Source organism: Schistocerca cancellata, chromosome 5 (assembly GCF_023864275.1).
Source record: "Schistocerca cancellata isolate TAMUIC-IGC-003103 chromosome 5, iqSchCanc2.1, whole genome shotgun sequence".
Classification (NCBI taxonomy): Eukaryota; Metazoa; Arthropoda; class Insecta; order Orthoptera; family Acrididae; genus Schistocerca; species Schistocerca cancellata.
The window spans coordinates 523,501,458-523,645,636 of NC_064630.1; the positions used below are offsets into that span (position 1 = coordinate 523,501,458).

Genomic DNA, 144,179 nt, shown 5'->3' on the forward strand with positions numbered 1-144,179 from the left:
CCATCTGCGGAGGTGCATATCGCTATTCCATGACTTTTGCCACTTCAGAATATAGCACTTTCATCTGGAAAAATACAGTCGCAGGTTGATCTGTCTTTGCTGTTATCCCGATGCATCCTTCACATTAAGAATCACCAATCTCTTCGGAACTCGTGCTCAAACTGGCCTCCTAAATTCTGATTTGATTCTGTGCTTGTTGGCAGACGGCTATTCGGGAGATAGTGTTGACCCATTTTCCGTGTCAAACAGTTGACTTAGCACACTTAGTTTGTATGCTGTTTTTCTACCAGTATACTTTTCTTACACATAGTGATTCTCATTACGGCGTGTGTCCCACGTGACCTCCAGCTGCTTTCTCCACCTGAATTGCAATGCATTTACGGATTTGTACATGCACATTTTATTTATTTTACTGTTTGACCTGTTAAGTTCCCCTCATGTTAGTCATACTAAATGTGATGACTTTCCTTGGTGTATCCTTCCGTGATTTTGGTGTGGGACAGATGCGGACGATGCGCTTATTGCCATAGATACCAGCCGTGGGAGTCTCCAGAGTAATAACTCAGTTGTTACCATCTGACTGAAGTTACTGTCACGAGAAATTCTACCTCTATGATAAAGTCAAAAGCGCTGGAGCTAATCGTTCTTCTTTCCCTGTTTCACATCATTTTACCTGAGTTTCCAGTGGAAGGGGAGACTGAAAACCGAAATATTTAGTCCCTTTAACTGGATAATTATTATCATCGTTAACTATCACTGTACCTTCATGTACAGTATCTAGACAGAGGTATATAATACAGGTTTTGTGGTAACTCTGTGAGATGGTAACACAGTGACATGCGGTGCAACAGTAAAGGTCATAGAAATCCGTTCTGTTTTGTTCCTGCGTACAGCATTTCACTAACACTTCATTTCAGTTATTCTTGTGCTTGACACTGGCTCACCTCTGTAGCTCCCCATCCGACCACAGTAGCTATGGTCCCGCCAGCAGTCTACCCTGTTCCGGTAGAGGGACGGGCTGTACTGTGGGTCCGAAGGTGAGAGGCTGCACCAGCTGAAAGCAGTCAAAAGAATCACTGTTAGTACACTTTCCATTCTATTGTTAGTATGGTGATGAGACGCGCGCGTTACAAAGAGGAACTCAGTACATGGAGTATACACTCGCGAGGCTCTTAGGTTAGTGCAAACCTTTTTATGGTGGACGGAATTTGTGTGGCATCAATTTCAAGTCCCCTTAGAACAGAATACTAATGTACGCAAATGTGACGCCTCAGTATTTTTGTTTGCATTGGTGGTGGTGCTGACACCACGGCAAGCATCCCACACATCCTGAAGAGCACTTTTGGAACCACAAAACTTTAAGTCTCTGTATAAGGAGAGCTGGTCAACAACCATATTGTTACATAGCCCCATCCCATGACAAACTCATCAGAGATTTGGATATCAGCTCAGAATTTTACACAAGGTCTGCTGATCAGTCTAATGCTGATCATGAAAGTCTCTTCAACAAGATTCGAACCTGCTACATCTGAGTACAGCGCGACTGCACAAGAGTGCCTCAGTAACCTCGCATAAACCAAGTGGCGAAATAAGATCACCTCCCGGAATATCTGGGAGACATTTTTCATAATTATAACTTAGAAACTTTGTTCTTTGAAATGGATTCCCCCAATTTTTAAGAGACACAGTATAGTATTCAGTTCTATACAACGTATAGTCATACCAATAATTCATATAGCATTTGAAGAGGAGTCACTAAACTCTCACTCCGTCTTCAGGCCACGAGTATTCTACCGGGACCATCCGACCACCGTGTCATCCTCAGTAGAGGATGCGGATAGGAGGGGCATGGGGTCAGCACTAGAGATGGGGGATCCGCTCTTGAACTAATTCATAGAGTTGAATCTTTCAAAGGAGTGATTCAGAAAAAAAGAACGGTAGCTCCAAACGTTTCCCACGGCAGAGAGAGAGAGAGAGAGAGAGAGAGAGAGAGAGAGAGAGACGGAGCATATCAGCGGCACCTCTGCTGGTCAGAGCACAGTGCACGCCACACAACACAGCCAGCGCCGGCCTCTGCCCTGCTTCTGCCTCGGCTGCCTGCATCGTGCAGTGAGTGCCCCATTGGAATTTGTGTTTCACATATGCCGTGCCGTCCCTGTGCTTCCTCTGCCGTCTGGCGCAGCTTAACTTCGCATCGCACTCTGTCGGCGATCGTTTCAGTCGCACGTCCTGCCCTCTGGGCAGTTGATGCGAGCAACAGGACAGAGAGCCACCTAGCGGATAACATAGGAACTACTTGCAACAACCTGCTCGCAAGGGAACGGACGATTTGTCTCGGAGCGGGTGAGTTCACCGCTTCCCCCACCCTCGGAACTCGCCCGCTCAACGCTCACCCCACCGTCTCGACTCTAGCCAGAGCGTTGAGCAAAGCGACTCAGGTGTCACTCTGGTCTCTGCGGTCTCAGCTCACGCAGTAATACAGCTCGCAGCTCGACCTGCTCGACTCAGCGCCTCTGCATCGGAGTTCGTCCCTACTGGATATTGTTCTTCGTAGTAATACCGCTATGTATATTACATTATTATGTTATGTATACATCAATTGTTTTATTTAATTTTTATTTGTTTAAACTGATTAGATTAAGTTCCTGATGACTCCTCTTACTATAGGATTTTTATTATGGACACTCGAATTTACGCTTTAATTACGAGCGAACCGATAAACGTATCGCAAAATGTGATACACCAATATTTTCCTTGTTTTATTCTGCGTAAGGCTATATGCAGCACTTTCGTTTTACAGTCAAATTTATATTTTTTTTTCTTATTCTGGTACGGATTTTGCGGTTTTAGGCGTCTTCGGAAGGAAACGTTCACTTTAAAAATATATGGCTTGCGATGTATTTGTATGAGGTTAATGAAATATTAATACATTATAGCCGAATATATTGTTAATGTAAATCTCAAGTTACAACATTTTCTGATCACCCAAAAAACCACGATAGTGCAAAATAAATCAATAATCAAAAACTTTGTCATATCGTGGAAATTTCAATAAACAATACAAAATTCTTACTCATTATCTGTGTTACTTCAAAATAGGATCAAATAAGATCAAAATACAGGTATAGTACTGGTATAAATCAAGTTTAAAGGGCAATGAGCCTTCCATTTATTTTCTATTGTAAATGAGTGGTGAGTCATGAAAAAGAGCTAATTCATTTCAGGGAGTGAACAGTTCTGATCCAATCTCTGAAAAGAATAGTTTTGCCCATCTCTAGTCAGCACACCGCTCTCCTGGTCGTTATGATGGTATTCTTGGCCGAAGCCGCTACTATTCGGTCGAGTAGCTCCTCAATTGGCATCACGAGGCTAAGTGCACCCCGAAAAATGGCAACAGCGCATGGTGGCCTGGATGGTCACCCATCCAAGTGCCGACCTCGCCCGACAGCGCTTAACTACGGCTGATCTCACAGGAACCGGTGCTACCATTGCGGCAAGGCCATTGCGCAGTCACTAAACAGGATATAATATTCCGAAATTTTGGATGTAGATACTGATGTTCACTTGAACTGGGGAAAGCATATAATGGAGCTACTCAGACAATTACTTTTAGCTCCTTTTGCTCTTCGTATAATTTTTGTCTCGAAGACAAGCGAATCAGTTCCATGACATGTTTTGCAAATTTCCACACAATAAAGTCTTATGCAATAGTTTTATTCGGCAACTTTATAGAGTGTTGATTACACAAAAGTGAGCAATGAGAATAACACGCAGGCGCTCTTCCAGGAGTTACGCGTTTTATCTGCGCCGTCACAATACCTATATTCGCTCCTGAAATTCGTCATAAATAATCTACGAAAATTTGAGAAGAGAAGTGATGTCCATACCTACAAAGCTAAAAGAAAACATGACATTTATTACTTATTATCAAAGCTGTCAGTGGCTGAGAAAGTAGTATAAAAAGAATCAACAAAATTGTTGATAATTTTTACCGATCACATAAAATGTTTGGCATGTAGCAATACAAGTTTTAAATCCATCTAAAATCATTTCATCTGGACAGTTCCTTCTGTTCCAGTGACAAATTTTTATTTAAGAATGAGCAGCCAATAAAGAAACAGTTGGTTTACAAGGGTAGTTGAATGAGGATAACTGAGAAATATATACGTTCGTTAAAGTTAGAACTAATCATGTACACACATACTGCCGACTGAGTATATGTACACCATTTCCATTAACAAATCATGCAAGTAATCCATGGAATTTGTAACCATGCAGCTAAGTATCTAGTATACATATATTTAAAAAAATAAAATACTCACGTGAAAGCGGATAGCCCTTGATGGGAATCTCGTTAGTTATTTGACCTGACTATAGATGGCGTGAACAGCCAGTTTATGAAGTGTATGTGTTGTGCTGTGCAGGGTTGTTCGTTTCTATGCATGACGTCACTTGATAGTTAAGAAAATGGAGTAGAGTTCAGAGTAAACTACAGATGTATCGCAGGAGTCCAGACCAATCTTAGCAAAATTATGAGAGTCAATTTTATGATCCCTAAAATAACAAATTAAGAAACTAATTACACTATTGGCCATTAAAATTGATGCACCAAGAAGAAATGCAGATAATAAAGGGGTATTCATTGGACAAATATATTATACTAGAACTGACATGTGATTACATTTTCACGCAATTTGGGTGCATAGATCCTCAGAAATCAGCACCCAGAACAACCACCTTGATACGCCTGGGCATTGAGTCAAACAGAGCTTGGATGGCGTGTACAGGTACAGCTGCCCATGCAACTTCAACACGATACCACAATTCATTAAGAGTAGTGACTGACATATTGTGACGAGCCAGTTGCTCGGCCACCATTGACCAGACGTTTTCAATTGGTGAGAAATCTACTGAATGTGCTGGCCAGAGTAGCAGTCGAACATTTTCTATATCCAGAAAGGCCCGTACAGGACCTGCAACATGTGGTCGTCCTGCTGAAATGTAGGGTTTCGCAGGGATCGAATGAAGGGTAGAGCCACGGGTCGTAACACATCTGGAAAGTAACGTCCACTGTTTAAAGTGCCGTCAATGCGAACAAGAGATGACCGAGACGTGTAACCAACGGCACCCCATACCATCACCACGGGTGATACGCCAGTATGGCGATGACGAATACACCCTTCCAATGTGCGTTCACGACGATGTCGCCAAACACGGATGCGACCATCATAATGCTGTAAACAGAACCTGGATTCATCCGAAAAAATGACGGTTTGCCATTCGTGCACCCAGGTTCGTTGTTGAGTGCACCATCGCCGGCGATCCTGTCTGTGATGCAGCGTCAAGGGTAACCGCAGCCATGGTCTCTGAGCTGATAGTCCATGCTGCTGCGAATGTCGTCGAACTGTTCGTGCAGATGGTTGTTGTCTTGCTAACGTTCCCATCTGTTGACTCAGGGATCGAGACGTGGCTGCACGGTCCGTTACAGCCATGCGGATAAGATGCCTGTCATCTCGACTGCTAGTGATACGAGGCCGTTGGGATCCAGCACGGCGTTCCATATAACCCTCCTGAAACCACCGATTCCATATTCTGCTAACAGTCATTGGATCTCGACCAACGCGAGCAGCAATGTCGCGATACGATAAACCGCAATCGCGATAGGCTACAATCCGACCTTTATCAAAGCCGGAAAAGTGATGGTACGCATTTCTCCTCCTTACACGAGGCATCACAACAACGTTTGACCAGGCAACGCCGGTCAACTGCTGTTTGTGTATGAGGAATCGATTGGAAACTTTCCTCATGTCAGCACGTTGTAGGTGTCGCCATCGGCGCCAACCTTGTGTGAATGCTCTGAAAAGCTAATCATTTGCATATCACAGCATCTTCTTCCTGTCGGTTAAATTTCGCGTCTGAAGCACGTCATCTTCGTAGTGTAGCAATTTTAATGGCCAGTAGTGTACATTTAAAAAAGTGTAACTGAAGTTAGATCTTAAGTAAAATCTTTTACATGGAGTCGTAAAGCATTAAAGAAACAATTTCGTTGTCATGTTGTGTGATGCCAGTTCTCTACGAAAGGTAGAGCGTTTACAGTTTCAGAACAGTATGACGTAAGTTAATAGACGATTATATTCCCTTACAGTGTAGCATCTGAAAATACGGCTTTGATATACATTGCAAGAATACCAATGCAATAGCTGTACACTACAATGTACATATAATCTACATGCATTCACTGTGTACATCCAAGTGTATGTCAAGTGCTGCACATTAATATTGTCACAGAGTGCATCGAAGCCCAGATGAACGGTTAACTATTAACAATACAAGGCCAAAGTAAGACTAGATCGACATAACTTGCAAACTACAACAGATACTGTAGTATTGTGAGGAAATTCGTCAAAATTTCCAGAAGTTTGCATGTTCTAACAGAAAAAATAGTGCCAATAGCAAGATATATGGAACTGTGTCGTACGAAAGACGGAACAGCCAGTTTGTATACAAGACTTCCTAACAAAGTAAATTATCAATGTTGTGACTGATAATTTCCAAGTTCCAAGTGCTTTCAACAATCACTTTCTAAAGGCAGCAGCAAATATAGGATTAAGTAGTTCAGTTAAAGCAGCAAGAGAATTTATTAACAGTGTCATTCCAGAAAACAACTAAAACTACCACCAACATCCTTCAGTGAAATTACCATGATTATAAAAATTCTAAAATACAAAAGCTCTTGTAGGGTTGATGGAATTTCAAACAGAATTGTGAAAATTTATTCCAAATTAATCAATAATATCCTTAATGGTACATGCAATACATCACTGCCACAGGAAATTTCTCCATGTGGGTTAAAATACGCAATTATTAAACCACTTGATAAGAAAGTGATAAGACAGACTTAAAAATTGTTATCTAACTTCCTTGGCGACATCTTTTTCCAAAATATTCGAAAAAGTAGTATTCTTAAAAGTATTCGCACACTTTAGTGGGAACAATCTACTTAGCATAGCACAGTTTCGATTCCCGAAGGGTTGCTGGACTGACAAAGCTATTTATACAATCATTCATCAAATATTACAATGCTAAAATAATAGTATATTGCAAGTTGGCATTTTTTGTGATTTTTCCAAGGCATTTTATTAGGTAGATCAGGACCCTCTCTTATAAAAACTCAAGTTTTATGGACTTGATGGCTTTATACACAACTGGTTTGAACCATACTTAACAAACAGAATGCAAATAGTTGTGCTGAATAATCCAGACAATGTTGGAAAGGTGAAAATTTTAGAGACTGGGGAAAGGATCACAAAGTGAGTCTCATAGGATTCAGTTTTCGGTTCCCTCCTATTCCTTACGCATATAAATGACCTTCCACTTAACATTCAACAAGGAAAACCTGGTACCTTTTGCAGACCATACTATTATTATAATAAATCCCATTACATAAAAAGCAACAAAAGAGTAGGCAAATGATATTTTCCACAGAATTATTTAGTGATTCTTTGAAAACGGACTCTCCCTAAATTTCGAAAAAAATCACGCAACATTGAGTTCTGTACAACAGAGTAGTACCAACAACTGACGTTGCAATTGTCATTAAACAAGGTAAAAGGCTCCAAAGTTTTGGGTGTACGCATTGAACTAGAAGAAGGATTTTACCGAGCTTCTCAGACAGTCAAGTTCAGCTACTTTATCTCTTAGTGTAATTTCTAATCTTGTAATCAAATGAATCAACTTCCTGACATGTTACTCATATTTCCACCCAATAATGTCGTACAGAATAAATTTCTGAGGAAGCTCATCGCTTACAAATAAAGTATTGATTGCACAAAAGCGATCAATGAGAATAATAAGTGTTGACGCAGATACCTCTTCAAGGAACTAGACACTTAAAATGCGCGGACACAATATACATATTCGCCAATGAAATTCGCCATAAATAGTCCATCACAATTTGAGAAGAACAGTGATGTTCATACCTACAACACTAGAGGGAAAAATAACCTTTATTGCCCATTTTTGAAGCTCTCAGTGGCTCAAAAAGGAGTTCAGTATGCACCAACAAAAAATTTTTGATCATTTTCCCAGTAACATAAAAAGTCTGACGGGTAGCAAAGCAAGTTTTAAATCTAATGTGGTGTCACCGCCAGACACCACACTTGCTAGGTGGTAGCCTTTAAATCGGCCGCGGTCCGTTAGTATACGACGGACCCGCGTGTCGCCACTGTGAGTGATGGCAGACCGAGCGCCGCCACACGGCAGGTCTAGAGACACGTCCTAGCACTCGTCCCAGTTGTACAGCCGACTTAGCCAGAGATGGATCACTGACAACTACGCTCTCATTTGCCGAGACGATAGTTAGCATAGCCTTCAGCTACGTCATTTGCTACGACCTAGCAAGGCGCCATAGCATTTGATATTGAGATTATAACATGTACAGTCAAGAGCGATGTACACCAATTGTGGATTAAAGTTAAGTATTATATCAACTACGTACTTTATTTGCTACTATTAATTCCCTTAACTGTTCCAGACCTCAAGCCAGTCAGCGTGTAATTAAACGCGTGAATTTCGGCCTCCTCTAGCAACACAGTGTTGGCTCTTCTGCCAACACTTCATATGGCGACGAGGATGGGATCCATCTCTGGCTAAGTTGGCTGTACAACTGGGACGAGTGCTAGGACGTGTCTCTAGACCTGCCATGTGGCGGCGCTCGGTCTGCCATCACTGACAGTGGCGACACGCGGGTCCGTCGTATACTGAAGGACCGCGGCCGATTTAAAGGTTACCACCTAGCAAGTGTGGTGTCTGGCGGTGACACCACAGGAACTGTTTTTGTATGCTTGCAGGTAGATATTTGCAGCCCATGTACACAATTACATCCTTGCGCTACAGTACTGTAGCATGCCACTAGAGGAGACGGCACAAAGTTAAATGGCGCAGCCCGTCTCCTTGCCATCAGTAGATTGATCCATATTGTTTAGGCTTTCCTAGCGGCACGCTGCAGCACTGTGGTGTGTAAACTTCGATGTTTACAAGGGCTACACACATGTTGTAATATGTCACAGAGATCACGTTGCCACGCAAAAGTTGGCAACGTGAATCGATACCACAGACACTAGTGACGGCTGGCTGCATTCCGCAACGGTATATGGGATGGGCTCCTGAAGATCACGCCTCCCCTACCCGCAACAGCAGCGCCCTCACACACAGATCAATACAGAGTTGAGCAAGCGTGATCTCAGCACATTTCGAGGCCTCAGATACAGCAGTCAACATCATCGTCTAAGACCAACAAGTAGTTAAAGTTTCTGATAAAATGTACATCATAAAGTTGACCATTGTACTGCAAGAGAAGAGTCTGTTAATTGTGCATCAAGTGATGCTTCGCTGGTTCGTTACAGTTGTAAATTAGCCTGTACTCCTGGAGCGAAGAAGTGAATCAAAGTCAAGTATATCTGTTAAGTGAACTACCATTTCATGTGTTCTAGTTTGATGAGCCTTCTCTCAGAGCAATAAAAGAACCCACAGTTGTGAAACATGAAATTGGTTTCATGTGGTCACAACACATATAACTGGAAAAGATTTAACTTTATATTTTCTAAGTGGTTATGAATTAATGGTGACGTTAGCGCGTGAAAGATCTTCCGTTCTCGTTACACTCATATACAGGCACAAGAGCACGACATTAACTTTTAAAGCTGGTATTGAGACAGTCAGTGCTAATGTGTCTATACTGACAATATATCTGCGAAGTGATAATGGAAGGAGAGCAATACTACACAAAGTTTAAAAGAGAACTCAAATAGTAGCATTTATTTCATCTCCTTTCAAGTAAATAATCTCTATTGAAATAGTATGTACTATCAAGGACCACATCTATACGTCTTATCCTCTGACAAATCATGCAACGCTGAACCAAAAACTTCTTCCACGTACTGATGCCCTGTGCATACAGGAGTCTGGCATTTACCTTAATCAGAGCTACATCGTTTATGTAGTCGTAATGGTAATTATCGTGGAAGACGAATTCGCTGACGTGGATGAGTACACCACTATCATTTCTCACACTGTTGGTACCGGCTCGAACATCGGACACGCGGATCTCCTTCCTGAAATAGAAATGCCACGTCGTCTCAGGAAAATTACCACACTTTACAGATCCATGAAATTCTGACTAAAACATGTGTTCTGCTTCTTCAGTGCTGTTGCTTTGTTACTTAGTATCAATATTAGTCTTCCAGGAAGAAAGATTAATTTGTAAAATGCCACTTTGACAGATACACAGAAATCAAACAGTATGTAATTAATAACTATCGTAAAAAAATAGCTCGACGAGACAAATAAGCAGTGATACAGAACAAGGTCTAACAAAAGCAGATGATGATAGAAACTGTAATAACTAATTCATAGCCGGCCGGTGTGGCCGTGCGGTTAAAGGCGCTTCAGTCTGGAACTGCGTGACCGCTACGGTCGCAGGTTCGAATCCTGCCTCGGGCATGGATGTGTGTGATGTTCTTAGGTTAGTTAGGTTTAATTAGTTCTAAGTTCTAGGCGACTGATGACCTCAGAAGTTAAGTCGCATAGTGCTCAGAGCCATTTGAACCATTTTTTGAACTAATTCATAAGAACACCATTTTGAAACACTACCGATTGCTATGGATATTAGTAATCACTAAGAAGGAGAGTAATAAATGAGTTATATTGACAGTATTCTAATGATAAGGGGAAATACTGTTGTGGGAGTTGTTTCGTATCAGCGTTTCTGCCGCTGAATATTGTATTAACAAAACCAATAAGGTTGTATCGTACGGTGTTCAGCTATAATTAATTGCTATATTCTTGATTTTACTCAAATGTGAAGCAATTTAATGATGGTTATTCTCATCACAAGGTCACTCTGTGGCACCTTCACACGTTATAGCATTAATTAGCACAAACACATCACAGTCTTCACTGCAGAGGTGGCCAGTGCGGGCGACGCAGAACGTACAATCACGGTACACTGTAGATACTTAATAAAACACTTCAAAATAAACTATTTTGTGACGATCGGTAAATTGGTGACGGTCAACTCGCTCAGTCGAGAATACGAACTACGGGCGGCCTTCATCCATTACACTACGTCGTGCTCGCTTAGAGCTCTCTTCGCGACACTTCCCTGCACACTGCCTGCACTTCACTTACTAACAATTGCTGTATCTCACTGGCGCTGGCGGTGCTCGACTATCGATGTCGAAGCATAACTCGACCTGTGTGAGGCAAACTTATATTTATCTTTACGTAAAGGCTTGTGGATCCCTTACAAACTGACACACCAAAAATCGAATCTTCTTAGAAGAAGCTGAAGAACAAGCAAGTGACAAGGACAGACAATATTCCTTCTCACTTATTAAGGCGTGTGCGACCGAACCGCTGAATCTTTCCATCAGTAAATGGGGTATGTTCTCCACTGACTCGGTTGTTTTAACCCCCTCCACTGACGGAATGACCCACTTCCCATTTCCGTATGTATAAAACCAATACGGACTTGTAGCTGTCACGCTTTTGCGCTTACTGCTACGTATTTTAACTGTAAATAGCTCAGTCCCAATGGTAAGAGGCAGTAGTGAATTCACGTAGTTAATATTTGAACCCAGCACAGCTGCCACAAGCTCAGCTCACTTTTACTCCACTCCTACCCTCGCCATTGCACCACATTAACTAGGTGCTACGTGGACCTTGCTAAATTCACTTGCGTTTACATTTTTGACCGTTACTCGCCAGTATTTACCTAATGATTAGTACACTCCTAACCGGACTATTTCCCTAAGAGCTGTGATGACTGAACGGGTTCGATCCACGGCCTACAGTGCCCTACAGTTCACACGGTAACACTGCCTACCTGACCCACTTAACTTGGTAGTGAGCTTATGTATCCAATCACCACTGCTAGCAGCAGTGGATAATCCTATCAGCACGACGAGAGCAGCAGACTTACCGTCGAATCCTCCTGAAAATACTTATAACTACGGTCGCCAGCTCTGAAGGAGCAAAAGAATAAATCAATTTTTGGGCTCGTTTCAAAGTGAAATGGCTTGAGTTGAACTTAAACTTAATTCTGAATATTACTATTTCTGATCATTCTAGATGATTCTACAAAGCAAATACTCTCTCAATTTCTGTGAGTTGGCTTGGTAATTACTACCAAGACAGGTTATGCAACTTCGGTTAACAAAATTCTATCCTTCAACTTATTTAATGATTTTGGATATTACTCTTTGGACCATTGATACAGAATTAGTTAAGTGACTTTACTTGAAAGGTTGCTCAGAAAAATTTAAGTAACTAAAAATAGGCGACTCATTCTGGTGTGACCATTGCTCTTTTCAACATTCTTATACGCTAAAGTATTCTACAACCAAAAGAATTGTAAATGAAAGAGGCGATGGTGGCCTCAGTCTGATTTCACTATACTATGTTTGAGGTTACTACACTTTACAATGAACAACATGCGTCGTAATTTTACTCATTACTATATTCTGTCCTCTGCACTTGCATAAAAGAAAACTGGTATTCTCCTTTTACATGTATACAAAGTTCGACTTAACAATTGCAAGCAGTCTTGCCTTGGGTAGACGTGTCGGTGCTGGTGGTGAGATGCATGTGGCTAACGCAGCTCTTCACGCCTCATGCCCTTAATGGCGGCTGGAACTATGAGCTGTAGCACTCGTATAAGCTACTGCACGTCCGCCATAAAATCTGGGCACAGGAACTCTTACAATCAGCCGCAGTGGCGTAGAGGCGGCTTCAACAACCATTCGTCGCGTTTTACTCCAAAAACGGCGACGATATTCGCCTCTTCGCTGTTGCGCAATCACTTTTGCGTGAGCACAGTTACGCACGTCCGATCACTTCAACACTCCCCAGGCCATTCCATTGTTCAGTCCCTGTGTCTCCAGCTACCCCTAGTTACGCTCGTATCACCAAGAGTGGGGGCGTTCCTCTACCACCTTTTTACCGAAATCATTTAGTATTTAAGAATATTTATATTTACTACCCTGGAGTCCATACCAGTCATAATAATTTACTATTAGCGCTTTACAACATTAAATTATACAGTAATAACTTATAATTACCAAGAAAAAGAATACATTTGACTCCGAGAGCTTAGTGCATTGTCTGACAGGCAGCGCTAATTCCCAGTTTCGCCAATAGATGGCATCAGGGTGCACTCCCTGGCAGTCTCACACAAGCGTGCCCATTTCCGACGCGCGGGCTCCAAATTACTGTCAGCCCACCATCATTTCAGTTCCGTTACACGTGCTGGAGATTAACAAAAGGAAGCAGTGTGAAGTATGCAAAGGGATGAAACACTATTAAGGGAATTTACAACAATAAACCACGCTTACGAAAGGAAATGCCAATGGATATTCAAATTACGTAATCCTGACATTTCCCTCACATGCTTCAAAAATGCAGCTTTAAAAACGGCAGACTCTCCAAGATTGAAGCGAAGTCTAATTTAGATACAGATAAGGAAAAGGAACAAGAGAAGCTTTAATAGCATTACGAATTATATTAGAAAGAGTGACTGAAATGAACAAGAACATCATTACCTTACAAAAGGCTTTGAACGGAGTGAAGCGGCAAATATTATTGGATAAAAGAAAAAAAGCTTGTATAAAGTAAGACTGAGCTTCGTAGAGTTATACAAAAATGAAATTTCATAACTATACTGCCGGAAAAAAATTAGTACACCGGGAAAGATGGCGTCGATTTTGATTCGACAACACCATGTGGCACATGGGAGTAGTAAGCGTGTTGATAATGGTTTCATCGTAGCGGCGTAGCTGCCAGAGCGCCATCTGTGTGTACCATTTAATACGGAATACTCACATCCAGAAGGCTCAGTGTGGTGCAGACGTGTGGAGCAAGCAGGCAACCATGCCACTGGGGTCGCACTCGCGCCTCCTACAGTCACGTGTGCGCGTTTGAAAGGGGTCAAATCGTGCCCTCCCGAGCGGCGGTATGGTCCTTTCGGAGAACTGCCACACGAGTAGCACGTGCTGCGCCAGTTGTGCAACGATGTTGGTATGAGTGGTCAGGTGAACATTTTAACACTCACAGACGAAGTTCTGGACGTCCAAGCAGCACAGACGCCCACCAGGATTCTCGTATTGTAATGGCAACAGTGGCAGAGGTACAGCTACCACAGCACACATAAGAGAGATTGTGAGCCCAGACGTGTAACACGGACTGTTGCCAACTGGTTATCAACAGTGGGACTACGGGACGTACACTTCTACCGAGTATTCCACTCTCGTCTTAGCATCGGCGTGCAGGGGTCGACTAGGCCGTCAGAGGATCACTTGGAAGTCGGAATGGCGAGCCGGCCGGAGTGGCCGAGCGGTTAAAGGCGCTACAGTCCGGAACCGCACGACCGCTACGGTCGCAGGTTCGAATCCTGCCTCGGGCATGGGTGTGTGTGATGTCCTTAGGTTAGTTAGGTTTAAGTAGCTCTAAGTTCTAGGGGACTTATGACCACAGCAGTTGAGTCCCATAGTGTTCAGAGCCATTTGAACCATTTTTTCGGAATGGCGCGTCTTGGTCGTCAGCGATGAAATCAGGTTCTGCATGCACGCAAGTGATAGTCATTTTCGGGTACGATGTAGATATGGTGCCTGCTGTCTCGTAAACTGCATTCGTCGAGGACACTCTGGCCCCACCCTAGGCCTTATGGTTTCTCGTGCGATAAGCTACAACTCTGATTCACATCAGATGTTTCTGGAGGCAGTACTAACCAGCGCTCGGTACATGCAGAATGCTGTTAGACCCATGCAATTGCCGTGCTTGTAACAGGAAGGTGATGCGTTGCTCCAACAGGATAACGCTCGCCTGTACACTGCCTGCGAAACTCAGTATTCTCTGTAGAACGTGCAGCAACTTTCCTGGACAGCATGATCTCCGAACTTTTCTCCACTCGAGCGTTTGTGGGGTATGCTACGATGATAAGTGACGTGTGCAACTCGTTAATCAAGAACTCTTACAGAGCGACATGAACAGGTCGAGCTGGCGTGGCATAACGTATACTAGGACAGTATTCATTGCTGGACATGGAGGCCATACCATTTGACTAATATGGGTGTTTCAGCATGGGTCGATTCTTGCTACTTTAGAACCTCTTGTACTATTGATCTGGAAATGTAATCATTTCATGTAATCCATATGCTCTGTTGCAACAGTTAATCTTGATCGAACTGGAAACTAGAAGACAGTACTATTTTTTCCGGCTGTGTATATATGACCTTAATAAACAAGCTGACATAAGAAAAAGCGTCCGGCAAGGCTAGCCCATTTCTCCCTGTTTATTTAATTTGTGTGCTATAGAAACCAATATCACAAGAAAGGAGTAAAAATAGGTATCCAGTGCTGGAGATAAGTGAAAATTCATTTCGTAGATGTAATGCTCAGAAAATGGAGAACGATGATGCTATAAGAGAAGTTGAGTAAAATCAGAGTTTGTGATTTACCGTCTAGGATCAGATGTAAAAACTATCGTTAATAACATGTGCCAACATGAATAAATGACGCTGAACACATAAGAAGATAAATAAGCGTTATCTTGTCCAAATAACGATTCTTTGAAATTTTGACGAAGTTGTAGAGCAGAGTAGGTGGGAATATGAGCTGACAAGTAACTGGAATGCTGGCTAAGACACATTTAATTCTAAGTACACCATCTGTAGCACAATGTCTGGCAACAGGCCCTGCAGCTGATTATTTATATCAGATGTGTTGTTTACGCAAAAAATTTCCGTCGGTACCAAATTAAATGACATAAAATAATGGGGATATATCTCATTGTCCGAGACATGTGTTTCCTGTTGCAATAATCGTGTGAGAATACGACGCCTTCCACAAGACCGTCAACACAATGTCTGCACTCCGTAAAGTACACAGATCGCTGTCTTTTTCGCTAGGACCAATTCATTTGGACAAGGCGTATGTCAAAGTTCCCCCCTCGCACCCTCCCCCCCTCAGTCACACACACACCAAGAACCAATGGACCTTACATGGTGAATTGTGTGCCTCAACGGCACAGCCGGCAAGACCGTAGGTGAAATCACGTCGAATGGGTGTCTGCAAAGAGACCGGATTAACACAAACTATATGATCAAAAGTATCCGGTCGCCCTCAAAAAATACGGTTTTCATATTGGGTGCATTGTGCTGCCACCTAGTGCCAGGTACTCCATATCAGCGAGAACAGAACGGGACGCTCCGCGAAACTCACGGACTTTCTAACGCGGTCGGGTGATTGGGTGTCACTTGTCTCCTACGTCTGTACGCGAAATTTCCACGCTCCTTAATATCCCTAGGTCCACTGTTTTCGATGTGATGGTGTAATGGAAACGTGAAGGGACACACGTACAGCACAAAAGCGTACAGGACGAACTCGTCTGTTTACTGACAGAGAACACCGATAGTTGAAGAGGGTTGTAATGTGTAATAGGTAGAAATCTATTCAGACCATCACACAGGAATTCCAAACTGCATCAGGATCCACTGCAAGTACTATGACAGTTAGGCGGGAGGTGAGAAAACTTGGATTTCATGGTCGAACGGCAGCTCATAAGCCACACATCGCTCCCGTAAATACCAAACGACGCCTCGTTTGGTGTAAGGAGCGTAAACATTGGACGATTGAACAGTGGAAAAACGTTGTGTGGAGCGACGAATCACGGTACATAGAGTGACGATCCGATGACAGGGTGTGGGTGTGATGAATTTCCGGTGAACGTCATCTGCCAGCGTGTGTAGTACCAACAGTAAAATTCGGAGGCGGTGGTGTCATAGTGTGGTCGTGTTTTTCATGGAGGGGGCTTGCATCCCTAGTTGTTTTGCGTGGCACTATCACAGTACAGGTTACTTTGATGTTGAGCGATTTGGGGATATCGATTGCATCTTTCTACATTATCGAACACCTGTTCATAATGCACGGCCTGTGGCGGAGGGGTTACACGATAATAACATCCGTGTAATGGACTGCCCTGCTCCGAGTCCTGACCTGAATCCTATAGAACACTTTTGGTATGTTTTTGAATGCCAACATCGTGCCAGGCATCACTGACCGACATCGATACCGCTTCTCAGTGCAGCTCTCCGTGAAGAATGGGCTGCCGTTCCCCAAGAAACCTTCCAGCACCTGATTGAACGTATGCCTGCGGGAGTGGAAGCCGATGGAGGGTGCCACGAACTTGTAAGTCATTTTCAGCCAGGCGTCCGGATATTTTTCATCACATAGTGTATGATATCAGAAGACATATAGCGGCCTTTTCACTAGGTATAGGAGCAACAGTTAGGATGACTGACTAATCTGAACTTGTAATATTATACAATATGGCCTCGCTTCGTTGTTACTGTGAACGCCTGAATTCAAGATCAGCAGTATACCTGTGTGGCTTAATGGTGATACCATCCTCTCGGATAAAATATTCTTGAGATAAAGCAGTCCCCCAATCAGATGCCTGCCGAGAACTATCAAGGAGAATATTGTTATCAGGAAAAACCAAATTGACTTTCTATCCCAGTATGTACTTTAAGCAAATTGTGAAGTAAACTAAGGAGAAATTTAGAATGAACATTAAAGGGAGAAGAAATTGAAGCATTGACGCTTCGAGATGATATTGCATCTCTGTCAAACTGCAAAGTACTTGGAAGATCAGCAGAAAGGATTTTATTGTGTCATGAATAGAGGGTATCAGCTGTTCAGGAGCAGTAAAACAGCAGTAATTTGGTGTAGTGGAATTAAGTCATGTGATGCTGAGGGAATGAGATATGAAATGAGATACTAAAAGGGGGAGATGAATTCTGTTATTCGGTTAACAAAATAATTCCTCATGGCCTAAGTAGGTAGGGTATAAAAATAATCTTTCGTCAGCAAGAAAAGCATCTCTGGAAAAGAGATTTTTTTTGTCATTCTATAAAAATTTAAAACTTATTTTATCCTTAAGAGTTTGGACTCTGGTCAGCAAAGAAGAAAATAGAACATATTGAAATGCAGTGCTACAGGAGGATGCTGAAGATTTGATGGGTGAACCTAGGAAAAATCTGTGCCACAATTTGATTTAAATAAGAGCTCGCTTGATTTTGAATTACGCTGTATATTTAGTTACACAACACTGCTGCTAGAATATATTTAATAGTATTTGCCTATCTTAAGTTTATATAAATGTTATGTCTCATATGTGCCCGGTGTCTCAAAATGAACAACGGGGTTTAAAGCTTTGTAGCATTTATTACATTCACCATACAGTACATCAAAGAGCAACTCAAACAGTATTTTTTTTTTCACATGGTCAGTTGGAGTAGCATTCGTCAAGCGGCACACAACGAGTAGACAGGCCAGTCTTTCCCAAATCTTGATCAGTGTGTCTGGAGTAAATGTTGCAACAACTGCTTCAGTCCTGTTCCTTAAGGCTGGTAGATCAGCTGGTAGCGGAGGCACATACACATGGTCCCTTATAAACCCCAAAATGCAAACTTCGCATGAGGTCTGATCGGATGAAGGGCATGCGAAACAACGAAACAAATGGTTCAAATGGCTCTGAGCACTATGGGACTTAACATCTTAGGTCATCAGTCCCCTAGAACTTAGAACTACGTAAACCTAACTAACCTAAAGACATCATACACATCCATGCCCGAGGCAGGATTCGAACCTGCGACCGTAGCAGTCCCGGACTGCAGCGCCTAGAACCGCACGGCCACCGCGGCCGGCCAACGAAACAAGCTCTATCGTCTGGCCGTTGAGGCCATTCCAGCGATCGGGTACAACTTGGTTTAACTAATCGCGTACTGAGTTGTGTCCATGTGATGTGGCGCACCATCTTGCTGACATATAAAGTTCTGAGGTTCATCTTCTTCCAATTGACGAAAGGGCTGTAGTTCTAGCGCACAAAGATAAGAAACAGAAGTTCAGCGCAAAAGAAAGGCTCACAAACTATCAGCCGGGATATGACACAAAAAACATTCACCACAGGTTGAAAATACAGTTGTAAGGTTCTTTCATTTAACACACGATCGGTTTCGGGCCCTTATACGCCTAACCTGAGGTGTCCTAACTCCATGCTCTGCGCTAGTTGGTAGCACACCGCGTCTTGTACAAGTCAACCATGGCGGTCGGGATCACAGCACCAAGTTACGACACCTGAAGATGGTCGTATAAGAGCCCCAAACCGGTCGTGCGTTAAATGAAAGAACCTTACAACTGTAGCGGTATTTTCAACCTCTGGTATAATGATCAGTTGTGGGTGTTCCTCCGACAGGATTGTTTTTAAGAAACATTCAGTTTAGGGGAGTCGTACTTTCTCGAAAGGGTTTGCCTATACCAGATGCGCACATTATGTGTGTTCACATATCCACTTAGGTGAAATGTCTATCCATCACTGAAGACGTCACGATACAGAAAAACGTCATCGCCGTGCAGAAACATTCTTTTGTAAAGCTGGCACATAAACCGTAGTCTGTAAGCTTTTAGAGTTTGTAACAACTGCAGATTATTATAGTTGTAAGGGTCTCCATAAAAGCCTGAATGCAGACGTCACTGCAATTACTAATTCACGACTAGCCTTCCGGACTAATTTCTTGAGGCTGCGCGTGAAAGACTCTCTCGCTTGTTCGACACCTTCTCCAGCCACTATTGATCGACCAGTTTTTCAATGACAGACGGTGTCCTCAAACATATGAAACCAACTACGGCCGTTATCACTTGGAAGATCACAATGGAACTTAAAACGGAAGGCTAGTCGCATGTAACAACAGATTCAGTCGTTGCAAACTGTAAAACAAAAAAGCTTTCTGTTCACGGGTCGCCATCTTTGCTAGTCAGTTCTAAGCGAGGCTTTAGGCTTGATGGTCGTATACGTGTTTTCTGGTTCACGTGGCTGTGTCGTGAGTATTTCGTTTTTAAAATGGAAGCTGAAACCGAGTCATGTCGGATTACAGTTAGTGAGCAGGGTCCCTATAGCAAAATCGATTCCCTACGTGGGAAGAACCCAACGGAAATTTACAACGCTTTTCGAGAGGTGTATGGTAAAAGCATAGTGTCACGGCGGTCTAGTCATTTCCATGAAGGTTGGACAAGCACTGAGGACAATCCAGTAAGTAGAAGGTCATCAACTTCAACAGACTAAATATTTCAGGTTATAGTGAATTAGTCTTGAGAAAGGATCGACGAAAAACATGAGGACATTACATATGAGCCCAGAATGTCTACCACTTCTTCGAAACCCCATAACTGCCTTCCATTGTGACGCTTACCTTTGCAATTTGGCTCAAAGTTGTCTACAATATTCCTCTGTAACAGTGAAAAAGCTTGGCGCCCTGTGACCTCACCCTCAAACAGCAAGGTGTCGACGCATGCGAAAAAATGGTCACAGCTCAGACGCTCCTCTGAGGTGTAAGGTGGGTTACTTGTTTCACATTGACACCAAATTTAACTATAATTCTGCTCAACGCTATCGTGGACATGTCACTTGATAGGAAAGTTGTCACACGTTCTCTTACCTACATTTCACCCCCTTCTTTTAACGCTTCGGCGGTGGACGTCAGAGCCACGAGACACAGCGTTGATATCACGCGATTTTTTACGGGTGGTCGAGGAAAGCGTTTCAGTCAAACAGCCGCTCACTGAGAATCGATACGAAGAGCCCTCAGGAGATGGCATAAAGGTGCTCCATGAAACCACCCTTGACCTCGAGGCGTTGATTCCCACACATTTCGCTGCCGAAAACGACAGGTCACAATTTGATGAGCAACGGGACGACGTTCTTGACAAAGTTCGACACCGATGCCACCCTCTGGTGATTCAGTCCTACTTTAAGGACACTGTCAGTCTGCAACCCCACTGAACGTGATCTGACCCTTTTGCAGTGTAGCGCGACCACAAATTTTGCTCGAGCACACAAGGCAGAACCACTAAGGATGATTCAAAACCATCTAAACGCGGTGCGAGGCAGCAAGGGTGTTAATCCTCTTTTGGCCCTCCTGTTTTGCTTCCTCCTTGGTGTGATCACGAGCGCATTGACATACCCCACCCATAGTTCAGCAACACCCGTTGTACTACGCTCGCACCTTTATTGAGAACGTTAAAAATGTAGAGACTTCGACACCCATTCAGCTAAGTAGTGCTCCGCTGTTGCTCTGGCTCCTGAGGGCAGGCAACACGACTTAAAAGTTATCGACGGGAAGTCAGTACGTGGCCACATGGAACTGCGCTGGTGGAAGAGCTCTTGGAACGAACTGATTTTCTGCTAATGTGCTGGCCTTCCCCTTTCTCTGTCTTAAATCATACTGTCCACGTGTGGGATATGTTAAGGGCGACTATCACAGCACATCCGCATGCACCAACGAACATCCTTCCGTTGTCAAGTACCTTGGTAGAGAAATGGAACGCTCTACTTCAAGAACTCCTTAACAAGCTGGTGGAAAACATGGAAGCACGTTTCATACCATGCACTGCGTGGTGATCGCACATTCTATTATGGATGCTGGATCACCTTTTTTATTGTCCAGGGGACCATCGTAAATCTCTGAACTAAAGTGTAACTATTGTCTGTGAACAAAAGTGTCATTTCTGTTCGTTTCATTGCCTGCTTCTTTCAGTTGCCTTCTTTAAGTTCTTAGTATACTGTAGCGATCTAAGACAAAAAAGAAAAACAACGCACCACGAAGGAGTTATCTGAATTGAACGGAATTTTCACTTACAGAAAAAGCTGGTGATTTATTCAAGAGGTCGAGCTTCACAAATTGAGAAAGTGGACCATGGTCCTTATGCAAGCAATTATTCGGCTTGCATTTGATTCATAGACTTTTTGGATGTTCTGCTGAGTGACCTCGTGCTAAATTCTGTAAACTTGGCGTGTTAAACTTCAATTTTTCTTCGTGTCGTAAGTGATCTCACGTCATTGAAAGGTAACAGTCATTCAGAGCCCCATTGAATGTGAAGTTATAGGCATAAAAACACTGAAATTTATTAGTAATACCATAATTTCCCAGTTGGACTTAACATCTGCAAACAGTATTAAAGCTTAGTTTCTGGCTTTTAGCACAGTGAAATACAGCAATCTCATCTACAGATAGCTAAAGAAATATGGTTAGACGTGTTTATTTTTATCGTCGTGGTGATGTATTCTGGTTTTGCTTACCCATCCACACAGTGACCAGCAGTCATGACCCAGTATTCGTTGATGATTGTAGCGCTGCATTCGGGTACACCATAACGAACATATTGAGCCTGTAACAAATAAAATAGGTCTACGTTTTCAATTTATCTGTGTTGCATTCGCTGATTAGATGCCACACGCTACAACCACATCACCAGATTTTGTTACCCGGCAGATTTCTTAGTTATGCACTAGGTACATACAGTTATTTATCGTTTTCTGAAATACCATACATTACGCTTATCTGTGTGGCCTATCATAGCGAATGTTACTTTACAATCCATAATTACTGGACCCAGGAAGTAACTGCATCGGTAGGAGTGTGGTGTAGTGGAGAGTCATTTTTAATTTATTGTCTAATGATACTAGACTTCAGTGTTATCAAAAAAAGTTCGGGTATTAGGGACTCACTTTTTAAAATTGTAGTGAGAACAGGGCCATCATGTCATCATGTGTGATCAACAGAACATTTTTGTAAAGAGTGAGTAGTTCATTAGCTATACATAGATAAAATATTCTGGAAACATCCCCCAGGCTGTGTCTAAGCCATGTGTCCGCAGTATCCTTTCCTTCAGGAGTGCTGGTTCTGCAGGTTCGCAGGAGAGCTTCTGTAAAGTTTGGTAGGAGACGAGGTACTGGCAGAAGTATAGCTGTGAGGAGGGGGCGTGAGTCGTGCTTGGGTAGCTCAGTTGGTAGAGCACTTGCCCGCGAAAGGCAAAGTTCCCGAGTTCGAATCTCGGTCCGGCACACAGTTTTAATCTGCCAAGAAGTTTCAGATAAAATATAGTTTGAAGGATCACAGTAATGATTCATTATAACATGTTCCTCTCTTGGAACAACGTTGAGGTGTGTATCATTATTGCACTAACAGTCATGTCTTCCCTATATTCGTACCAATTCCTGGGCAATGTAACTGCGGTATCTTCTATAGCGTGTTCGTTTGAGAGGTTGATAGCCTATCTGTCTGCTGACTGACTAGTATTCTGACTTTGTGTTTTGAGTCTCATCATGAACGTCAAGTAGACAGACAATCAGGTTTAAATTATTATACTTTTTGTACTGGAGTGTGCACTGATTTGAGATTTCTTGGCAGATTAAAACTGTTTATCGGACAGGTATTTCAACCTGGGACCATAGCAAAGGTCCCAGGTTTGAGTCCCTGCCCTGGAGACAATATTAATCTATCATTAAGTTTCACGGTTAAATTATCCAGAATGCTAATAGTTCCAGGATGATTTCTCATTAGCCTTATGAACCATTTCTGCCTGGGATTTGTATCTGAATGTGCTAATGGAGACAATAAATGGCCAATTAACGCTGACATTTTACCATGAAAGGAAACTCGTTATCTCCCGCTTCTGTTCCGTTCACAACTCTTGAGTCACTCTGCCCTGGAGGTGCAGCTGCAAAATAAAAAGGAACGTTTATTAATGGTCCTACATATTTCGTAATAGTTACACTTAAGTATGTTACGTTCCATGGATAATCACATATTATAAAATGGTATCTGAAAGTCCGTCTGACAAAAGAGACCTCACTTGCAGTAAGTGTTGCCTGAATTGCCTTATGTGACAAGTTCTTGTTGCATTTAGTCACGTCATTTTATGTGAACCAGGGCCACCAAGTTTGAGAAAATTAAATCCCGAGGTGTTCCTCACAAAGAGGACTTTCTTTTCCGTTTCAAACATCTCTGCGACTGATTTTTGAGTGAGTCGATTAGCAGATACCAGACTCCAGCAAATCGTAATTCATTTCCGAGCGCCATGTGCCCGTTGTGTTGCCTGTTTTGTAGGCAAAAGAAGAGATGGCTGCGAGCTGGCTACACCGTTCCCCACAACTTCAGTTTGTCACAAGGTTGCATTATTGGAACTACAGCTATAATCAATGCTTTTATTCTATAGTGCTGGAATTTTTGGAAACAGTGTATATGCGAGATTCTAAGAAAAAAACTAATCAGCTGTACTGTTTTCATATTATGCACCGCTTTACAGTCTGTCAGGAATAAGTGATAGTTTACGAGCTTGTTGCAAGAGGTCAGATGTATTCGTTGTAAACTTTTTCTGATAATAAATGTGTAGCTACTAATGTGACTCATTGTTGGTACTGAAAAATGCGCTATGTGATAGTGTGTCTTAGTGACCTGAAAAGAAAGAGCGGTTCGGGATTGTTCAACCATGGTCTAGACTCAGCAACCGTTAAGCACATCGAGAGCGGATGTAGGTAAGACACTTGCAGTACACTGCCAACCAATGCACTCATAAAATGCATGTGAAAGAAGAAGGGATGTGCTAGGCTGCATGGTAAAGAGAGGACAGGCCTATCAATGTGGTTTCCACTGCGTACGGCTACCGCACAGTAGGAAAAACCCAATCTATATCGTGCTAGGCTGCATGGTAAAGAGGGGACGGGCTTATCAATGTGGTTTCCACTGCATACGGCTACCGCACAGTAGGGAAAACCCAATCTATATCGTGCTAGGCTGCATGGTAAAGAGGGGACAGGCTTATTAATGTGGTTTCCACTGCGTACGGCTACCGCACAGTAGGGAAAACCCAATCTATATCGTGCTAGGCTGCATGGTAAAGAGGGGACAGGCTTATTAATGTGGTTTCCACTGCGTACGGCTACCGCACAGTAGGGAAAACCCAATCTATATCTCAACCCTACTCAAAAGTAGAAATTTTAGCTGCAGCTGGCGAGTTTGCAAAAACACATATCAGTAGGTTGTGTGAGGACAATCAACACTTCCGTGAGGCAGTGGTCTCTGACTAGGGTTCCAAAAAGAAAATCAGTGCATAATCAGCTGAGAGAGTCACATGTACCTGAGGAAGTGCACATCCTAGCAAACGACAGTAATCTGCGGCGGCTGCCCCTACGGAGCAAAGGGATATTGAGTTTGCGTTTCTTCGCAGTGCTAAATTATTTTGCGTGAGCTCCACTAACGAACAGCAAACTGGACGACGAGATGACCAAGCTCCAGTTCATCACTCTATGTTCCGCAAGCCTAAAATCCTGACTGTTCTGAAAAATAAAGTGGTAGTTTTACAATATGATGTCCTCGCAACTAAATCATCTAAACATGTGCTGGAAAATTATAAACCTTTTCATGAAACTGGCCCTAATTTTTCCGCGTCGTATTGACACATGGCAGCATGAAATAATTATTTGTTATCTTGATAATTATAACTTCTAGTATATAAATCCAGTTGCTATTCACATACTGTTCAGTTACTGTAAGCTGAATTGCACCGAGGTGATGAGTTTGAAATTATTTTGATGGTACATAACGGTATTTACTGGTAGTGCAAGAAACTCATTGCCTTACTGAGTCCCGCCATAACTGAAACGTGGCTCACTGCATTTCCGATTCCAGTTTGCTTACAAGTGGTGTGTGATCGCGTGTTTGAATGAAGTACGTAATGATTGTCATGAATGGAATGAGTTAATGGGTTTATTCCTTCTGTTTTCATCTGATTCTAAAACAGTTCTCTGAAGTCAACATTGCTGTCTGCGTCGACTACTCCTATACCCATTTATTGCGTGTGTTCAATTGAAAATGAAGTGTCATTAGTGGCGCATCGTGCAGTTTTCAGGCACTTTGGATGGCGGTGACACACCACGTCTGCCCACCGTTTCTGATGACAGATGACACGCAACGAAGGTGAGATCATGCTGTGTGCATCTGACTCTATCCTACTTGCAGGTATGGTTCCAGCAGTCACTCTGATCAGTGATTACCCACGGGGATGTCGGTGAACACAAAGGACAGTATAACAGATATAACTATTGGAAGGTTCCTAATTCGACTCCTTAATTGTGATGTGTTCTGCACTCAGGATTTACAAGACTACAGAAAAGAATGTTAAGCACAGAAATCAGAAGGAAAGTGTACAGTAGCTTTCAGTATAAAAATCACTTGTTATAAACCATCAGTTAATATAAAGGTAATAAAATTGTATTCAGTGAAGTCCCTGTAAGTTTGAGACGACCAAGAGGGAGAAACGGTAGCAGTGAGAAGCAATAGCGCTACTGATGACCTGTTACCTAACCGACGGCGAACGGCGGTTCTCCTCGTGGTCCTCTGTGACGGACACTGACCCTACGTGTTGGCTGCTCCAGGATACCAATAAAAAGAAGTCTGAGTGACCCTGCCGGATCGGACCCTATTCGGTACCAGCAAAAAACAAGAGACTATCAGGGAGTTACTATTTTCTATTGGAATCCTAAATGGCTGTCTCTTAATAATACAGGGTGAGCACAAATTCTTGCCCTTATTATAAAAATTTATAACAGAATAACCGTTTGACAAAATAAATGTAAATTATAATGTCAAACGGTTATTCTATAATAAATTGTTATAATAAGGGCAAGACTTTGTGCTCACCCTGTACTTAAGTAATATCACTCCTCTTTCACCTGAAATACTGGCAGTGAAAATTTTTCCACCGCCAGGATTAGAACAGGCTTACCCCCGTGTCGACTGACACCACACGCGTGAGTTAGCGACCTTTCTCCAATTACTTACTCTTTTTTTTTCAGTAAGTAGAGTAGTCAGCTTCGAATGGTGGACACAGAGTGCGCAGGGGTCGAAATCCAAGGCATGGCCACTATGCCTCCCCATTCCCGTCTCTGAATTGCTCCCCTCTAGTTCTTTTTAACAGGGATCGGGTTAAGAAAACAAAACATCTTTATTTGTACAAGCATAAATACAACAGAAATGCCATCCTTTCGGCGGAACCATTCTAAGGCATTACACATGAACAAGGCGTGCAAAAGTTTGTTTACAAGGTCTGGGGAAAAATAATAATATTAATAACAAAACAGGAACAGAGCTAAGAGGTGTAAGGCCGTAGACAAAGAGGAAAGATGGAGCGGAGGCACGGCAGAACTTGCATGCTTCCACCTGCTCGACAGATTGAGCGTGATTGCAGAGTGGGCCGCATTCAACATGCGAGGCCTGACCACGGTGTCTTCGGTACCGCAGCCGGGAAGGAGCACTCGTAAAGAAGGCAGAGGCCGAGGAGGGAGGAAAATATAGCACGCTCTGGTATAATGCATAACAGAAAGGGACGCCTGTCCATGCGTCTACCGCGTTGTGAGGTACGATATAGAAGTGTAGCTCCCGGATTCTAAGATGTTAGCAGAGTGGGGAGGGGAGGGGAAGGGGGAATGTCATCCGCGTTCTGCGCCATCCAGCTAAGCGCGAACGACGTAAAAATCGCGCGAATGTAATTGGCTAAGAAGGTGCGGTAGCGCAGTCGGTGCTAGATTTCACTGTGGACGTTTTGTAAGTACTGCCAGAAGTCAAGGCGTGATTTATCACCATCATTATACAGGTAAGTGATTGTCCATCCCTTGACCCACACAATCGCGTGATTTTCGCTGGTGGAGAAATAAGTATCCTCAGGATGGATAAAAGTCAAAAAATGGTTCTGAGCACTATGGGACTTAACATCTGAAGTCAATAGTCCCCTACAACTTAGAACTACTTAAACCTAACCAACCTAAGGACATCACACAAATCCATTCCCGAGGCAGGATTCGAACTTGCGACCGTAGCAACAGCGCAGTTCCGGACTGAAGCGTCTAGAAACGTTCGGTCACAATGGCCGGCCAACTGACGTGTGGTAACACAAACACCTCAGCATGGGTGTTGGTAGTCTCCTCCTGGTATATGGTGCGGTAGTGGTCTACAAAGGCAAGTGATTTGCCGAGCGCGACAGGTGTATATCTCGGTCATGGGTCGTTGTCGTCGGTGTTCCCTATCGGAGGCATTATGATGTATGTTGAGGTGTTCCTGTTTCGCCGAATCTTGATGTCGGGTTCCTGCCACCGTCCCCTGCAGTCTACGGCGTGTCAGCGTTACGACGTGTGCCTTAATCCTGCAACGTTACCACTTGATTTCAGGGGTGGGTGGCTGGGCGTCCAGGTCGTGGAAAATAGAAATAGTCGGCAGTGTGCTGGCGCCACGCAGCTACTTCCTTGCCATACTGAATCAAGGTACGTCGAATGGCAGCTTTGGCTCCTTCCAGCCACTAAGTCAAGGTTGTGCAGTAGTTACGTAAGCGACGTTCAGAGGTGGCCTGTGCCTCAGTAACGTGTTGGAGGCAGTTGGGATCATAGTGGTGTGAGGTGTTGGCTTCCACGGTGCGTGGCTGCTCCGGACCACTTCTAGCTGAAGGACAATATTGCGGATGTAGGAGCAGTGGCCCGAAAACGCCAATGACCAGAGTTCTGCACTTTGGAATGCAGGTGTGAGTTCCGAGATACCTAAATTCTGTCAAGGTGGCTCGCGGAGTGACCCGTCTGGAACCAATGTCCAGGTGCATCACCGTGCTGAACTTCCCAACAGATCATCGACGATAAGGCGCAGTTCTTGACAGGTGTCCTAGGGGCATTTGATCCCTAGGGTGCAGGACACAGCTGAAATCTTTCCCAAGCAATTAATGGTCGCAGCGCCCTAGATATAAAGGAGCGATTTCTTCTGAACAGAAGTGTGCTCTGTAGCTTCTCGGGGTGGAGCCGGACGGAGCGTAAATGATGGCAATGCGCGTCCCCATGACGACCATTGCCATACCTCTCGCGAACGGAAAGTATGTGATATCAACTACCGTAATGCCCTCGCGTGCGTAATCAATACGCTATATCCCTGGTGGTCACCAGGAGAGAGATAAGTGTTGTATCTGACAACTTCCAGAAGTGTGGCCAAGTGCGCTTTTTTTTTCAAAAAAAAAAAATACGCACACACTCAACTCAAGCTTGAATATGACTATCTATACATTCAGAACCGCTGGCTATGAAGACAGCAATTTTGCACAGAATAAGAGCAGCAGATCAGCGTAGAGAACTGGCAGAAAGTAGGTGAACGAGACTATTGGAAAATTGGTGCAAAGCTACGACAAGTGTCGGAGCAGCGACTATATAGAGAAGTAGACCATTTTCTCGAAGCGTCTGATTGACCCGCTGAACAAGATCACTAGTTGACATTTGCTTCCTTACATGGCTACCTGAATGATGAACTTCTGTTCATCCACCTTCAAAGTCTCTGCACCTTTGCCGAACTTTGTTGACACGAGTGACGGTTCCGTTATTTGGTATCTGCAATAAATCACGCGGAACCGTCAACATCAAGAATTCTAATGACAGCACGCACTTCGCACTTGGCAGAATGCTATTATTCTAGGCATCTTTACGTGCTCAATGTTCGCTCAGTTCTGAAAAGTGCTGCTGACGCAATCGACGGGCAAACTCGAGACACTGCGCAAAATATCAGTGCAAAGCTGTATCGCATTCCGACCGTCGTTTTAATTTCGGAACCGATTGGACCTTGGACAAAATAACACTCGTACATCAAGAATTAAAATATGTTAGTTTCAGAATATGTGGAGTATCAGACACTGAAGAATAACGTCAATCATGACACAATATTGGAAGTCTTTAAGCCAATGGCAGTCTACAAGATTGTATTAAAGTGAAAACTAGATACCCATTCTCAAGGCAAAAATCTCATCTATAGGCTGGGCGCTTGAAATAAAACCATGTAAAGGTAAAATGTATTCTACTTAACAATGAAATTAATAAATTTAAAAAGTGCTGTGTACATATTCTTTCAGTCAAAAAGATGCAATAAGGTCGACAAACATGGAGAAGCTGTTTGGAAGAAAGGGAAGCCGTCAGATTATAAAAAAATTCCATGCTGTACCATCCAATAGGAAAGAAGAATGTTAAAGATAGATCGAAGTGTAAAATTAGAGAATACCGCCTCATACTTGGAATGCAGAACAAGAAAACACAGAAATTGCAATACAGTCGTCTAGTGCCCATTTCTTTCACTAGCCAATAATAAACACATTTTCCATGTAAGGTTTAATGGAACGTCTTAACATCAATTAGGTGTTATTTAGAATCTATGAAGCCAATGATTGATGTTAAGTAGAACTTGCTTTGCATTACCACTTACGAGTCACGCCGTAACAAAGGTCTGCAGATCAGCGTTAATGCATCTCTCTATCCTTTCTACAAAAGTTCATAATAGAGTTACCGTAGATGATCTACTCGTATCTTCATCTCAACATGGCTGTGCTCAGTGGGTGACAAAATATGTCTATGAAATACCCTGCCGCTTTAGGAGCAAGCACTAACGCAAGAGCCCTTCAAACAGTGAAGAACTTTCCGTACGATTTGTCAATGTGGTGACTGCAGCATCCTGAAGAACTAGCTCAAACTGATACGACACGTTCTCGTTTCAACATAAAAAAGCAGTGCGAAAACGCCTAATGTAAGTTACTGTGAAAGCTATAAATTATATTTTCGACAGTTTCGTACCAAAGAATGAAATCTAAATCTCGTTTGGATGCTCATGGAACAGTGAGTGCATTAGTTTGTTCTATCCTGATGCTCCCATTTACGTTTAGATAAAAAAAATTAGGCGTTTAAGAACATTTTTGGACGGATCGATCATAGTAACAGCGATATTTATATGTAAGAAAATGGAAATTCCTTTGCGGATTTTGTACCTTTTCTTTTATTGCTGGTCACTTAACGTAACAGTAGGAAACCGAATGTAGACTTCTGGGCTTAGTACAGTACAGTTAAAGGTGTATATTTGATCTCCTTCTTCGTAGTGAAGTGTATGAGTGATGTTTTGTTGCAAGTGCCTTGCCCTTCAGTAAAATTACTTTTCGCGCACAAACTTGTAGAGACCGCGTCTACAATTTCATTCTTGGCACCAGATGCACACGAAAGCTCCTACTCATTAAATTGCTACCTCTCACACTACTGTGTCTCATCTGATAAAATATGTCGATAAAACTTACTGATAAATCCATCTCCATCTATAGCTACATCTATATCTTGTCTCTCTCTGTGTATGAGCCTCTATTTATATTCATCCCGTTCACTCTTAGACGCGCTCATACCTTCACACTGACACACACACACACACACACACACACACACACACACACACACACACACACACACGTGTGTGTGTCAGTGTGACGGTATGAGCGCGTCTAAAAGTGAACGAGATGAATATAAATAGAGGCTCATACACAGAGAGAGACAGACTCAAGACATAGATGTAGATATAGATGGAGATGGCTTTATCAGTAAGTTTTATAGACATATTTTATCAGATGAGACACACGTGTGTGTGTGTGTGTGTGTGTGTGTGTGTGTGTGTGTGTGTTTGTTTGTGCGTGTGTGTCGAAACTAGATTTCTTGCATTTCATTATTAAAACAAGAACAACACCAGTTGTATAGACGATAAGGTTCGTAAAATAGTTATTTGCATCTTTTAATGTGTTACAGTATCTGTCCATCTGAAACCGTCAATCTTTATAAGCGTAGGGCACGTTAGATTTGTTATAAAGCTATTGTTGTCGGCAGTGACGTAAAAAATCGTGGTAATCTCTATTACGTTTGGCACGGTTGTAGAGGCAGCAAACTACGTTATCAGTGATGACACGCGTTTCACATCGATTTACAAACACAACGACGTGTACATTTGCATTTATGATCCGCACAGGTGTATAACGCTTTGTCGAGTAAGACTGTCGTTAAGAATATGTTGATTTGTATTTACGGCGATTTTCGCTTGATTTCTCGCTTACATCAGTAAATGGCGTCTGCTAGTGCATTTCCCGATGTAAGCGAGAAATCAAGTTAAAATCACCGTAAGTACAAAAAGTACAAATCAAGATATTCTTAACGAACTGTTTTTCAATCTAAAAGCAAATCAAAATGTAAATAATTCAATTACAGACCACTGTTGATGCCTTACGTCAATAGAGTGAAACGCGTCTGGTAAAAAAAAAAAAAAAATGACGCATTTTTGTAGTTGGAATGACAGAACAAAAATACCCTCAAGAACTGTAGAGCAACTACGGACACTATGGCCACATAAATGAAAGACTGAAAATATTATTTTCGTTAAAAGCATCCAACAGGCGTTTTGCTTATGAAATTATGGACTTTCCTCAAATTTCTAGCCCTAATAATGTTAAAGGAACTCGGTTTTAAGCAGATATATCTCTATAATATGTTACATATGCATAAATAATTATCTGTACATGAGTACTATGGCTTAAATTTAACAAAATACAAGGAGTCACCAAATAAACACCATTTCCATCTTAAAAAGGTTTGATCATCGCAAGTTCTTTGCCATGTAATTTTACTCGTCAGTTGTAAACAATTCCCGGATTACCCTAATGTGGAACCCGTGATGACAGACTAACATTTACGAAACATTTGAGACTTTTGTGGACACTTGTTGGCGTACTGCCTGTTAGCATCTGTCTCTGATTCCTTGACCTACATATATTTAACTAATATTTCCTAAATACTCAGATTCAACTATGATTAAAGTCCTGGTGTTTGAAACTTTCATCCAAATAAGATTGCTTGACAGCAAGAATATATGGTAGTCTACAGACGACATCTTTCATTCAGTTTACGCCAGCAATGTGGGAACTACAGAGGAAATAGTATCTACTTTTTCATAAAAGAAACTACTTATAGCAGGATCAATAGTGGAAATATTCAGTCTTCAGAACCTAGGATCAAACAGTAATTGTAGAAGCAGTTTGAGCCCATGAACGTCACGCGATAGCGAAACATGAGTAGTAGAAGTGAGAATCATAATAAAAACTGGTTAATTAGAATGTGAATTCAGAGTATGTTGTTTGCTTCTGCGATTATACTGGATCACAGACATAAAAGAAATTATGAATGTTACAGACGCACTGTCAGCATTAATAAATATGGAAAGCTAAAAACTTTAGTTATTTGTTAAATAGCTTGTATGCACAAATGTATTGCTTTGCATCCAACGATTTGAGCATTTCACTGTTGAAACATCACTCAGGCAGTTGCTATGGACAGATAAGCTCAAGTATTTTAAAAATACACGCGATTGCCTAATAGCTGTTACGCTAGTGTATTATGAATAAGAGTTGGCACACTGCTCAGTACATACCGTAACACAGATCGGCTGAAAGCAGCAATAACACGGACCCAAACACAAAAATCATAGTGAATGTTAGAAACGGGGCCTTCTTTTGCGACAATGTCCCGTGTAAATACTCAAAATAATGCATATAGTTCTGCTAAGTTCGAATGATAATAAAATTATCTAATCTGTTGTTATCAAAACAGTTGATTAAATACCACCAGCCGTTGAAAGCGCTTATTCCGCCTCATAAAATTTATGTTGGAAGAATATCTTAAGTTTCACTTTCAGAGATCTGAGAGAGAGCTAAAGTAGCATCGTAACTTGCACATTTTTCCCCACTTTCAAATACAGTAAAATGTCGCCTGATCGCGTGCGTGCGTTATAAAAGAGCATTTTTGAGTAGTGGTGATTTATTTGAATTAATTATTGTCTACGGGACGGTCAGTATTCCACTACTTCACAAGAATTCTTCATCCATATTTCTCAATATATGTGATTTAACATTACAGTTCAGAATGTACAATGAAAGAGCTAAATATGAACGGATATTACCTTCAAAGTGCACATTCAACATGATTTTGTGTTTTGTTTGTAGGTCATACATAGTACTAGTATTATGAACCCGGATTAATTCCACATATTTTATACTGTCACTACAAAGTCTGTGGTTTTACTGAACTCGGAAATAATACAATCAATATTTAATAGCATTAACTCCGTCAGAACTATGCAGATTATTGTAAAACTACTATCCCACATTTACTATAAGAGGGGAGAGAATTTTCAGTAATACGCAACGTAGAAGGTTCAGTGAGAACCCTGTCAGAGTGTTATTCAGCGAATCCACCGCTAATGAAGATGCACGAAAATCCCACCACAAACCTCTGAATCTTATGCTCAACCCTTCCATTTGTCTCTCCTTGTGTAGTACTTTGCAGATGCCAATAACGTTGTTTGTTCCGGAGCTTTACCAATTTCCAAACAAGTATGGCTCATTCAAGATACTGAATCACGTCAGATATTCATTTTCCGCCTTAATGTCGCTTCGGCTCAAGCTGATTTACCGCCTCTAGGTTTTTGACGCCCTGTATACGAACTCTAAGGTGTTCTCTCACTGTGTTGTGAAGCCGCCACATGCTGTAACCACGACCCTCAATCGTTGTGGCAGACACGAGATCATGAAGGATATGCTCATGAGAAATACTGCTGCACTGTGATGAAGCTCCATCCTGCTGAAATATGCCATTTGACGTTTTTCTAAGGAGGACCCTGGACGCTGAAATCTCCATTGTGTTATGATTTCCTCACTACATAGCAACCAAACACATATTTTGTCCAATGGTACTCCATACCACCGCCAGATTTGTTCGCTATTCTGCTGTCGGACTGCGATTAATATAGTGACTTATAACATGTACGAGGCCGTTGGAGTAGATATGACAGAATAGGGTTCGTCTGAAACCACTCACTACTCGAGACGTCTCAAAGAGCATTCAAGTGATCATTTTAATGCGAGGTGTTAGCGATTTCTGAATAACTGTAGCTTCAAGCAACGGCATGAACGACACCAATTCAACGTGCAGCACCTTGAAACATGAATGGAAACTCTAGCTGTTCTAGGCGCTCAGTCCGGAACTGCGTGACTGCTACGGTCGCAGGTTCGAATCCTGCCTCGGGCATGGATGTGTGTGATGTCATTAGGTTAGTTAGGTTTCAGTAGTTCTAAGTTCTAGGGGACTGATGACCACAGATGTTAAGTGCCATAGTGCTCAGAGCCATTTGAGCCATGAATGGAAACAGGTTTCACATCGACTGATGTATGAGCTTGTAACGGGTCGAAAGAATTTATGGTATCTGGCGTCACGGTAATAAACTCTAATACAAAAAATAGACGCACCACGAAGGAATTATTAGATTGAGACAGAAGTAGGTAAATGTGATATACGTGTGCAGACAAACAAATGATTACGATTTAAGAGAAGTTAGATGATTAATTCAAGAGAAAGACCTTCACAAATTGGGTAATTCAGTAACGTGATGGCCCAACTCTTGCCCTTGTGTATGCAATTACTCTGCATGGAATTGATTGACACAGTTGTTGGGTCTCGTCCCGTGGGATACAGTGCTAAATTCTGACCAACTGGTGCGTTAGATCGTCAGAATTCCGAGCTAGTTGGAGGGTACTGCCCATACTCCTCCAAACCTTCTCCACTGGGAAGAGATGTGGCGACATCGCAGATCAAAGTAGGGTATGGCAAACCACGAAGACAAGCAATAGAAACTGTCGTCGTCTGTAGGTGAGGATTACGTCCCTGAAAAGTTAGCGGAGGATGACTTGAGATAAACGGTAACAAGGTGCGGCCTAAAATGTCGTCGACGTACCGCTGTGTTGCTAGGGTGCCATCGATATACCCAAGGGGTCTGGTTGTGAGAAGAAATGACACTCCAGACCGTCACTGCTGGTTGCCACGCCCACGGCGCGCGACGATGACGTTGGTATCCCACAATTGTCCAGGGCATCTCCAGACACGTCTTCGATCTGGAATCTCATTTACTGGAGCAGAATTGTCTTCAGTGACGATTCCCGCTTCGAATTGAGGCCCGATGACCAGCGTTAAGCCGTTCGCACCTACTTCAAAGAGATACTTAGCGCGATTGTCCACTGTGAAACGGTTTTGGGAAAAGACGTTTCATATTTCCGGATTTGTTTTTGTCATCCGTCGTTTCAATGCCATTGTGATCACAGAGTGTGTGGACAGATGGCTTTCATCCTTTCACTGATTTAACTACTCTGTTTTTTCTGTCGTCGACGGACAGAGTTTTAAGTTCGAATTCGTTGAAAGCGCCACACATGATCCTCTTTATGATAATTTTGGCTTCCTTTACTTTTTGTTTGTCTATGAGGATTTGGCTTCGTTCAAATTAGTTTTGAAGTTCTCTTTGTACTCGAAGTAGCTTTCTGACACTAATTTCGAACGACGGTTTTCCATACTTTATAACTTAGCTCGGCATATATCTGTCAAAAGCATATTGTACGATGCTCTTGAACTTTGTTCATTGATACTCTTCATTGTTGGAACAACAATATCTGAAACTGAGTCCGCTTTGATGCAAAACACCTAGTTATTTATTTTCCCAAACTAGTTTCGGCGTCAAATATCACCATCATCATAGCATAGTTATACACACACAGTAACACATTATTACATTTTTACTATTTTTTTTTGAAATATAGTTTTGTATGGATACTTTCATATTACCTTATTTATTGTAAGTTATGACATGATTTTACGAATTATTCTCGCTGTTTGCCGCATATTTTATGTGCTTGTTTCTGTTGCCGTTTTTTCTCAGCGTACATCATGTCATCTGCAACTGTGTGAGCGGCTGCTAGTAAAGAAATACTAAAATAAGAACTTAGTATTTCGGCAATATACATTTGGGGTTGTGGTAGTGTTGTGGAATCCAGTTACGGTGTGTACTGGGCTGTTAATTAGTTATTCGTGTACTCACTTTCTTTGGATGTCGTGTAGCTGTACACAGGGAACCAAACATTCGCACTTTGTTTATAATCAAAAAACATTATGCCATCTCGCTGCTCGCGTGTGTCGCGAGAGGAGCATCTCTTGTTGCGAGAAGGCTATGAAAGCTGTAGCGGGAATTACGACGACTTCTGTTCCTTATTTATGTCTCTGTGTGTGATGGGGAAGTGGTTCTTTTGCTTGTGTATGCCTTCTGTTGTGTGTCCTTGGTCAGTTCTCTCAGAGCGGTAAAGAGTGTGTTGTTGCAAAGTGTTGTGTTTTTGTTTATTACATTCCTCCATTTTGTATGTAGTAATTTTCTTCTATTGTTAGTTGTCGGTATAGACTGTTGCTGTTTTTCCGAATGTGTAGATCGTTTTCGATATTAATGGGGTTATGGTTTTTGTTCATTAAATGTTCTGCAAAAGTTGAATGTGTGCTGTCACTCTTTAGAGCTCTCATGTGCTCTGTGTACCTCGTTCGAAAGTTACTGCTTGTTTGTCCTATGTATTGGGCCTGACAGCAGTTGCAAGTGAGTTGATATATTCCAGGGTTGATGAATTTTTCTGAGGTTTTTCTAACTGGTCTTAGCCTTCTCTGAACTGTGCTGTTTGTTCAAATGGTTCAAATGGCTCTGAGCACTATGGGACTTAACATCTGTGGTCATCAGTCCCCTAGAACTTAGAACTACTTGAACCTAACTAACCTAAGGACATCACACACATCCATGCCCGAGGCAGGATTCGAACCTGCGACCGTAGCAGTCGCGCGGTTCCGTACTGAGCGCCTAGAACCGCTAGACCACCGCGGCCGGCGTGTGCTGTTTGTTCTAAATGTTATTGTGATCCCTTGCTTTTTCAAGATGTTTCCAATTCTATGTGATATTTTGTTATTGTATGTTAGTGTATACCAACTGTCTCTTTTTCGTGATGTGGTCTGGTGTCCTGTGTTGTCTGTATACTGCCTCTGCATTTTCCGATGCTTTGGTTGTGCTCTTAAGTGGCTGCCGCTATTTTTATGTTTCATTTTTACCTTGTTGTTGAGTTTGTTTATTATGTCTGTTTTGTAGTCGTTTTTACAGCAATTTGTTTGATTGTACTTAACTCCCATTTGTAGTTTTCTGCTTTAAGAGGTGTTCTGTTTATACTGTGTAGCATGTGTGTGATATTGGCATATTTATGCACTTTGGGTGGCTGGATGTATGTTTACAGAAAACATACACATACGCAAACAACAGAAGTCTCAAAAACACAGGATACAAGCGCGGACGTTACGCCTTACTAAATACAACACAGTAACGTTACGAGGCGAGCCGGCAATGCGACGTGTGTAAACTACTGACACGGCATTACCATTAGCGAAAGAGGGTGGAAGCCGTTCCACATCGGCCGCGGCGGAAGTGTTCAGCATACGTGTCGCAAGGCACAGAAAACCCCAAGTAAGCGCAGCCCGAAAGCGAATAAATACTTAGCTGTTTTGTACTAAAATAACTTGTGTTAGTATCGCAGCTCTACAACTACAGGCGTGTGACGATCGCGGCGTCATCCGGAATGCTGTCCGTAGTCCACAGTTCGACTCGGTGACAGGTTAGCCCTGTGGTGAACCACTGCAAGAAGCCGTAAAAAAGTTATTTTGGAACTTCAGGCTGTTTGTCTGGCACCGCGTGGCGTCCCCCTGCCTCTCGCTGGCTCCGGATCGCTTCCCAAAACGTCACTCGATGTGACGACCATCTGCATCCACGACATCCCGGAACAGCACTAGAAAGACCATTTCACAGTTGTTTGCAGCACAGGTTGGCCACGGAATGTTCAGCTGTTATGACGTAGTTTATGCATTGCGTGAAGATAACACATTACGCCCGACATTCTCAGCCATGGAAACAGTAATTTAATTAACAATTTTTGGAGAAACTATCAAATCTCAAGAATTCTAAACTCGTTCTTCAGCACCAGCGTCGATACTGGAGAAGAGCACCACCACTATTACAGGTGTTCTGATAAAACAGCTTTACGAGTGAATCTGTGTTCCCCTCATCCACTCTTGCGTTGACTGTCCCAGATGTAATGTATGCTGATGCTTTTCTTTCAATCCTATGTCACTGTTCCAGCACCGGCACCTAACAGCAAGACATGGCACTAACACCACTAACAACGTTAGTCCTGCATAGCACGTTCTGAACATCATTCAAAAAAAGTTAGATATCTATACGATAAATACACTACTGGCGATTAAAATTGCTACACCATGACGATGACGCGAAATTTAACCGACAGGAAGAAGATGTTGTGATATGCAAATGATTCGCTTTTCAGAGCAATCACACAAGGTTCGCGCTTTTGGTGACACCTACAACGTGCTGACATGAGGAAAGTTTCCGACCGATTTCTCATACACAAACAGCAGTTGACCGGCATTGCCTGGTCAAACGTTGTTCTGATGCCTCGTGTAAGGAGGAGAAATGCGTACCATCACGTTTCCGACTTTGACAAAGGTCGGGCGGTTTATCTTATCGCGACATTGCTGCTCGCGTTGGTCAAGATGCAATGACTGTTAGCAGAATATGGAATCGGTGGGTTCAGGAGGGTAATACGGAACGCCGTGCTGATCCCAACGGCATCGTATCACTAGCATTCGAAGTGACAGGCATCTTATCCGCATCGCTGTAACGGATCGTGCAGCCACGTCTCGATCCCTGAGTCAACAGATGGGGACGTTTGCTAGACAACAACCATCTGCACGAACAGTTCGACGACGTTTGCAGCAGTATGGACAATCAGCTCGGAGATGATGGCTGCGGTTACATTTGACGCTGCATCACAGACAGGAGCGTCATCGATAGTGTACTCAACGACGAACCTCGGTGCACGAATGACAAAACGTCATTTTTTCGGATGAATCCAGGTTCTGTTTACAGCATCATGATGGTCGCATCTGTCTTTGGCGACATCGCGGTGAACGCACAGTGGAAGCGTGTATTCGTCATCGCCATACTGGCATATCACCTGGCGTGATGGTATGGGATGCCAATGGTTACACGTATCGGTCACCTTTTGTTCGCATTGAGGCCACTTTGAACAGTGGACGTTACATTTCAGATGTGTTACGACCCGTGGCTCTACCCTTCATTCGATCCCTGCGAAACCCTACATTTCTACAGGATAATGCACGACCGCATGTTGCAGGTCCTGTTCGGGCCTTTCTGGATACAGAAAATGTTCGACTGCTGTCCTGGCCATCACATTCTCCAGATCTCTCACCAACTGAAAACGTCTGGTCAATGGTGGCCGAGCAGCTGCCTCGTCACAATACGCCAGTCACTACTCTTGATGAACTGTGGTATGGTGTTGAAGCTGAATGGGCAGCTGTACCTGTACACGCCATCCAAGCTCTGACTCAATGCCCAGGCGTATCAACGCCGTTATTACGGCCAGAGGTGGTTGTTCTGGGTACTGATTTCTCAGGATCTATGCACCCAAATTGCGTGAAAATGTAATCACATGTCAGTTCTAGTAAAATATATTTGTTCAATGAATACCCGTTTATCATCTGCATTTCTTCTTGGTGTAACAATTTTAATTGCCAGTAGTGTAATTTTCCGTCCACACTGGCTCAAATAGCGTAAGTTTAATTATAACCATCCCGCACACAAATCTTCAAATTATTAATATAAAAGTTTGTACATTGAAGACTTTCATGTCCTATTTTTATTTCAAATGCAAAAATTTCAATCTGTCCTGGTAACAACTTCATTGCAATAAGTTGTAGGAAAAGAACACTAGGTGGTGAGCATTATATTGGCAGACTGTTTTGAGAATGATGTGGAACTGAAAACACGAAGAAGGACCTACAACCAAACTTTGGAAAGAACGGACAGGTCTCTGGGTGTATTTGGCGGATAAGGTAAGATGTCGTTGCGATATTGTGCTGAGTTGGGAAGGGGCATGCAGGACGTGCATATTGATACGAGCGCAGCAGATTCTGAGGTTCCATTATTAAGGATTAGTGGTTGGTGTCAATTTGAAGAAAGTTTAGATAATCCGAAGATGTTCAGTGTAGAACAGGAGAGGGGGGGGGGGGGGGGGAGTAAACTGACATTGAAGGCAAGGAGGAGAGCGTGGCGTTTCAATATGTGGAAGGAGTGACAGAATTTTGCAATACTGTAAATAATGTCGACAATGACATACTAAATGATATGTCGAATTATGGCACTGTAGGTGTGGAGTGTAGTGAAAGGATGCAAACCACATAACGGCCAGTTAATAGTAGTTTAATCCATTGCGGAATTTTTTCTCACACGGTTATTAAGTGCGGTTTCCACGTTAGTTTACGGTGAGGGTTAGTGTAAGGTGTTTCAGTTTGTTCATCAATTTGACAGAGCGGCTGTAGGTTCCGTAGAATTGTTGGAATGGAACCTTTGGGTTCAAAAATGGTTCAAATGGCTCTGAGCACTATGGGACTTAACAGCTATGGTCATCTGTCCCCTAGAACTTAGAACTACTTAAACCTAACTAACCTAAGGACATCACACAACACCCCCAGGCAGCACGAGGCAGATAAAATCCCTGACCTCGCCGGGAATCGAACCCGGGAACCCGGGAGTGGGAAGCGAGAACGCTACCGCACGACCACGAGCTGCGGCCAAACCTTTGGGTGGTTCATCCCGAAATTACTGCTTGGGTCATGGAATAGCTGATCTTCAGTTTACCTAGTTGTACCACGAGGTAAATTGCCTAAACGGAGTTGTGGGGATTTTTGGAATTTGTGGAGGGTGGAGCAGATGTTAGAGACGTGGTATCGTCGGTTTACTGGAGGAGGTGGGCAAGGGGATGTGGTTTAGGAACGTAGGGAGTATATAAGAGGGGAGATAGGATAGACTTTTAGGAAGGCTTGAACGGGATAATGGAAAATACTGGCTGCTGATACAAGACCCGACGCCTCCTTCTCCAGGGGCAGCCAGCTTATAGCATACAAAAGAAACAGACAAATAACTAATTGATGCGTCGCAGAAATGACATCAAAGTTGACAGCCAACTGATAGAGCACAAGGTACAGTGTCTTCGGCCACTTCTCTGAATAGTTATAATAATCACCACACACAACATTGCACACAATTTTCATAGTCACTACTTATTGCTATGGCGCACAACATTGTTACGTAGCTTAGTTTGACAACGAGCGTAAACATTTCACAGTGGCCCACAGTCGGTCGATTTTCACCGATCGGAAAGGGGCCACCGTACAGTGTGCGACAAATGTGTGGATTTCGATGTGCTTTATTTGCCTGCAGCCGACATTACGTAACTTTCTTCCAGGTCATCTAATCACTTTTCGGTGGCTTTACAAAATGGTTACCTCAAGAGACCACTAGAAAACTCTGCTCTTTATGATGATCAATCAATTTGTAAATATAATACTACAAATACCACGAGTAAGTCGTTAGAGCTGAGACAGTCTACAACGCTTGTAAACTCAAGTTTATCACAATAAGTGACATATCAAAAAGTAAGTATCAATCTGAAATTATAAAGATCGCTCAAAAGGTTTCCGATTGAGGACATTGATTCAGCGTATATGCAAAGTCGCACAACTCCGACGCGGGTATATAAGCACCTACAGGAGGCAAGGGGTTATTACGGCGTTCGTGTCTTTCCGAAGTGCGTGTCGTAAATGAGGAAACGTGAACTATGGCAAAATTATTACAAAATGCATTCTTTTATTGGTTGCCGAAGGACATACACCGGTAGTAATCCATCGGAGTGTGAATAATATGTATGGAGCAGTGCTGTCACTCATCGTTCCCTCGTTGCAAGAATTTCAAGAGTCAGCCATCTGAAGGAGAAGTGATGCTCACCCTGTTCTTTGATTACCGTTGCCCGTTGCTTATTGATTTTAAGGAACCTGGTGTCTCCATGACTGGGAAAGGCACCCGTGGGATTACCACGCCTTCGGTCCTTTAAAAATGGGCTTGATGTGTCGACGATTGTTGTCTGATGAGGATTTGCAGCAGGCGGGTCACAGACTTCTTCAAGCAGCAGGGGGCGGTGTTCTATCAGACGGGTACCTTCAGCCTGGTGCGTCGGTGGAATGATTGACTCAATGCTCACGATGGTTTTGCCTGATTGGAATTCTGATTCTGGACTACACGGCCTTCAAACGGAAACTGGCTGGGGTTACTGTCCATCAACAACTGCCCGTCAGTTGACCACGAAAGGTCTGCAATATGCTTTCATTCATAAACGAGAATGCATTTGTGGAGGGCGGAGACCAGGCAGAGATGTTTCTGTGCTAATGTTATACGCACCGTGACTTGGGCCCATTGATTCAGGTTACCCGTAACATGAATCAGGATGAAAGAAAATTTAAGGGTAACTAGTTTACAAACAGAGCAGTCCACATTATTGCAAGAAACCTATGTATCAGTTACTTAAGAACTATTCAAATTTTTATGTTTACAGTTACGCTGTTTTAGTGGATCCTAAACCCTTCAACTTAGTCTGTTGTTCAGTTACTTTCCAGTAGTCTATCACATTGTTTACATTTCACCACATCCTTTATTTATTAATAAGTGATATGAAATTATATCATAACAGCCGCAGAATTTTACACACAATGATAGAATAAATGTAGCAAACTCATACAACGAAGACAATTTAATAGTTTTTTTTGCGGGATATATAAATATAAAATAATGTAATTAATATACATATTCTCCAGTAAAACAATAAATACTAAAGGAGATTGCCAAGAGGAAGCCTGAATATGAATAAATGCAGCAGGATGAAGATTACGCTTCAGTAACCTTCTGAGATAAATATTAATATGAGTCAAATTGTAATCCGCGATCTTCAGAAGGTTGTACGTTTCAGAATTTAGTTACACATGTCTCCTTAAGTTCATAAAGAACTGCACTAATATTTTTTGTGCTCACTGCAATCGTCTCTACGTATCTAGTAGACCTAAACTTCATCAGCTAAGTTATTGATAAATAAAAAATTTTATTAGGAAAAAGATTTTAAAAATTAAAATTAAAGATACAACAATTTTTATCCTGGTGAATATATCTAATGTGTAGAATTCAATATTTCCAGTATCTCTGCCAACATATAACACAAACCAGGTAAAAATTTGGTCTCCATCAAATGTGTGTTCTTCTTCTTCTTCTTCTTGGTTGGCTCTGCAGTCCTTGAAGAACCTTGGCCTCCTGTATCACCTGCCTCCATTCTTCTCTGTCCATCGCCATACTTCTCCTATTCCCATCGCCTTTAGATCTTCTTCCATATCGTCCAGCCACCTTTTTCTGAATCTAGCTCTTCTCCTTCTCCCGTCAGGTATTCCCATAAAAACTTTCTTGGCACTCCGAGTTTCTGGCATCCTCTGTACATTTCCTGCCAATCTTATTCTTCCCTGCTTAATTTTAACAATAATATCCATCTGTCCAAAAAGTATTTGTAGTTCTACATTTGTTCTTACTCTCCAGCCATCTTCCTCTCTCACTGCTCCAAAAATCCTTCTCAATACCGTTCTTTCCCTTCTCAGTAACCAATTCTCCTCCTTTAATGTCAATACTCAGCTTTGTGATCGATATATTACTATAGGTCTCAATATGGTAGTGTATATTTTGATTTTTGTATTCCTACTAACATTCCTGGAATTAAATACGTTCTGCAACGCAAAATAGCAACGATTTCCACTCTCTATCCTTTCTTGAATTTCTACTGCTACTTTATTGTCCTCCGTTATTACAGAACCTAAATATTTAAATGTTTTCACTCTCTCATATTCTTTCCCATTCATTACTATTGAATTATTTGTGTCCGTTTATACTGGACTCCCCCATCACCTTATACTTTGTTTTGTTTATGTTTACTTCTAAACCTACTTATCTTGCTGCTTCCTCTACTGTATCGTAGTTCCCCTTTAGTGCCCTTACATTCCTTGCTATTGATGCTACGTCATCCGCATACGCTACCACTTGAACTTGCCGATTAAGTATTTTTTCTCCTCGGTTTATCTGCATGTGCCACATCACCTTTTCTAAAACTAAATTAAATAACATTGTAGAGATCACATGTCCCTGTCGTAGACTCCTCTATACTTGGAATTCATCAGACAGTTCTTGCTCTATTCTTACTTTACAACTGTGTGTTACTGTACTAAATGGTACCAGAATTTCAAGCATCATTTTATAACATCTTGTGCTGTATTTTTTAAATTGTGGTTGTGATAAAAACCATTATGTCAATTTTTCAAACTATTTGCAGATTGCTTAGAAAATATTCTGCATTAACTGTGATAAACTTCAATACCGTAAAACATATACAAAGGAAATAGTGTGTGAAAGAATTGGGCTGTAGTGATAAACCTTTATTGGTCCGACAAAGGCCTGAGATTTTATAGTTGCACATGTTATCGATCAAGTTGTAAGAGGTGTCTAGGAGACGATGGTTATGGTTGTCGGTAGCGGTCACGTCTCGTGGATAGCGATACTGCAGTTGTTACACCCACCTTGATGTGTCCGTAACCGATGGCGGGTTGTATGGGTGACAAAACAAGTGTATCAGCCGGTGTGCTTAGGGATGTGCGGAGACGAGCAGCAGAGGGCCGCCTTGTTGCTGTGTGTGGCGGGGGAAGGTGGTTGACTTGGCAACTGACAGCCTTACATTAAAAGCACTGAGTATCCACTAAGTCAAACATGGCTACAGCTGAACTACAGAGTATATAAAGATATCTTTGGTATCAGCAGAAGCCGTAGAACTCAATAAAATTGTAATCCTTTCTGGTTTAGAAATTTTTTAAATTTATCATTTTTAGAAATGTTATTAATATATAGACACATAAATTAATAGGTCATGACTGCAGCTACATGGTTAACAAGCTTGGTTATGCGTTCTGTACGAAACTAAACAAATTATTTATAACAATTAATTCAGCAGCGACGAAAACAGAGAATTCTGCACATGGACACTATCACTTACCTTCTACATGTTGACAATGCAGAAGCGACTGTGATGTAATAATTGATATAAACAGTATTTGTTATGGTCATGCGAATTAAGAAACGTACGTCGGGTCACATAATACCGCAACGTGACTAGGTTTTGAGACATCCTGTCAGAAAAAATGAAAAATTATTATTTAAAAGGGTAATAGATAAATATTTAGATATGAGGCAGGATCAAGATATAAAAATACTTTGATTTATGAAAACTTTTATTAATTATATACGATGCATTCAAATCAGTGTAAAGACACAAAGGAATTAAAGACATTAGCTGGCAATGGGCACTGATTTATATCAGCTCGGTAAGTTGAAAATATGTACTAGACCAGGATTCAAATCCAGGTCTCCCCCTTACTAGGTAGATGCGCTGAGCGCTACGCCATCGAGAAAACAGTGGTCACCACAACTGCACGGACTGCCATAGAATGCCTTCCATCAGGCCTAAATTCTTAGTTTCTACCACACCTACTACTGATGCAGTTCCCCTGCTCATTAGCCTCACCGCTCCCTGTAAGAAACCGACCTTGTCCAAAAGAACAGACGGCATATACATATAATTACGGCGATTATCCCGTCAGTGCGGAGCTTGAACTCTTAGGGAATAGGAGAGATGTCCGGCAATTCAACGAGGCATATTCAGTTCCAAGCTGGCAAGCTGGCATATCTCGAACTACGATTGTAATACTGCCGAACTCATTAACTTCGCGCGTCAGACACTGGCCGACACTGACCCGGCGTCCTACGTGATACACGGCCAGTTTCGGTGAATTGATTCTACCAATTAATAAAATTATTTGAATGCATAGTGTCTGTTCCTTCAAAAGAGCAGACACCACGCAGATCCAGCAGCTAAGCAACTCTATATGGAAACTGAAGGGGATTACAGCTATCAGATGCAGTGGGACATTAAGCGGAGTCAGTAGCGACGAACGAAAATGTGCACCGTGCCGGGATTCGAACCCGGGATCTCCTGCTTACTAGGCAGGTACCATAACCACTCTGCGATCCGTGATGCAGCGTTACCGCAACTGCCTGGTACGCAGGAGATCCCGGGTTCGAATCCCTGCCCGGTACACATTTTCGTTCGTCGCCACTGATTCCGTTTAGTGTCCCACTGCAGTTGATAGCAGTGATCCCCTTTCAATTTACATACAATTAATCAAAGTTTGTCTTTGGGGTTGTCTTGGATTGCGATATTTATCCCAAATCGTCTCTGAACTATAGCAGCGGGTTTGGGTTCATGAAACCATAAAAAACACTGTGCACGCTGTGCACCATTATACGACTCCATGAACACTGTTGTAATAATTCATTTGCGCATACCATTTAGTGGAAACGTGGGGAACTAACAGTGTTAGGCTCGAATAAAACTTAAAAGATATACTACATTCAGTAATGTATCAAACATCTCTGTAAATTATTTATCTTTTCCACAATTAAAAGTTAATCAGGGACAGGGAAAAGTTTAGACAAATAGTGAACGAAATTAAGTGTTTTCCAGAAGAAACGAAACTAAAGAATAATAACAGGAAATGGTCGGAAGAGCGGAGGAGGAACCAGTCGAAAATGATGAGGAAATATTGGGAAGAGAGAAAAAAAGATCAAAAAGCCGGGCAAGTGAATTGTTGAACGTGGTCCAAAGATGGCCGAAATCGAAAGAAGAAGAAGAAGAAAAGTTACTTTACATAACTAATTTATAAATATCTAGTATTTGGGCCAAAAGGCTTCAGTACACAGCCGACTCTTAGATGTGATAGAGCAAAAAGTATTGTAGGCTGTGTGTTTGTCCAATCACTGCATATTGTTGTTGATAGGACCTCAATGACCACATAGTTGGTTTGATTGTCCGAAAAAATAGCCCAGTGAGCTCGCACATGGTGGAGGAATCTGCTTCCAGACTGTTCAAATGGTTGATATGGTTCTGACCACTATGGGACTTAAACATCTGAGGTCATCAGTCCCCTAGACTTAGAACTACTTAAACTCAACAAGCCTAAGGACTTCACACACATCAATGCCCGAGGCAGGATTCGAACCTGCGACAGTAGCAGCAGCCCAGTTCCGGACTGAAGCGCCTAGAACCTCTCGGTCACAGAGGCCGGCTCTGTTTCCAGTCACTGCTCTGTCGGTAAAACAATGACTAACGTAGTACATCCGGTGATATCTAGTGTGGCAAAGAAATCATATTTCAACAATCAGCTGTGCTTGGGATTCTGCGTGATTGTTACACACTTGACACTAGCGAGATGAACGCGAAGACTGGGCCGAGCTCACCGGTGGTGTTGCTGGGATGTGGGAAGAGGTATGGGGTTACCATAGACCTATTATGCGGACCGGGAATAAGGATAATGGAGAGGAAAAGAGGAAGCACCTCACTACTTCAGATCACAGTTGGTGGTCTCTCGCGTGGACACACACTTTCACCATGAAACCCGAGATTTTCTTCGTCCATTCGAATTCGATTAGCTTCGGTACTTGAATGTCAAAGTAAACACCTGCTTCTGGAGAACGGCTGCTATTGTGGTCTTTCATAACCAATAACTGGTCTATGTTTGGCAGATTTATATTACCGCGAAGTGATGCTTGCGGCGATTGTGACGACTTAACAACTTTCTCTGGGAACGTAAACCGCATGCATATTTCTCTAGTCTCACAACGTCTACAGCCAACGTCCAGGCACCATTCTTAAGTTTCAACATTTCTTTGATATGGAATAGCAACTTTAATTAAATTCCTTAAAGCGGTTATTGATGGTTCTGTCAACAGTTGCAGTATTTATAAGGTGACTAGTTTCGAACCTTCGTAAGTTCATTTTCAAGCCTGGCCTACTGAAACTGCACTGACAGTGCACCATCTTAATGATAAATATTCAATGGCGTCATCTATTCTATAAATGTCATCAAGATGAATGCCATATTCTTCAGGCATGAGCGCATTGTGGCATTCATCCTACAAACATTTATAGAGCAGGTCATGCCACTGAATGTTTGTTATTAAGATCAGGCACTGTCGGTGCAGCCTCAGTAGGCCAGGATTGAACATGAACCAACAAGATATCGAAACTTATCACCTAATAAATACTGCAAATGTTGACAGAACCATCAACAAAGGCTTTAAGGAATTTCAGACACCACTAATACAGCCGCCGTCGTAATTGAAGTTACTGTTGCGCGTGTAGATCTCTGCATCCTATTGCCTTTATTTCAAAAAACAGAAAATGTACAGTCCAAAATGAAGTTGTGACGCCAAGTCGTGACAGAATAAGAACTACGCGGGAAATACTCGTACGTATCAGCACTAAGTTTCACATACAAGATCGGATTCGGTATAAAATAACAATTAAGTGTAATGGGTACAATTGACAAACCGTATTAAGGAAGAAGAGAATAAAAGATGAAAGTGACAGAGCGATGGAGGGCGCCAGCGATTTACTTATAAGAGTAGGAAAGTAAATGTACAAGAAGTGGAAGAATGCAAAATAGTTAAATTGCAAAGCTCAAAAGATTATTGAAGTCTGGTGTTAGCGAAGAAAATCTCAGTCAGCATCAGAAGAGGTCTAGTGATACCAAATTATGTCATAAAAATTAGAAAGATACTACTCCCGGGGCAAAGAGTTTCTATGATGTGAAAATTAGAGAAAAATGACTGGTAGCGATACAAAACGATAAAGAGATACTGGAACAAATAAACGACGAAAGAAATCTATATACATCTGTTAGATGAAATACAAGTGACAAACAGAAACAGCTAAATTAGCACTGGAAAAAATTCCACTTCTTCTTCATGAAGGGTCGATCCGTTTACGGATTTTAGCGATCCATTTCCCATTTCTCTCTTTCCCCATAGTTGTGAGGAAAAGGCGTTTCAATGAAGCCTGATTTAAGATTCTTCCTTTCGTGAACGACGAAAATATTATTTTTCCTCGTTTATATCTGAAAAGTATTTTAGAATGAACTGGTAATTGTAGAAGGCTGTACATTCAAAAATACCCATATCACGATGAAGATACTCAAATTTCTGTTTCTTCGTGGCATTTGACACTCCTTTTCAGACTTATTACCAAAAGGAGTAGAGTTGTAAAAACATAGTATTTAAGAAGCTGTCCTGATTGTTTGTGTTGCATATTTTGTTGATTTATTCTTTTATTTTAGCCCAAAACAGAATTTTACAAATGCTGCACGTGCTAGCACAGACTTTTGATTGGTCGTTTTTTTCAGTTTACTGTCATTCTCAGGTACGTCATTTTGTGAACTCAGAACCCTATTCAGAAGCACTATTCTCTCAATGAATAAAAATCCCCAGATACAGGCCTCTGGGAGCTTCACGGAAAATTGTCGATGGGTACATACCGAAACTGAAAAAAGTAGGTGAGGAGAAAAAGTTGTGAAGGCGGATAAAAATTACAATATGCGAAAGAGAAATCTAAATTCATCTAACCCTTACACTATCGCAGAATACCCACCTCTGTAGCCGAGGCTGTGGCGCTAGACTCGGGCGTGCCTGGTTCGAATCCTGGTAGTGGATGAAATTATTGGCAAGAGGAGAAGTGGCAGCGAAAAGTCCCTGATCGCCAGTCACTGGACAAATGTGCTGCATTAAATTCCCAACCCTCCCGCAGTATCTAATTATGTGAGGGCATGTGACATTTGATATCGATGTGTCCTTCGGATGGGGAAGTTAAGTTTGGCGGCCCGTTGGTGCTATTCGAGACGAGTAGGCTAAGTGCTGGCACATGCTTTCTCCCTCTCTCTTCACTCATCACCGTCGCACAACACAAGCACAACACTACACTATACACGCATCCATTACACTCAGCTACACACCGCAAACACATATAGGACACAATTACCACATGTGCGCGATAAAGAACCAAGTAAAGTAAACTGACACTCTGGCTTCGGAGACCAGAACTATAAATTCCATCTGCATTTAACATATCTCTTCATATACCGCAATCGGCAGCTCATGCCACCCTGGAGGATGTTAATGCCATTTTTCGGATTGGTACACAGAATACCAGTTCTATTAGCAGTGCGAGGAAGCAGAAAACAGGGATTGATGGTTTTTCCCAAAACAGGTATCTACGTTTTGTAAAAAAAGAAAAAAAAGAGAGAATAATGTATTTCGCTTTCTGAAGCTCATGCTTTTCTCGAAGAGCGCCCTCCAAGCAAATTGTTTAACGTCGTGAGGGAGATAGTTGTGTTCGTGATCCTACTTTACTTCATATAACAACACGTAAGCCGTAAAGGCATTGGTAAATTCACCACTAAAATGGAAAAAAAATTGGTGTGATATTATCTTTAGCTACCGAGATTAATAAAGAAGATTAATAAAGTACTCCAGAAATTCGTTTTTATACTAATCACAGCTGTACTCGTATAATACCTATTATATGCCTAGAACATATTGAAAATGATACTTTCGCCATCTTCAGCAACAGGTAAGTAAGTACAATGTCTAATTCATGACCTCCGCGCCATTAACGTAAGCTAGTAGTGAGCGAGGTGATGTAGCCATGGTTTCGCATTAAGGAGGACAGCGGTTCAGATCCACGTCTGATTACCCAGATTCTGGTTTTTAAACGCCAGGATAGTTTGTTTCAGAAGGATATGATCGATTTCCTTCTCCTGTGTGTCTCTAACAAATTTGTCGTCGACGGGACATTTAACCCTCCTCTCCCTATATTCGCACGTTAGTGTTATGGCACTCAATGTAGCTGCGGCCACTCCTGTTTCTGTTAATGAGCTGTCTCTCAAATCTCTCTGAATGCCTACACTACAATACTAGCTCTGATCTTATCTCCAATTTCAAGTAATGCTAAACACGTCTAATTGAAATAATGATATGGGAACAAAATTGCTTTGTTTTGAAATCCCTCATGTTAAGCAGCTGAAGAGAGACAGAAACATCATATTGAGTCTTCAATTTCGTAAAGCTAATTGACACATATAGATTTTCACCATCTTATTTCTCTTATGAAAAAGATTGCTTAAAGTTTAATATAAAGGAAACAATTTGTTGCGTATTATGTTCTATCTCAATAGCGTGCTTTATAGCTGAAATATTGGTTTCATGCACAAGTTCATAGCGATTTTCCGAAGTTTACACAACAGATACACATAACAGAGACTTTAGTGATCCTTCACTATTTCTAACAGTCTGCCGACGCTGGGGTAACTTTTCGATTCCGCGGTTGTAAAAATCGTGTGGTTTTGAGGCGAAGAACTCGTCGAGCCACGTTCCTAGCACATTTTCATCCGGAAAAGAAGTTCCTTGAATGTTGTTCTAGAGAAAGCGAAAAATGTAAGAATCTGAGAGCGTAAGATCAGATGAATAAGGTGAGTGTAGAATAACTTCCCAACCCAACTCCTGGGTAGTTTTTCTCGTCAGTGTAGCTCAATGCGGTGGGAGTTATGTGGAGCTGCACCACTTCACGCAGTCTTCCTGGTCGTTGTTCATGGACTGCATCTGAAAGGAGTCTCAGCAGTCGACAAGAAATGTCAGCAGTGATGTTTACACCTCGGGGAAGCAATTCGCAGTACACAACGCCGTTGCTGTTCCACCAGATGCGTAACATCATCTTTTGTGGATGCGCGCAGGTCTTTGTACAGGCAGTTGCTGCTTCGTTTGGGCTCAGCCATTACTTTTCCTTTCCTTATATCAGCATAAAGACACCATTTTCCGTCACCAGTATCGATATAGGATAGGAACGGTCGGTCTTGTTCACTAGGCAATTTATGAAGAGCAAGCAGATATACACATATGACCATCCCCCGATTTTTGTGATTTTGGCTTAGAGCATGAGGTACCCACACATATGACTTTTGAACCTTCCCCATTGCATGGAAATGTCGTACGATGGTGGATTGATCGTAGTTCATCACATCTGCCACTTATCGAGTACACTGAAGTGAATCATGGTGGTGTAATGTATTTAAATTATCTTCACCAAACCCCGAAGACGTTCCTGAAGGTGGGGAGTCACTAATATCAAACCAATCGGGCGCTGATGACCTCGATGTTGAGCGCCCATAAACCCCAACACACACACACACACACACATCAAACCAATCCTTCTTAAAACGAGAAAACCATTTCCTTGGCCTGGTTTGAGCAATGGCATTAGCTACCCACATGGTGCAAATGTTTCTACCTCCGATCCTGTCACCTTTCTGCTGAGCTTAAACAGAAGAGTTATATGTGTGAAATGTTCCGATTTCTCCACTTGGTACTCCATTTTATAGCGTCCACAGCTCCACTCACTATCTCAAAATGACAAAATGACAATTTGTAAACTCAACAACGAATAAAAATGACAATCGATGAATAAATCCAGAGCATCCGGAATACCAATATCCAAAACAAAAACGCTACGAATATATCTACCAGCCCAATAGTAACGTGAATAATCGAACATCTTTAAGAAGTTTTAGTAGCATTCCATGACATAAATAAACATTCACTATAAGAAGAGATTTATTCTAGAAAGTAAGTAGTTTTGAGTTTATCTTCTACGCAATTATGATGTGCAGCTCTGTTCATCTCCGTGACTAGTTAATATTTCCAAAACGCACCAACTCCAGTTACCTAGTTATTTGCCTCGATCGAATCCTATAATGAGCAAGGTTGTTCCATTAGAGCAAGTTGACCTCATATTGAGTTGTTTTGCACTTGTAGGACAAATCCCGCTCAGCTGGAAGGATGCCCGGTTTTTGTATATTGATCTTGCAACGGGGAACGCCCATCCAAATAGGGTAGGGCAGTTCGTATCCGGGGATAGATCTTCCATTGCAAGAATGTCCAATGGCATCTTGTAACACAGTTAGACTCAGGAGTTCCCTCCACTGGTTGTGACGCAACGACGCTTATCGTAATGCCATACTATCACTTCATTTCAACGTGTAGATGATGACGTGGATCACTGATCTGCTTCGCCTTCGTCGCATTGAGAACAACGACCCTTCTGATAGTGGACGGAGCTACTCCAACTGCCGGATAAAGTTTCTCGACAGGAGTTGCTTTCATACATTCCAACAAGATTAGGACAGTCTGACAGCAGTGTGAGTAAAAAGACTTGAAACAGGTGAGGTGTATATGCAGCTGAAACACACAAAGCAAGACGTTCTCAGGATGTGAGGACTAGCGCTTCTGTTGGTGGCTGTGAGCTTCGTCAGAATATTGGTCCTTGCACTGACCTTGAGCCTGGCCTTAAGGCAAGAGTAATACTCAGAAGTAGAGGTGTTGGACAATACTGAAGTTGTCAATAACTTTTTCTGGGTTTGTGACCGTATTGCCAACATGTAAAACTACTGACGTTTCAGTCACTGTTGCAAGTGACGTTTCTCAGGACGTTTTTGTTTACTGCTGAATGAGAAAACTTTATTTCTTATTTACCTGCAGACGTGGCTTTTATCTAATTCTGATAGGCCGTTAAGGATGAAGAGGATGGATATTAGAAGTTCTTTATTGGTGTTTGTATTATTTCTCTTCATTGGTGGAAACCCGATGTTTTGTTTAGTGTTTGCATTACTGCTTCTGATTGGTGGAAACCGGCGAATGGAAAAACAGGCGGCAGTTGTGACGTGGCGTTGTTATCCTGCATTCTAGCTCCGACTGAGGCGCTCTAGTACACTATGTTCCTGCGGCCGCTGAGGTCTCCCACACGTTTGTGTCTATTGCTTCACATGAGGTGTAGTCCCGTAACGCTTCTACTGATGGCTGCCAAGACGTCGGAAGTTGGTACCTCTCTTCTCCGTTCATGTCGGCAGATCGCTTGGCTATTGCTATTGCTTCTTTAATCTTCCTCCAGAAAGTAAGATACCGTTTCGCCAGTACACGAGCTTCACCAGAAATCTATCTGTTTGCCGCACTAATCCTGGTGTTCTGCCACCGCTGACTTGATATGTTGTCATAGTCGGACATATCTTTCGTGTTCAGATATGGTGGGTCGCCCCTGAAGAATATCACTTGCAACAGCGACCGAAAGTCGGTAGCTTTACATATTGACAATGCGATCACAAAGCCAGAAAAGTTTTATTGACTTTGACAATGGCCTCGGAAGCCTACGTTTATAATACTGAAGTCGTTTGCCTTGCCATGGGTAAGCCCATTTCGCCCTGAGCTTCGCTATTCCGTAACTGAAATATGTACACTATGAGGTTATAGCCCGATACGATCGAATGCCAAAGCTTCAAGCAGCAGATGCGGCTGTGCCAGAGCGTCATGCTGTGGCAGGAAAGAGAGAGGCGACAGCGCGCGTGAATTTGACAGCAAAGTGAGCGTGTCGGCTGCACTGGGTTGCGCCCAGTTGCGCGACATGCCAGGGCTGTGGCGTTCGTCAAGAGGTGCCGGCGATTCTCGGCAGACGACTGTAGTATTTGGACATTAATCAGCGGTTACTAACATCATGAGAAATTCCACGTCTGAAAGAGAGCAGCAGGTAAACTCGTGCCACTTCACTGGCTGGAAAAACCCGATGCCCTTAGCCGTTGGTCAGGAGTAGGGAAGGGATGCCCAACCATGGACGAAATGAGCAACTATCCTGACCATCAAATGGACATAAAATGAATAAAAGCTGATCATACACAATTACCAAAACAGCGAGTAACTCCTCTAAAAAGACAAAAACGAGACAAGTGCGTACGTCAAAAGGAACTGCCGATGAAGCAAGTCGTTCTTCGGTATCAAATATTTTACAGCTAAAATGAACTCTAAAATTAATACTTCTCCGTTACCTTGTGCAATTGCTGTAAACTATGTGTCCATGGTCAGAGCTCGTGGAGCTCTATCAGAACATACTAGTAGAATTTTATAAATATTATATATTTGAAAGCACATGCCAGAATATGCACTCCGAGCGGAAAAACGCCGATTTTACGAAAATTAATAATGTACTGAAAGCAGTAGTAACATATCAATTTAGACTTAGTTATTTATGTAGGAGTATAAACGTACTTTGTTTCTGATTTGTTAACAGCAAGAAACCTCAAGTAGCATTTATATTCACAACACTTCGGTTATTGAGCAAACTAGTGAACTGAGCATAAAATTAACAGTAGCAGCGAAAAGCTGAGGAAATATTCATTTTATTCGATTCATCACTCATATGTTTAGAGTAAGATTAATAGTTTAAAGTGTCTATGGGAAACACTTTTACGTAAGCAATTTTTTATAGTGTCTCTTGTACTTAAAAAGGGCGGTCATCATCCTCTATAGGGTCATTCGTTTGTCTAAGCTAGAGTAGTGAGAACATACGTAGAAGTGGGAATTATGTTGCATTTTTGTATGTTTAGGAATTTTGTACGAGTCATGATACTCACGTGGCGAATACTTAGAAAATGCCGGCCGCGGCCAATTTAGAGAAAAATAATCAAATAGAGCAAACGATGGTCGTTCGGCAATATGTCGCCACAGTCTAGTGAAAGCTTACAGAGTCACATCAGAATCAGGTTTTGTGTCAATGTCTTTTAAAAGAACACAGCCCACAACTCCTCCAGTGAACAATTTTATAGTACCACACTGCGTGATTTTTGTAGAACCAAGTCGTCAGATACTTAAAGAAACAAAAGATTAAATGAGTAAGAAAAAAGACGAAACACAAGATGAAATGACTAAGAAAATCGACAAATCTCATGGAGAGAATAGAAAATCACAAGAAGAAATGAAATTTAAAATACAAAATTTATCAGTTGAGATTAGGGAAGAAATTGAAAATGACCTTCAACCAATAATCGTCTTCCAGAATGAGAAATTCTTAATCTGCCAGAAAGTTTTGCAACTATAATACGTAACCTTGAAAGAGAACACGAAAATTTGAAAACAAACCAGCGTAATGAGAAGGACGAACTGTTAGCTAAAATTAGCACTGTAGTTCCGAATACAATTGTTATACTGCCAAAACATTGTAACGAACAGCTTAACACAAGGTCAAAAGAAATTAGCGAACAAGAGGAAACTTTCATATTAAAAAAGAACAAAACGAACAGTTAAAGCAAAGTTGACGACCTGATAATGAAAATGGCAAATTTGTCTGCCACTGCAGACAGAGATTCAATTGGCATGCTCCCAGTACAGTTTTCAGACACAGCAGAATACCAGTCATTAATAAATTTTAGAGACAACCAGGAGAAAATTAATCGGGAAAATAAGTGTTATAGGAACACTATGAATGAAAAAGTCTGGCGTATTTAAAGAAACGAGGACAAAAAGGACGAATCTGACCGTTTGCATTCACACTAAGAAAACTTTGGTGACCATACAAATTTATGGCCTTTACGTGATTTTACACGAGAACAATACCATACATCCAGATACGATTATGAATCGCCGACGTGGTGCAATAGAGAACAATCTGGTTCACAATTAGAAACACGTTTTCGCAGTACGTACATTCAAAGTTTTCAGGAATTACAATAACTAAATTCAACCCCAAGCATGATTTGAACAGTTCTTATATTTTTATATTCACCAAATTGTCCACTTGGGCATAAATTACAATTTCTCTGCGGTTACTTATAAAATGATCCTGCAGCAAGAGTGCGCTCAATAGTGAAAGATTGCGAAAGCGTAAATGATTTCTACTAAGCATTTTTGCCAGCCGACTGGTCGCAGGCCACACAATATCTGGTAAAAAATATCATTATAATGTTATGGAACTTTGAACAACCCGACTTCTGTAGTCCAGCAAATATCTTGAAGACGTGGAACGCAGAAACAGTACATATCAAACCCATACGGTCTGTCACAGCTAATTCGCATTTGTTTAACAAACTTATCTACATATTTGAGACACGTAATTTTGGCCGGAAGATGTAAAGATGACAGGGAAGCATTTCAAACATTACTTCAGGAATTGGAATCGGAGAGTGACAATGGTTTAACGAAAAAACACAGTAACAGTCGCAGCAGACACTATGACACGCAAGTTGCTTTTGTACCGCGTGAAAAGAAAACCTGTGGGAAGTCGCATAACAAACACAACCATAAAAACATTCACAATGGGCTAAGCGACATCGTCTGTACGATGTACAATTCTCGCAGTTGAGTAACGATTTTTGTGACAGAACTAATTTCTGGAGCATTTAGTGTCACCTTACAATCACATATCACAGGAGTTATGGAAATGACAACGGGTGTAACCATAACATCATAACAATCAAAATAATCACAGACAGTACGGTAAATCAGATAGTAATCATACAAATTATCATAGGCACAATCAGGTAGATCAAATCCAGAAGTTATATGGCACAGTCAAATGGCAACCAACAGGGCCACAGTAATCTACGTTATAATCCACAGTGGCAAAATTCTGGAAGGGCAAGCCCAGCGTGACAGATAGAAATAATTTAAGTCAGACCACCAAATCCAAGAGATAATCAATGACGATGAAGCAATACAGGACGAAACTGAAACTATTAAGACACACAAGAGCAAGAGACTTCATTGCACTTCACATATCAAGCCATAAAGAAAATATTCCTTTTGACTAAAGCTATACCCAGATGGTAGAATTACATGTCACCTATTTCGAAAATATTTCTTGTATCACAGCGCACAGCAATGGTTAGCGATAAGCAATGCTGTTTCACCGCATGCCAGAGTGACTCACGCCTCGCGGCGGGCAACTTTTTACAAGAATTGGTCCACTTTCATTGCGCAACAAATTTCGTTTATCACACATCAAATCTAGCGATTTGCTGCCACCACGCTTACGCTATATAAACTTCTACGAACTTCGAAATTCCACCTAGGATCCGAATAAAAACAAATAATTTCTAATAAAATGAACATAGACAGTAGTTTTAAACCAGTTCTGAGAGGATAAACAAGTTATCAGAAATGTGTTGTTCACCTGAGAAATACTTTTGACTTTACACAGTGATGACAATACTGAGATATATAACATTTTTTACCACTTTTGATGAGATACACATGCTGTTAGGATAGTAATTTTGTTGTCTCGAAAGAAGGGTAATAGTTATTTGGAAAAAAACGTTTTTCAGGTTTTGTTGTGAGGTAGTGAAGTTGTGTTTATTGAAGTGAGATATTTACGAACGTAGCTGTGAGGTTTATGTGTAAATAAGTGGACAAAAACAGAGAACTGTTATTTGAAGTGTAGCGTATATTGAGACGCAGACAGCAAATATGGTTAATGTTGTCATACGACAATGAGGTTTATGTTGGTTAGGTACACAAGATGATAATTATGAGATTTATGACGCATACTGTAATAGAATGTGGTAATGATTATGCTGATTAATGTTGAGGAAGTGTAAGTGAGTTATGGTTAGGACACAGCGACCCTGTTTCTTTCAACAGTCAATTTTATGCCATGTCGATGCATTTCGTGTTTATAAGCGTAAAAGGTGAGTTTTTGAAAAGATGTGGCTAGGTGATCATAGTGAATGAAGGTAACGTGGCATGAGGCAACGCAGTTATTTCTTTGATGTGGAATTCATAACTATCTGATGGAAATTATTCAAACTCTTTGATGACGTCTCCTCGCAGTGTCCGGCAACAGTCGTTTTATCCGTGTTGTGGCGGCTTGGATGTGGCTTGCAAAACCGATCTTTGCTTTGAAGATACGGTCGATCGAAGTGCAATACATTCGCTCAGTGGAGTTATACGTATAGGTGTAATTAGGCTTGGGCTTAGATTAGCGGAGCTTTCGTTTGTCTTCCAGGTTCTATAGGCGGATATGCTCGAATTGTTCCACACACTTGTGTACAGTTGAGCGTCACTCTCATTGGTGCAATGCAAGTTCCTCCCAATGTTTGCTCGGAATGCCACAGGCTGTGAGGAGGCGTTTGATGGTGTCTTTACACCTCAAATGTTGGCCACCTTGCCGCCGCTTTCCACACGAGAGCTCTGAGTAGAACACCGCTTTGGGAAGTCTACAGTCGTCCATGCATATGATACGGCCACTCCATGTCAGCTGGTGTTTCATTAAGAGAGCTTCAATGCCAGGCAGTTTAACGCGACGCAAAATCTCCGTGTTTGGAACACGGTCTTCCCATTTCATGCGGAGAATTGATCGCAGACAGCGAAGGTGAAAGATGTCTAGCCTCCTAATGTCAACCTTATAACATCACCAGGTTTCCGAGGCGTAGAGTAAAGTTGGTAATATTATTGCTTTGTAGACCGCAATTGTAGTTTGTAGTCTGAGATCATGTGATTTCCATACTCGGTGATTCAGTTTGCCCAAAACTGAGGCTGCGTTGGCTATACGAGCTGCAATTTCTGTTGTCAGTTTGTTGTCGCCTCTAATTTGGCTACCTAGATATTTAAAGTATGACACGTTTCCCAAATGTTTGTTGTCCAGCTTAATACTGCAGTCGTCTGTATTGGAACCCCTGAGTGGTTGTTGAAGTACTTGCGTCTTGGTGATGCTTATGACTAAACCAAATCTTCTGCAGGAGTCATTTAGCAGGTTAATGTACGTTTGGAGAGATTCAGGAGAATTAGTCATCATACATACGTCATCTGCGTAAAGAATTTCTAAGATAGATATTTTATTTCCTTGACTTTTTGTTCTGAGGCGTGAGATGTTGAAGACTCGAGTCAAGACACATTTGACCACTGCAGGCTTTGGTCGCGTCTCTCGTAACAGCTGCGAAATAAAGTGAGAAGAGTGTGGGAGCCAATACACAGCCTTGTTTTACACCGCATGTCACAGGAAACTGGTCTGAAAGCTCGTATTCATGACGGGTTTTTGTCATCATGTTGTCATGAAACTATCTAATCAAGTTAATAACTTTGTCAGGGCAGCCGGTTTTCTTTAGTATAATCCAGAGTGCTTCCCGTGGGACTCGGTCGAATGCTTTTTCCAGGTCTACAAAGCTCGTGAACAGAGGATGATGCTGCTCTAAGCTTTTGTCTTAAATTTGACAACAAATATGGCCTCCACTGTGCGTCTGTTCAGGCGGAAGCCACACTGGGTGTCTGGTAGCACTTTTCTGCAAGGTGCGTTAGCCGGTTGTTGAGTATGTGAGCCAGGACTTTCCATGCTGCTGAGAGAAGAGAGATTTCCATGTGAGAAGTGCAGTCAGAAATGTCATCATTGCCTTTGTAAATCTTGCAAATGCAGGCATTTTTCCAATCCTGCGGAATTATTTCACACTCCCAAATCTTTGAAATTAGAACAGACAGTGGGTTCGTAATGTTTGGTTCACCATATTTATAAAGTTCTGATGGTAAGTTGTCTAATCCTGCTGATTTGTTATTCTTCATCGTAGCCAATGCTAAATTAATTCACTGAACGAAGGCGCATCAGCAACTTGTTCGTCGACTGGCAGGCCTTCAAGTGATTCTATGTATGGAATATCAGTCGTCTGATGGTTGGGATTAAGAAAGTCATCAAAATATTCTGCCCACCGAGCAAGGATATCACTCTGTTGCGTGAACCGACAGGTTTTATCTTTGTCATAAACAGGTGCTATCTTTCTTGACTTTGGACCAAAGATAGTTCTCAGGCACTCGAAAAATCTGCCTGTTTGGTTTGTGTCCGCGTAAGATTGCATTTCATTGGCTTTATTCAGCCACCATTTGTCTATGAGGGTGCTCACCTTCACTTTCAGGTTATAATGTGCTACTTTACGCTTGTCAAGATCAGGACTGCTCTGAAGTCATTAACAAGCTTTTTGATCTCTGCATCTGAATCGTCAAACCAATCTTGGTTCTTTTTCTGAAGTTTTCCCAAGACTTCTTTGGCACATCTGCGCAGTTTGGTAGCTATACAAGTCAAACGGATATCAAAAGCCCATCACAACCGAGTGTATCGTCCAGTTTTGCTCTCATAGTATGATCGTGGACTAAGATTTTTCAGGATAATTTTGATGGTATTTTGTGTGGCACTCGGCGTGGTGCTTTCAAAGTTATGTTTAATTTGGACCTCACTAGTCGATGGTCTGTCCGAAACTGAGTGTCTCTCTTATGCACGTGTCATCAGTACCTCACCAAGATCTTTTTTTCCGTACGATCACATCTAGAAGTTGTTTAGATCTTGGGTGCATCCACGTCGTTTTATATTTATCGGATATCCGAAAATATGTATTTTTCAAACAGAGTTGAAATTCAGCACATAAGGTTAAAAGAGCAAGACCATTTGAATTGCATTTTCCAATTCCATGGTGACCAATGACTCCATTACAGACATTGAAATCACTGACAACCCGAGCATTGAAATCTCCGAGCAACAGGACTTTATCCGCAGAAGGAATGCCCTTAAGTACGTATCGGAGATCTTGGTAGAACTTTTACTTCTCTTCCTCTGGAGATGGCAGTGTTCAAATGGTTCAAATGGCTCTGAGCGCTATGGGACTCAACATCTTAGGTCATAAGTCCCCTAGAACTTAGAACTACTTAAACCTAACTAACCTAAGGACATCACACACACCCATGCCCGAGGCAGGATTCGAACCTGCGACCGTAGCAGTCCCGCGGTTCCGGACTGCAGCGCCAGGACCGCTAGACCACCGCGGCCGGCAAATGGCAGTGTAGGTGCGGAGACACTCATCAGGTGAATGTATTTCTTCGATTGTTAGTTGAAGTCTGAGCGTTATGATTCTGTCGCTGATGCCTTTTGTAAATTCCGTCAGTGAACACGCCAGTTCATTGCGTATGGCAAAGCCTACGCCACTTTCCGCCCTTTCGGTAGATGGTTTCCCACTCCAGTAGTAGGTGTAAACTCCGTGCTGTTCACACAGGTCTCCGGAGTCACTAAGATGTGTTTCACTGAGGGCGGCGATGTCGATCTTATATCTCTCTGTACTAAACATACAGCACCATTTTTTATCTTAATTTCACCGGAAAAGCGCAACATGTAACAATTACACAAATTTTGCAGTAGTTCGAGAAGTGTACGTTCTTGTCTCCATCTGTGCAAGAAAATGTTTTCCACAGATTTGGCTGAGCACTGATTGCTACTCTGTACTGTGACACACTCTTTTAGCATATGGTACCTCAGTGAACTTTTTGTCACTTGTGTTTGTGATGTAGTCTGTTTAACTATATCGATGGATGACATTTTTTCTGATCTGTGTATAGCTACATCCACTCAAAATTTAACTGCTACTGAATTCTGTAGAACTAATCTGCCTTTCCTTTAATTAAGAGATAAACATTAGATATATATGATGCGATGTCACTGCAATATTGTCCATCAGCCTTGTGTCTGTGAACTTTTCGAAGTGAAAATGAAAGTCATGACTCGGGAGATATGACACGGATAGACATGTACTTAGAATAAAAGAAAAAAGGCAATACGAGAAATGAGATACAGGAAATATTTCGAATAATGATTTTTTTCCTACTTTTCAGTTTTATTCTTTTTGTCATGGCATATGATAATATTTTGGCAAGGTAGGGCGAATATGAGAAATGATTAGATAGGGGAAAGATTTCAAATTGTTAGGTAGGACAGTAGAGCTAAATAATATGAACCTATAAGAATGTATGAAATATATGACAGAAAGAAGCAAAGAGATAAGGGAAACTGTTGTATTTGTTGGAATTTTGATGAAATCAGGTGTAATACAGACTGACGTTTGACTGATTGCATAAAGTATTCTTTGATGGGAACGTTGGTTACTCCTTAATTCATGTTTCTCTAATTATATATTTGTGTTCACCTTACCTGTGTGTATGACCATTGTCTTTGTGTGTTTCTTGCTTGTGTGTGATCACTATCCTTCTGTGTTTCTTTGTACCTTACACCCTGTACTTTTACGTATTTTACTGATGAACACACACATATATATTCATCTGAAAATATTTTGAATGTTCTGTAGGTCATTCTGTACACATATAATAACTGTTTCTTACCATACCTATTACTGTACAGTTTCAAATTATTTACTTGTCTCATGTTTCTGTAATTTATTGTTGTACTTGCATTTTTATCGACATAGAAATCTGTTGCTACATGTGCTAGATGTGGAGTCCATATGTACTACTGTGTAAAATCTTATTACTCTTGTCTTAACATAGGTATGTATATATTTTATTGTAACAAATTGTAACTGATTGATCATTCACCATAAATGAATGAGAATTGTCAGGGCAGATGAAATATGTTTAATGATTTTATACTGAAAAATTCTGTGCCAAATGTTGGCATACTTCACCGATACAAGCTGTCGTTGACTTTTATAAGGTACTCTTCGATACTACAAGATGGCTTAGGAGTTATCAATGGGACTGCAGCCTGCTTCAAATAGAACTACTACAAACTTTACTATTTGTGCATGTGTGGGGTTGTCAACTGAGAACTGTACTTAGTCTCACTGAGTCTGCTTCCAAATAACTTTCCACAACAGTAACATAATTCCTAAAAAAAAATAGTCATTTGTGATAAGGGCACTTTTCTTTGCACTTTCATCGTGCAAATTACTACTGCCATTTGTGACAGTGCGTCAGATACGTCGGCCTTGTGTGATATAGACACACTAACCTACTTCCTGTGTGCTACAGAAACAGTGTAGGTCACCAATACTACTTACTACGACACAAAATGTGACATACAAACTTCCAAAATAGCCCTGTGGAGAAAGTTCTCATAGACATCATTAAACATGTTAACCTAGATGTGGTGAATTCTATTGATTACTTCATTCATACGTTTATGGTTTTGTATGTTCCTATCCATAATGTCTAGAATTTTGTCCTCGTCCCATTTCGATCTGAAATGACCCTTGTACAAAATTATATCTGGGGAAAATGGAGAATATGTAAGGTTGGCATGTTATTTTCAGTTTTGTAAGTATGCATGTCAGAGAGAGAGAGAGCAAGTTATGTTACTGTTAAACAGTCTTTGGTCTTATTGTGGCACAGTCTTTGTCTCTGCGCATCTGGTACATTCTTAGTTGAAGTGTAGTAGGTGACGGACATATTCAGCAGTGCTGTGTTGGCTTGTGATTGCATCTGTTAGATGAAGTAAGATTTAACGTATAGGACAGCAAGTATGAATATGATGTATATATTGCAACATGAAAAATACAAAGTTTGAATCATGTTATTACTTTTGAGGAGAAGTTTAAGGTAAGACTGGAGCACTGCGCAGCTAGTTTGTTGGAATGATTATCGTCAGCTAGTTAACTTTCTCAGAGCTAAGAGAAAAACCACCCCACTTCCCTGAGCCATGCATTAAGATATCAAATGATTGTCTTGGAATATCATTTCACAGGAATAGTTACTCTCCCCATACCACTGTTTGAACAAGGTTTATCTTTGCTCATTACCACATTGAACCATGTCATATGCAACAGTTTGAATATCGTTTGTAAATATTATTTTTAAAAAAAATCTAACTCCGTCGCTGTCTGCTGCTGTTTGCTGTTGTGCTTTTGAGAAATATGCTACGGTGTTCTCAACACACGAGGGATGTAAAATCATTGACTAGAGCTAGTTAAAGTGTTACTTCTGTTGCACATTTAATATAAACACAAGTAGTCTTCAGACCAGTTACGATTCATTTCAAATTAGGTTCTGTTTAGTCAAAGATTAGCTTACGAGTGTAAGTTGGATAACAGTTTGTGGGTACATAATTTCGGTAATATATAGATTTTGTATAGAGTGGGAGGTAAATATAGGCTAAGATTCATACAGAATATTGTACTGTGGCTTAAGCATTCTTACAATTCAGCTTTGTAAAAACCGAATCAAGTATTTCAAAGAGTTCCAAAATACACTCCTGGAAATTGAAATAAGAACACCGTGAATTCATTGTCCCAGGAAGGGGAAACTTTATTGACACATTCCTGGGGTCAGATACATCACATGATCACACTGACAGAACCACAGGCACATAGACACAGGCAACAGAGCATGCACAATGTCGGCACTAGTACAGTGTATATCCACCTTTCGCAGCAATGCAGGCTGCTGTTCTCCCATGGAGACGATCGTAGAGATGCTGGATGTAGTCCTGTGGAACGGCTTGCCATGCCATTTCCACCTGGCGCCTCAGTTGGACCAGCGTTCGTGCTGGACGTGCAGACCGCGTGAGACGACGCTTCATCCAGTCCCAAACATGCTCAATGGGGGACAGATCCGGAGATCTTGCTGGCCAGGGTAGTTGACTTACACCTTCTAGAGCACGTTGGGTGGCACGGGATACATGCGGACGTGCATTGTCCTGTTGGAACAGCAAGTTCCCTTGCCGGTCTAGAAATGGTAGAACGATGGGTTCGATGACGGTTTGGATGTACCGTGCACTATTCAGTGTCCCCTCGACGATCACCAGTGGTGTACGGCCAGTGTAGGAGATCGCTCCCCACACCATGATGCCGGGTGTTGGCCCTGTGTGCCTCGGTCGTATGCAGTCCTGATTGTGGCGCTCCCCTGCACGGCGCCAAACACGCATACGACCATCATTGGCACCAAGGCAGAAGCGACTCTCATCGCTGAAGACGACACGTCTCCATTCGTCCCTCCATTCACGCCTGTCGCGACACCACTGGAGGCGGGCTGCACGATGTTGGGGCGTGAGCGGAAGACGGCCTAACGGTGTGCGGGACCGTAGCCCTGCTTCATGGAGACGGTTGCGAATGGTCCTCGCCGATACCCCAGGAGCAACAGTGTCCCTAATTTGCTGGGAAGTGGCGGTGCGGTCCCCTACGGCACTGCGTAGGATCCTACGGTCTTGGCGTGCATCCGTGCGTCGCTGCGGTCCGGTCCCAGGTCGACGGGCACGTGCACCTTCCGCCGACCACTGGCGACAACATCGATGTACTGTGGAGACTTCACGCCCCACGTGTTGAGCAATTCGGCGGTACGTCCACCCGGCCTCCCGCATGCCCACTATACGCCCTCGCTCAAAGTCCGTCAACTGCACATACGGTTCACGTCCACGCTGTCGCGGCATGCTACCAGTGTTAAAGACTGCGATGGAGCTCCGTATGCCACGGCAAACTGGCTGACACTGACGGCGGCGGTGCACAAATGCTGCGCAGCTAGCGCCATTCGACGGCCAACACCGCGGTTCCTGGTGTGTCCGCTGTGCCGTGCGTGTGATCATTGCTTGTACAGCCCTCTCGCAGTGTCCGGAGCAAGTATGGTTGGTCTGACACACAGGTGTCAATGTGTTCTTTTTTCCATTTCCAGGAGTGTATTTTAATTGAAAATTTTAGCAGATTCACGCTTCGACTTTAAACACACAAAACAGATGTGGGGGATTTTACAGATATATCATTAATCTGAATGGAAAAGCAGCAACAGGAGAAAATGTTAATAACGTTTTCCAAAGAGTTAGTAACTGCTTTTCCGAAATAGATTCTCCATTAATTTCGAAAAAATATAGATTCAGATCTGTTCAGGAAACAGAATAACTCCAAGAGTTAGGGCAGCACATGGAGTCTGTGAATGGGCTAGAATGCTCAATATATTTGCTAGTGCATACTGATGAAAAGTTGAATTCGAGGAAACATGTGACTGCTGTAACAAGCATGTTACTCAAATGAAATGGCTAACTTGAGCAACATTTGCTCTTCTTGTTACTGCTAGTTTGAAAAACAAACAAACCAACATATTTCTCACTTAGGAAAAAAGTACTCATTGCAGAAAAGCTAGTTAAAGATAAATATGGGTTTCATATTGTGTTCACCCTCTCACGGATAAAAAAAATTAGGGCTCGTATTATATAAATTCAAGTTTACAAAAAATTACATTTTGATCACAGAGCAACAAAAGATATACGACGTAGAGCATCTTCAGGGTTCTGTTTTAGAACTTTCTTTTCTATCCATATTACTGTCATTTCCCGAGAGAGGCAAAATGAGAACAATCAACTGTGAAACAGGAATACACTCCCAATAAAAACAACACTATGACTTTTAACAGAATAGTTAATGCGGAACTAAATTAGAACCAATCCTAAAGTCGTTGCTTCAAGAAGGAAAATAGACAATTGATACTTAACAACCAAGGTCACTGCAGAAAACTTTGCAAATATTTCAGAAAGCTTCTTCACTGACCAAAGTCCACAGAAATATTCACACCAGACATTCCCCTAAATTCAATCCGGATTCAAATGCTCCCAATGAATAGAAAATACTGGAACATTTAAAGCCTAATAACAGAACATTGTCACAGAACTCCCGAAATCAGCCGGCTCAAAAACCTTAAAAGAAATCACATTGACCATGCAAAAGATTTGGTAGACCGAGGAAATTCCGGATCAGCAGAAAACTGCATTGATGCAACCACTGAAGGAAGAGAAAATTATAGAAGGATTATTCTTCCTGTTGTGCTGAACAAAACTCTGACTCATTGTCGCTCTCTTCAGGACCGAACTCAGCAACAACTTAAAAGCAAAAGTTGTCAGTGTAGAGAAGGTTTCGTAGCAAATAGATCTTGCACAAATCGAATTTTTGCCTTGAAACTAGTTCTCAGACAGCAAAAAATTTGTAATAAAGAATTATTTTGTACTTTTACGTACTTTAGAAGAGCTTTCAAATTCTACAAGAACAGGTTCTGTACATCAAAATACTGCAATTATTACTGGAACACTAAATGATACAAAAAATAAGGCACAATTCAGGGAAGATATTTTAGAACATTTAAAAATTAAAACGGGAATGAGACAATGTGATGGAGTCTCTCCATTAGTTCCAACTGCGTCTCTGGAAATGTGAAACAAGATTTACATAAGCTAAAATTGACGAAAGAATCAAATGAGGAAGAACCAATATTATGATAGACTGCACAGTTTTGCAGGCGATCTAATGATTATACGCCTGGACACTCAAACAGCACAAAAACAAATAGAATGTGGGGAAACCGGCACAGAAGAAAATCGAAACATTTCGGATGTGGTGCTACAGACGAATGTTGAAAATTAGGTGAACTGATAAGGTAAGGAATGAGGAGGTTCTGTGCAGAATCGTAAAGGAACGTGTGGAAAACACTGACAAGGAGAAGGGACAAGACGATAGGACGTCTGTTAAGACGTCAAGGAATAACTTCCATAGTATAGGGTGCAGAGGGCAGAAACTTGTAAGCAGGCTGTTTAGGTTTTCTTATTGGTAACGCCACGTAGCGCTCTGTATGAAAATCACTGGCTGTGCTGTGTGCAGTCTGTGGCTAGTTTGCATTGTTGTCTGCCATTGTAGTGTTGGGCAGCTGGATGTTAACAGCGCGTAGCGTTGCGAAGTTGGAGGTGAGCCGCCAGCAGTGGTGGATATGGGGAAGTGAGATGGCGGATTTTTGAGAGCGGATGATCTGGACGTGTGTCCATCAGAGACAGTACATTTGTAAGAATGGATGTCATGAACTGCTATATATATTATGAATTTTGAACAATATTAAGGTAAATACATTGTTTGTTCTCTATTAAAATCTTTCATTTGCTAACTATCCCTATCAGTAGTTAGTGCCTTCAGTAGTTTGAATATTTTATTTAGCTGGCAGTAGTGGCGCTCGCTGTACTGCAGTAGTTCGAGTAACGAAGATTTTTGTGAGGTAAGTGATTTTTGAAAGGTATAGGTTAATGTTAGTCAGGGCCATTCTCTTGTAGGGATTATTGAAAGTCAGATTGCGTTGCGCTAAAAATATTGTGTGTCAGTTTAGTGTTGATCAGAATAAGTAAAGAGAGTAATGTCTGAGTACGTTCAGTTTTGCTCAGCTGTTTGAAAATTAAATAATGTAAGAGGTTTATCAGCACAGTAATTCATTAATTTTTCTAGGGGGGCGTTTCAAACTGGAGGAGATTGGAATGCATCCATCAAATAATTGAGTATGTAGATTGCACGTGCCATACTGAGACGAAAAGGTTGACATAGAAGAGGAATTCGTGGCGGGCCGCATCAAACCATTCAGAAGACAGATGACTCAAAAAAAATCTTCAGTTGCAGCAGAGCTATCATATCAGAATGTCTTTCTAGGGCTAAAACACCGATTTTAAACGGAAAATGGACATTGAAGAGATGAAAAAGAGAGAATGTAAAGGAATCAGGAAGATGTTAGGTCTGAATTACACTGTAGGAGCAACATACAGACTAAGGGTAAATACATAAATTGGGAAGTATATAAAAATTTTGAAGATATACAGCGTATCACAGCGGTCTTAAAAATGCACCATCTATGTTCGACGAGCATGTCCAAAATTTGTAGACGATTTTAGAAATTTCACAACATGACAATACACTTGGCCCGAATGGAGGGGGGCTCCAATTACTTGACAGTGGGTGCATAACATCCACTGAATCCTAGTTTAGTTTTAATGCAAGCATTGATGCCATCAATATTTCACGCCACAAAAGAAAAATCTGCAACAAATCATAAAAGTCAATAACGGATACTCATTTCAGCTTTTGAATCAACCACCTTACATGATACCCCATAGAGATATGACATTTATATCTACGCTTGTGTAGCCTATTTGCAGTTTTGTTACACACAGTGTCTTTTTAGAGCCAGTTTCGATTTAAATGAACTCAGGTGGCGAAAGTCATGGGATGCCTCCCAAAATCGTGTCGGACCTCCTTTTGCCCAGCGTACTGCAGTGACTCTACGTGGCATAGGCTCAACAAGTCGGTGGAGGTCCCCTGCAGCCATGCTGCATTTATCGTCGTAAGTAACTGCAGAAGTACTCCTGGTCCACGACTATTTGCAGAATGTTCTTCAAACCAATCGCGAACAACTGCGGCCCAGTGAGACTGAGCATTGTTATCCACGAATAACTCCATCGTTGTTTTGGAACATGAAGTCCATGAACGACTGCAACTGATCAAGTAGCCGAACATACCAGAGGACCTCGTCGATTCTATGTAAACACATCATCAGATTGCACAGTGCTTTGTTGACAACTTGGATCCACGGCTTCCTGCGGTCTGCGCCATACTCGAACCCTATCGACAGCTCTTTCCAAAAGAAAACGGGACTCATTCGATCAGGCCACGACTTTCCAGTCGTCTAGTGTCCAACCGATATGGTCACTAGAGCAGGAGAGGCGCTGCAGGTGATATCGTGTTGCTAACAAAGTCACTCGCGTAGGTCGTCTGCTGCCATAGCCCATTAACGCCAGATTTCGCCGCACTGACCTAACACATACGTTCGTCGTGAGTCCTACTTCAGCTCTGTGGCTATTTAATGCAGTATTGCTTCACTGTTGACACTGTCAACTCTACGCAAACACCGCTGCTTTCGGTAGTTATGTGAAGGCCGTCGGCCACTGGGTTGTCTGTGGTGAAAGTTAATGCCTTAAATTTGGTATTCGCGGCACACTTTTTACACTATGGATCTCGAAATCTGGATTTCCCTAACGATTTCCGAAATGGAATATCCCATGCGTCCAGTTCCAACTACTATTTCGTGTTCAGAGTTTTTTTAATTCCCGCCATGAGACCATAATCACGTTGGACACTTTTTCGTATGAATCACTCAAGTACAAATGAAAGCTCCGAAAATGTGCTACCCCTTATACCTAGTGTATGCGATACTACCGCCATCTGCATATGTGTATATCGCTACCTCATGAATTTTGACGCCTCAGTTTATATGGCTCATACTAGAATAAGCGATATATGCGCTGTAGAGATTGCAATTCATAGCATCGTCACCTTCAGACCACATTAACAATAGGTTACGCTATTTTTTTCTGTCTTGTTTATTACCTGTGCAAGAAGCAACAGGAGCAGTGATGACATTCTTCAGTACTGTGAGTGGATTCTTTAAAGTAAATATGCTGTGCTTGCTCTGTTGGAAGAGCATTGCGTGCTTAATAAGATGCCCAAGCTCGATCTTTCGTAATTACATAGCGAATCAATTGTGAAGTTGTGGTCGCCTCAAGCATTTCGTTCCTCCAGTTTTGTGGGCTGTTAGTCCAACAGTGTCGTGGAGCAGTTCCTGCGGAGTTTGAAAGGAGTGCACAGCAATCAGTTTGACATTACTACCGGTGAAATCACAGTGAGCCGTTTGCCTTTTAGAATAGTAATTTGGACTGAAAGTATCGTTTGTCGGTAAAACGATCGTCAAAAACATTATCCTACCACGTATCGTCCTATAAGCACATTTACATTTGTGGGCACCACGACGTTTGGACGTATAAATCGCTTCGTATAACTCTCAGGTCAAAGTTTACGAGTACATCATGCATCGAAGTGTGCCTAAATTTGACTCTGGTTATTTAACGATGATATTTCAGAGTAACTCTAAATGCTGATTTAAAATATGGGTAATATTTAGTTAATTCATATTTAATTATTTGTGTTATAAATTAATGCAGAAAACCCGAAGAGATTCTGGTCATCCATAAAGCACACCAGTGGCAAGACGCAATCAATACCTTCACTGCGCGATAACAACGGTGAAGTCACTGATGACATTGCCACTAAAGCAGAGTTATTAAACACGGTTTTCCGAAACCCCTTCACCAAAGAAGATGAAGTAATTATTCCTGAATTCTAATGAATAACAACTGCCAAGATGAGAAACATACAAGTAGACACCCTTGGTGTAACAAAGCAGCTTGAATCACTTAATAAAGGCAAGGCCTCTGGTCCAGACTTTACACCAGTCAGGTTCCTCTCAGAGTATGCTGATAAAATAGCCCCATTTAGCATTTATATACAACCACTCGCTCACAGAAAGATGCGTACCTAAAGACTGGAAAATTACTCAAGTCACACCAATACCCAAAAAGGGAAGTAGGAGTAATCCGCTGAATTACAGGCCTTTATCACTAACGTCGATTTTCAGTAGGGTTTTAGAACATATACTGTATTCAAACATTATGAAGTACGTCGAAGAAAACGATTTATTGACGTATAGTCAGCACGGATTCAGAAAATATCGTTCTTGTGAAACACCACTAGCTCTTTATACTCTGGAGTAGTAAGTGCTATCGATAGGGGATGTCAAATTCACTCTATATTTTAGATTTCCAGAAGGCTTTCGACACCGTTCCTCACAAGCGCCTTCTAACCAGTAAAACAGAAGTAATATCCGGCGTTCCCCAAGGAAGTGTTATAGGCCCTCTATTGTTCCTGATCTATATTAACGACATAGGAGACAATCTGAGTAGCCGTCTTAGATTGATTGCAGATGATGCTGTCATTTACCGTCTTGTAAAGTCATCAGATGATCAAAACGACTTGCAAAATGATGTAGATAAGATATCTGAATGGCGCGAAAAGTGGCAATTGACCCTGAATAAAGAAAAGTGTGACGTTATTCACATGAGTAATAAAAGAAATCACCTAAATTTCGATTACGTGATAAGTCACACAAATCTGAGGGCTGTAAATTCAACTAAATATTTAGGGATTACAATTACAAATAACCTAAATTGGAACGATCACATTGATAATATTGTGGGTAGAGCAGACCAAAGACTGCGATTCATTGGCAGAACACTTAGAAGGTGCCAGAGGTCTACCAAAGAGCCTGCTTACACTACGCTTTTCCGCTCTATTCTGGAGTATTGCGGTGCGGTGTGGGATCCGCATCAGGTGGGACTGACGGATGACATCGAAAAAGTACAAAGAAGGGCAGCTCGTTTTGTATTATAGCGAAATAGGGGAGATAGTGTCAGAGACATGATGCGTGGATTGGAGTGGCAATCATTAAAACAAAGGCGTTTTTCGTTGGGCGGGGTCTTCTCATGAAATTTCAATCACCAGTTTTCTCCTCTGATTGCGAAAACATTCTGTTGGCACCCACTTACAAAGGGAGAAATGATCATCACAATAAAATAAGAGAAATCAGGTCTCGCACAGAAAAATTTAAGTACTCGTTTTTCCCGCGTGCCGTTCGAGAGTGGGCCGGCCTGTGCGGCCGTGCGGTTAAAGGCGCTTCAGTCTGGAACCGCGTGACCGCTACGGTCGCAGGTTCGAATCCTGCCTCGGGCATGGATGTGTGTGATGTCCTTAGGTTAGTTAGGTTTAATTAGTTCTAAGTTCTAGGCGACTGATGACCTCAGAAGTTAAGTCGCATAGTGCTCAGAGCCATTTTTTTCGTTCGAGAGTGGAACAGTAGAGAGACAGCATGAAGGTGGTTCATTGAACCCTCTGCCTTTCACTTTATTGTGAATAGCAGAGTAATCACGTAGATGTAGAAATAAAACCGCAGTGATAAAGCGTAAAATCAGATGTCCCTTATCTGCATTAGGCCTCCATGAAATCTATGGACGCAACCGCGAAGGAAAGACGTAGGAACCACTTCTGTGAGGTTGGTTCCTTATCTTTGAAGACGTTCATGAACTTCGGAGCCAGATGGCTTGATATACAGAGATATAGGAAAATGATAAGCTCTTTCTAACATGTCTGTATTGCCTTAAGGCTATTACTAAGATAATAATCTTAGCGTGACGAAAGAAGTCCATACAGCCCTCATTAATTGATGTAGATTGAAGAACGCAGATACGATCACTCGCTTTTATTAGCGAAAATACGTTCTTGTGTGCGTCATTTCTTGGCTGTTATTTAGCGGTATGGATAAGATAAAGCTCATATATTAATGAGCACGTATAATTTTGGGTTCGTTAGTTTCATAGAAGCGGTCGACCACAGAAACAGACAGCATGTCTCCTTTGTTTCTGTTCCTTTTGTCGTCGCTGGTAGCTACCACTTGCTACGGTATGTAGAACTGGCGGTGAAAAAGGTATTTCCTGTGTTATGGTAATATGTTTACCTAAATTCGCGATGTGGAACGTTTCTATCTTCGAGCTGAGCATTGTGTGTGGAGAGATTCCCTGCAGATTTTCATTCTATCTTTCCTGTTTCTTTCTAAGTTTATTGCACATTTGCCATACATACTCTTTACTTTCAGGGTCTGGCTCTCCATTTACGTTCCTCTGTGGTTCTTAAAATTTTAATCGCTGACCTCGTAGCACTTCCTTCAAGTTTCATATGTTAAAAAATGTTTCAAATGCCTCTGAGCACTATGGGACTTAACATCTATGGTCATCAGTCCCATAGAACTTAGAACTACTTAAACCTAACTCACATAAGGACATCACACAACACCCACTCATCACGAGGTGGATAAAATCCCTGACCCCGCGGGGAATCGAACCCGGGAACCCGGGCGCGGGAAGCGAGAACGCTACCGCACGACCACGAGCTGCGGACTTTCATATGTTAAATTCGTAACTTACCTCCTTATAATAACAGTGATTCTTTTTGTGTTTTATTGAATTTGCGCTTCTTAGTGAGTCCTTCTCGCACTTATAAGTAAATTGAAATACTTCATTACGAGTATTTTGTAGTTACGGTCGTAGGCCTAAAAACGAGTTTACATGCAGTCCTCAACACATATTTATCGCTTCTGTTTCGGTACAGATACTGCAACCGCTTCAACTTTCGCTCTATAAACAAGTTTCATGCAGTTCTCAACACATATTTCTCGTTTCTATTTCGGTACAGATACTGCAACCGCTTCAATTTTCGCTCTATTTAAATTATTTAGAAAAAATGAAGTAAAAATGGCAGTACCAGAAAATAATTGACGTAGAGTAATTAAATTTCTGGAATACATTTGTCTAGATAAAATATTTAAATGTTAACACTGTAAGATTACGGGTCAACGTAAGCATGAGATAAGCCATTGCAAATGTGAAACTATGGTGCATTAACAGCCGATGTAACCGCCAGAATGTTGAATGCAAAAGTGCATGCATGTTTCTCACAGGTGCCGGATGTCAGTTTGTGGGATGGAAATCGATGCCTGCTGCACTTGGTCGCTCAATACAGCGCCGGCTAATGGTACTTGTGAAAGACACTGGAGCTGTAGTCCGATGATGTCCCGTATGTGTTCGATTGGAGACAGATCTGGTGAGCGAGCAGGCGAAGCTGACATGTAGATACTCTGTACAGCATATCGGGTGACAACAGCGATACTTGGGCGAGCATTATCCTCTTGGAGAACACCCCCTGGAATGCTCTTCGTGAATGGCTGCATAACGTATCAAATCAACGGACTGACGTACAAATTTGCAATTAGGTTGCGTGAGATCAGCTCCTTCTGTTGCGATTTTCTTTCTGTCCGTGTATTTGCATTCTACGTTAACATTTTCTCAGGAAAGTTTTTCTTGCTATAGCCTGCCTTCATTTAATATACTCTTCACTGCCATAGTCATTTATTTTCCCACCAAATTACCTGAAGTCATCTGCTAGTTATATTATCTCGCTAACTGAAAAAGAATCGCTTTGGTTCGTCTTCATTTTCATTTATTTTCTGAGAAATGCCACATAACTCGACAGCTTCGTAAAAATGACCATTAAAAGAATCATAAAAATGTTAGTATATAACGCTTAATAATTCTCTCGAATGCTCAAATATGACCTTAAACATATATAAATATTCACTTAAGTATTCGCAAAATCCTTCTGAGATGAAATTTATCCACATAAAAACAAGATAATACAACCTTCTTCATGAATCAGAAATGTAAGCTTCCATGCAACACCCATGGGGCTACAGGAGTTGGTTATATGTGGTGTTAGGAGTACAAGAACAAATTTTGCGATAGTTGTAACCTTAATATGTACCCTCTTCAATGTGTTAGTTGTTTTTCCTTCGTATCTAACAGTCTTCCCACAAACATGTGACGTAATTTATTACCTGATATTTTTTGTGCGGTCATAACTACACCATGAACATGCCTGTCCAGGTGTCCCCACTTCAGCACCTAACCTGTTGCCCAGGGGAAAATAGGCATTAATGGCTTGCTCTTGCCACACATGCTTGTAGGTACTGAGCAACCTAAAAACATGCTGCTCCTGATAGCTATAAGTATTATAAGTGTTAGCCTGCAACTGAAATAAATACTAATGTAATGTTGTTCAGGTCACCAGTTATACCACAAATTCCATATATACAACGGACATTCAGTAATTATAGAGACAAATTAATGTAGAAATTTATTTTTATTTTTCGAGTCCAGGACATAAAATAATTACAAAAACTAATAAGTATTGATTCATATAACAATTTTGCAAATTTAAATAGGTACGGTAGTATTTATGACACAGATTCAATAATATGTACAAAAAAGAGATGAACAAGCAGCAAGATGATTACGTTTTTTAACGGGCTGTATTCGGCGGTTATCACAGCAGTTTCGCCGGCTGCAGAAAGATCACAGATAGTGCATGCAGCCGGTAGGTTTCTCCGAACTAGCAGATGTTGTTCGTCCTGTACGTCACCACACTGACAAGTTTCGTTCTCATTACTGAAGCCCCACTTCCTGAGGTTGGCTTTGCACCTTGACACCCCAACTCGCAGTCTGTTCAAAGTCTCCCAGGTCACGTATGGCACGTGTAAACCTTCGGCTATTTCCTCCTTGACCTTTATGTGATTGTTTTCAGCTAGGGAGCCTCACCAAAGCTCCTCTCTGCGAGTTCTGGGAGATGAACGAATTGCCATAGTTTTTTGTAGGAAGCTTTTTCTTGACCTCAGTCTTGGGTGTTGAGGGTCATGTCCGAACAAAGGATGTCTAGGGTCGATTTCTTGTTTTTTCTTCTCCACTTCTGTTGCAGCTTGCCTTTGAATGCGTGGCGGTGCTAAACCCGTAATTTGGTGCAGCTTATTGAGAGGAGCAGGTCGTGAGCAGCCTGTAGCAATGCGTCATGTCTCGTTCAGGGCTGTGTCTACATGTTTAGCATGTGCAGAGTTTTGTCAGACGGGTGCTGCTTATTCTGCGGCGGAGAAACATAGTGCCAAGGCAGATGTTCTAAGCATTTTTGGCTGGGCACCTCAGGTGGTTCCTGTAAGTTTGCGGATGATGTTGTTCCGCGCTTTTACTTTGAGGCTCGTTTCTTCACAGTGGGCTTTGAATGTGAGGGATCGGTCCATCTTCACCCCAAGGTATTTAGGAGTTTCGCAGTGGAGTAGTTGTTCTTCTCTCCAAGTGATGTTCAGTTTCCTTTTAGCTTCCCTATTTCTAAGATGGAATGCATAGACTTGAGTTTTTCCAGGCTTCGGTTTAGGTTGGTTTTCATCGTAATACTTGGAGAAATTTTCAAGAGCTGTTGTCAGTTTCACCTCTACTTCCTCAAAGTGTTTGTAGGAAGAGATTTGATTTTCATGAATTTGGGTTGGTATCGCTGTAATGAGCTGGGAACGGCAGACTAATAATTCTTTTTCTTATAAACTTTTTTGTTTATAGCCTCAATACTGCGTTTAAAGGTTGCAGTGTCCTCTTGAAGCTTCCACATAATTTGAAAACCTTTCATTGATCCTTTTTTTCATTTCTGAAAGTGAAAAACTGGCCAGATTATTTTCTCGAATGATTTTACAGCTTGGTGAAAGTTGTATGCACTGCGGCAAACTTCATAAGTTGGTAGATCAACACAAAAACAGTCGAGCCTTAGCGACTGGCGAGCAACGTCCTGGCCGGCCAGTTGAAGTGTCAACCCCTTCGCTTGAAGGGGTTTGCAAACACCGACTTTTTACAGTTGAAAATATAGAAAATACATACTTGTACATACTTTAAACGAAGTTATGAAAGGGAACGTGCCCCTTTCCTAAATCAGATTTTAACGTGTGAAGAAATTTAGGTTCACCATTTTTAATCAACGTCCAAAGGACAAAGAATTTGTGCGAAAATGGTTCAAACAATAAAACAAAGAGCTCTTGGCATCAAATAAACAAAAACCTAGTTCATCGTTGGTAAGAGTGTATTAACACTGGTGTGGGTAATGTTAAGAAGTAGCAAAAATCTTATTTCGTAAAACAGCACAATGTTGGTTCTACATTAGTTTGTCTCTTTTATTACTGAATATCCCTCGTATATATAGATATTTCCCAACCCAATTCCCTCAATATCCCATGACCTAATACTACTACCCTCCTTGCCGTTGTTTTATTTTTGTTGATCATCTTATAACCTCTTTTCACGACACTCTCCCTGCCGTTCAGCTGATCTACCAAGCAATTTGCCCACTCTGACAGAATTACAATGCCAGTGTCAAACCTTAAAACTTTTATTTCTTCTCTCTGGCTATAATTCTTTTTCCAAAGTTCTCCCTCGCTTCCTTAACCGCTTTCTCTGTGTATAGTTTGAATAACATGAATGATAGTGTTGTATCTTATTTCAGGCCCTTCCCAACTGCCGATTTCATGCCTTGCGACTCTTAACATTGGAGTCTGATTACTGTAAAAGTTGTCGATAACCTTTCGCTCACCACTTTTTATTCATGCTACCTTCCGAATTTAAAAGAATGTAATCAAGACATCATTCTCAAAAGAGTTTTTCAATTCTCTGTTGTTTCACATGTAGGTTTGTCTTTTTTCAATCTACCTTGTAAGTTAAGTCGTAGGATCAGTATTACCTCCTACGTTGCTATATGTTACCGGAATGCCAACTGATCTTCTCCCAGGCCAGTTTCTACCAGCCGTTCCATTCTATAGATAATACAAGTTATTTGATGCCCACGACTGATGAATTGGTAATAGTCACACCTTCCAGGTCACGTCCTGTTATTGGTAACTATCTTAGATTTGATATAAAAAACGCAAACACTTTGTACTCATATTTTATTTAGTTCATAGCTTAGACCCCACACTATTCTTAGGAATCTGTGATCATGAAATTAGATTGTGTAGTCAAATCTCCACCTTTTTCTTTCCCACCTCCAAATGAGGGGCCGACGAGGTGCAGATCAACTGGGGCTCATTCAGTGCAACAACTGCGATATTGATATGAAACTTTTAGAAAAATAAAGGAATCCCAGGAGGGAATTTTATCCATTTTCTTTCCTAAACAGATGGGAACCGCCAGTCTTCACTTCTGCATCATCTCATTCGATGGACAGATGGAAGAAAGACAGTAGTGGAGCACTGGAGTAGCTCTGGCAGAAATGTATGAAGAAAGCAGTACAATATTAAATTACTAAGTAATGATATTTACTTTTTACTTAACATTTGTACGGTCTTTTTTCTGCCCCTTGCTGTGTCAGAGTTTTTTGATTGCGCCATCACAAATATTTATGCAATAGCATATTTGGTATACCATTTCTGGTTCACTTCGGATTAGCCAAGTGAGCAAGTGTGGATATTGGATTCGCCAATGGGTAGTAAAAGCAGAGCAATATTGAATCTTAGTATGGATGAGTGTTTCTTTAGCATGAAAATACGAGTACCATATATATGCCTGTTTTATGCTCTCCAATTAGTTTTATGTTTTCTTTTGAGACGGTATTTTACTTTCAAAAATACTGAGAAAAGCAAAAGTAGCCACTTTTTTTTAAATACGTGGTGGCATAGTGTGATATACACTGTTGAGTATTTAAATTACAGGTAACTCCCTAATACCACGTAGCATTTTATAACCTTGAGGATGCGCACGCTGAGAAGGGGGAATCAAAACATGTCTGCTATCCATATTTTATACACGTTATTGATCAAATGAGTATTTTTTTAATTTATAATTTTTTATAGTTATACACATTTTTGTTTCCTTAAGAATAAAAATTACTGTCGCAGATATGATTTCTCGTTGCAACATATGCCTTATATCCTCAACTTATAAGTGAAATCCACGAAATGAATTTAGAGTCCAATGCTTTTAGTTGGAAACATCTTGATGCAGTCATTTGTTCATGTGCCGATCTGTGGATCACGATATTCTGATTGAGCAGAGAATAAGAAAATAAGGTCGTGTGTTTATTGTTACAGGATTACCTCCAGGAAATCATCAGTCAAGAATAGTGAATGGCACAGACGCTGCAGATGGCGAATTTCCTTTCGTGGTAAATTAATATAAAAATTCTCAAATAAAATATTTGTAATGGCACATTTCTTAGCCTCGCTGAATTCCATTGTAATTACAGAGACGGAACAAAATCGCAACACCAAGAAGGAGTTGTGCGGCATAAACGAGAGTTCGCAAGCGTTTTTCTATTTGTGAAAGATTACGTCTACTCAAATTTCGCCTAAGAGTGGCGCTAGTAGGGCCACTATGAAAATACAAATCAATTTCGCTTTAAATACACATTGTAGTGGGCGTGAGCGCTAGTTACCTATGAATTTGAGTTGATGAGTTAACGTTAGTCAAGAATGCCTTTAAGGTGACAAAGACACCATTATCAGCACATCACTGAGATTAAACGACGTCGTGTAATAGGGCCACGAGAAGCTGGATGTTCCTTCCGCGATATTGCAGAAAGACTTGGCAAGAATGTAGCGACTGTACACAATTGCTGGCATTGTTGGTCGTGAGAATGTACGGTAGGAAGAAGCCCGGCTCCGGCAGCCACGTGGCACTACCGAGAAAGGAGACCATCGTCTTCAGCGTATGGGCCTGGCGCATTGTACTGTATCTGTACCAGCAATCTGAGCAACAGTTGGCACCGTAGTGACACAACGAACTGTTACAAATCGGTTACTTCGACAGCACTCAGCGAGACGCCCTGTAGTGTGCACTCCACTGACACCAAACCATCGCCGTTTGCGACTTCAGCGAGAGCTGATTGGAGAGCAGCGTGGAGGTCTGTTGTGTTTTTTTGATGAAAGCCGACTATGGCTCTGTGCCAGTGATGGCCGTGAGTTGGGTAGAAGAAGGGCCTGCCAACAACCTTCCTGCGTGCTAGATACTCTGGACCTACACCTAGATTATGCTCTGGTGTGTGATTTCGTATGACAGCAGGAGCACTCTCGTTGTTATAGCTTGCATCCTGACTGCAAAATTGTGCGTCAATATGGTGACTGAACTGTTGTGCTGTCAGTCGTGAACAGCATTCCAGTTGGTATTTTCTAACAGCATAACGCTCGCCCACATACGGCTGTTGTAACCCAACATGCTCCACAGAGTGTCGACCTATTTACTTCGTCTGCTCAATCACCAGATCTGTCTCCATTCAAGCATGCATTGAGGAATCATCGGCCAACAACTCCAGCGTCGTCCGCAAACACCATTAATTGTCCATACACTGACGTATCAAGTGCGAAGGACATGGAACTCTGTCCTACAAACTGAAATCCGGAACCTGTACAACATAACGAACGCACGTTTGCATACTTGTATTCAGCATAATAATGTACCAGCATTCCTCATTTGGAGTGGCTTATCTCACGCGTTCAGTAACTGGTGCTTGCAACGTAAAGCACTTAAATACACTACTGGCCATTAAAATTGGTACACCAAGAAGAAATGCAGATGATAAACGGGTATTCATTGGACAAATATATTATGCTAGAACTGACATGTGATTACATTTTGACGCAGTTTGGGTGCATAGATCCTGAGAAATCAGTACCCAGAAGAACCACCTCTGACCGTAATAACGGCCTTGATACGCCTGGCCATTGAGTCAAACAGAGCTTGGATGAAGTGTACAGATACAGCTGCCCATGCAGCTTCAACACGATACCACAGTTCATCAAAAGTAGTGACTGGCGTATTGTGGCGATCCAGTTGCTCAGCGACCATTGACCAGACGTATTCAGTTTGGGAGAGATCTGGAGAATGTGCTGCCCAGGGCAGCAGTCGAACATTTTCTGCATCCAGAAAGGCCCATACAGGACCTGCAACGTGCGGTCGTGCATTGTTGTTGTTGTTGTGGTCTTCAGTCCTGAGACTGGTTTGATGCAGCACTCCATGCTACTCTATCCTGTGCAAGCTGCTTCATCTCCCAGTAACTACTGCAACCTACACCGTTCTGAATCTGCTTAGTGTATTCATCTCTTGGTCTCCCTCTACGATTTTTACCCTCCACGCTGCCCTCCAATACTAAATTGGTGATCCCTTGATGCCTCAGAACATGTCCTACCAACCGATCCCTTCTACTAGTCAAGTTGTGCCACAAATTTCTCTTCTCCCCAATCCCATTCAATACCTCCTCATTAGTTATGTGATCTACCCATCTAAACTTCAGCATTCTTCTGTAGCACCACATTTCAAAAGCTTCTATTCTCTTCTCGTCCAAACTATTTATCGTACATGTTTCACATCCATACATGGCTACACTCCATACAAATACTTTCACAAACGACTTCCTGACATTTAAATCTATACTTGATGTAAACAAATTTCTCTTATTCAGAAACGCTTTCCTTCCCATTGCCAGTATACATTTTATATCCTCTCTACTTCGACCATCATCAGTTATTTTGCTCCCCAAATAGCGAAACTCCTTTACTACTTTAAGTGTCTCATTTCCTAATCTAATTCCCTCAGCATCACCCGACTTAATTCGACTACATTCCATTATCCTCGTTTTACTTTTGTTGATGTTCATCTTACATCCTCCTTTCAAGACACTATCCATTCCGTTCAACTGCTCTTCCAAGTCCTTTGCTGTCTCTGACAGAATTACAATATCATCGGCAAACCTCAAAGTTTTTATTTCTTCTCCATGGATTTTAATACCTACTCCGAATTTTTCTTTTGTTTCGTTCAGTGCTTGCTCAATATACAGATTGAATAACATTGGGGAGAGGCTACAACATTGTCTCACTCCCTTCCCAATCACTGCTTCCCTTTCATGTCCCTCGACTCTTATAACTGCCATCTGGTTTCTGTACAAGTTGTAAATACCCTTTCGCTCCCTGTATTTTACCCCTGCCACCTTCAGAATTTGAAAGAGAGTATTCCAGTCAACATTGTCAAAAGCTTTCTCTAAGTCTACAAATGCTAGAAACGTAGGTTTACCTTTCCTTAATCTAGCTTCTAAGATAAGTCGTAGGGTCAATATTGCCTCATGTGTTCCTATATTTCTACGGAATCCAAACTGATCTTCCCCAAGGTCGGCTTCTACTAGTTTTTCCATTCGTCTGTAAAAAATTCGTATTAGTATTTTGCAGCCGTGACTTATTAAACTGATAGTTCGGTAATTTTCACATCTGTCAACACCTGCTTTCTTTGGGATTGGAATTATTGTATTCTTCTTGAAGTTTGAGGATATTTCGCCTGTCTCATACATCTTGCTCACCAGATGGTAGAGTTTTGTCAGGACTGGCTCTCCCGAGGCTGTCAGTAGTTCTAATGGAATGTTGTCTACTCTCGGGGCCTTGTTTCGACTCACGTCTCTCAGTGCTCTGTCAAACTCTTCACGCAGTATTATATCTCCCATTTCATCTTCATCTACATCCTCTTCCATTTCCATAATATTGTCCTCAAGTACAGCGCCCTTGTATAGACCCTCTATATACTCCTTCCACCTTTCTGCTTTCCCTTCTTTGCTTAGAACTGGGTTTCCATCTGAGCTCTTGATATTCATGCGAGTGGTTCTCCTTTCTCCAAAGGTCTCTTTCATTTTCCTGTAGGCAGTATCTATCTTACCCCTAGTGAGACAAGCCTCTACATCCTTACATTTGTCCTCTAGCCATCCCTGCTTAGCCATTTTGCACTTCCTGTCGATCTCATTTTTGATACGTTTGTATTCCTTTTTGCCTGCTTCATTTACTGCATTTTTATATTTTCAATTAAGTTCAATTTTTCTTTGTTACCCAAGGATTTCTACTAGCCCTCGTCTTTTTACCTACTTGATCCTCTGCTGCCTTCACTACTTCATCCCTCAGAGCTACCCATACTTCTTCTACTGTATTTCTTTCCCCCATTCGTGTCAATTGTTCCCTTATGCTCTCCTTGAAACTCTGTACAACCTCTGGTTCTTTCAGTTTATTCAGGCCCCATCTCCTTAAATTCCCACCTTTTTGCAGTTTCTTCAGTTTTAATCTACAGTTCATAACCAACAGATTGTGGTCAGAGTCCACATCTGCCCCTGTAAATGTCTTACAATTTAAAACCTGGTTCCTAAATCTCTGTCTTACCATTATATAATCTATCTGAAACCTGTCAGTATCTCCAGGCTTCTTCCATGTATACAACCTTCTTTTATGATTCTCGAACCAAGTGTTAGCTATCATTAAGTTGTGTTCTGCGCAAAATTCTACCAGACGGATTCCTCTTTCATTTCTTCCCCCCAATCCATATTCACCTACTACGTTTCCTTCTCTTCCTTTCCCTACTACCGAATTCCAGTCACCCTTGACTATTAAATTTTCGTCTCCCTTCACTATCTGAATAATTTCTTTTATTTCATCATATATTTCTTCAATTTCTTCGTCATCTGCAGAGGTAGTTGGCATATAAACTTGTACTACTGTGGTAGGCGTGGGCTTCGTGTCTATCTTGGCCACATCAATGCGTTCACTATGCTGTTTGTAGTAGCTTACCCGCATTCCTATTTTCCTATTCATTATTAAACCTACTTCTGCATTCCCCCGTTTTGATTTTGTATTTATAACCCTGTATTTGCCTGGCCAAAAGTCTTGTTCCTCCTGCCACCGAACTTCACTAATTCCCACTATATCTAACATTAACCTATCCATTTCCCTTTTTAAATTTTCTAACCTACCTGCCCGCTTAAGTGATCTGACATTCCACGCTCCTATCCGTAGAACGCCAGTTTTCTTTCTCCTGATAACGACGTCCTCCTGAGTAGTCCCCGCCCGGAGATCCGAATGGGGGACTATTTTACCTCCGGAATATTTTACCCAAGAGGACGCCATCATCATTAAACCATACAGTAAAGCTGCATGCCCTCGGGAAAAATTACGGCCGTAGTTTCCCGTTGCTTTCAGCCGTTCGCAGTACCAGCACAGCAAGGCCGTTTTGGTTAGTGTTACAAGGCCAGATCAGTCAATCATACAGACTGTTGCCCCTGCAACTACTGAAAAGTCTGCTGCCCCTCTTCAGGAAGGTCGTGCATTATCCTCCTGAAATGTAGGGTTTCGTAGGGATCGAATGAAGGGTAGAGCCACGGGTTGTAACACATCTAAAATGTAACGTCCACTGTTCAAAGTGCCGTCAATGCGAACAAGAAGTGACCGAGACGTATAACCAATGGCACCGCATACCATCACGCCGGGTGATACGCCAGTATGGCGATGACGAATACACGCTTCCAATGTGCGTTCACCGCGATGTCGCCAAAAACGGATGCGACCATCATGATGCTGTAAACAGAATTTGGATTCATCCGAAAAAATGACGTTTTGGCATTCGTGCACCTAGGTTCGTCGTTGAGTACACCATCGCAGGCACTCCTGTCTGTGATGCAGCGTCAAGGGTAACCGCAGCCATTGTCTCCATGCTGATGCAAACGTCGTCGAACTGTTCGTGCAGATGGTTGTTGTCTAGCAAACGTCCCCATCTGTTGACTCAGGGATCGAGACGTGGCTGCACGATCCGTTACAGCCATGCGGATAAGATACCTGTCATCTCGACTGCTAGTGATACGAGGCCGTCGGGATCCAGCACGGCGTTCCGTATTACCCTCCTGAACCCACCGATTCCATATTTTGCTAACAGTCATTGGATCTCGACCAACGCGAGCAGCAATGTCTCGATACGATAAACCGCAATCGCGACAGGCTACAATATGACCTTTATCAAAGTCGGAAACGTGATGGTACGCATTTCTCCTCCTTACACGAGGCATCAGAACAACGTTTCACCAGGCGACGCCGGTCAACTGCTGTTTGTGTACGAAAAATCGGTTGGAAACTTTCCTCATGTCAGCACGTTGTAGGTGTCGCCACCGGCGCCAACCTTGTGTGAATGCTCTGAAAAGCTAATCATTTGCATATCACAGCATCTTATTCCTGTCGGTTAAATTTCGCCTCTGTAGCACGTCATCCTCCTGTTGTAGCACGTTTAATGGCCAGTTGTGTATGTTACCTATACGTCTGTATTCGCGAAATTTCGTTACTGTTCGCTAATTACTTTGTGGTGTTGCGATTTTTTTCCGTTAGTGTCTTAAGCAAGCAGATCATATGATAAAGAACAAACATTCTATTTAATTTTTCTGTAGATACATACTCATAGTAAGGGCTTAGTAGTGCCCTGTTTAAACTGCAACAAATTTGTATGTGTTCGTAACCATATTGTGCTTTTCTTTCTCACAGTGAGCAGGTCACTAATCACGAGCAATAACAGATGCATTTCATTTCCTTTGATTTCTGCATCAAAGTATTTTCGGTGGTGGTGTAGTACAAAAATTTTACCGTATGATCATTTTTTAAATTTTTTGTTAATAGAATTAAGGCAGTTCGCTGGATATACACATCGTTCATTTGATATTTACGACCCACGTATTTCTGCCGAACACAAGTTACATAGTAAGTGCGACATAAAGTACAGACGAACTTCTGTGGAGTATAGTTTTGTGTTTGGAAATGCATAGATGGAGCTATTCTTGAATTCAGCAATGGTAATAAAACTCTTGAGTGGAATCCAGTTCAGCATAGTACAGCACGTCGATACGGGGTATGAACTGGTTGAATAAATTCTGACAGCTGATTCGTAGAGAGCAGATTACCGTCTAAAAGCTTTTCACCTGTTGCAGGTTCAGTACGTTTATCTGCTTGGGTTACCCGAATGCGGCGCCTCTGTCATCAATGAGTACTGGGTGATGACTGCAGCCCACTGTGTATACCTGTAAGCAACTGATAAACTATATGCATGTTTAAACTGTAATTAGTGAAAATTGGCATTTTAACCGCGTTCATCGCGGCAGTTAGTTTTCCAAATTTTTCAGTAAACTAATGAATAGCTCTCCAAAGTCTAGTCATGTAGCAGTGTTAAGATACCACGATGTTTCAACGAGTGTCATTACCTTCTGGACAAGTTCATACACTTGCCCGCGAAAGGCAAAGGTCCCGAGTTCGAGTCTCGGTCCGGCACACAGTTTTAATCTGCCAGGAAGTTTCATATCAGCGCACACTCCGCTGTAGAGTGAAAATTTCATTCTAGACTCCATTATCTAGTTAGGTTTGAAACGTCACGTGCTCACCATTTTATCAGAAATTAATTATTCCAAGGTCTGACACTTTGCTTTTCGAAGTAATTACATTTTCTATTACATTTGCCTTTGTTGTCTTCTACTCTACCCGATAACTCAAAATTCATGGAATTGTAAGCTTGATAGAAGAAAATCGAATACGCTTCACACAAAGATGTGTGTAAATTGCCGCCCAACCGGGACTTAGAATTTAATATCGTGAGAAAACTAAATATTCTTTCGCGTTAGAGGCGTGGTGTACATTAGCGAACGGCGGTTTGACACGGAGTTTTGCGTAGTAAATGATCGCACGACTACTATAACGACTTCCCTACACTACAGAGAGTCGTGATGCCCCAGTGTGACACAGGACTCAATGACCATTCTTCTGTCTTGATAATATCTGTATCTCGTTGTTTTATCATCTCTAAGAAGAGAGACTTTGACCATGTCTCAAAAGTTACACACTTCGTGAACTGACGCTGTTCAGATCTGCAGTTTATAGAGCTGTCATTTCATCACCAAGTAGATCTCACTTAATTAGCAGTTCTTACCGTTGTATTCGCATATGGAGTGCTGGTAGAATCAGTTTGTGTGCGCTGTAATTAATTTAATTCTGTCTTCTCGGTACCTACTGTGTGAAACTGGGCCTTTAGTGCATTCCTACATTCCGAACTTAATAATAATTCTTGAAACTTTGTAAGAAGTTTTTCGCGGGATAGTTCATGTTTATCTGAAAGTGTCTGCCCGTTCAAGTGGTTCAGCACTTCTAGATCGCTCTCCTGTGAGTCAACATCCTGTGACCATTCGTGCTGCCCTGTTCTGAATACGTTCAGTATTTCCTGGTATCTTACACAATATCCTAAGATGGTTCACACGAGTGATTTGTAACCAGCCTCCAGTTTCGCGTTCTGTGAAGTACTTCATTTAAGATTTCAAAAATTTTATGCAAGTTCCCAATTTTTGTACCACTTTCAAATAAAATCTGACTTTATGTTTGTGCAGATTTCTTTCAGATAGCACTTCATTATTGATAACTACGTCATCTGCAAAAATTCTGATATTACGATAAATATTATCTACTCGGTCATTGAACTGAAAAGGTCCTAATGCCCTCACTCTAGGATCTTGTATCAAGACATCATTCTGAGTCCATCTTACCAAAAAATCCTACTTTCGTTTGTTGCCACATGTTATCGTAGTATCACATATTATCGTATTTGTCTTTCTTCCAACCAACAGCCACCGTTGTTTTTAGACGGATCTCTGATATATTATGGTTAAGATAGCAGCTACCTGCGTCGCTAATTCTGCCTAGAATGTAACAGGACTCTGACGCTTATTCAGTTTTAGCGATTTTATCTGTTTCTCAATGACACTGACACTAAACTTTCTATCACTTATCTATGTACCGGTATGGTAATGAAACTGAACAGTTCTCGATCTTCTTTGTATTGTATTTTAATACTTCGTCATATCTGATTACCTTTGTCTTTCCTCATTTTTGGTCCCTTGTCATCCGTGAGTGTACTTCGGCCGCACTGACACATATAACCGTTAAAACAGTCACATCCCTCTCATTTCGCACCTACCTATAGTCCAGCGTCTTATTCTATACCTATCGTGTAGTTGTAGACTATGTATCATGTACTTCCCCTCCCATCGCAAATCCTCGTACTACATACTGTTCTTCTAAACTTTAGCCGGCCGCCGTGGCCGAGCGGTTCTAGGCGCTTCAGTCCGGAACCGCGCTGCTGCTACGGTCGCAGGTTCGAATCCTGCCTCGGGCATGGATGTGTGTGATGCCCTTAGGGTAGTTAGGTTTAAGTACTTCTAAGTCTAGGGGATTGATTACCTCAGATGTTAAGTCCCACAGTGCTTAGAGCCATTTGAACCATTTTTTCATCTTCTAAACTTTAAACTCGAGCTATAGTACCTCTAGATGCTGCTGACGGTAGATAAATGTTTCAGCTTTTCAGACACGAGACAACTGTTCAACTAGTCTACTATAACAGTTGCCCATTATACTGCAGTAACTATTGAAGCGATAACTACGTCATGATTACTGATATTAGTTTCAACGTAGAAAGCCTGAACGAGGTTGGTCAACTCGTTGTAATTAGATCTGATATACTTCTAAATATGACCCTGGATCACAGACGACATGCAACGTTCGTTCCACCGTATGTCACCACCAGCTACTTGCTGTACCCTACTCCCTTGAGAGAATGGCCCCTGTAAAGAGCCTCTTCAACTTCTTGAATGAGGTGTCCAGGAGCATACACTATGATCGATAGGTGCTCCTTCTTACCCCTTGCTGCCATTTACTAAAAGGATTAAGTTATTCGCCGTACTTTCTATTTGTTGCCAATTAACAGACTCTCACCGTCTGTGCATACTTGCCCCTTACAGGCTTCCCAATAGTTGAGATACGTCTCCCTGGCTCAGTTTCAGTTTCAGTGGGAAACAGCACTTCGCACTTGTTGAAAGGACGGCTGATTATAGAACCTACAGTTAAGTCGACGAGTATAGGTACTGCATTTTCTACAGAGGAGAGTATCCATGAGAGATGGTAGTACTTCAGGTGTTTTTCCTGCTATTAGTGTATGTTCCAATATATCCTACAGTATTTCATAAGCAGGAACCTCAGTGGGACAGTCCAGTCCACTCCTTCCTGAGACATTAAATTAGGTCTTAAATCTTTCGTTCGGCCACCTTTCTAATAACCCCTGATTGGTGTGTCTACGTTTAGTGGATCTGTAACCATATCCGGCTATGTCATCTTCCTTGTCTTAGCCTAAATGGCTGTTTTCGTTCGCGCTTCTCAATCAACTACAGAAAAAGGACCCATCTCTGAAACTCTGCACTTACTGTCTTCAAATAAATGCACGAGTCTTACTATTGGCTTGTTTCTAAACTTGTTTCCATGAATAACTAAAGAATATTTACCTGTGTTTCACAAAAATATTCCGGGCATAAAAAATTCGCTTAATGAACCTACCTTTTGATGACAAAACAGACACAATATGGAGCGTGAGGAGTTCTACGGAAGCTCGAAACGTAGCGCGAACTTCAGTGCGAGATGCGTTTAATACTTTCCACAAAGTAACTCTATCTCAGAATCTGAAATAAAATCCAAAGAGATTCTGGTCGTATGTAAAGTACACCAATGGCAAGACGCAATCAATACTTTCACTGCCCAAAACAATGGTGATGTTACTGATAACAGAGCCACTAAAGCAGAGTTACTAAACACGGTTTTCCGAAATTCCTTCACAAAAGAAGAAGAAGTAAGTGCTGCAGAATTCGAATCAAGAACAACTGATAACACGAGTAACTTAGAAATAGATACCCTTGGCGTAGCAAAGCAGCTTAAATCACTTAAAAAAGGCAAGTCCTCCGGTCCTAATTGTATACCAGTCAGGTTCTTCTCAGAATATGCTGATAGAGTAGCTCCTCATTTAGCAATCACATACAGCCGATCGCTCGTTGAAAAATCAGTACCTTGAGATTAGAAAGTTGTACAAGTCACACCATTACCCAAGAAAGAAAAAATGATTAACCCGCTAAATTACAGATCGTCGATTTGCGGTACATACACTGTGTTGGAACATTATGAATTATCTTGAAGGGAACGACACGGATTCAGAAAATATCGTTCTTGTGGAACACAAGTAGCTCTTATATTCTCGCGAAGTTATGAATGCTATTGACAGCGGATGGCAATCTGATTGCACATTTTAGATGTCCAGAAGCGCCTTCTAATCATATTTCGTACCTATGGACCATCGTCTTAGTTGTGTGACTGGACTCGTGATTTCATATCTAGAAAGGTCACAGTTCGCAGTAACTGACAGCAAGTAATATCTGGCGTTCCGCAAGGAAGTGTTATAGTCCCTCCGTTGTTCCTGATCTACATAAAAGGTTTAGGAAACAACCTGAGTAACACTCTTAGATTGTTTGCCAACGATGCTGTCATTTGACGTCTTATAAAGTCATCAGTTGATCAAAACAAATTTCAAAACGATATAGACAACAGATCTGTATGGTGTAAAAGTGGCAACTGTCTCTAAATCATGAAAAGTGTGAAGTCATCAACATGAGTACTAAAATGAATCCGTTAAATTTCGGTTACACCATAAATCACATAAATCTCAAGGCTGTAAATTCTTCTAAATGCTTAGGGATTACAATTACGAATACCTTAAGATGAAACGATCACATAGATAATGTTATGGGCAATGCAAACCAAAGACTGAACGTTATTGGCAGAATACTTAGAAAATGCAACAGGTTTGCTAAAGAGATTGCCTACATTACGCTTGTACGCCCTCTTCTGGAGTACTGCTGTGTGGTGTGGGATCCGCATCAGGTAAGATCGACGGAGGACATCGAAAAAGATCAAAGGGCAGCTTGTTTTGTACTATCGCGAAACAGTGGAGAGCGCCACAGATTGATATGTGAATTGGGTGACAATCATTGAAACAAAGGCGTTTTTCGTTGCGGCAGGATCTTCTTACGAAAATTCAGTCACCAAATTTGTCTCAATGTGTGAGAACATTTGGTTAGTGCCCACCTACACAGGGAGAAATGATCGTCATAATAATATAAGAGAAATCAACCTTGCACAGAAAAAGTTAAGTGTTCGTTTGTCCTGCGCGCTGTTCGAGAGCGGAACGGTAGCTTGAAGGTAGTTCTATGAAACCTATGCCAGGCACATAATTGTGAATTGCACATGTGGATAACACCCCCCGAATCTCTCACCTGTAGCCAGTTTCAAAAGAAGAATTAAGATTAACTTGAAAGACTGTTTCAAGTTTGGCAATGGCGCCAGTTTGGCTACGTGTAAACAAAAACAACACTAACCTTTATCACGCTGGTAACCGCTTATTTTATACCGACTTAGATATATAATGTCAGGAGAGTGAATCAGTAGTTGCTTTGTTCTCACAGAATTCGCGTCTCCAAGATTATTTGGTCACTTTTTTAAAATATTTTAAATCGGAAAATTTAGGCCTCGGGTGCGTCTATCCAGCTAGCAACTGACAGAAACGTGTTCACAAATACGTTTTGGAAACTACTTTTATGGAGAGCGTGAACGCTACTGAAACTAGTAGCTGCCTTGTGTTAAGTAAATTTTTGCTATTATAAATGCAAATGTAATATTCTATGTTTATAAGACACAATTTTTCGACCTACATCGCAGCTTTCGGTATTTCAAATAACACAAGCTTTTTTTTAATGCTCTTAGAACACTAAATATTCACTTGAGCAAGAAGAATAGACACTACAGGAAGTATGTGAAACAGAATAAATTTGATTTTACACTATTTACTCTCAAATAATCATGTTTTTATGACGGGCTATAACTGTGCACCTCACTGGGCGCCCGTCTACAAACTTTTGTGTCACCTATCAAAACAATACTGTTAATGGCAGTATACCTTGTCTGTCTGTTCTCGTGTGTTTCAGTGGGATCATGTTAGTTAATGCCACAGTTCTCTTTTAAAGCTCCAAAAGTCGTATCGCTAAACAAACAGTTGTATTTAGCTTCTTCCTGATTATTTGCTCGTGCTCTCTTGGCGTGTAGAATATTACTAGAGTCTGGTGCTGCTAGCAACATCGTGATGTCATCCTGGCATGTGTGTGCTGTAATTGAGTAGTTGGTGACACGTTTGTTGTGGACACCGTTTGTTCGCAAATCATAGAAATCTTTTCCCAAATTTTTCAAAAAGTGATCAAACAATCTTGGTGACGCGAATTCTATGAGAACAAAGCAACTACTAATTCACTCTCTTGACATTATATCTCTAGATCGGTGCAAAATCAGCGGTTACCATCGCGATAAAGGTTAGTGTTGTTTTTGTTTACACGTAGCCAAACTGACGTCATTGCCAAACTTGATACAGTCTTTCAAGTTAATCTTAATTCTTCTTTTGCAAATGAAGAGTGAGGGATCCGGGAGGTGTTATATGACAGTAAGTAGCGGGATTTGTTGGTAATATTTACACTGGGGAGGGAGTGGGGGGGGGGGGCGTAGTGTGGAGAACATTAGGAAAACAGAAATGCTCTGTCCAGGAACTGCAGCGTATGCAGCAGGAATGTTTTGATTGAGGAGCAGGAAGGGAAAATTTGTTCCCTTCAGGCACGCTTGGAGGAAGAGAAGAAGAAATTGAACAGAATCATGGTAGACAAAGAAGAGGGTGGTTAGCGGGAACTTGCAGTTGGTAGAAAAGCAAGAAGAAAGAGAAAGCGATATGATAGTTTTATTATCAGTACTAAAAACAGATAGCAACCACTACCACGGTTAAGTGCAGCCACGAGGAGGAAGACTAAAAATGTGCAAAACGTTAGGAAGAAGTAATTGTTGCTGCTAGGCAGTAGCCATGGATGAGATGTAGGCCCTTCGTTACAGGAAAATTTGGGGTCAGCTTTACAGGACACCAGAATTTGCAAATGAAATGTAGAGCCAATTAACAGAGGATTAGAGTTTTTAAGTAAGGAATTTTCAGAAGAGGACCTTGCAGTGATACTGTGTGGAGTAGGAAACAATTTGGGTAAGGGTGAGTCATATGGCATAGGACATGATAGCTTTCCTGGCTTCCCTGACTCATGATACACTTTTGTCGATCTGTTCAGGCGTCGTTATCGGCTACACCTTAATAAGGCAGGTTAATGTGGGGCTCGAAATGGCTCTGATGGCAGCCGAACTTGCGCATGTTGCTTTGCTACCAGTGAGCACTACCAAGATATGAGGTTTCACAACACTTGGGTCTGCACCTAAAAAGTAACAGGAATGGAAAATTGTTACAGCTGATTAATGAAAGTATAGGGGATGGATCTTGGGCCACGCATGGGTCGTCATGGGTAAGCGAAGTACGTCTCTTTTAGGATAAATCCAGACAAGGGGTTCCCCTGCCTAAAACGCATCTCCAGTGGTTTAAAAATTTCCGAAATAAGCACTCACAAGACAGAGTCTAACACACCGAATGGCATACATACTGCAGTGCTAAAAGTAACGTAGCACATTGCACAGACTTAACAATCCTTCATCAAAATATGCAATCAATAAATAATAAAACAGAGCAATTTGAATTTGAGCTCCAATCTTTCAGCTGCACATAAGTTTATGTCACTCTGAACCAGTGTAGAGAGACAGAATTGCGTCATGCAGTATTATCGTTGTTTCGAAGGACAGACTGTTACTGTAGGACTACTGTAAAAGGTGGAGGATCTTGCTTTTATGTCAGAAGAGGAACACAGTTCATAAGAGATTACGACCTTGATATAGTAAAAGAAGACAAATACTATGAAGTATCAGCCATCGAATCAGGGCTTCAACAAGAAATTAATACAGAGGTTGAAAATACCGCTACAGTTGTGAGGTTCTTATATTTAGAACACGACCGGTTTCGGGCTCTTACACGTCCATCTTCAGGTGTTACAAAATGGCTCAAATGGCTCTGAGCACTATGGGACTTAACATCTGAGGTCATCAGTCCCCTAGACTTAGAACTACTTAAACTTAACTAACCTATGGACATCACACACATCCATGCCCGAGGCAGGATTCTAACCTGCGACCGTAGCGGTCGCGCGGTTCCAGACTAAAGTGCCTAGAACCGCTCGGACACAGCGGCCGGCTCAGGTATTACAACTTCGTGCTGTAGCCCTGAGTGCCGTGGTGGACGAGTAGAGGACGCGGTTACCAGCGGGCGCAGAGTACGACCATTTCACAAGTGTACCGCGAATATCAGGAATTCGGTAAAACATTAAATCTCCGACACTGCTGTGTCCGGAAAAAGATACTGCAAGAACGGGACCAACGACGACTGAAGAGAATCGTTCAGTATCATTGAAGTGCAACCCTTCCACAAATTGCTACAGATTTCAAGGCTGGGTCATGAACAAGTGTCAGCGTGCGAACCATTCAACGAAAGATCATCGATATGGGTTTTCGGAGCAGATGGCCTACTCGTGTTCCATTGATGACTGCGCGACACAAATCTAAACGCCTCGCCAGGGCTCGTCAACACCGACATTGGACTGTTGATGACTGGAAACAAGATGCCTTGTCGGACGAATCTAGTTTCAAATTGTATCGAGCGCATTGACGTGCACGTATATAGAGACAACCTCTGAATCCAAGGAACCTGCATGTCAGGAAGGGACTGTGCAAGCTGGTGGAGGCTCTAGGCTCTGTAATGGTGTGAAGCATGTGCAATTGGAGAGATATGGGACCCCTGATACGTCTAGATACGACTCTGAAAGGTGACACGTACGTAAGGATCCTGTCTAATCACCTGCATCCATTCATGTCCACTGCGCATTCCGGCGGACTTGGGCAATTCCAACAGGACAATGCGACACCCCACACGTCCAGAATTACTACATAATGGCTCCAGGAACAGAGTTTAGAAACTTCTGATGGCCACCAAACTCCCCAGACATGAACATTATTGAGCATATCTGGGATGCCACGCAACGTGCATCCGTACTCTTACGGTTTTATGGACAGCCCTGCAATATTCATGGTGTGAATTCCCTCCAGCATTACTTCAGCCGTTAGTCGAGTCCATGGCAAGTCGTGTTGCGGCCCTACGTGATCTTAGGCAAGTGTGCCAGTTTCTTTGGCTCTTCAGTGTATTAGACGGTAATTAAGTGATTTATGAATTTGTGCATCTGTTGTACTAGCGAACTATGCTGTGTATGTGGAACTAAATAATTTTGCATTATTTATTCTCAAACATTATAACACTCGTTTCCTCAGACACATCGTTCACCTGTTTTTTGAAGCAGAGAGTTTCCCTTTATCTTACTGCACTACCATGTGGCATTATTCATTCCTTCATCATACTGATACGTGGTGGGCTCATGGCATCGAACCCTATTTCTTTGACGAGTTTGGTTAAGAACCAAAGCACAGCTTGGAGTCATATCTTAATCCTTTTCAGATCCAGAACGGCCCGTTGCTTAATAATTTTAAAACGATTCCTGTAACGAAAAGGCAAGCACATTAGCTCCAAACTAATGGAGCCTATAATGCAAGATTCGGTGCACTTTTGGTCTTCGTGTAGGCGTCAAGTATGCACAGGCAAATGTTCTGATGGTTCCTACTACCTGTCCCATCCTTATCAAATCAGATCCGTAAGCATGTAAATGCCTATACATACGTTAGTTTTGAGGGATTTAAATTAATAGACCGACATGTCTAATATCCTTGCAAAAGTGATGTATGGATGAATAAATTGAATAAAACTACTTCTACTACTACTGTTAGTACTACCAAGCTTGTGCGTTATAGTGCATGTATTTTATTCTAGCAAAATACCAAGTTTAGTGTGGGACGCTAAATATGTTCGTGTCTCCAAGGTGATTCCAGAGGAACAATTTGGAGCTTGTAATCAACACTGTTTTGAGATTTGTTCAGGAAGGTCGCGCAACTCATATGTTAATGTTACAGCTCCGATGTGGAAAACATGTACATCCGTCCTGGCACCAACGACGGAAGAGATGATGAAGCACCAATGATCCATGTCAGTGAACGAGTCGTCCACGAGAATTTCAGTAGGGTGAGCCTAGAAAACGATATTGCGCTGTTGAAGGTAAATATTTGTCTCTCCGCCTCGCGATCTTAAGGCTTTCTTTGCGCAACTGCCACAACTGTTCATCATTGTGTGTGTGTGTGTGTGTGTGTGTGTGTGTGTGTGTGTGTGTGTGTGCTCGCGCGCATGCACGCGTGCGCGCGGGAGCGTGGGGTGCATGTGAAATGGACAAGGAAAGAAATCACCACTCTTACGTAAGAACTGTAATATTGTAATGCATTGTTTGATGTACGAGACCAACAAAAGAGCATCTTATTCCTGTGTTATGCCTGATTCATGTCTCTGGCTACAAATCAGCAATACCGGGTGATCAAAAAGTCAGTATAAATTTGGAAACTTAATAAACCACGGAATAATGTAGATAGAGAGGTAAAAATTGACACACATGCTTTGAATGACATGGGGTTTAATTAGAAACACCCCACATTGTTAGACGCGTGAAAGATCTCTTGCGCGCGTTGTTTGATGATGATCGTGTGCTCAGCCGCCACATTCGTCATACTTTGCCTCCCAGGTCCCCAGACCTCAGTCCGTGCGATTATTGGCTTCGGGGTTACCTGAAGTCGCAAGTGTATCGTGATCGACCGACATCTCTATGGATGCTGAAAGACAACATCCGACGCCATTGCCTCACCATAACTCCGGACATGCTTTATAGTGCTGTTCACGACATTATTCCTCGACTACAGCTATTGTTGAGGAATGATGGTGGATATATTGAGCATTTCCTGTAAAGAACATCATCTTTGCTTTGTCTTACTTTGTTATGCTAATTATTGCTATTCTGATCAAATGAAGCGCCATCTGTCGGGCATTTTTTAAACTTTTGTATTTTTTGGTTCTAATAAAATCCTGTGTCATTCCAAGCATGTGTATCAATTTGCACCTCTCTATGTACATTATTCCGTGATTTATACGGTTTTCAAATACATACTGACTTTTTTATCACCCTATATATCGATCGCTGATTGGGACGGAAAAGTAACTCATCTCATATGTTTTAAAGTATGGGTTTCAGTCAAGTACGCTGGGCTGCTAAATTGTTGAATCTACTGTGCAGAAGGAGGACACTTGCTTGCTTGCAACAGACATTAATTACAAAAACTATGGTAATGGGTAACAAATAACACAACTCAACTTAAGCTATTGGTAAGATGGCGTGAAAACCGTATTTTTAATTCAGTCCCACACTGACGAATATTGGCGTTAAAAAGCAAAAATCGGTGTTTGAGTTGTTGTATGGTAGTTCCATTAAACTATCTGAAATGTTTGACTCACCTATACTAATCAGTAAGAATTACAAGCAGATTCCGCAAAGTCTGTCATCACGAATGAAGACCGTGCGGTTCTAGGCGCTACAGTCTGGAGCCGCGTGACCGCTACGGTCGCAGGTTCGAATCCTGCCTCGGGCATGGATATGTGTGATGTCCTTAGGTTAGTTAGGTTTAAGTAGTTCTAAGTTCTAGGGGACTGATGACCACAGCAATTAAGTCCCATAGTTCTCAGAGCCATTTGAACCATTTTTTGAAGGCACCTGTCTCTGATGCCCCGATAACCTCATATCCATGTACACTGTCCAGTCATATTAATGTGACCCCTATCAAAAGCCGCAACGCCATGCGGGATTAGCCGATCGGTCTGGGCGCTGCAGTCATGGACTGTGCGGCTGGTCCCGGCGGAGGTTCGAGTCCTCCCTCGGGCATGGGTGTGTGTGTTTGTCCTTAGGATAATTTAGGTTAAGTAGTGTGTAAGCTTAGGGACTATGACCTTAGCAGTTAAGTCCCATATGATTTCACAGACATTTGAACATTTTTGAAAAGCCGCAACAATTATCTCTTGCGGACCGCTTCGAGACTTACAGGGAAAAGATACTGTGGAAGGTACCGACAGGGATGTGAAGCCGTGCCGATTCCAGTACCGTGCCGGCTGCGCTAGATTTTTCGGGTGAGGATCCATGGCGAGAACAGTCCGATCGTTGTGGCCCCACAGATGTTCGGTTGGGTTTAAAGCCGGGAATTCTGGAGGCCAAGTGAGTACGGTTAACTCATTGTGGTGCTCTTCGAACCACGCATGTAGTCTGCGAAACGTCATCGTGCAGAGGAAAAAGAAACTACATGTGTGGATGCACATGGTCACCAAGAGTAGATGAATACTTGTGTTGATCCATTGTGCCTTCCTGAATGACGTATCGCCCACAGAATGGGACGAAAACATTTCTCAGACGCTAACGCTCCCTCCTTCGACCTGGACACCACCGACGATTATCGCAAGGTGTTTGCTTTCAGTCCGATGGAACATAAAATGTGATTCAGCTGGAAAGGCTGCCTGTCGTCATTCAGTGGACGTCAAGTTGCCGCACTGTCGTGCATATTCCGGCCTTTGTCGCCAAAGAACAGCAGTCCCCATGGCTGTATGAACCAGGTGCCAGTTGTGCAGGCCCATACACAGCAGCCTTCGTTGAGGAGACACTGTTGGTAACCCCTTGGTTCATCTCGGAGATCAGTTGTCCAACAGTTGCACGTCTATGTACTCGTTACGCATCTCCGCACCCTCGTTCACCCCTGTTATTTATGGCCCGTGGTGCACCTCAGTTACCTCGGTATCGGTTGGAGCTCCATTTTGCCGCGGCGATACGCGAACAGTTCACATACTTATTCGACTCGGAAGTGTTTCCACTGTTGGCCTGAGAGCCAATGACCTTGGCCTTTTGAAAGTCAGATAAACCACTCCGTTTCCGAAATGCGACAACGAGTGAACTGTTTTCCCCATGCCGCCGGCCCGCTTTATACAGGGTGAAAAGTATTTAAACCGACAAACTCTGGGAGGTTGTAGGAGTCATCAAAACAAATATTTTTCCCTAATGTCATTTTTTCCTATGAGGATTATTTAAACCGGTGGAGATCGTATTACGCTCTTCAGTTGTTAGAGGCCGTATTACGATCTTCAGTTGTTGGAGGGCTTATTTCGCTCTTCAGTTGTAGGTAACTGCTGTCCACCAGTGTAGTAGTGCATTGTCTCTGTTTACGAATGGAACAATACACCCGGAGTGAGTACACTGATATGGGTGGTGCGTACTACGTAGCGCACCACAACGGACGAGCTGCACAGCGGGTTTATCAACATTAAAATCCTAATCGCCGTATCCCGCATCATACGACCTTGGCTGCCGTGTACCAACGTCTATGTGAGACCGGGTCATTTAGAAGATTACCTGGATAGGGACTCCGTCGCACGGTAAGAACGCTGCCATTTGAGGAAACTGTCTTGCAGGATGTGGAGCGGGATCCTTCAATCAGCACTCGTGCACTTGCACGTAACATGGGGATGAATCAGACGAATGTAAGACCAGTCCTTCGAGAGCATTTGTTACGCCCATTTTACTTACAGCCTGTCCACAACCTGGAACTAGTTGATTATCCACCCAGAGCACAGTTTTAGCAGTGGTACCTGGAACAGTGTGAAATGCATCCTATATTTCCAACCTCTGTGTTGTTTCCCGATGAAGCAACGTTCGGGCGTGATGGAGTCTTCAACATGCTCAATTCGCATGTTTGGAGTGAGGATAACCCACATGCCACAGTTACTAGCGCTCATCAAGTGCAGTTCTTCGTTAATGTGTGGGTCAGTGTTGTTGGGAACTGTTTAATTGGGCCGTATCTGCTACCTAGGCCATTAAATGCCAGTCACTATTACAATTTTCTCGCCAGAGCATTGCCAGAATTGCTGGAAGGTGTCCCGCTCCCTAAAAGACAACGCACGTGGTTCCAACATGACGGGGCGCCTGCACATTTCAGTCTTCGTGTGGACCGACGGCTCTCATAAACGTGGACTGGCAGAGGTTGTCCTGTACCATGGCCTGCTCGATCCCCAGATATGTCCCCTCTGGACTTTTTTGTGTGGGGAGAGATGCGCAACCTGTTGCATCAGAAGAGGATCTGGTTGCCCGGATAGTAGCAGCAGCAGGAACAATTCAGGATATTCCTGAGGTTTTTGCCCGTGTTCGACAGAACATTATCCGACGGTGTAACCTTTGTTTACGTGTCAATGGAGACATTTTTGAAAATCTACTGTAATTGAAATTGGGTTGTGTTAATGTGTTGTCTCTTGGTCGTAAAAAAATGGATAAGTGTTTGTTGGTTTAATTAATTTGCCGCCAGAGAAATTTTCCTCTACCGGTTTAAATACTCCTCATAGGAAAAAATGACACTAGGGAAAAATATTTGTTTTGATGTCCCCTACAACCTCCTAGAGTTTGTTGGTTTAAATACTTTTCACCCTGTATACCCCAATTACTAATGCTGTCACCTGGCGACTGTGTGTGCTTACTGCACACTGACGCCAAATACAGCACTGTTCTCGAGTGGCACTACAGTATCACACTAGTGACTCGCGAGAAGTTAGTGTTGAACACATATACCAACAAAATGATCTCAACATCTAATTTGTCCCTAGAAAAATGTTAGAATATCTCTAACACTTTAGTTGAACAATTACTCGGCGTCCTATTTACGACCGGTCAAATCACAGTTCAGGGACTGAAGTCTAAGACGACAACCAGCAAAAGAAAATAGGAAAAAGACCACGAGCGAAAGACGTGGGTGAAAGGTTCTTTATGAAAGAAGACGAAGCGCTTGTTCCGGTCGATGACAACACGTCTACTCCAGTATCAACCATGTTTAATCTAAAACGAGAAACGTCTGCGATGTTCTAAACACACAAGCGTTAAACTTACAGTCATCATACAAAAAGGTGAATTTTAGCGTCGGCCATTTTTGGATCCGGCAAACTAACCTAAGGCAAATAGCCAAATAAACAATTTAATAACCACATACTTGGCATATCAAACAAACAAACAAACAAAGTACGCAGAAAGTAATGATCTGTTTGTGATGTCGGCTCATTTAAAGCGAGGTTACACAGTTTTTTTTAAGCCTGCACATAGACTTTACGTCCTGGTGATTGCATTATTGGCCATTTGAATTAATCTGTGAACTAACGAAAAAACGCTTCTTACAGCTGAGTATTTCTGATGTAGGACCAGACCGATGTTAAAGGATTAAGCAATATTGTCATTATACACTGAGGTGACACAAGTCACGAGAAGCAGTATGCAGATATGCAGGGCGGTAGTATCACGCACACAAGGTACAAAAGAGCAGTGCATTGGCGGATCTGTGATTTGTACTCAAGTGATTCATGTGAAAAGGTTTCCGACGTGATTATGGCCGCACGACGGGAATTAACAGACCCTGAACGTGGAATAGTAGTTGGAGCTAGACGCATGGGATATTCCATTTGGGAAATAGTGTGTCGAGGATACCACATTTCAGTCATTTCCTCTCACCGCGGGCAACGCAATGGCCGACGGCCTTCACTGATCGTCATAGAGCAACGGCGTTAGTGTAGAATTATCAGTGCTAATAGACTAGCAACTCACGTGAAGTAACCGCAGAAAACAATGTGGGTCGTACAGCAAACGTATTCGTTAGGCTAGTGTGGCGGAATTTTGAGTTAGTGGACTATGGCAGCAGAAGACCGACGATACAGACTTTGCTGACAGCACGACACCGCCTGCAGCACCTCTCCTGGGCTCGCGACGATATCGGTTGGACCCTTGACGACTGGTAAACCGTGGCCTGGTCAGATGAGTCCCGATTTCAGTTGGTAAAAGCTGCTGGTCTGGTTCGAGTCTGGCGGGACACCACGAAGCCGTGGACCCAAGTTGTCAACAGGGCACTGTGCCAGCTGGTGGTAGCTTCATAATGATGTGGGCAGTGAATGGACTGGGTTCTCTGTCCAACTGACCCGAATATTGACTGGAAATGATTATGTTCGGCTACCTGGAGGCCATTTGCAGCCTTTCATGGACGGAATTTTTATGGATGACAATGCTCCAATACAGCGTGCCACAATCGTTCTGGATTGGCTTGAACAACATTCTGGCGAGTTAGAGCAAGTGATTTGGCCACCTAGATAACCCGACATGACACCCAGCGAATCTTTATGGTACATAATCCAGAGATCAGTTCGTGCACAGTATCATGCACCAGTTACACTTTCGTAGTTATGGACGGCCATAGAAACAGCATGGCTCAATATATCTACAGAAGACTCCAAAGGATTTGTTGAGTCCAGCCCACATCGACCTGCCGCACTACGCCGTGCAAAAGGAGGTGCGAGACGATATTAGGGGGTATCCCAAGACTTTTTTCACCTCAGTGTAATACGGGTTTGTTGTTGGATTCTGGTCAGTTACCATTTCAAGTGATATCAAAATCCGCCGTCGTGTGAAACTACTTGGCTTACATCAAACTGTGGCCACTGTTCATATATCTTTCATTTGATACGTCGCATGTCAACGAAATTACACGCTTTTGCGCGCAGTCACGTTTTGAATCAATATCATGAAAACATGGATCATAAAAATTTCCACAAGTTGCAGAAATTTTGCTAACAAAACCACTCGAAAACTTCAATGGCTTCGTCTCGTTAATGCAGGCAACTGGTGTGCTCAAATTTTCTGTAGCTTTGTTAGAGTAAGTCAGACTTGAATCACGAAGAAAATAATACTCATTAATAGGCGAAAGTGGTCGTCCGCAAATCCTCAAAACAGCAGAGAATTGATCTACATTGAGTTCACCATCTCCCGTCCATTCGAAAGAGGAATTCAACTGTCAAGACTTTTTCGCCCGTCTCAGTGGCTTGATACCTGCTACCTCCATTCGACATCGACCTATGTCTACCAACCTCCGTCCTGTCCCTCCAACTGGTGGTCGAAAGTTGTCGTTAACATACGTGCGGTAGTTACGTAGGCACATTCGGAGTGAGCTTTTCTTCGCTTTAGTAAGAGCTGTAACTTCCTCCAATGTGGCTTTTGAGAGGTTCTCCATGATGCACAACAACATTTTTGTAGCGTCAGCCACTGCCATTTTTCGAGCATTTCTGTGACATGCTAGCTAAACGGACCCTGATGAAGTGCGCTCATCCTCTTCCGGTAACTTAACTTTGGAGAGTAACGGACTGTCGAAGAATACTCGAGAATAGGTCGAGCTAATGGATTACAGAAAACGTCCTTCGCATGTGCAATAAATAGTCTTACATTTATTCTGATAAATCCTACTCTAGACTCCGCATTCTCCTCGGACAGGTGATCTTAGAAACTTCAGCCACTGATTTCAGCAATCGCCAATCACATAGATGAACTATGCCGAATCTTTTCGTCCATTTACATTTCTCACAACAGTCGCCGTCGCGTTTTCTCTGGTGTTTCGGCAGGTATTGATAAATTACTTTTTGCATTGTGTAACTGGAGTCAGCCCAAAAAACTGCTGCTAACCACGTCTTTGACGCGCCAACCAGAGCCAGCGTAAAACCAGCGTAAAGCGTCTGTAATAAACGAAATGATTTTTAAAGCGGAATCGGAGTGCCCATTGGACATAGTGGTCCCATAGTAGTCCAGCACGATATTCGGTCTATCGATGCGTATTAATAGAGACAGCGGATCAGTAAGAATAATCAGTATTCCAGCAGTGACTGGGTAGTGCTACTGCTCTGCGCTGTCTACTATCGCTATGCGGAAGTCCTATTCAGTCGTTGCTGGATTGCTGGTTGTTGTTCCTATTTCTCTGTCCTTGTTAATAAACATCGATAGAACGAATATTACACAAGACTGATTTGGAAGCGCTCTATCGAATGGGCTAGTAAAATTTTCCTTTAAAAATCATTTTGTCTGTGAAGGGAAAAAACCAACGTTTTCCGTCGACACTGGCCGTCACATGAAAGACATTATCAGTAGTATTTCTTTGGGCTAACAGATCGCAAAAACAAAATTGCAAATATCTACCGAAACTACTGAAGAAACGTGCTTGACGATTCTTAGCAGAGACGCCCTATGTACAGTATATATACAGGGTGGTCCATTGATCGTGACCGGGACAAATATCTCACGAAATAAACGTCAAACGAAAAAACTACAAAGAACGAAACTTGTCTAGCTTGAAGGGGGAAACCAGATGGCGCTACGGTTCGCCCGCTAGATGGCGCTGCCATAGGTCAAACGGTTATCAACTGCGTTTTTTTTTAATGGGAACCCCCATTTTTATTACATATTCGTGTAGTATGTAAAGAAATACGAATGTTTTAGTTGGACCACATTTTTCGCCTTGTGATAGATGGCGCTGTAATAGTCACAAACATATGGCTCACAATTTTAGACGAACAGTTGGTAACAGGTAGGTTTTTTAAATTAAAATACAGAACGTAGGTACGTTTGAACATTTTAATTCGGTTGTTCCAATGTGATACATGTACCTTTGTGAACTTATTATTTCTGAGATCGCATTCTGTTACAGCATGATTACCTGTAATACCAGTGGCGTAGCGTGAGGGGAGACTTTGAGACTTAGTCCCCCTGTATTCCTGCTTAAAAAAGATGCAATAGTAATTCATAACAAAAATATAAATAACTTTCTGCTAAGAGCTCTAAATGTGCGAAGACATCAGTTTTGCAGCCCGCGCCGCACCCTGAGTATTGGTGTATTTGCCTGCTTGAGACCCGACAGCTCCTAGTCTCTGCCTCCCTTCCCTTACCTGGCTGTGTGTCCCTTACCTGGCTGTGTGCGCCTGCGCGCTTTAGTGCCTTTCTCGGCTCCCCTCCACTTTCCCTCTTCCACGAAGGCTGGTGCGCTGCACTTGCTAGCAGGTATCGAAACTAGTCTCTGCCGCTTCTATGCCGTCTTTTAACACGGAAGTGAACAGTCGTGCGGTTGGTGATAATAGTCATTCTTGTGTGATTTTAGCGCATATTTTCGTTGTGTCGCCAACATGAGTGAGCCAGCAACTGAACACCTTACAGAATTCTTATTAAAAACGCCTTTTTCTACATTAACGAACGAAAAAAGTGCGAATTGAAAGACAAACGACGTATTCCTATACTCAGTGTAGTTTTAAGTGAAGCCAAACAAAAATGCACTTTTCAGACAGCCTCGTACGAAAAGTATACTTGGCTGACTGCGACTGCAGTTAATAACAAATTATATTGTTATATATGTCTTCTGTTCGGTGGTGAAAAGGAATGGCGCAGTGAGGGCATTTGTACAATAAAGAACTTTGACAGGAAAGCACAAGAGCATCAGATATCAAAACGTCACCTGCAGAACAAAGAATCATTTCAGTTATTGGGCAAAAGTAGACTTGAGCACGCCCTTTCTGAAGCCGCTCGTCTGACGGCAACAAAATAAAATGAACAAGTTGCATCCAACAGGAGAGTATTGGCTCGTCTTATTCAGGCAATTGTATTTATTTGTAAACTAGAACTAGCCTTTTGCGGCCATCGAGAAGACAAATCCTCTAGCAACTACGGTAACTATCTGGAATTGTTGGATTTACTAACACAAGGAGAGCAGTTAATCTGAGACCATCTGTCATCGTCTTCAACCTTTAAAGGAACTTCTCCAGATATACAGAATGATGTAATACAAATGATAACTTTTGCAGTTAATGAGAAAATAAAATCTGAAATTCAGAACTGCAGTTTCATTTCGATTAAGGCTGATGAAACATTAGACACGTCAAATAATATTCAGATACTGTACTGCAGACAAAATTGAGGAAAGATTCGTTGGATTTTACGATGTTTCTGGAGATTAAACTGCTGAAGGTTTGTCAAACATTATTCATGCAGTATTGAAAGAATGGAATGTGGAAGGAAAAGTGGTTAGTCAAACAGATGATGGGGCTTCAGTAATGGAGGGCAGAGAAAGAGGACTACAGCACTTGGTGAAGCAATTCTGTCTCCATGCGCTGTTTATTCATTGTTAAGCACACCACCTGAATTTGGTACTGTTACATGCCTCCAAAATCATATGAAAAGTACGCATGTTTGTAAGTGATAGTACTACATTCCATTCGTTTTTCAGCAAATCATCAAAACGAACTGTATTGCTAACTGAGAAAGGATTTTAGCTGCCAGACGCGAGCAACACTCGCTGAAACTTTCATTCCAGGGCATTTTCAACAATATCTAGTCATTTCTCCGAGTTACACGGTGCTTTTCATTATATAATTGATGATACAGACTCTCAATGGGACCCAGAATCTTTGCGCTCTGGTGCGGGAATGAAACGACGAATGGATGATCCTACGTTTGTCTACTTGCTTTGCATCTACCGAGGGTACTTTGTTTATGTCGATCAGCTCTTTAACGTTCTTCAGTCAAAATCTGTCAGTATAATTGCTTGCCACGACGAAATAAGAACTGTTTTGAGAACTTATGACAATTAAGAACGGAAACATTCGTTGATGAATGCATTAAAGCCAGTTTCAGTTTGAATGGCAACTTATCATCCTGTGACAGTCAAAAGACACCTCTCAGGGCATTAACTTACGAGATAATGGATTTGCAAATTATTCAGATGGAAAGAAGATTTTAAGGGTTTATCCCAAATTCAGCTTGTTGAACTTCTGAACGAAAACTATTTCCCAAACTATCAAAAAGAATTCCCAAAGTTGAAACTGCTTCAGTTATTAGAACAGTATCCTTTCTACGAAGAAGAACAACTTGAGCATGAACTGTGTAACATATATGCTGATGAGAAAAAACACTTATCTCCAAGAATCCTCTTAAAGTACATTGCAACAATGATTTAAACTCTGTTTCTGAAGAAACAACGAAGTTCCTGCTTTTGGTTTTGACCCTACCCGCAATTATAGCAAGCATAGAAGGAAGAATGAGTACTCTTAAATGAGTGAAGAATTATTAAAGGAATTCCATGTCCAACACCCGGCTGTCGTGTTTCAGCAAGTTAGCAATAGAAAGACACTACTTGGAGAGTTATTCAGTGATCAGATCTTTGTAGACCGAGTTATAGACTTATTCGTGTAAAGAAAAGACAGGCGCATTGCACTTGTGTACAAGAAAAAACAAGTGGTTCTTCTCTTGCTGCTGGAGTTCTACAAATTTGTCATCCTTTCTTCAACAAGTTAGTTATTATTATTATTAATATTATTATTATTAGTGGTGGTGGTAGTAGTTGTTGTTGTTCTTTTATTTGATGCATTTTGTTTCATTTGTTTAAAATATTGTTTATTGTACTATTTTGTCTCCCTATAATAACTGTAGAGTCTCCCCAACCTTTACAACCACGTTACGCCACTGGTAAATACCAAATTAATGCAATAAATGCTCAAAATTATGTCCGTCAACCTCAATGCATTTGGCAACACGTGTAACGACATTCCTCTGAACAGCGAGTAGTTCGCCTTCAGTAATGTTCGCACATGCTTTGACAATGCGCTGACACATGATGTCAGGCGTTGTAGGTGGATCACGATAGGAAATATCCGTCAACTTTCCCCACAGAAAGAAATCCGGGGACGTCAGATCCGGTGAATGTGCGGGCCATGGTATGGTGCTTCGACGACAAATCCACCTGTCATGAAATATGCTATTCAATACCGCTTCAACCGCACGCGAGCTATGTGCCGGACATCCATCATGTTGGAAGTACATCGCCATTCTGTCATGCAGTGAAACATCTTGTAGTAACATCGGTAGAACATTACGTAGCAAATCAGCATACATTGCACCATTTAGATTGCCATCGATAAAATGGGGGCCAATTATCCTTCCTCCCATAATGCCGGACCATACATTAACCCGTCAAGGTCGCTGATGTTCCACTTGTCGCAGCCATCGTGGATTTTCCGTTGCCCAATAGTGTATATTATGCCGGTTTACGTTAGCGCTGTTGGTGAATGACGCTTCGTCGCTAAATAGAATGCGTGCAAATAAATTGTCATCGTCCGGTAATTTCTCTTGTGCCCAGTGGCAGAACTGTAGACGACGTTCAAAGTCGTCGCCATGCAATTCCTGGTGTATAGAAATATGGTACGGGTGCAATCGATGTTAATGTAGCACTCTCAACACCGAAGTTTTTGAGATTCCCGATTCTCGCGGAATTTGTCTGCTACTGATGTGCGGATTAGCCGTGACAGCAGCTAAAACACCTGCTTGGGCATCATCATTTATTGCAGGTCGTGGATGACGTTTCACATGTGGCTGAACACTTCCTGTTTCCTTAAATAACGTAGCTATCTGGCCAACGGTCCGGACACTTGGATGATGTCGTCCAGAATACCGAGCAGCATATATAACACACGCCTGTTGGGCATTTTGATCACAATAACCATACGTCAACACGATATCGACCTTTTCCGCAATTGGTAAACAGTCCATTTTAACACGATTAATGTATCACGAAGCAAATACCGCCCGCACTGGCGGAATGTTACGTGATACCACGTACTTATACGTTTGTGACTATTACAGCGCCATCTATCACAAAACGAAAAAAGTGGTCCAACTAAAACCGTTCATATTTCTTTACCTACTACACGAATGCGTAATAAAAATGGGGCTTGCTATTTTAAAAAACACAGTTGATATCCGTTTGACCTATGGCAGTGCCATCTAGCGGGCCAACCATAGCGCCATCTGGTTTTCCCCTTCTAGCTAGACGAGTTACGTCCTTTGTAGTTTTTTTCGTTTGATACTTATTTCGTGAGATATTTGGCCCGGTCACTATCAATAGACCATCCTGTATATTGCGGGTCAACTGCCAATCTGTTAGCTAGGTGCTGGTAATTTCTGATTTTATCCACATTTCGTAGCAGCTTTCTAACTACGTCACCTGCGGACTGTATCTACTAGGCCTTTTAGCGGTATTTGTACAGTGTGAAGAGTAGCATTCATATCATACTGTATTGAGTTTTTCCCGGACGACAATTAATTAAGAATCAAGCAATTATTTTGACTTGCCAGTCCATTCGTCTATCAGTTGAGATATGACAGATGCAAGTATTCTGTATCCTTCTAGACTTTACGGTATTGCACTGAATCTTTGCTGGAAATCAAGAAGCACCACATCAACCATGCCTCCACTATCTACTCGTAAGCCAAGAGATAAATCTGGGTGCTGGCCGAACACGAGTTATTTATTCAAAAGGTGTGATTCTGTCCTGACATCTCTGTTACACACTGGCAGTGTTTGAATGCTTTTTCCTGATAAATGACAAATTTCGTTGATCCTAGATGAACCGTTTCTAGAAATAGGCTAGAGCCCTCGTGCATGCGGTATAAATTATAACGATCACACCTTAAGATCCAGAGCCTTTTTCTTTATCAAATGACTTGGGCTGATCTTCAGTTCCGTGGTAAGTTATTTGTACATAAATTATTTTCGCATCTGTATTAGAGCTGCATGATTGAACTTTTTACTGATTTTAAGTTGTCCAAACTCAGAACATATAATTTTTAAATTTTCGTTTTATATCTTTTATTTTGATGTCATAATGATGAACGACAATTTGGAGAGATTGACTGATATTGCGTAGGACTAAATCTTGTAGTTTATTTGACCACTCGCTAGTTAATGTCTTCCACTTGAATTCATTGAACGCTTCTTTCATAGCTGTCATTAAAGATGACCTTTTTTCAGCAGCTAAGTTTCATTTGAATCTAAACTATAATTTCTCTCAGCAAACAAGCTCACCAAGAAGTAATAAAATGCAGTTTCAACTGGCAAGTTATGGTTCTAATGTTATCAGTGAGTAACATACTATTCAGAACAGGGATAATATTTTCCCATACAAGCAAGACAATTCCAATTTCTGAGAATACCTTGGCAGTCATTTGAATTTGCCTTTTCTTTTTTAATTTGCCCCTTTTCCCAAGTTTTAACATTGGAAATAACCATAGTACTGTTTCCTATTAGCCTCCATTTCTACTTCATGTTACATTGTGAACTTTCTTTTATTTGTACCAGAAGCGGTCGCAGTTTAATAGCTGCGTGGTAGGCTCAGGTGGACAGAAGATGACACTCTCAGGAATTCCAATACGCCAAGTATTAATTTCAGGGTCGTTCAAATTTGATGGACTTTAGGGAACCTGTTTGCATTTGCTAGTGACTACTAGGACAATGTGAATCTTTAAACCTATAAAATTATCTTTAATCACTTACCTTGTCAACTGCCGATCTAATTTTGCATTCTGTGTAAGAAAAGTCGACCAAAAAAGGCAAAAAGAAACTGTTCTCTTTAATAGTATGTTAGGGCTTTCTAAATATGTTGCCAATGTTTCAAAGCTAAATAATGTAGTAAAGTATATTTCTTTCCCTTACTCACGCACTACAGCCACACCCACCCGTTTGTGCATTTCTTCTGCTTTCAGACTGGCAGCGGCTTGCAGTGGCTTTTCAGGTAAGCCACAAGCTTGAGTCTAGAAGGCCGTGAGTTCGTTTACATGTGGATGTGATACGTGAATGATTAGTTTGTTTGGGAGGGATCTATGACTGTTGATATTGCTTTGATTGCTAAATAGTCTTTTTATCTCCGTTCTTGCTTTCCACCAGCGATGGGAAGCTGATGCAGAGTTTTGACTGTAATAGCGAGTATCTCAACTCGAAATACGTGCGGCATGAGTAAGAACAAATATCTTTTTCACCACAAATTTCTTCAGAATACACTCTATCGTGAAGTGCATCTAAACAGAAGTTCCAGGTTGTAGCAGGAGCGCGGTTCCGGACTGAAGCGCCTAGAACCACTCGGGCACAGCGACCGGAAATGAAAAGGAAAAAATATGAAAATTTTTGAGAGGGTACTGAATAATATATATATATTTTTTTACAGCAACCAAATTTCATTTCTATGGCTTTAAAAATACATAAGAGTAAGACATTTTATTATGGTAGTGTAATTTTCTCTACTTTCCCCTGTAATGCCATGATTCGCGAATGTGGGATAGGTCAAATTTAATTAATGAATTTGAGTGTCATGAAAGAAATTAATATTTATTTGCAAATTAACTAGACTCTCCATTTTCAACATTCTTCACTGTTCATTTAGCATCATCAGAAGTTCTATTGTCGGGCTGTTGCATACGGGTTCATGATCCCCTCCTGCAGCTACTGCAAATTATTTTTGATTTATATTTAGGAGGAAAGTCTAAATGTAATTCAAGCACCTCGCGAAATTTTATTGAAAAGAAAATTACAGATTTGCCCCACAAAAAATACATCAATTCACTATTTAACGACATCATAGTACATTCATATTTACATATAATTGTTAACTTTAAATATCAATACAATTTTACTACCCTTACGTTGCAATTCCTACATTAATTTTATCCAATATTAGGTTCATCCCGAAACAGCATGTAACCACCAACAGGTTTAAGGTAATTTGTTATCTACACTCATGCTCATAAATTAAGAGTAACGCTGACAAATGATGAAACAACACTCTTGTGGGCGCTTTGCGGGTTTAAATCATCTCGGGGTATGACCATGCGGTGCACTTGACCTGCGGTCGTCGCACGGTGGCACTGGCAGCAGTCCACATACGCAGAGGTGTGTTGGTGCATATCAGAGTACGGTGCAGCGAGTAAGTGTGCAGACGTTTTCATACGTGCTAATGGTGATTATGTGTTGAAAATGGCTCAAAGAACACGTATTTATGACGTTATGAGGGGTAGAATACTAGGGCGAATGGAGGCTGGTCAAATACAGCAGGTCGTTGCACAGGCCCTCCGTGTGCCACAACGTGTGATCTCGAGATTATGGCAACTATTCCAGCAGACAGGAAACGTGTCCAGGTGCTACAGTACGGGACGTACACAGTGTACAACAGCACAAGAAGACCGATATCTCACCATCAGTGCCCGCAGACGGCCACGGAGTACTGCAGGTAGCCTTGCTCGGGAATTTACCGCAGCCACTGGAACAGTTGTCTCCGGATACACAGTCTACAGTCGACTGAACAGACATGGTTTATTCTCCCGGAGACCTAAAAAGTGCATTCCACGGACCTCTGGTCACAAGAGAGCCCGTAAAGCCTGGTGTTAAGAACACAGTACATGGTCACTGGAACAGTGTTCACGGACGAGTCAAGGTATAGTCTGAACAATGATTCTCGCCAGGTTTTCATCTGGCTTGAACCAGGAACCCGATACCAACCCTTTAATATGCTTGAAATGGACCTATATGGAGGTCATGGTTTGATGGTGTGGGGTGGGATTATGATTGGTGCACGTACACCCCTGTATGTCTTTGACAGAGGAACTGTAACAGGTCAGGTGTATCGGGACGTCATTTTGCACCAGTAGTCTGCCTTCTCGGGGGTGTAGTGGGTCTCACCTTCCTCCTGATGGATGATAACGCACGGCCCCGCCGAGCTGCCATCGTGGAGGAGTACCTTGAAACAGAAAATACCAGGAGAATGGAGTGGCCTGCCTATTCTCCAGACCTAAACCCCATCGAGCACGTCTGGGATACTGTCGGTCGACATATCGCTGCACGTCTTCAAGCCCCTACGACATTTCAGGAGCTCTCACAGGCATTTGTACAAGAATGGGAGGCTATAGCCCAGTAGCTGCTCGACCACCTGATCCAGAGTATGCCAACCCGTTGTGCGGCCTGTGCATGTGCATGATGATCATATCCCATACTGATGTCGGGGTACTTGCGCAGGAAACAGCGGCGTTTTGTAGCAAATGTGTTTCGGGACGGTTTTCTCAACTTATCACCTATACCACGGACTTACTGATCTGTGTCGTGTGTGTACCCTATGTGCCTATGCTATTAGCGCCAGTTTTGTGTAGTGCCACGTTGTGTAGTACCACATTCTGCAGTTATCCTTAATTTATGAGCATGAGTGTATATTCGATGCACTATTGGAAATAAATACAGCAACATGAATATATATTAATAACAAGTCTGCACAAACTTGTAAAACTGAAAAATTTTTACTTTCGCAGCTGGAGCAGCCCCTGTCATTTGGCCCTAAAATACAGCCAGCGCTTTTGCCAGAACCATTTGAACAGACTGCAGCTGGAACACAAGCCACCGTTGTTGGGTGGGGACTGACAGAGGTAAGTTAGCAAATGTGCTACCAGGAAGGCAGGACTATGTAGTGACGAAGCAGCCTCTCAGCATTAATATTCTCGAACCCAACAGAAAAAAGACATATGAAAATTTGTCTCTTAGCACAAAATGGATGTCATTAACTTCAAAGTGTGTCTTTCACTGTGAAAAAAGGTATCGCTCCCGAAAAGAAGCAAAAAATTGGATCGCAATAGGTTGAACATTCTATGTTCGGGCGTCAACAAGAATAAAATCGAGCAACTTGATTAAAATGCAGAAGATGCATGTGCGATATCGGAAAATGCCTCTGAAGGTGATCATCATCATCATCATCATCATCACCATCGTTGTCGTCGTCGTCGACACGAGCGAGGCTATCTGTCCTTTTCCAGTTTCACAGTCGTTATGTGACTTACCACACTACGTCTTTCTGAGGGGTTTAGACAAAGACAGGTATCGGAAGAACTGAAGATTAGCAAGGACATTTTAAGGTGCAAATGGTTCAAATGGCTCTGAGCACTATGGGACTTAACATCTATGGTCATCAGTCCCCTAGAACTTAGAACTACTTAAACCTAACTAACCTAAGGACATCACACAACACCCAGTCATCACGAGGCAGAGAAAATCCCTGAGCCCGCCGGGAATCGAACCCGGGAACCCGGGCGCGGGAAGCGAGGACGCTACCGCACGACCACGAGCTGCGGACACATTTTAAGGCTATTACTAACAAACATTAAAGTAAGTGGAAGACCTACGTCGCACAGATTGGCTGACCAGTAGAAGGTGATTCAATTTGACTGACGAGCGTGACACAAATTGACTGACGAGCACAAAGCAACAGAAACTGACAAACCACTGATCGGATCCCCTCCATTATACCTCACGACTAAAAGTATTGGCAAGGCATATGGTGAAGTGGACCGCTGTATAACCCCTAAGCGAGCGTTTTGTTAACAAGCTCGTGCAAAAGATAGGAACAGCTGATATTGTGACAGTCTGACCGGTATATGATCAGGAAACTAAATACGATGCTCATCACGGTTGGTAACACCTAACCTGTCACTCAATACCTTGGGAAAAATATACATGTCTACCAAGACATGAGTTTGACTGGGAGGTAGGTGCGCCACATGTAAGCCCATACTACAAGTATGGTTATTACATGGGCTCATACCCTTAGAATGGTGGTACAAACGGAACTTCACTTCTGAGAGAAATCCAAAGTAAAATCAGGGGCATGTGTAATTTAACAATATCACATTTCAGTAAAAGATAGGTGCTGAGACCCGCTGCCACTAAAATTTCTGTAGGCCAAGAAAACTCGCCAATGGACAAAAAACGCGTACATGGCGATTTGGGGGAAAAGCTTGACATCAACGGTCCTACAATGTATGCCTACGAGTTTTAAACTGGCGAGCTTACAAATGTGCTGGTATGTGGAATACCACCGATTACTCATTAGCGAACCTCTACACCCAGACGATCAAAGCGTGCAAGGGCTCACGATTAACGTAAGAGCAAACGAAAGGAAGAGAATAGTTATTCACCACTTTAAGTTTATTACATTGACGTCGCAACACTGAACCCATACCACACCGGGCCGTCTTCTAGCGCGGCCTGTTACGACGTTCCTTGCCGCCAAACTTTGTATTGGTGGGGAAAATGTCCCTGCCTATCACAACGATATCAACGACCTTTAACTGCCGACACCTTATTAGCGGAACTCACTCCTGGAGTAGAAATGGCAAAAGCTTCCGATGACGACCTCTCGCCAACTCTTCTTTGGTTAGCTTTCTTAGGCCCACACAAGAGTAACCAGACCATCCAAGTCATGATAGATCATGGGTCCTTCAGCAAATAGAACCCTTGAACGATTATCCGCCTTAATAGCTTGCAAGATAGTGTTAACTACCACATATCAGACTGCTGTAGGTCAAGAGCTACGGCTGCCTTTCGTACTTCACGAATATTGTGAACTAGACTCTTATCCCTCTTCTGATGCTGAAAGAAATAATAACTGACTTGTCTTAATGGACAAACGCCCCCTCAGAACCCGCACAACGCAGTTCTTTTAAGGACCCCATTCTATCTGAAACCGCGCCGACCATTTCGGCCAGGGACCCCTGGCAGAAAGGATAGATCAGCTGGAAAACGGTTTCCCACGACATCTTGAAAAACTTTGCCTTATTCATTTAGTTTAACGGAAAACCACAAAAAAACTAAGAAACCACTGCTGTGTGTCAACAGCGAGGCGATCTACGCACGCAGCACACTCAGTAACGGATGGGGTAATCCGACGGGAAGTATCTCTATACCGTAGTTGATGGGGAGAGTTCTTGATATCTGGTAACTTTCATTTCCCTGTAAAGGCGCTCAAAGCAATCTGTAAATTGACCGCCCTGTTATAAAGCCGGTCAATGTCATGTTTGATCTGAATATCAGTAACCACGGTTGCTAAATCTTCAGCCCTTCTTAACCAATGGGCAGTTTGCGCCTGCATTCGATACGCTTGGCCACGAGATGGAACACTGGTTTTTACGAAGTGAGTGGTTTGCTCAAGCTCAGAGAGCCAATCGGCCCAATATTCAAGGGCGTCACCACCTGTCCTTTCCTCTCCGTCGTCGCCAGGACTGGCGCCCCCACAGCCGCATAAGGTCGTGCCCATAGTTTGGGAACGTCTTCATCTTCGGTCAATACAGGGATGCGACACTCATACTTTACCTCTTCCTTCCTCAAACAGCCGGCTCCGACCACGAATCTAGACTCCATTTGGAAGGGAACGCACCTGTGGCCCAAATTTCAAAACAACAGCAATTGTGTCTAAACAGAAAAGATACAAAATACAGTATTAAACTGTATCTAAGCGTAGTAACGCGAATGATGCTCAGTAGATTTCAGTCCTTCACTCCAAAGAAAACCATGCTCTTGCTGCCAGAATGGTACGCAATATCAGCGTCAGGCCGTCCGTGGTAGGAATGACAGGGCGGGAGGCAGACTGAACATCATTCGTGTTGTGAATTTTCTCTTTATTTTAAGAGAAATCACTAAGTTAGATTTATTAAACGTCCACTAGAAAAACACCTCCAGTTCCGCTGACTACCAAGAAACAGAATAGTTTACAATCATAAAATTGTACCAAATTGATTAATAGAAAACAGATTAAATAGTATAATAAAAAATTTATCAGTAGAATAAAACAGGTAAAAATTCTTTCTAGAAAAAACATTAAAATTTACAATTCAAAATAGAAGTATTCTCCGCAATAAAGCACTATATAAAAAAAATCATTGTATCGCCGGAAGGCGCGCAAAAGAAATAACCAGACAGAAGTGGTGCTAGTATTGCGTCTTCAATGACAGATCTTAAACCTCCTACTGTTTGGCCAGTCCAAATACCAACAGTGTATTCAACGAGTGAGATTAATAACCATTCAGTTGGCCGACTCACCCTTCCAAAAACACATCTAAGTAAATAAATATAGTAATTACTTAATTAGTAAATTTGCCGTTTCACACCTCAATAATTTAGACGAGCTAGAAAAAAATTTAAAAGGAGACCCGTAGTAGGCGCGCAGTGATTGAGACACAAATCAGTACATCGAAATGCTACACAACCCCGTCTTGGCAAGGCGTAGTCCGCTCAGAAAGATTACGTGGTGCGGGGACACCTGCACCCGGCTGGCCGTTGGTCGGACACGGGCTTGGCTCAATTCGGTCACCTCGCCTCCTCAATCAACCAGGCAGATTTCATCCAAGTTCCACGAGAAGAAACACAAGTGTTAGCCTAATTAACTGAGAAATACAGAATGTTTTACAGGAATTGGTCCAGGCCTCTACTACGTCGCCGCACGATAGTCAAAATTACAGCATTAAGGAAAACAAGTAAATAATTTTTCAATGAGTTAATGGAATCACATCAATGAAATTTGTTAGGTATATATGAAGATGATATCTGTTCTTTCGGACATGTCTGAAAGAGCAGATACCATCTTCATATATATATATAGGTAAGGCTCACCGGCCATTTGAGCATCTTCTGTGCGGATGCACAAACAGTGCCCGAATTCTTACGGGAATCGGTAAAGCCGCGAGTAATGAGTGTAATGGGCAGGGACCCTACGAATATAGTGTGGGATAGTAAGCTGGGAAATTGGGTCTCACAGGAGGCGTGCCAAAGCTAATTCCCTGCAGTCGCACTATCCTCTGTGTCCTCGGCGGCTCAGATGGATACAGCGTCTGCCTTGTAAGCAGGACATCCCGGGTTCGAGTCCCGGCCGGGGCACACATTTTCAACTGTCCCCGTTGACGTATATCAACGTCTGCATGCAGCTAATGGTATTCATTCCATTGTATTAATTTAATTGTAATTACATTGGTAAGGTAGCCAAAATCTAAATATAGTAAACGAGGAGAAGTTCGACTGCCAACCACAAATTGTACAAAACTCGCACCATTTGGACGGGGGGTAAACAAGTAATCGCCACGTGGAGCTGAGCAGTAAACCCCAAGATTTGGCTGAGAACCCCCTACTAACAGTAGGCGGAACATAACCTATCGAATAACTCTACATATACAATAAGACAGTAGTACCAAACGCAATTTACAAGTTTATGTATGTCCGTTCTTTTGACTGGAGGTCTTGGGGACCACGGCCGTTGACTATCGTAAGACAATGAAACGCCTACAACCGCCCTTATGATCTTATTTATTGTGTAGCTACCAGTTTCAGCACTTCAGTGCGCCGTCTTCAGGCCTGCATGACTAAACAGTGATGACAGCCTTATCAACTTACCAACCGTGCAACACAAAGACAGATTAAAAACAGAATGAGAATCAAGGACAAGACTATACAAGTGTATTTACAGTAATCACTTGATAGAACAAAGATACATCCATTGGCACTTACCTAAGGTATACCATAACGAATTTCCACTCAATACATTGTACAATTATGTTATTTATTAATAATTTCATTAAACAACCATTCTATGAATTTTATTAGCCAGTCGGACATACATTATCCACACTACCCTGAAATAACCTACTGAAAGGCAAAACAACTCTATAAAATGATAAATATTTGAAGGAGACAACCACCTCAGAAACAAGTAAAGCGAAAAAACATGATGTATGGGTCGTGTCAAAGTATAAAATGCTGAGTTGTAAACAGTTGAGGGGCATACCTATGTCATTGCATAAAATGAATGTCCAAGACATGTTCAAAAATGTTCAAATGTGTGTAACTTACAAAGGGACCAAACTGCTAAGGTCATCGGTCCCTAGACTTACACACTACTTAAACAAACTTACGCTAAGGACAACACACACACCCATGCCCGAGGGAAGACTCGAACCTCCGTCGGGAGGGGCCGCACAATTCGTGACATGGCGCCTCTTACCTCGCGGCCACTCCACGCGGCTCCAAGACATGTCAGAGCACAAAATATAGTACCTCAGACCATAACGTTTGTAGAACATGTGAGAAATCTCCACAACAAACTGTTTATGGTGAACAACATTCACGTGCGAATACATCCATATATTATGTACTCCCATGAATCAGTCACACACAAGTACACTAAGTAGCCTGCGAGGATGCAGTGCACCATAATATGACTCAACAATATATAAATATGAAATATTACAAAAGCTTTCTGACTAGTAAACCGCTCAAAAAGCACTCATGTGTATTAAACACAAATGAACACAAAGAAATAAAATGACATCTAAAATAACATATGCTTACGAATAAATGTACTGTAACCAGTACACACCATGGCCTTTCCACCACATTAAAAGCAAAAGTCATTACATCCAGGAATTTAAATTTCCAATGGAACATACCGGCCATACATATCGTTAAAAGACAAACCACATTATTAACTGACCAGTGAGGAGGCCATATAACGTGCCAGTAATTAAATCATAAGTAAATCTAATATGTCTGTTAAATGTAAGACTATAAATGCGTTACAGAAGTCTATAAGTTGGCAATACATACACTATTACAACAAAAACACTGGCAATGCCACAAGTCGTATCTAGCGGAACTTAAGTGAGGGTAGTGTAAATCCATGTAAAATTGAAGACAGGTACATACCCACTAAATGTGTCACATATGATTAAACTAATTATATGTTAAAGAGAAGAAGACATTCAAAGATATCTAGTTATAATTCTAGGGCCAACTGACACAGTTCTACCACCACGCATTTAACTAGAGGCCAATGACAGCAGCGTTCACGTCAGCTAGATTCCTGACCAGTAAACAGCTCAAAAGGTACTCATATGTATTAAACACAAGTGAACACACAATAAATGCAATGAAATTTAAACCGCATATACTTATGAGGAAATGTACTGTAAACAGTACTCACCTTGGTCTTTCAGTCGTATCAAAACTAAATACCATTACATCCATGCAATCACGTTTCAAAAGAACCATACTGGCCATGTATATATCGTCTAACAGACAAACCACATTACCAATTGATCAGTGAGGAGGCCACACAACATGCCAATAATTAAATCGAAATTAAGTCCAATACTTGTGTTTAATGTAAGACTATGAACATATAACAGCAATCTATAAGTTGACAATACATCCACTATTACAACAAAAATCCTGGCAATGCCAAAGTTCTGTCCATTGGAACGTGAATGAGGGTACATGCAAACCTATATAAACTTGAAAAGTCTGCAGCTCGTGGTCGTGCGGTAGCTTCTCGCTTCCCACGCCCGGGTTCCCGGGTTCGATTCCCGGCGGGGTCCGGGATTTTCTGTGCCTCGTGATGACTGGGTGTTATGTGATGTCCTTAGGTTAGTTAGGTTTAAGTAGTTCTAAGTTCTAGGGGACTGATGACCATAGCTGTTAAGTTCCATACTGCTCAGAGCCATTTGAACTATTTTTTAAACTTGAAAACAGGTGCATAACCACTAAATGCGTCACCTATGGCTACGATAATTGTATGTTAATAACAAGGAGACATTTAAAGATGTATAGTTATAATCCTAGGACTAACACACACAGTTCCATCACCAATCATCTAACTGGAGACCAATGGCAGTAAATACACGTCAGCGTAAGTTATTATCCGAAAAATCCTCTACAGTACGCTACAAAATACTTATCACGTACGAATTCAAGCGTGAGCAGATAACCCAAACTAACTCCAGTAACAATTTATCATGAAACAACCAACTATCAATGTGAGTGGGTAAGAGGCATGTACCTAGAGAATGCTTTGGCCGCTAAGAAAGGACGGAAAAGTGACTTTTAGTAGGTAGTGGGCGGAAGGAGGGGTGAAGAAGGGAGAAAAAAGAGAGTTATCGTAACCGCACAAGCACGAGACAGATTGTAATAGACACCCATCAACCCACAATTAAAAATGCTGTGCCATTAATATCGGAACAAGCAGAGATCCGAACAATCACGATGCCTTATCGAGGAAGCAAACGTCAATACTGAAAGCCATCCCCACTCACACGCCAAATGCGCACGAAAACACCGATAACGCTGAAGTACTCGCCTTGGTTGATGCTGAAGGGGCTATCGCGATCCATATATATGCTTCATCAGTCTCCAAAATAACTGGTTTACGCAGACTGTCTACAGAACGACATAAAAACAATGAATACCAGAAAGTTTGTTTGACTACACCCCGTTTTTGGATTTAATTCTCTTATCTAAATATGTCAGCTACGATATTCCTTGTACATGGCTTTGTTTTCGATTACTGATGTCGATAATGAGAAACTAGCAGTCTACGGAACAAATCTGCCAGGGTCCTTAACAACACCACCAGCAAAATCTCGTTGTGACAACTGCTGCCCGTCCGGTTAATGCTTTTGATTTATCTAATCCCGAAAATGCAGAAAGTAATTAAGTGCTCTACTTCCATTGTATCTATGACTTTAACGTCATTGGATGACTTTCCTCCATCATTGCTTCAACTGAAAACTCAGAAGAACCCTATCACAGGTAGTGTAAAAAGTTTCACGACCCTTTGGATAAGCATCGCATGAGGCGTTTCCAACGTGAATTCTGCCACCACCTCGCTGGTTGGGAAACGGAGCCAATGGAGGACGCCGGCCGGCGTGGCCGAGCGGTTCTAGGCGCTACAGTCTGGAACAGCGCGACCGCTACGGTCGCAGGTTCGAATCCTGCCTCGGGCATGGATGTGTGTGATGTCCTTAGGTTAGGTTTAAGTAGTTCTAAGTTCTAGGGGACTCATGACCACAGCACTTAAATCCCATAGTGCTCAGAGCCATTTGACCCAATGGTGGACGAGATGTCCGCCTCCTCCAGCATAAGTCAAGATGGGTTATTGTTTGAGCTCTGAGGCACTCCGCAGTGAGGACCAACCATCCCACCCACATGGTGAATGGCTGAATTTACGATACCCTCAGTATGGTGGAAACCCTGGCCGATGCATCTGAGGCTCAGAATCAACTGCTCGTCCATGACCTTACGCCTGATGAACTTCAGGATGGAATGATATTCTGGCGGCTGCTGCTGCTCTCAGGCACTGATCATCTCTTACTACCCCTCACATTACATCTCACGAAGATGTCCATAGGATCCTCAAAAATGGTTCAAATGGATCTGAGCACTATGGGACTTAACATCTGAGGTCATCAGTCCCCTAGAACATAGAACTACTTAAACCTAACTAACCCAAGACCACCACACACATCCACGCCCGAGGCAGGATTCAAACCTGCGACCGTAGCAGTCGCGCTGTTCTGGACTGAAGCTCCTAGAACCGCTCGGCCACCGCGGCCGGCTATAGGATCCTCCGGCGGAAGCATGGGCAGCCGGCTCCCAGTTCAGACAATATCTTAAATGAACACCTCCGTCAGCTCCCTCGCAAGCCGTTTCCCCCCACAGCGGAAGCAGGCAAAACTAACTACCACCTCCAAGTCCTCAAAGGATCCTACAATCCCAACCTACAAGACGCCCGTTAGCCTTCTGAATGCCTGGCGAAGGTCCAAGAATCTTTGATCCTGCAAAGAATTTCCCAGCCTCTGGCGGCTGGGACGATTCAATCGGAACAGTTCAGTTTCAATTCCCACCTTATGGCCGAACTACAAGTTCTTAGGATCACAGAACACATCAGCAATGACTTTAACTCCACTATGTAGACGCCAGCGGTTTTCTTGGACTTGCAAAATGCTTATTTCAGGATTTGGCAGAACAATATCGTGTACAAAATGCTGACACAGACAACTATCCCCGACACCTCTATCAAGGTCGTAGATGATATCTTCCGTGACGGCACCTTCTTGGTTACTCAGCAGGGAAAACGCTCGAGCATATATCACATGTACCCCTCAAGGCACTGTGTTGTCTCCCATCCTCTTTAACACTTGTGTTAATGACATGCCAGTCATCCCTCACTGCCAGTTGGTGCAATACGACGACGATACTGCGCTCTATACGATTGGATGCAACACCGAGTAGCTCATTCCTGGTCTCCAGAGACAGGAGGAGGCAACAGTGACCTCATATCGTTCAAACAAGATGGCCTTCAATGCCGTCAAAACTACGATGGTCTACTTCACCAAATGGCGCCCTACCCTCCGCAACAACATCACGACTGTGGGCATTCTGGTACCGTAGTCCGTAGATACCAATAACCCAGGTGTCCAGATGAATAAAAAAGTGCTCTTCCATCGACATGCGAAATACGTCACTTATAAGGGACAGAAGCCAATAAAAGCGTTGTGCACGCTCTTCAACAGCAGGAAACTGACCTTGGACACCAAGCTCCGACTTTAACACACGGTTTTTCACCCTTCCCTCACCTTTGGCTCCTCTGCGTGGGCCATGTTTAGTGCCTCTCATATGCGGACTCTCCAGCGCCTGCAGAATAAGGTGCTTACACAGAGTGCATGCTCTTCCACTCACGAGGACTTTTACTCTACACGAGGAGACCAACATTGTCCCTCTAAAGGCGTCTATTCGAGAGAAGTCAAGGGGTCTCTAAGTCGATCCCCTGTGCAACACGGTCAGTGGATTGCAACACTTTAGCTCCACGACTCGCCGGGGCAGCACCGCCGCGCTGTTCCTCTTACGGATTTGGGCCGAGGCTAACGATAGCCAACGTATGGGCACAAGTAATGCGTGATTTAATCCGGCCACTCATTCTGTGAACTCCTTGGTGCGACCACGACTCTAATTACCTTTGCAGTAGTGTCAAATCTTATCAGTAACCTTGAACTTACACAGTCGGAGGATGGTCTTGGACTTCAAGTCCTACCGCCACACCTTCTACGTCCAGTAAAATGAAGTTATTGTAAGACAGGAAATCATTACTCCGCCACCAAGATACTAAGACAGATCTACACTGGTGACGCTGTACCACAACCAGCAAAAAAAGAAAAAAGAAAAGGAAAAGAATCAGTCTCCAGTGGCGGACACTCGCCTGAAGATCGTGAAGATGGCTGAACGGTACCCATCCGAAATATTGTGACAATAAGTCAACATGATCCGGCTGCAATCCCGAGACCTCACAGAATAAGCAGTAAGGCGTTTGCTTGTGTATTCTGAGAAAGCGTGACATTTCTATAGTGCCTGTGTACATGAGAACACAAATGTGCGCGCTCGCACGTATATATATATATATATATATATATATATATATACACACTCCTGGAAATTGAAATAAGAACACCGTGAATTCATTGTCCCAGGAAGGGGAAACTTTATTGACACATTCCTGGGGTCAGATACATCACATGATCACACTGACAGAACCACAGGCACATAGACACAGGCAACAGAGCATGCACAATGTCGGCACTAGTACAGTGTATATCCACCTTTCGCAGCAATGCAGGCTGCTATTCTCCCATGGAGACGATCGTAGAGATGCTGGATGTAGTCCTGTGGAACGGCTTGCCATGCCATTTCCACCTGGCGCCTCAGTTGGACCAGCGTTCGTGCTGGACGTGCAGACCGCGTGAGACGACGCTTCATCCAGTCCCAAACATGCTCAATGGGGGACAGATCCAGAGATCTTGCTGGCCAGGGTAGTTGACTTACACCTTCTAGAGCACGTTGGGTGGCACGGGATACATGCGGACGTGCATTGTCCTGTTGGAACAGCAAGTTCCCTTGCCGGTCTAGGAATGGTAGAACGATGGGTTCGATGACGGTTTGGATGTACCGTGCACTATTCAGTGTCCCCTCGACGATCACCAGTGGTGTACGGCCAGTGTAGGAGTTCGCTCCCCACACCATGATGCCGGGTGTTGGCCCTGTGTGCCTCGGTCGTATGCAGTCCTGATTGTGGCGCTCACCTGCACGGCGCCAAACACGCATACGACCATCATTGGCACCAAGGCAGAAGCGACTCTCATCGCTGAAGACGACACGTCTCCATTCGTCCCTCCATTCACGCCTGTCGCGACACCACTGGAGGCGGGCTGCACGATGTTGGGGCGTGAGCGGAAGACGGCCTAACGGTGTGCGGGACCGTAGCCCAGCTTCATGGAGACGGTTGCGAATGGTCCTCGCCGATACCCCAGGAGCAACAGTGTCCCTAATTTGCTGGGAAGTGGCGGTGCGGTCCCCTACGGCACTGCGTAGGATCCTACGGTCTTGGCGTGCATCCGTGCGTCGCTGCGGTCCGGTCCCAGGTCGACGGGCACGTGCACCTTCCGCCGACCACTGGCGACAACATCGATGTACTGTGGAGACCTCACGCCCCACGTGTTGAGCAATTCGGCGGTACGTCCACCCGGCCTCCCGCATGCCCACTATACGCCCTCGCTCAAAGTCCGTCAACTGCACATACGGTTCACGTCCACGCTGTCGCGGCATGCTACCAGTGTTAAAGACTGCGATGGAGCTCCGTATGCCATGGCAAACTGGCTGACACTGACGGCGGCGGTGCACAAATGCTGCGCAGCTAGCGCCATTCGACGGCCAACACCGCGGTTCCTGGTGTGTCCGCTGTGCCGTGCGTGTGATCATTGCTTGTACAGCCCTCTCGCAGTGTCCGGAGCAAGTATGGTGGGTCTGACACACCGGTGTCAATGTGTTCTTTTTTGCATTTCCAGGAGTGTATGTATATATATGTGTGTGTGTGTGTGTGTGTGTGTGTGAGAGAGAGAGAGAGAGAGAGAGAGAGAGAGAGGGAAAGAGAGCTTAATTGAAAAACAGATAACATGTAGCTCATGTAAATCTCTGTGTACGTGGGAGTTGAGAGGTAAGGAACTCATTACCTGTTGCAGGCGTATCCTCCCACAAACGCCCTGCAGAAAGCTGACATCGTGGTGTGGTCAGACGAGGACTGCCAGCAGGCGTACTCGGACTACAACTACCAGCCGCTGCCGTCCAACATCTGTGCCGGACTGCCAGAGGGCGGCAGAGGCCAGTGTAACGTGAGTCATCTACTTTTCCTTCCATCGACTTCTCCTACACCATTATGTGGCACGCCTGGCATTAAACAGTGACTCTCTTAGTATTTTCAGAGTTTTCGAAATCATTTGGGAAATGTAGAAATATTCCACGCATTCCAGTGACTTCTTGGTTGGTACTATTTCCCTACACTGCTACAAACAAACTTATGGTTGGATTTTCGACGAAATAGACACTCGGTATGTAGTATTCCTTAGTCATCAGTACCGTTTGTGGCGAGTTAAGCGATGACTACGCAGCAACGGTGTTGTGACTGCTGCTTATTAAAATAATTTGCTCTTGAGAACCATTCTATGCCATAGAGGAATTCTTGAACAGAAATTAATAATAAATTATAAATTTTAAACGGCCATCATCCAGGTATATAGTTTTTCTTGTTTTTCGTTTTTTCAGCAATTCCTTTTCTGTCGACACGTTCAACTTCATAAGATACATAATGAATACGCTCTATGGATTAGGAACTAGCTGTAGTTGTATATGACGTCTCCCAGACTTAATGGAGCGCGTTATATCACCGTGTTCTACTACGGAAACTAATAAATCTTACATCCTTGGAAACATATCAATACAGTGCGACCTCGTCACCACAAATATTTCGCTAATGGCTCAAGATACCGAACGAATAAACTTGCTCTCTGACCTTGTATATTAGAGTGCCCTATTGCCACTACTGGGTATCTTTTTACATCAGGTGTCCTGCTGCCCAACATATAAAACATGAGTTACTCCAGAGCTAACGTGATTGAGCAGATTGAAAGTCAATATAACAGGGAGAAGAACACATATAATAAGTCACTTAAACTACAAAGCAGCCGCTGAAAAAATTAATAGTTCTACGTAAATTTAAAGAGAGTGTGTTTGTTTTGTGTCTTCATAAAAGTCTTCGCAGCTCGTGGTCTAGTGGTTAGCGATATTGCTTCTAGATAGCGCGGTCCCAGGTAGGAGATTTTCTTAGTCGGGGACTGCATGTTTGTGTTGTCCCAATGATTTTATCTCATCTTCATCGACGCGCAAGTCTCTTAAATGATATCAGATATAAATATTTTCATCAGTCAGTCGAGCAGAAGTAGACCATCTGATCAAGTTCTCAGAAAGTAACCGATAGCAGCAATGAAGCGGACTACAGCTTCTGTGGTTGCTATTTGCGAGTTATTCTGTACGGGCAACTGCTTTGACAACCCAGTCACACACTATGAGATCAAAAGTATCCATACCATACCAACAACATACATTTTTCATATTAGGTGCATTGTGCTGCCACCTACTGTCAGATACTCCATATCAGTGACCTCAATAGTCATTGGACATCGTGAGAGCAGAATGGGGCGCTCCTGGACGTCACGGACTTCGTGCGTGGTCAGGTGATGTGCCACTTGCGTCATACGTCTGTACACGAGATGTCCACACTCATCCATAGGTCCACTCTTTCCGATGTGGTGGTGAAGAAGAAACGTGAAGTAAGACGTACAGCACAAAAGCGGACAGGCCGACCTCGTCTGTTGAGTGACAGAGACCGCCCACCGTTGAAGAGGGTCGTAAGTGTAATAGGCAGACATCTATCCAGACCAACACACAGGAATTTCAAACTGCATAAGGATCCACTGTAAGTACTATAACAGTTAGGCAGGAGTAGAGGAAACTTGCATTTCATTGTCGAGCGGCTGCTCATAAGCCACACATCACGCCGGTAAATGCCAAACGATACCTCGCTTGGGGCAAGGAGCGTAAACATTTGACGATTGAACAGTGGAATAACGTTGTGTGGAGTGACGAATCACGGTACACAATATGGCGATCCGATGGCAGGGTGTGGGTATGGCAAATGCCCGGTGAACGTCATCTGCCAGCATGTGTAGTGCCAATTCGGAGGCGGTGCTGTTATGGCGTGGTCGTGTTTTTCATGGAGGGGGCTTGCACTCCTTGTTGTTTTGCGTGTCACTATCACAGTACAGGCCTACATTGATGTTTTCAGCATCTTCTTGCTTCCCGCTGTTGAACAGCATTTCGGGGATGGCGATTGTGTCTTTCAGCACTATCGAGCACCTGTTCATAATGCACGGCCTGTGGCGGAGTGGTTACACAACAATAACATCCCTGGCTTGCACAGAGTCCTGACCTGAATCCTACAGAACAGCTTCTGGATGTTTTGGAACGCCGACTTCGTGTCAGGCCTCACCGGCTGACAACGATATCTCTCCTCAGTGTAGCACTCCGTGAAGAATGGGCTGCCATTCCAAAAGAAACATTCTAGCACCTGATTGAACGTATGCTTGCGAGAGTCGAAGGTCATCAAGGATAAGGGTAGGTCAACACCATACTGAATCCCAGCATTACCGACGAACTTGTAAGTCATTTTCAGCCAGGTGTCCGGATACCTTTGATCACATAGTGTATTCAACATTCATAAGACTCCTTCAAGAGAAAATTTGTTATCGAAGATGATTTTGTCAGTAAAGTATGATCAAGTTAAGTACACTATTGAAGCAGAAATTAACTTTGGAAACGAGATTTTGGAAATTCATTGATAAGCCAAAACATTAAGAAAACTGCCCACCGAGAAACTAAATGCCACCTGGTGCAGCGGCAGGAACGTGACGTGGTAATGGACGTACATAAGCTGAGCAGAGACGAATGGAGAATCATTCTAGCGACGACACGTGCTGCACATAGGAAAATGCACTGAAATAAGCGACTTTGGTGTATGACAGGTTGTTATGGGTGGACAACTTTGAACGGGCATTTCGGAATCGGCCAATTTGGTCTGCCGTTCAGGTGCTGCTGTGGTACTATCTACGGGAAGTGACTGAAGGACTGTGAAGCCACGAATAAGCGATCACAGGATAAGCCTCATCACTGGAGTCCACATACGCGGTCTAGCGCCTAGCGTTGCTGCCTCTGGATTTTCTCCACCCGGGAACTGGGTATTTGTGTTATCATTTCATCATCATTCGGGAAAAGTGGCGTGACTGGACCATGATTGGGAATTCGTACGGGCGCTGACAACCACACAGTTGAGCACACAAACCAAGTATCATCATTGTCAGCATCATCATCACTGGACATGGAGATTAGAGGCTTGACCGCTTTGTAAAGCAGAATAAGTGTAGCTTTAAGACAGATCTGAGGATAGAGTACCATACTGACGCAGATACTTCAGAGCAAACTGTTCATCTCATGTTGATGAATATGAGGTGGGCGACACTTGCGCTCCCCCATGATGACCCAGTGACATGACCAATTATGACTGTAGTGGGCTCTGGATCATCGAGATATCATAGTGGATCAGTGGAAACGTATCAGGTAGTCTGATGATGTTCCCTGTTACGCCAGGCGTGTCCGTATACTCCGTCATCCAGGCGAATGTCCGCTCGAACGTGCGCACCACCACGGACGTCGGGAGGCAGAGGCAGTATTGTGCTATGGGGGACATCCATCTGCTTTTGTGTGACCTATTGTACCAATCTACGGCATCACGACAGTTGTGGACTACGTAAGCATTATTGAGGACTACCTTTGTCCATTCATGTTTGATGTCTTCTCCGACGATGATGGGGTATTCCAGAAGGATAACAGTGTGTGTCACAAACCAGAATCGTTCTACAGTGGTTTGAATGGCATGATAGTGAATTCGCTTTGAAGTCTAGGCCGTCAAATTCGCCTCATCTTAACACGACGGAACACATCTGGGACGCCCGCAAGACTTGGCCCCTTATTAATGGGAATTGCCTGACCTGTGTTTAGACATCTGGTCCCGCATACCTCCAGAATCTTAGCAGGAACTCATAGAATTCTTCTCACGCAGAATAACAGCTGCGTTGCATTCCAAAGGAGGAATGACACCCTATTAAGCATATTGGCATAATGTTTTGGCTCATTAGCATAAGTTATAATAATTCCAATCCCAAATAAAGCAGGTGTTGACACATGTGAAAATTACCGAACAATCAGTTTAATATGCCACAGCTGCAAAATACTAACACGAATTCTTTACAGACGAATGGAAAAACTGGTAGAAGCCGACCTCGGGGAAGATCAGTTTGGATTCCGTAGAAATGTTGGAACACATGAGGCAATACTGACCTTACGACTTATCTTAGAAGAAAGATTAAGGAAAGGCAAACCTACGTTCCTAGCATTTGTAGACTTAGAGAAAGCTTTTGACAATGTTGACTGGAATACTCTCTTTCAAATTCTAAAGGTGGCAGGGGTAAAATACAGGGAGCGAAAGGCTATTTACAATTTGTACAGAAACCAGATGGCAGTTATAAGAGTCGAGGGACATGAAAGGGAAGCAGTGGTTGGGAAGGGAGTAAGACAGGGTTGTAGCCTCTCCCCGATGTTATTCAGTTTGTATATTGAGCAAGCAGTAAAGGAAACAAAAGAAAAATTCGGAGTAGGTATTAAAATCCATGGAGAAGAAATAAAAACGTTGAGGTTCGCCGATGACATTGTAATTCTGTCAGAGACAGCAAAGGACTTGGAAGAGCAGTTGAATGGAATGGATGGTGTCTTGAAGGGAGGATATAAGATGAACATCAACAAAAGCAAAACGAGGATAATGGAATGTAGTCGAATTAAGTCGGGTGATGTTGAGGGTATTAGATTAGGAAATGAGACACTTTAAGTAGTAAAGGAGTTTTGCTATTTGGGGAGCAAAATAACTGATGATGGTCGAAGTAGAGAGGATATAAAATGTAGACTGGCAATGGCAAGGAAAGCGTTTCTGAAGAAGAGAAATTTGTTAACATCGAGTATAGATTTAAGTGTCAGGAAGTCATTTCTGAAAGTATTTGTATGGAGTGTAGCCATATATGGAAGTGAAACATGGACGGTAAATAGTTTGGACAAGAAGAGAATAGAAGCTTTCGAAATGTGGTGCTACAGAAGAATGCTGAAGATTAGATGGATAGATCACATAACTAACGAGGAAGTATTGAATAGGATTGGGGAGAAGAGAAGTTTGTGGCACAACTTGACCAGAAGAAGGGATCGGTTGGTAGGACATGTTCTGAGGCATCAAGGAATCACCAATTTAGTATTGGAGGGCAGCGTGGAGGGTAAAAATCGTAGGGGGAGACCAAGAGATGAATACACTAAGCAGATTCAGAAGGATGTAGGTTGCAGTAGGTACTGGGAGATGAAGAAGTTTGCACAGGATAGAGTAGCATGGAGAGCTGCATCAAACCAGTCTCAGGACTGAAGACCATAACAACAACAGCAGCATAAGTTCAAGAAGAAAGGGGTACAAGTACGGGTCGATTTCTCTCTAATTCTTTGTGTTCTCAATAAATTACTTCAGATAATTTTTGAAAGACTTTCTCCAAAAGAAGCATTGTTCGTACTTATCCGTCATTCCTCTAGAACTAACCCTACGTCCCTTCTATAATGGTACCGCTGATGACTGTACTTTTTTAATACACTACAGTGTAGTTAAAATTGAAACCCATTCTCCTCGTCATTCTTGCAGTATTCACACAATTTCTGAATCGCAGTCTTGCTCCTTTAATCACATTACACTACTGCTGTTCATGCAACTTCTTGATTATTGTAATTTCTTTTGCAGGGAGATTCTGGGAGCCCTCTGATAGCAAATGGCTATCAAATCGGTATAGTCTCATGGTCCAGGAAACCTTGCGCTTCTAAAGGATCACCAGGAGTTTTCACAGAAGTTTCTTGTTTCGTGGACTGGATAAAAGAGAAGACGAGCAACTCTTCCACGGCTCACAAAATTTCATCAAGTTAGTCGAGACACACCCTAACATAAGTAACTGCGCTTTTATTTGGATTTAAAATGTGTATAATGTTTTCAGTTGCTTAAAATAAAACGAGAGAAACCCGCTGTCAATGTCAATTACCTGTTTCGACAAGCTACATTCAAATATTCGGAATGTTGTTAAAATAATGAAATAAAATTTAGAAGTGTGGTTTTAATTGTTTATTAAAGGAATTAGCTGAAATTATTTCCGCATTACTAATTCATTTTCACGATCGTATGTGGTTGTATACCGACAACTGTTTCACAAATGTTACTCAAACTTAAAAAATTTCATAAATATTAGCTTGCGACCCCAAATTTATGTAAAGTGCTTGGCAATATTCGGTGATTTTTTTAATTGCTATAGACATCAGTGTTCAGTGCACGACGAATGTCAGACTCTCTTGAAAAATTACAATCGTGTTTGTGGTGATGCCACGCTTTCATGTCTTATAATACCTATGCTAAAGATGAAATTTAGCATTGGAGGGCAGTGTGGAGGGTAAAAATCGTAGAGGGAGACCAAGAGATGAATACACTAAGCAGATTCAGAAGGATGTAGGTTGCAGTAGATACTGGGAGATGAAGAAGCTAGCACAGGATAGAGTAGCATGGAGAGCTGCATCAAACCAGTCTCAGGACTGAAGACCACAACAACAACAACAACAAAAGATGAAATGATTAAATTTCAGTATATGAAGATCAGTTACATTCCCAAACTATGCAAATGTGATAATTACGTAATTCCAAAATCACGCAGAACGACAGCCCATGGCTAGTAAATTTATTAAAATTCTAATTTATATCATTATATTCCTGAAAGTACCAACAAAAATCTTATATTAAATTATTTTGGAACTCAGTTGCAATGGAGAAGGTCTCGTTTGCGCAATGGACGGCTTCGTAACCAGTTCATTCTGAATACACTCCACAACAGATTGCATGTGATGACATTTATAGATGTGAAGACCGTAAGCAATGTCAACTTATAAATATATCAACCATTAATAGAAAACGCTTTAAGAGAATTAAAAACATATGTTCAGTTTACTGAAGCTGGGATATTTGCGGAAGCAAGAGAAATAGTAATACATATTGTAAGTAGGCTGTTTATGTTTTCTTATTGGCAACGTTACGTAGCGCTCTGCATGAAAATCACTGGCTGTGCTGTGTGCAGTCTGTGGGGCTAGTTTTCATTGTTGTCTGCCATTGTAGTGTTGGGCAGCTGGATGTGAACAGCGCGTAGCGTTGCGCAGTTGGAGGTGAGCCGCCAGCAGTGGTGGATGTGGGGAGAGAAATGGCGGAGTTTTGAAATTTGTAAAAAAAATGGATGTCATGAGCTGCTGTATATATTATGACTTTTGATGACTATTAAGGTAAATACATTGTTTGTTCTCTATTAAAATCTTTCATTTGCTAACTATCCCTATCAGTAGTTAGTGCCTTCAGTAGTTTGAATCTTTTATTTAGCTGGCAGTAGTGGCGCTCGCTATATTGCTGTAGTTCGAGTAACGAAGATTTTTGGTGAGGTAAGTGATTTGTGAAAGTTATAGGTTAATGTTAGCCAGGGCCATTCTTTTGTAGGGATTATTGAAAGTCAGATTGCGTTGCGCTAAAAATATTGTGTGTCAGTTTAAGCACAGTCTTGTATAATTTTTTCTAAGGGGACGTTTCATATGTCGACCCTTAGCCTAGGATACCTCACTGGAATCTTCTGATTTTTTCTTGTAGTTTGTGTATTTAGTGTAGCTTTTGTTTATTGCTAGCGCGTAATTATAGAGAGAATTTCCTTGGTAGTTGAGGTTTTTCATTGTTGCACAGTAAAACAGTTGTGGCATGCATGTAGATTTGCACCAAGTATTTAGCAGCTGCAATTAACTAGATATTATTTTCAGTGCTATGTTAATGTGTTCTCTTATTTTTGCTCTTCAAATTGTGCTTTTCTGTGTTATCGTGTGAAATATTGTCACAATAATGGCGTGTGAAAAACGTAACACTAGGCTCCAAAGTAAACTGAGAAATAATAGTGACGACGAGCGTAGCTTATCAACACCACTGTGTAGTGAATTAACAGACAATCCAAGTAGTAATTTGGTAATTGTGCATAGGGAAATGGAGCGGGCGTCAAATAATGGTGTAGACTGTGAAACAGGTTGTGAACAGGGAAGCATTATCGATCGATCGATCGGCAACAGCTCGCCTCAGGAATCCGAAATGACAGGACACAATTTTACAAATACTGTAGATTCAGGTTTTGCGTCCTCACCGTTTTCTCAAATAAGTCAAGACACATTTTCAGCTTGTCAAAATGTGAATGTTGCCGGTGCAAATGCACTGCCGAAAAGCGTGGAGGAACAGATTCCAGACACTAATGTATTGTTATTACAACTAATGCAACAAATGGAACAAAATCAGAGACAAACACAGCAAAAGCTTCAAAAGTTAGACACAATGGAACAAAATCAGAGACAAACACAGCAAAAGCTTCAAAAGTTAGACACAATGGAACAAAATCAGAGACAAACCCAGCAAAAGCTTCAAAAGATAGACACAATGGAACAAAATCTTCGGAAGTTAGACACCACACTTGAACAAACAAGTGAAGATTTAACTACTGAGTTACATAACATTGAATCGAAATGTCAAAAAGTCTGTAATGACGTAAAAACACAAATTTGTGAGCATTTTCAACCTATTTTTTCGCGGCATGAAAATGCATTACAGAATCACGAAGCAGCCATAAAAGAACTGCAAACCATTGTTCATGAAAATCATGAGACCTTGTGGGCTAAAATTGACTCAGTTGCATCTACCGATTCGGTTACGCAACTTGCAAAAACTCAGGAAAACTTAAAGGACACAGTAGATTCGATTTCAACACAAATGGACACTCTGAAGCTTGGTTCAGAAAAACACACTGAGGAAATGTGTTCACAATCGGAGAAAGTAGCCGAACTTTCGGATCAGGTCACTAACTTATCTACGAAGGTAGATGATAATCTGAATGACACAAAACCGGTAGTCTTTAATGACACAGAAGAGTGCGAACAAATTAGGAAACTGAAACAAAATCTGAATCAAATTAAGACGCAACACCAAAGAGAAATCCGGGAAATACAAGATCAGCTGACACAGGTAATACAAGAATTACGTATTTCAGAGGACACTCGGGCTCCAATACGGGAAGAGGGACATAGAAATACGGAACAGCCACAAAATAATAGCACAGGGCACTTCGGAAATTATGAAAGAAATTGGCAAGGTACACCGAATTTTGAGATGGAACCGCCGAAACGACGTAACAATGACCGACATGCGACTCGCCAACATGATGATTTTGATTATAAGCTGTTCACTACTACACGTAAATTGAAAACGTTTAAGAATTCTGCCAACGGCATTCATCCACAAGCGTGGCTCCATCAATTCTCTCATTGTTTTCCTCCCAACTGGTCATTGGAGCACAGGTTACAATTTATGTGTGGCTACTTGGAGAATGAACCAGCTGTAAGAGTGCGATCGGTCATTCACGATTGTCACAGTGAAGGAGAATTTTACCATGCCTTCCTCTCAGCATATTGGTCTCAAGCCACACAAGACCGAGTAAAACATGGCATCATAATGATGAAACATTTCGAACAATCTGAATTTTCCAGTCTTATGAAATATTTTGAAGACATGTTGCACAAGAATCAGTACCTGTCAAACCCATACAGCCCTTCAGAACTCATCCGCATTTGCTTAATGAAATTGCCTGAACATTTAAGAAATATTATTTTGGCAGGGCGTTGCAAAGACGACATTGAAGCTTTTCAGGGACTCTTACAAGAATTAGAAATTGACACAGACAGTCGCGGGATGCGAAAACGGGAAAACAATCACTACAGGGCACATCCGTCACAATTCTGTGACGACAGAAACAATAACAGGACACGACAAGTCTATTCCTGCAACGCAAATCGTGACCAAAACAGACACCACCCACATGACAACCACTGGCAGAGTAATAGTTACAGAGAAAAATCGCATTTCCGTAGTAATGAATATGACAGTGACACTCATAGAAACAGACAATTTGGCAACCAGAACAATTATTATCACGGAAGACAGAATAACTTCAGACGCAACAGTCCGCCATGCAGTGATAATTCAGGGAGAAATTCTCCACCACTCAACCAACAAGAAAGAAATTATGAAATCTACCAACGTGACAACAGACGAGATAATCGTAACGACAGACCTGAATTGCGTCAGAACTGGCGGGACTCAAACAGAGCAGGGCACTTTCGACAACGTGAATGTGAAGAAGCTAGGTCTCCTAATACCAATAACGACGCGCGCCAACAAAGGAACAGACAATGACTCGCAGCGCAGGCAGCCGCGTGCGCCGGCTGGCTCAGAGAAAAATAAAATAGACGCTAACCTTGAGAAATATTCCAGTATTCTTTACCGACGTATACCACATGATAATTGCGTTAAAGTTGAAACTCTGCGTACTAGGAAGAGTAAAGGTTTACACCACATTTCACATGTAAAACCATTTATTGACAGATAATCTGCTTTTTAACTTAGTCTTTGCAATTTTCACTTCACGCTACTTGTACAATTTGTCACACTGAGAAACTGTTAACATGCAACAATGTTTGAAGTTCAATATCCACTCAAGAACCAAGAGAACTTATTTAAACAGAAATTACGAATGCATTGTTATTGCGAACAGACGACACAATGTTATTGTGTGTGTACATTATTGCTTGTTAGTTGCACGATTACGTAACAACAATAAGGCTCACATACTTAGAACATTTACCAGTACTGCTAATGAGATTTTAATGCAACATTTTGGTTTACTTAAAAATACATTCTGAATTAAAGTACTTTCTGAGAGATACCAAATGACACAGTGCTTGGTTTATGTGACAGCTACACGATTATATCACGACACTGCTAATGAGTGACAATTTACAGTGTTGCTTTTGCGGTGTATCTGTTTTATATCTGCACAGTTTTTCTGAATTCTTCTGGAAAGTAAAACATGTTTTAGTAGTAACTTTTGTGGTATAGCTACAAGGAGACAGCCTTTTCCATAGCACAACAATACGTTACAGCACAGTACTTTCATCATCACAACAATAAGTGTAATAACTAAGATATCTATACGCAAAGCATTTCACTTTTGTTTATCATGAGGTAAGTACATTGACTTCTGCAGAACTTAGCTTTCAGAGGAAAATAACTACGACACTTCCACAGAGATTATCTTATGGCAAGACGCGCATTTAGCGCTACAGGACACGCATTTGAGTGATTAATTTTGTACTTAAGTCATTTATTTTTAAAGATATTTGAAGTACAATGATACAAAGGTTTTCCGTAATACATTTCATTCCATTCTTGTAATCTGTAACACCTGAGGTTATAATTACATTAATCCTCAGGGGGGTACACGCTTACTTTGTGTACCATGTGTGTGGCAAGCACAAGGAGCCCTAGCTAATATGGTATTTGCTTATACAACTTTACACATCGGTAGCATATTTCTCCAACACAGAATTACACAGCCACCTGATCATTTAACTGAGAGATAAACTTTTTTTTACTACGTCAGTGACAGATGTTTATGCAACTACACAGTTGGATAACTTCACACTTATGAAATTGTATTTTGTCTGTACTTTGTGAACTGTTCATATCTTTTCAGAACCATTGTGATACTATGAGAGCTTTGAATGATGTATTTGGTATGAGATCATGATTTTTAAAGTATGTTTGAGGTAGATGACACTACTGAAATGGGCAGAGAATTTTCTTTAGGTTTTGAAATTATTGCAGGAAGCTACGACGTTTTTGAGATTTGACTGAGGTGTTATGAAGTTATTTTTACGATGACGATGTGTATTATGCTGTTGAGGCATGTTTATGATCAATAAACCGATGTTATGTGAGGAATTTGATTATGCTACTTATTTATTAAGATGAAATATTGAAGAAGTGTCGACGAATATGTATATGTGTAGTAAGGTAAGGAATAATGAGTAGTGGTTAGGGACTCTGGTTTGTGAAAAAGGATGTTGGAAACCAAGAATCGTACTTTAAGAGTTATGAAATGTATGTAAATGCGTGAATGTATTACAATGCCGACGAAAATTTTTTGGACACTGTTATATTTATAGGATTTTGTTTCTACAGATTTGTAACGGAAATTCTTGACCTGTGAAATATTTTTATATGAGACTGCCACTGTAGCAGAAACTGCTGTTGTAAATATTTCAGTAAGAAAGGTAAGTGACCTTGACGTAATGTGTTTTGGGCACCCAGCTGAGGGGTAGTCGTCTGACAAAAGAAAGCCATTAGGTGGAGAAAAAAAAGAGGCCATTATCCTCGCCATTGACATTCCTTTAGAGAAAGCATAGCAAATACGACCGCTCATTACTTGGAAAGATACTTACATCTGCACACCTGATTATGACAAGCGTCTTTCTACGAGAGTTGAGAGAATTTTCTACTAACTTATGAAATGTCACATGACTATTGAATGATATTTTTATGCTTTGCTTTTCATAGTTGCTTATTTCATTTGATATCTAGTTTCCAGCTGTGTTGCAGCATTGGTTTTATAAAATAAAATAAAATGCATTTGCTAATGTGAACACTTTCTGTCAACAGATCTATTAAATAATTATTTTATGATCCACATTCTTCGAAAAAGGAGCTCTTGGAATGGAAAGAACAATAAGAAGGGACTGATAACAATAACTGCATATATAATTTTCTTTTCAAGTACTTTGTAATTTTTTGTAGAATTAGTTTTTGTGGTGCACCACTTTAATTACATAGACATTAAGATGTGAATAGACATTCCCTTTTCTGCATTGTTGTTTTTACTGTAATATTTTTTCTGCTTGAGCTTTGTCATGTATAGATATAAGTTTTATATTTTTTATTTTTGCTCCTGCTGTTTGCCAGGCATAGTGCTACTGAATTTTAATTTGTCTTACTCTTCTAAGTTAGTTTTACTACTGATTTATTTTTCTTGTTTGCTGCACAGTGCCTTATCTTAGTTGTAATATTGTTGCTTCACCAATTTCCATTTCTTTGTCATTGGTGTTTGTATTAATTGTTTTGTGCTGCTGCATTGCCTCGTCCCGTAGTTTATGCATCTGAGCTCAGTAGATTTAAGTTAGCTTAAGAGGGGGTAGACTATATAAGAAACTAACAATGATGAATTGGAAGAAATGCATTGAGAAGCTATAAGAAAATGGTGTGGCCAAAAAAAAAGAATTTTGAAAGAGGATATGAACAAAAATAGTAGGGTTTAGGGACAACAGGTTTAGGTAGGATTTTCTTGGAAATAAATGTTGACGTAAGATATTGGTAAATTAATGAGGTAAGAAATGTGTGAACAGAATACAGAAAGCATGCTTGGGTAGAATTTTTTGGCTGGAGCAAATATCGAAATAAGACAAGAAGATCTATGGAATGAAGTATTGGGTTGGATTGCAGTACCAAATGTTACACTGAAAACGAACCCTGTCCTTTCCTTTTGTGTTATTCCAGTATGTGTTTGTGTACCCTTGTGTATTTGTTTTCTTCCTGTCTCTGTGTAGTTTCATAGAATTTTTTCTTCTTCTAATACTAAGCTACATTCACTATGATGAGGAATACTGTTATCCTCAAATATAATTTGCATTAATAATATGTTATTTACTTTGTAAAGATGTTTAGACATTATTTATTCTGTTTTGTTTTAATGCTCATGTGTGAAGTTGATGTTTCAATAATTATTCTGATCTTTTATGTATGTACTCATGTCATAATTCCTGTAACACTGATGTATATGTTATTTCTATTCTTTTGTAAAGCTTGTACTACAAATGTTATCTGTATTGTTATGTTCTTTAATGATGTATTTTGTACCTTTGTTATTGTATTTTTATGTTATAAAATTGTAATTGATACCAGTTCATCAAATTAAGTAACTTGTAAGTTCCATTTCACTGCACACGTTTCTGTTGGTCATAGTATATGGACAATATGTGAGAAGTAGGGAGTGATAGTGTTTGCATGTATGTTAATAATTCAGCAAGGGACTGGATAACAGCATTGCTGGTTCTAAGGACATTTCAAAAAAATTCTTTGTGAGTGCACAAGTGGTGGTTTATGGACTTGCTATATTCTCTGCAAGACTCTACGATGGTGATTGTGGCACCTGCACAGTCGCAACAGATGGCTGCTGGCCATCTCTACAAGGACTACAATGGGTCTGCATCTTTAATGACCCACCAATACCGTAATCTCTACCAGGACTACAGTGGGTCTACTCTGTGATGACGTACCTACCAATATTCTTCAAAACTTCGACTGACTCTGCTGTGGGTTTGCTCTGTTGTGGCCCATTACCTGTCAGCATGTCAAGAGTTAGCACTGTCGTTCCGTTGGAAGGACAACACTACTTCTTCAAGACTGCATGGAAATCCACTACTTCCGTGTGCATTGTCTTTTACTGCTCAGACTTTGAAAAAAAAACACTGAAATTTTACTGTGATGAACAATCTGGACTGTCTTTATGGACTGTGAGAAAATTTTAGCTTTTGACCAACATTGTATAAATAAGTGTGTGCATTGGATATCTTTGTTATTGTAATTATGAAAAATTTATCAAATCATTTGGGCCACTGCCCAAAACAATTTGTAAAATTTTTTTGTGGGGAGCATGAGGGCTATGTAAGTAGGGTGTTTATGTTTTCTTATTGGCAACGTTACGTAGCGCTCTGTATGAAAATCACTGGCTGTGCTGTGTGCAGTCTGTGGGGCTAGTTTACATTGTTGTCTGCCATTGTAGTGTTGGGCAGCTGGATGTGAACAGCGCGTAGCGTTGCGCAGTTGGAGGTGAGCCGCCAGCAGTGGTGGATGTGGGGAGAGAAATGGCGGAGTTTTGAAATTTGTAAAAAAAATGGATGTCATGAGCTGCTGTATATATTATGACTTTTGATGACTATTAAGGTAAATACATTGTTTGTTCTCTATTAAAATCTTTCATTTGCTAACTATCCCTATCAGTAGTTAGTGCCTTCAGTAGTTTGAATCTTTTATTTAGCTGGCAGTAGTGGCGCTCGCTGTATTGCTGTAGTTCGAGTAACGAAGATTTTTGGTGAGGTAAGTGATTTGTGAAAGTTATAGGTTAATGTTAGTCAGGGCCATTCTTTTGTAGGGATTATTGAAAGTCAGATTGCGTTGCGCTAAAAATATTGTGTGTCAGTTTAAGCACAGTCTTGTATAATTTGTTCTAAGGGGACGTTTCAATATTTTTATAAAAGTTACATTCTGTTCGTGGTAAGCGCATCAACTGAGAACGATTGGAGCGGTTAGGCTGATTAAAAAAAAAGTTCTTAACAGTCCGAATAATTATCCAACAACAAAGTTATTATCATTATTACATTACATATATATATATCCGTTATTGTATTATATATTTACCTTAAAAGAGTCAGGGTCGAATATCGAGCAGGTCGGCTATTGGCACCGCCGGATCCAGATTATAAATTAATGGGCAATTCACAACAAGAAATGCATTGACGTTGTGCACACAACAGTTCATGAAAAGACCAACTGCGGAACAACTACAAATTTGTTTTTATCGTACAATGAATTGATCGCATTGTTCAAAATTGCACGGGACCGCTTGCCATCTGATTACCATAAATTTTATTTAGAGCCGATAAGACGCCTGCGGTAGAACACGCAAGACGTTTCAATGCACCAATAATTGCTGAAGTCGCCATTTTTATCGTCAATGAAAATCTGGAACCCCGTGATATCGTTATACATCGCCTTACAACATCCCACCATGTTTTGGCAAGGTTAAGGCTGTTATCATTTTAAGATCAAGATTATAAATCCTTTTACAGGTGAATAGCAAATCTGTAATTTTGTAATAAAATTAATTCATGTCACTGACACAAACATTCATTTACAGGCGCCGAAACGAACAAAAAAGACACTTCAATGACCTATTATTCGTATCGACTGATAGCTCGTGATAATGAGGACGATCACATCTTGAAATGTCTATTTCACCAGTATGCTGTCAATACGTACGTCAAAGTTGAAACAAAGCGATTGACAAACATCAGAGTGAACCAGACAAAACTCCGTTCCCAAAAGTACATTCACCTTCGATATGTCATCAATGCTGACGAAAACGCACAGAACGTCGGCCGAATAACGATTGCGACTTATGTATCAGCACGCTCAAGATTTCAGTTCTTCAGATAGAAATTCGACAAGAGTTATTCCCTGGCCAATGACCCATCGATCGCCATGACAACACTGCGAGAGTCTTCAAACAAAACTTGAAATAGCTGATAAATTTCATTGTGAAGCATCGCGTGTTAGACGAGACACAGTGCTGGATGTATTCCGTGGGTGGCAGAAACGCGTATTACCACAAAAACATACGTATTTTCATTTGGTTGATTGAGAATATAAGACTGAATATCATCGACGATGTGATATCGGCGAAAATTCTCCATGGAGAAGAAGAACAAGATTTCCGTGAGGTTGTTACTATGACGTGGTTACTTTAATATTTCTCCGTGTATAGTCAACGGAAAATGTTCGAAGCGTTATCCACAGGCATTGCTATAAGAAACCGTCACTGGAAATGACTGATATCCACTGTACAGTCGCAAATCTACTGCGGACAATGGACGATCAACAAATGTCGAAGTGAATCAACAGTACGCTGAGGTAATAATCGTTGGATTGTTCCGTTACTCTCGCCATTACTCTCGAAGATAGGAAATAACAAAAAATATCATTTGGTTGACATAAAATTCTGTCTTAATTCAATTGGGACTTAAATTCTGGAACAAAATCGATCACGTTCCAGGCACATAACGCAATTCCAGTACTTCAGCATTGTAATGCGGATAGTATTCATATCGCATGTAAAATTTCCCATTGGCGTACTTCTGAATGTACTCCTCTTTGCACTGATTACTCGTAACCACAACAGATACAATCATCACTCAAAAATACCTTTCTTTTCTATTTTTAGTTTATATATATTTCCAATAGCTTTCCACAAAATTCACTAACACATTTACAAGACAACATCTTTCGAGTCAGCTAGTATGTTAATAAATATGAAAACAAAACAACAGCTACTGAATTAATAAGTAAACACTAAAAATTAAAAGAATGAAAGAAAATACGACATGACATGTGAGATATATTAAGGGGGGAAAAAGTGGTCAATCAAAGCATTACACAGAGATGTATATTTTACGTCAAATAGGAGCCAGTGATTTAGATGGAAGATAAAAACTAAGAAGAAGAATTAACACTTTCTGACAAAATAAGTGAAACACCAAGAAGGGAAAGAGGAAATGGTACAAAACTTTACATTTTGAGATAGTATCTGACATTATTTCAGTGATTAAAATATCGAAATAAATTTATAAGGACATGGCAGTGTAAACGCACTTATCATTATGACGCTGCAACCTCTCTGCCCAGGAACCATGCACTTATTCGGTTTGCAAAGGTGCGATCCTTCTGAGGCAAGTTGCCCCTCAAAGGTTGTAACTGGTGCTTGAAATCTTTGACACTGGCATTAGTTGACGACCGAGCTGGTCCCACACGTGTTCTATTAGTGACCTATCTGGGCCAAGAAGTACCTCAACATCATGCAGACAGTTCATACAGGCACAAGACATATGAGGACGAAAATTGTCCTGTTGAAAAATGGCACCACTGTAGTGTCACATGAGACGTAGCACATAACGCTGGATGTCAGTGACGTACCGTTGTGCCGTTAGAATTCTCTCAGTCTCTGTCAACGATGACCTGAGCTCATACCCGATGGCTCACCACACCAAGACGCCAGGAATAACACTGCTGTGCCTCTCATCACTGAAAAAACTGCGACACCACAAATCGGCAGTCCATGTTTCTATTTATGGCACAGGTCCAAACGCAGCATTTGAGCTGTGATGTTATTGACACCCTATATGTGGTAGAGTAATTCCCTGTTCGACTGCTGCTCACCAATGGTGCGG

The 144,179-nt window shown here is 41.9% G+C and overlaps 2 protein-coding genes across 2 annotated transcripts; one reads left to right on the plus strand and one right to left on the minus strand.

Moving 5' to 3' along the window:
- Positions 1-944: 944 nt before the first annotated feature.
- On the minus strand, positions 945-71,393 carry LOC126188651 (trypsin-7-like). Its single transcript, XM_049930254.1, has 5 exons — positions 71,297-71,393; positions 23,537-23,610; positions 22,190-22,278; positions 9,974-10,112; positions 945-1,054 (listed from the first exon to the last, which is right to left on the minus strand). The coding sequence occupies exons 1-5, from the start codon at positions 71,391-71,393 to the stop codon at positions 974-976; spliced, it is 480 nt and encodes a 159-aa protein (XP_049786211.1). The 3' UTR covers positions 945-973.
- Positions 71,394-74,178: 2,785 nt separating this feature from the next.
- LOC126188178 (trypsin-1-like) lies at positions 74,179-132,243 on the plus strand. The gene is made up of 7 exons (XM_049929699.1): positions 74,179-74,257; positions 80,301-80,374; positions 86,975-87,066; positions 96,873-97,014; positions 113,828-113,941; positions 126,176-126,325; positions 131,926-132,243. The coding sequence occupies exons 1-7, from the start codon at positions 74,203-74,205 to the stop codon at positions 132,103-132,105; spliced, it is 807 nt and encodes a 268-aa protein (XP_049785656.1). The 5' UTR covers positions 74,179-74,202; the 3' UTR covers positions 132,106-132,243.
- Positions 132,244-144,179: the final 11,936 nt, after the last annotated feature.

Coding starts and splice junctions, on each gene's coding strand:
- LOC126188651 (XM_049930254.1), bottom strand. CDS start 71,393: ATGCTCTTCCAACAGAGCAAGCACAGCATATTTACTTTAAAGAATCCA. Junction 23,611..71,296: donor TCCTGTTGCTTCTTGCACAG/GTAATAAACAAG, acceptor TTTATTTTGCAG/CTGCACCTCCAGGGCAGAGT. Junction 10,113..22,189: donor GCTGGTCACTGTGTGGATGG/GTAAGCAAAACC, acceptor TTTCTATTTCAG/GAAGGAGATCCGCGTGTCCG.
- LOC126188178 (XM_049929699.1), top strand. CDS start 74,203: ATGTCTCCTTTGTTTCTGTTCCTTTTGTCGTCGCTGGTAGCTACCACT. Junction 87,067..96,872: donor GCAGCCCACTGTGTATACCT/GTAAGCAACTGA, acceptor TTAATGTTACAG/CTCCGATGTGGAAAACATGT. Junction 113,942..126,175: donor TTGGGTGGGGACTGACAGAG/GTAAGTTAGCAA, acceptor TACCTGTTGCAG/GCGTATCCTCCCACAAACGC.